Below are 144,179 nucleotides of genomic sequence, written 5' to 3' on the forward strand. Positions count from 1 at the left end.
CTTGATGACTGAAACGGAATACTACCACGTATGAAGACCTCTATGAGCGGGGAGGGGCAGCAACGTTGTCAGCACAGGAAGTGAGGACAAGGCTAAGGAAATACATATGCATGCATTAACTCAATTACCAAAAGCGCCCTGCAAAGCCCGAGCTCTATCAGCTTGAAATGGGATTCCACATCATTTTGTCCCAACTAATACAGACAGTATTAGAAATGAAAATGTCTTTCCCCAGGCAAGGATACACGCCATTCTCATCTGGGTAGTGGAAAGTGTCATAGGAGAACCTTTGTTTAAGGCTGGAAATTCTATTTACTCAGGAGCCTGAGCCACCGTTTTTCTGCTCTTATAAAATAAACAAAAATACCCAGTCTTTCAAGATTCGGAGGACACCTGAGGGAGCAGAGAGGAGTGTGAAATCAGTACGCAGGGCGGTGCCAGGCAACACATCAGGAGCAGAACAGTGATGTATTTTCTCTTCTGCTACTAAAGGAAAGTGACACGAGTCAGTGAGACACAGTGGGCAACAGAAATAAGATATATTTGCATGTGTGTGTGTGTGTGTGTGTATGTATGTATACCTACATCTATTGATATATATTTATCTATATATATGTCTACATATATACATGAATCTCTCTCTCTCTCTCTCTCTCTCTCTCTCTCTCTCTCTCTCTCTCTTTAACATAGGTTTTGTTGTGTTTTATTACCGAAAAGGTTGATATTTTACCTGATGGGAACTACATGGTGCAGACATGGATCGGAAGGAGCTTGTCCTCAAAGGCTACTAAACCCACGGAAATGTCTGGCGGGAGCTGTGGCACGCAGGGCATCTGATGTCAGATGCAGTGTAGTAACCAGCACCTTGTTAAGGAGGTAATGACGACTCTTGCTCTCCGTGGGACCCACTTTGCCCCTTCTGGCTCAGGGCCTTTGCATGTTCCATTCTTCTTCAAAGCCACTTGGTCCCACTCATCCCAAGGTCTCTGGAACACATCCATTAGCATTTCTCTGTTGTTTACACCACCAAGGAAAACCCACTTCATTATGACAGCCTATATATATATGTATGTATGTGTGTGTGTTTATATATATATATATATACCTTGTACAAGTTCAAAGGGACCCCTTTCAAAAAACAAAAAAATAAAAGGATCAAGAATCAGGACCTTAGATACCTACATCATTAGTATGTTGAGAAGTGGGAAACCACAGTATGTGCTTGTTAGCTTTGCAGAGAACTTGCTGTCTCTGGCTATCAGTCTATCAGTGTCTCCCTTAAAGCCCTCATCATTGTTGGCAAGCATGTCCTTAACTTGTGATCACTGGGTTCCTGTTTGTTCTCCACTATACTAAAAGCTTCTTAAGAATGGAAACACTGTCTGCTCACCATTGCATCCCTATTTATCCAGGGTCTCAGTAAACCTGATGTGAATAAAGGAATCTTAAAGTTCAGTAATGATAAAGAAACAACTCCTACACGGTAAGCCTCCATCTATCACCCGTACAGGCTCTAGATGCCAGTACAGAAGCTAGGCTGTAAAAACCAAGTCCAGAATGTCACTGAATATGGAGACATGGAAGGCATGTCCTCAAAGGGGAGCTTGGGAGTCAGGGTGTGGTGTTCTAATTCCTATGCAATGGCACTGTGTGCCCTACAGTGAATATGACTTCATGACTGGTAAGAGTTTCTCATTGGTCTTCTGTGAGATAGTGCAGTTTCTTGTCCTCAACTGAGAAAGGGAAGGGAGAGCAAACCTCTCTCCCCATCTCCATCATCGACTTGGGTCTCAACTGCAGTTAGAACTGGTGTCCTGAACATTTGACAAAAGTTCTGGGCAGTTGTGTCGCTACAGTTGGGGAATGTTGAGTGTTAACATCTTGTGCACAGAGCAAGGAGCCTTACACTGCACAGGCCAGAGAAGAATTACCCAGGCAAAGAGTTGGACAGCCCTGACTGTCCGTTGTTGAGGCTGAGGACCCCTTTCTCAAGCCAGCAGGCCCCTTCTCTAGCTTGCCTTTTGGATGGCACTGTCTGCATGTGGGCTTTTGTTCTCTCCCTTCTCAACCCAGGTAGGAGAGTGAGGCTGTGTGGCTCAGAGAATAAGACAGGCATCATTTGATGCTACAATGAGCGATGCTGAGGCCAGTGAGGCTCATTAGAAAGCCGACTCTGTTGGCCCATTTGCCAGGGCCCGAAAGTCTTCTTGGAGCCAGCTCCTGGGAGAGCAATAGAGTATTTCCATCTACAAAGGAAAAAACAATTCTCCTGACCATTGGTAGCTTCCAGTCTGGCTAGATGGGTATGGGGCCCAAAGAAGGCCCGAGAGGCTGAAACGGACGCACTCAGTCTTACAAACTCAGGGTTGAGCTGGGAGTGGTGGTGTGTGCTCTGAATTCCAGCACTGAGGCAGGATTGCTGAAAAACTGAGGTTAGGCCAGTATAGCTTACCAGGCAAATTTCGAATTCCAGGCTACTCTGTGTTAAGAGTGAAACATAGTAAAAGGAGTTACAGTCCTACTATGCTGTGGCACATTTTAGACAAGGCTATTTGATCCCTATTTCCCCGGTTAGCACGGCTCTCAGGGACCTCTTGGATGGGAGAACCCAGTCAAGGAGGGGACAATCCTGCAGGACCTCATAGGAGGGTCACCTATTTCCTACTTACCTGTTTCACGGCTCACAGGAATCCTGGGAATTTGGGGGGAAGGAGGGATATCAGATCTTCCTGGCCCGTCCTATGTCTGTGTCACTAAATATGTAGCCAAGATGGGCCAGGATGGAGTACGGAGACCCAGACTCTGTGCCAGTCCTTCAGCAGGCCCAAAGATGAATCCAGGAGTGAAGTGGGAAATACACACTTCATTCTCGTCTTTCAGGGTGCACAGAAGCCATGGCCTGCTATGTTAGGTTGGAGGACTGCTTGGGTTCTGCTGAGATGCTCTCCTTCCTAGTTCCAGCTCCATCTCTGTTGCTGTGGTAAAACAGTTTGACTGAGGGAAAACTAGAGGAAAGTGCTCATGTCATCCTGGTCAGAGTCTGTCACCAGGGGAAGTCAGGGCAGAACCTGAAGCAGGAACCATGGAGGCAGGTTGCTTGGCTCGCTGGCTTGTTCAAGCTTAGGTTCAGCTAGGGTTTTAGATAGCCTAGGACCACCAGCCCCAGGTGTTGTCCACCATGGGCTGGGTGCTTCTGAGGTAGTTATCAATCAGGACAACTTCCCCGCCCCCAACACACACACACACACACACACACACACACACACACACACCTCCAGGCCACAATCTGATCTGCATAATCCTTCAATTGAGACTTCCTCCTGGGTGACTCTAGGCTGTGTCAATGTGACAAGGACAGTCCTCTACTTCCAGCACTCAAGACACAAACTCTTAAAATTCAGGCCACTTCGATTGGAATGGGAGCAAATCTCACAGAGTATTTAAAAAGAAGAGCAACAGCTGGAACCCTGGGCATTAATAATATAACAAAAGGAAGGAAAAAAAAGAGAAACTTTTCATTAGTATTTTTTTGATGTCAATTTATTATTTATCCTTTTGCCAATATTCAAACAAGCAGGCAGTCATGAAACATTCAAAAGATCGTCTAAAACAGCCAGGCAGCTGTTTTACTTCAGTTCTTTTTTAGAAATCAGGATATTGGGAAACCCTGGTGTTTCGAGTAGAGCAGTGTAAAAATACATGTTGTATCAAAAATATCGCTTGAGGGGCTGGAGAGACGGCTCAGTGATTCACAGCATTTGCTGCTCTCCCATAAGACTGGAGTTTAGGTCCCAGCACCCACAACAGGTGGCTCACGACTGCCAGTCACTCGGGCTTCAGACCCTCTGACGTCCTTCCCATGTGCATGCCGACACACACATGCATACACATATACACATATAATAAAATAGATCTTAAACACATATCGCTTGATCACAACATAGAAAGAGGGTGGTCAAAAATTTTATGTTACACCACAGGCAGGCAGACGGGTGGGTGGGTGGGCCATGGTTTGCTAGGGAGGATACAGTGGAAATCAATGATGTGCTGTTTCCAGATTTCTGAATCCTCACTTGCTATTATTCTGTTTGAAACAAGGATAATTGAAAAGGCCCTCTGTTCAGTAATTAGCACTCCGTCAAATCCTGCCTATCGTGACCAGCATGCTGCACCCGGCCTGAGTTTAAAAACAAACAAACAAACAAACAAACAAAAAACCGGATGGAGAGCGACTGTGATGGACCACTCAGGGGCCAGCCACGCTCAGAACAGTATCGGCGTGCCTCCGATGACTGCCATTTATGCAGTTAGCAGGTCTCCTCCTTAGTGACCCTGAGAGGTTTTGCCCAATCCTATGACCTGTCATGCCTCTTAAGCTGCTCTGAGACATGGCTGTCCCTGCCACACAGGCACAATCTCTTTCTGGAGTAGGAAGTCACCCATGGTAAAACCATCGTGGAAGCAAACACAGAACCCATAGCAAAATAACCCCGACTCCCCAGGAGGCCCTCTAGTCAGTCTTTCCTTTTCCTTTCCAGGAACTGTCATTGACGTAGAGGCCCTGGTCCTTGATGTAGGTGATGACAGCCTCAGGGAGGAGGTACTTCACGCTCTGCCCTTGGCCCAAGGCTTTCCTGACGTACGTGGCACTGATCTCGTTCAGGACGGGTTCCCTGGCCAGGTGAATGTTGTGCTGGAACCGTTGGAGGATGGGTGAGTCCAAGATGTACCTTTTCGGGTCATGACCACTCCGGCTCACACACACCAAGCCAAACTTCTCCACTATCTCCTGGATGTGCTCATCTTTCCAGAGGTTGGGAGTCTGGAAGGTCTTGAGGACATCAGCTCCACAGAGGAGTTTCAGCTCTGGTGGTGCTGCAAAAACAAGGGCGGTCCCAGTGAAGTTACGGGCATCTGAAGTAACATTGGGGCCTAACCATTTCAGCCTCACAGCTTGGGGTTAATACTGACAAAGTGTCCAAGACAAGCCAAAAAAGATTTAGCTTTTCAGTGCTTAGATAGAAGTCTGTCTGTGGCTGCTTTGGACCAGGGCAGGCAAAGTCTCAGAGGTGACCATGCTGTCCCCAGAACTTGATTATCTGCTCTGCAGAGAGAATTTTAAAGTCCCACTGTGGGCGCTGTATAAGTCACCACCCCAGCAGTCACTTCAACCCTTGTTGTTACATCATTATCCTGAAGACCCATGTTTTTCCTATAAAACCCCGTGAAAATGAACAGGCTCTCTGGACAACTAAAGGGTCTCGAAGATTCCAGCGGGTGGCTTTTTCATTTTTTGTTTGCAATATGACAGAGAGCTCTAAGACAGCTGGTCAGTGTGGCAGTCCTGTGGAGTTTAGTCTACCTGAACAGTGACTATGGTATTTTAAGGTTCTTAGTAGTTCTTAGTATGGTACTATTACTCAATATGATGCGTGCAAAAACATGACTCTCAGGACAAATTAATGAGGTAGGTCTGAGGGGGGGGGGGGAGGAAGAAACCAAGGCACAGAAAGGCTAGATAGAGCTCATGTCCTTAGCAGGGAAGTTACTGGATCAAACTGGCAGCCTCCTCATGGGGCATCTGTAGCTGCTGGCTTCTGCTGCCGCCTGCTGGTGAGAATCTGAGAATGCACCTCAGACAGAAAGCCGCGGTGCACTGGAGAAGGAAGGGATTTGCAGACATGCTGACACCATTTATGTGGAGTTGGCTAGACTGAGTAAGAAAGCCAAACCCACGCTGGAAGCACACCCCGCGTCCCTGGTACTTGTGGAAACTGATTCCAGAAGACGATAAAGGCTGGCCTTTCATCTTTGTTGCCCGAAGACTTGGCAAGGAAGAGATTCTGGGCTGCCACGCATTGGGGGAAACATGGTAATAGGGTTGGGTTAGGCTACTGTACAGTGTGATACTGGGAGAGATTCTCGTTACGGAGAGAGAATGGGTTTACAAAGAAGCAAGGCCTGGCCTGGGAAGGAAGAGGAGAGATGGGTAGTATTATGGGGAGGTCTGACTCCTGCCTCAGTGGTGGTGCAAATACTGCTGAGCTGGGCGGGGCAGAAACGGCCTCCCTGCTCTGGGCATCAGCTTCCTCGCCTACAAGGAACAAGAGGCCAGGAGAGTGTTCACAGCAGCCGCTGCCATCATCACAAAACACACTTTTCCAATGGTGTAGCCTCAGAATACTGGTCCAGTCAATGACATTGGAACAGTCTTTGACTGATGCTTGCAAGTCCCTGGTGGCCACACAGACAGATCCAGATGCCTCCGGCTCGGTTCTGCTTGTACTGTTCAGTGGCTCCTGTGAAATCAACTTTCAAATGGACACACTCATCGTGCTCTCTTTATGGAATTATTTTATCACTGGATGAGCACTAAACACTCATAAGACAGCCGGAGCCATGGTTGGCACAAAGCGTTACGTCTTAACTGCTTCTCATTCACCCACTAATCCATTTACTCATCCACTTAGCTACCCATCTATCCAGAAATATCCATCCAGTAGGTATGAATTATCTCCTGATTTTGAAAGCAATGAAACTGTGCTACGAATTATTCAGTAACTCACGGTTTACTAATTTGGTATGGATTTGTATTTTCCAACAGCTGTGAGGATTTGCTCTAATTCTTATTTATTGAATCACTGCGAGACAGTAAAAGACCAGGCTTTGGCCTTTCAAACAACTGGTTCAATGATACTTATTTGATTTCAACATCTCCTGGGACCCGGGGCACATCCGTTGTTTCTACAGGTCAGAGAACAGAAGTCACATTTCTGTCTTCTACTGTTTTTTTTTTCCCCTCCGTGTGTGTGTGTGTGTGTGTGTGTGTGTGGCCAGAGGGAAATGTTGAATTCCTTCCTCTACTGCTCTCTTTGCTTTGCTCCACTGAGGCAGGGCTCCTCCTTGGACCTGGAGCTTCCTACTTTGGAGTTAGCTGGCTGCCAGAAAAGCCCTGCAATATTCCCGTTTCCCATGGCCCAAGGCGGGGGTTACAGGCCTCTACAGCTGCACCTGCCTTTTTACCTGAGTGCCAGGATCTGACCAGGTGGGGTCCCACATAGGTGTGATCAGCCCTAGCTCATCTCCCCAGATGCTCTTAGTCAGTTTCATGAGGAAATTTCTGACATTTCAGCTTCCATATTAGACATTAATTTTGAGAGAAAAAAAAAAACAGTATTCACTTTGAGCTGTGACTAGAAAGGCTTGAGCTCTGCCCCTCAATCAAAGGCATGTCTGTGAGGTTAGAGGTGCCTGCTCTCCTACAAGACAAGACAATGTCATGATCAACTCTCATGGCCACATACATATACCTCAATCCACAACTGTTCATGTTCAGACCTCATGGGACCTTCTCAAATTCATTCACGTAAGTGCTATAGAAGTTTTAGACCCAGTGACTATCCAAGTCCAGAGTATGTAATTCAAGAATAAAGGCTGAGGGCTGGAGAGATGGCTGGGCAGTTACGAACACCGGCTACTCTTCCAGAGAGCCAGGGTTTTATTCCCAGCACCCACATGCGACTCACAACTGTCTGGAACTCCAGGTCTAGGGGGGGGGGGGGGAAATCCAAAGCCCTCTGCTGGCCTCTGTGGGTACTGCATGTGCACAGTGTACAAACATGCAGCCACTGCCCCCTCCCAACAAACTATAATGAGAAAAGAAAAGGTTACCAGTGTGACTTGCCTGACAGTCACACAGTGATACAAATGTGGTTGTTTGGTTCTCAGACTACTGTGATGTTGAATAGCTATGGGCTTTCAGAAGCAGACGGGCTAAAATTTATACAAGCTGTAAGAAAAATGGCCTGAAACGTACAAGTGTGGATGTTTGGTGGCCCTACGTTGATGGCGTTAAAAATCATCGATCTTGAGGCCAGTCAGTCCTGGGTATGAATTTGAGATTTCTTGGGACCCTGGGAAACTGACTTTGCCTGTGGGCCTATTTCTTCAGCTGTAAGATGGGGACAGTAAAAGCTCCATGGAAGTTATAGGAAGTGACAGGTGGGGAGACAGCCCCTGTCAAAACTATGTATGGATACAGCCATGGATAGTGACATCCTGCATGACATCACACTGTGAGAGATCTACACAGGAGGACACCAGAGATGGATCTAGGAATGACATCCGGCTGTCAGTGCCGAAGCAAACCAGTCCCCCCGTGAAATAGGCACAAGATTGGGCAACTGCTGTTTTTTAGAGAGAGGGTTCTCTGAGCCAGGCTCAGTCAGAACAACAAAGGGCAGGGCCACCCTTACAGACCACAGACGACACTAAGCTTGGCTGTGATTAAAGGCCCTGGGGTGTTGCCCATTCCAGAATGTCACCCAAGCATTCAGGATCACAGAGATCCACGTGAGGACAGATGAGTCCAGGGAGGCCTGCCAATTACAGAAGCGACAGTTAGGTCTAGATCTGGCTGCCACCAGTGCTGAGCTCAGCGTGTCATCTGCCATTCCAGAGTGTGACAAACACACAATCAAATACACAGCTCCCAAAGTGGCCCTTGGAAGTAAATATGTCACTGGCAACATATGTGGCATCCTGTCACAAACCAAGCTGATGCTGAGGAAAACCTGCCTTCCTATATGAACATGTTCATTTTTTTGTTTTTGTTTTTTTACCCTTCTTTTCCCCCTGATGATCAACATGAAACATGTTCACGAAGGGACATATGGAGGCTCTAAGTGTTTAAAACTGAGAACAGCAACAGCAATCCGTAAGGCTGGTTCTGGGTTCTATAGCCATCAACATTTTGGTGTATTTTCTTAGGTTTCCATATTGATTCAGACACACAAACAATATGGAATTACACTCACTTTTGTCTGGAGTTAGACATATGCTACCGTACGGTGGTTCCCCCTCTCCCTGGATGTTTCTGCATCTCTTGAAAGTTCTGACGTGGATTCTTCTGAGGCAGACAGCGGAATGGACTCAGCATTTCTTTACACTTAAACTCCTAGTTGCTTTCAAATGCTGTGATAGCTGGGCTTTCTGGTTTAGGCCTGCAACCTGAACTAGTCAAGAGGCTGAGGCAGGAGGATTGCAAGTTCAAGGCCTGCCTTGGACACAAGAGTTTAAGTTCAGCTTGGGCAACTCAGTGGAACCTTGTCTCAAAATTAAAAGTGATAAAAAAAGAAAAGGTGTGTGTGGGTGGCAGTAGTGGCTAAGCAGTTATTGGGGCCAAGAATCTGTGGTAGACAGGCCGGAGCCACTAGGGAGGACCTTTTGCCATTGCTCTGCTAATGGGACCCAGCGTTACATCTGCTCCCTATGGTGGCTCATTATATTCATTGATCAGTTCATCTCTCGGCCCTCATCAGATGAACCTCTTTTTGCAGAATATGGTGATTAACACAGAGACCCACCGCTGGTCAGAGTGCAGACAGAGACTGTGGAACGCTTGGCCTTAAATGGGGTATCTATTACCACACACCCCTCCTCCTAAGACTCTGAAGATGGGACAGAAAGACTGTAAGAGCCAGAGGCAGAGGACAACTAGCGACAAATAGTGTTTTCCAGACACAGCAAGGTTGCTGCCCACATGAACTCACAGGCATTGTGATGGTATGAACAGGTTCTGTACAAGCTCAAGCCAGGCAAATCTCAGCGTGGAGGGGGTAGATGGACACAAAGATCCACTCCTAACAGAGAAGCTATTGGTTTCCATGAGAGGGAGAGTTAGTTGCCTATAAGGATGTGGCCCCTGGTTAGTCTAACACACTCCAGTGGATGGCGACACACTCAAGAGTACATGTGTTTAAGAACATTTACTTTATATATATATGTGTGTGTGTGTGTGTGTGTGTGTGTGTGTGTGTGTGCCGACGTGTCCATGAGTTCAAGGCCAGCCAGGGCTCTTTAATGAGATCCTGTTTCATAACACAAACAACAAGAAAAACTAGGACGGCAGCACATGCCTTTACTTCTAACATTTTGGAGGCTGAGGCAGGAGGGTCTCAGGAACCCCCAGATAAACATAGAACAGATGTGAGGTGGGGTTTCTGGTAGAAGGTGAACTTAAAAGCTTAGCAGCTAGTGGGAATGTGTGTTCTGGATGCCTCTGAAGGCAGGCAGGATTTCCAAGGAGAAGCAAGAAGGGGAGGAGTGGGTACCAAGCAGAGGTAGAATGGGCACCATGAACACCTGCAGAGAGGCAGTTCAAGAGGTAGGCTCGGCATGGCATGCCTAAGTCACCTCTCCTCGCCTTTCCCTGGAGTCTCTGATGTTTCAGGTCTACCATGTCCCATGTTGACACTTCCTGCTCTTATATCTGCCTTCCTGCCTTGAAGTGCCTCCAACCTCCACAGCCCGTTGGTCCTGTAAACATGGGTACAGTTATCTGTTCCTTTATGTGGCAGCCTTGCACACTAATGCCTTCATTTCCCTCCACCCACAGACTTTGTCCACCATAAGACTTGGGCTGGGCTGCTGTAGTGCCTGCCCTCCTGTGAGCTCCTGGCTTTTGTAGTGTCCACCAGCATTATGCAGGACTTTGTAGGAGGTGCAGAAAGGACACAGCATACTGTCTATGATGAGGTATGGACATTATATCCATGTTCCATGCCTGGGGCTGGGAACAGAGGAGCCCCCTCAGGTATGGAGGACGGGCCAGAGGAATACAGTACACAGAACATAAATGGATTATGTCATCACAACTCCTTTTCAGATTCTCATTCTAGTGTACAGTCTCGAAGTGATGAAACAGACATTTCTGAGTGATCATTAAATACCAGACTCCCTCCCGCTCAGGTCTGGGGGCGTGGTCTGGCAATTCATGTTTCTAACAAGAACCTCATTAATTCTGCTGCGTGTAATCTTTGACCTGCGTCTGAGGACTACATGGCAAGTTTGGGAACTGAGGACATTCTCAAGTCCTTTCTGAGGAGAAGAACAAGTAGAAATCAGGGTTTCTAAGTTAAGAAGACCACCCAGAAGCTGGGTGGTGGTGGCACACACCTTTAATCCCAGCACTTGGGAGGCAGAGGCAGGCAGATTTTTGAGTTCAAGGCCAGCCTGGTCTACAGAGTGAGTTCTAGGACAGCCAGGGCTACACAGAGAAACCCTGTCTCAAAAAACCAAAGAAGAAGAAGAAGAGGAGGAGGACAGGAACGGGGAGGGGGAGGGAGAGGAGGAGGGGGAAGAGGAGAAGAAGATGACCCAGGAGAACCTCAAGATCCCCTGAAGTCAAATTTGCTCCTTTGAGAAAGCCACTCAGTGGCGGCTAGCAGGTGCTAGTCTCTCATGGGACCGTTATCCCTTTAAATTCAAAAGGCTAAGGCTTTTTAAAGAACTGCAGCATCAGTCACCAGCTTGTCCCGGTGTGGCCCTCACTTGTAATCCATGTCACAAGCCCAAGTCAGAGGGTGGCTAAACTCCTTTGAGCAGGAAATCTCAAGTCAGCACAATTAATGGGCTTGGGGTGAGCATGGGAAAGGCAGGTTGTCTAACTTGACCTTTTAACCTTGGACATATTTACACTACCATGGAAGGCTCAAATTTCTTATCTATGCTGAGAAGGCTAGACAAATCCCATTGGCTCCTCATTCTTCATCTGAACCTCCATTGCAGACGGGGCAGGGCGTTGGCACCCACCTGCAGAGGCTGATGGTGTTTTGCTGGGGTCTGGGCCATCCATCTGGGCTGAGGATTTGAGCAGCTCTCTGTGATGGTGCCTGTGGTGTAAACACATAGGTTTGAGCGTGTTGTATTCTAGACACCTCTCCCCTCTTCCCCCCGCCCCCCATCATCACCTCAGTGCCTCAGGATTTAAGATTCTTGTCTCAGACTATTCCATGAATATCAAGGACCTACCATGTGCCAGATAGTATTCTAGGGGCTAGGACAGGAAGTATACACCTCGGAGTTCTATTCAGCTCACTTTACCACGGTCCATGCAAGTTGGGTGTAAGTAGGGAATTAAGCCTGATGCTACCCTGTCCACGGGTCTCAGTAATTCTCTATTAATAATATAGGTGTTAACATTGAGTGGGTGTCAAAGGCATGAGCTCTCAAAAACAGACAGATGTAAGCTTAAACATGCATTTTCCTTTGGAAAGCGTAAGTGTGGTAATGTCTCATTTCAGGATTTGGTGAAGGTACAAGCTATATACAGTAAGCCCTGGCACCGTGTGGCCTCTAGCTAGCTGCAGCACACGCTCTTATCATAAACTTGTGTTTTAAAATGCTATGAGTTGGTGGCTAAGAGCCTAGGCTTGGAGAGAGAAAGCTTGGGTTGAATCCCAGCCCCTGTACTGCTGGTTTTCACCCTGATGAGTGCTTTCAAGTCTCAGCCAGCATGGATGCTCCTCATGTGCAAATGGGGACATTGCCCCCCTCCTCCCCCTTCCCCCCCATCCTAGACAATGGGTAGTTATCAAGATGAAGGGACTTAATTCAAGTGGAGTCACAGAAGCAGGCTAGGTGTGATCAGACTCTTGCAAATTTGACATGCTTACTTTTAAGCAATCTGTCTTCAAATTAAGACTCCTGCACCATTTTTGTCTTTTTCTTCCCTTTCTCACCAAACACAGGTAACCTTAGCACTCTCCTGTGAGTTCATTTACCTCTCACCTTCCCGGTGAGTGGTGAGTGTTCTTACTGCGGGTAGTGGGCCTGGTTGGCTCTTTGCTGCCTCCCGAGTGGTACCCAGTTATGCCCAGCCGCAGGCCTGACCCTGAGAGTTTTCTCATGGTTTTCTGTGGCTTCAGAAGCTTGCCCCTGGAAGCACCAAGGAAAGGGTAACTATGGCAATGGAGAAGTCAGACACTCCTCATTCCCAGTTAGTATCGTTTTAGAGGCTGGCTCTGGGGTGACTTCAGAGCCCAGTGGCCAGAGCTCTGCCTCTTGCTTAATTGATGTGTGACTGTGATCAACTGGACATCTCTGTGAGCCCAAGGCTTTTCATCTGTCAAATGAGGCCAGGAGGTTGAATTTGCAGTGGGTCCGTGAGGTGATGTGGGTGAAGGATAGACCACATGGAGTGGCATTTTGGCTAAGGCCTCTCCCACAACATGAGAAAAAGGTAGATTATTGTTATTGTTGGTGAGTAAGAGTAATCTCTAGGGTCCATATGTTGAAGGCTCAGGCCTTAGCTGTAGATCCAGTCATTGAAAGATCGGCTCTCATCTAACCAGTGATAACCACTGGTAGATTTGATTTTGATAGCATTTTTTCAGGAAATGATTGAAATTTGCCTAGTTGGAGAAAATAGGTCACTGAGGATAAGTCTTTGGGGCCTGGGCCTTATTCTGGGATCCTCTCTGTCTCTCTGCTTCCTGGCCACCATGAAAGGTATAAGTTGGCTCTACCACAACCTTTCACTTTGAATTCTGCCTCATAGCAGGCCAGATCTGGGCTGAAAGCTTTCAAAGTGTAAGCAACAATACAATCTCTTGTCAAGTTGTTTCTTTTGGTTATTTCCCACAATAAGGAAGAAGTAGTAAGCTCAGTTACCAAAGGCTCTCTCATGAAATCTGGCCTAGACATTACGGCATCAGCAGAAAAGTAAACCCCACCACCAGGATGAAGACTCTCCTGTGAGTCCCTCAGGGAACTAGTATCATGAGGACCTTTGTCATGTTTGTTGTAGGACCCACTGTGACCATCATCAAGAGGACATTAAATGCTGGGGGTGATTTCTACCATGATTCTAAAACCACCTGACTTACAATTTTAGCCTGATTTTCAACTTTTGGGGTTGAAAAGTAATCAGCTATCCATTAAAAGAAACCGTTGACTCTGTTGGTAAGTCTCAACCACACCAGTGCAATATAAATCATCAGGGACGTTTAAATAGATGCCTGTGGTTAGAATCCATACCAGCTAATCTGAAGGCCTTGGGCTTGGAGAGAGTCCCAAAGAAAACCTAAGTGATTTTGGCAGCCAAGCCTGTGACCAGTGTCAATTGCTCTTTAAGTGAAGTTAAATCCTGATTCTCCAGTTCAGTGTCGGAAGCTGTGGGGCTTCATATTAGAGTCACCAGGAGCAACAGAAATGACGGCTCTCTCCTCTCCTCACCCAAACCAATGGGATCCCAGCCTCTGGGGAGGGATCTGGGCTGCGAACCTGGGACGTCTGCTGTATGCCCAGTGTCTAGAAGCATTTGACTAAAGGGCACAGGGGAAAGGAGAAAGAGTGTGTTTCATAGTATCTCTGCTCACATCTGCATTTTACAACAGAATTACCATGAAATGCTATACCATCACCTATGTGACCACAAATGGTGTTCTGGTTTTGAGGACAGACTATAGCCAGCATTACAGATGTGGAGAGGGCAGGTGACATTAACACCTACTATCCACTAGCCAATTTGCCTGCACCATCTCATCAAAACCACACCCTGTCCTGCCAGGGAGGTGCTGACTGTCTTACTTTGTTGGGTGAGGAGCTGAGGCTCTGGGAGGCCGACTCACTTCTTAAAACAAGTCATTCTGGCTTCAAAGCACGTTCCAGGCAACTGTGGCCCTCACAGGGGTGGGGAGAAAACCCTAGTTCCTGAGGACTTATTAAAGCTAAATGGTTTGCTAGATAATCTGCTGGTTCGTTTCCGCTCCTCTCAATTAGCCTAGAGCAGTGAGTGGTGAGAGAGGCTTGTTTTAAAAGGATGCTCTAGGTGCATGTCTTCAGAGCGAGAGATCTGGCTCACACCAATGGATGGTTAAAAAGAGAGTGTGTATCGACGTGGTTACTAAAAATTTATCCTATCGGTTTGGCAGTAGGTTCTGAGGTGACATGGAGTGGGTGAATGCTCACTGTGGTCCCTTCCCTAACAGAAGGTGTAGAACCTGTATGATTGCATAGGTCACAGCACTACAGTGCCTTCCCACAGAGCAGCTGTCACCAGAGATGAAGCAGTCCTGCCTCACTCCCTTCTGATAGCCAGGACAGCTGTCGTGATGTGGAGGGCTGGACCCCGGCTTTCAAACAGCTGTGCAGACTATGCTGAATCCTGTTATGAATTCAAAAGACAAAAGATAACCTAGAGTAACGATTTCTGCTCTTAAAATAACCCCTTTCCTTTTACATTAAAGTCTATGTCTAATGAACCAGCCGAAAAGATAGCTTATTATATAGGTTCAGTTTTCAAACTTGTCAGTGTCGGGAAATTTAAGGCCCCAGATACAGAAGTCGATTTGTTACTATACCATCAGGAATGATATTTTAAAAAAAAATACCTTCATTTGATTATATTGTCTTCATTTTGCAAGTGATAAAAAGGTCTTAGGTTAAGCCACCTGTTCAAAGTCACAGAGCTGCTAAATGGGTGACAAAGGGTCTGGTGCTGTAATCCTCAGATACAAGACTCCTTAAAGGCAGAAGGTTCTCCTTTATTTTCGTCCAGGGACCTGTCTGAAAAGGTGACTCTGTGGGCCTCATTCCTTGTCAGCAGAGGCATTTCGCTGGTCTTGGCTGGGGCCACCTCAGCACTTTTCATGATGCAGGTGAATACATGACTCTGTTACCTCAGCACCTTCACTGTCTCCATCCACTGTGCCTGCTCACTCTCCCAGGGGTCCACGCGAATCCAGTCAGATGTCTGCAGGGCCAGCCGGGCCATGGCCACTCGGTGATGGGAAGCCACCAGGTCTTTCTTCCCATAGCTGTCATTGACAGGCGAGATGATGCCCTCGATCACCTGGTACATTCCTAGAGAGAAGAGGGATAGACACTTGTCACCGGGCAGCACAGTGGGGGCAGTTGCTCAGGGTTTATGCCTCCATCCTGGTGTGAGCAGACCCTGGAGGGCCGTCCTGATGGGTCAAGAGCTTGCAAGGAAGGGCCAGGGTGCTACCTCAGTGACCCCCTTTCTCCCCTCCAGGGTCCTCTGCACCACAGAGTGGATGCTTTTTTGAGAAGGATCTGCGAGGGTGGAGCTCAGACAACAGATCACAGGACAACTGGCATCAGGATGTGTTTGATGAACATCATGAGGTACCTTTCTGTAGATTCTGTATTTGTGGTACCTGTTTCCTGGAAAGGGAATTCTGGGACTAGAAAACAACGGGTGGGTGTGCTGACTAGTTTTGTCAATTTGACACTAACTAGAGTGATCTGGGAAGAGGGAACCTCAACTGTGGAATTGACACCATCAGGATGGACTGAGGGCATGTCTGTCTGTGGGGCATTTTCTTGATTGAATGTGTGATATAGGCAGGCCCAGCTCATGGTGGGCGGTGCTACTCCAGGATGGGCGGTGCCCTGTGTATAAGAAAGGGTGAGTGAGGATGAGCCAGGAAGCAGTGTTTCTCCACAGTCTCTGTTCCAGTTCCTGCCTTGGCAACCCTCAGTGATGGACTATATAGAACCCCTAAGAAAAATAAACCCTTTCCTTCAAGTTGCTTTTGGTCACAGTGTTTATCACAACAATGGAAAGCAAACTAGGACAGAGGGAGTTTGGAACGAGGCCAGGTTGGTGGTGATGGCTGTGTCCTGACTGTAGGCAACACCGTGACTCTGGAGTGATCTGCAGCCAATGAAAGGGGAGCCTGACAGAGGCAGGCTGATGGGAAGGGAGGAGGCTGAGATACTTAGCAGGGAATACTGCCTGTGGAGCTTGGGAGTCTACTTGGGATTTATCTAATGAGAGACAAATTCATTCAAGGTTTAACTTTGAACCAAGGGCAACTGATTGAGCCTGTACACCCCAACAATGCCATTTGAAGAGACACTCCCTGTGACTTCTGCCTTAAGAGTTTTCATCACACGTCTTATGGTTTCTATCGCTGTGATCTAATACCATGACCAAAGCAACTTGGGGAGGAAAAAGATTTATTTCAGCTTTTATTTCCAGGTGACAGTCTGGAACAGAAAGTCAGAGCAGAAACTCAGGCAGGGCAAGAACCTGGAGGCAGGAGTTGATGCAGAGGCCATGGAGGGGTGCTGCTTACTGGCTTGCTCCCCAACGCTGGCCCAGCCTGCTGTCCTATCACTCAGGACAACCAGCCCAGGGGTGGAAACATCCACAATGGTGGGCCCTCCCCCACCAATCACCAATTAAGAAAGCACCCTAGAGGTTTGCTTATGGCCTGGTTTTATGGAGACATTTTCTTAAGAAGAGACTCCTAAAGTCTCAGATTCTTTTAGCTTTTGTGTCAAGTTGACATAAAACTAGCCATCACAGTGTGTATACTGTGAACTCTTCCCAAACTATTGTGTAGTTTTTTCTCTTCTGGTCAGTTATCATTGGGGAAGAACAATGATTAATTTTCTAGCTGTAAAGTAACACTGCATTCCTGAAGCAATACCAGGTTAGAGAAGATATCTTATTATTTTAAGATCATTTATCTATTTTTAATTATTTAACCATTCAGCTATCTCTTCAGTCCCAAATAAAGTGCAATTTATTCATGTATTTCAGTATTTGTTTATTTATATAATTCCCTGTAGATAGGGTCTCACTCTGTAGCTTTGATTAGCCTTGAACTTACTACGTATACTGGTCTGACCTGACACTCGCTATGTAGATCAAACTGGCCTGGAACTCACAGAGGCCTGGAACCTGCCTCTGCCTTCTGAGTGCTGGAATTAAGGTGTGTGCCACTGTGCTGGCCTTGTCTTACCTTCCTGTGCATTGATGGGTTCTGGTTGCTAGTTAGTTTTAGAATGGAGACAGGTCTACAGTTCTTCTGATCGGGTTTCTCTTTCAAGGCTATGCCCTCCTCCTCTGTATTCTAAAAGGACTGCATGAAGACTGACCTCACCAGTAAAGCCCTTGCTCCTTCCCTTCATTCTCTCTTCCTCTTCTCCCTCTCTGCTTCCTCCTCTCTCCTGTCTCTCTCTGCGCCGGGGGATCCTGTTAGAGTACTCTGTCCTTAGGCTGTACCTCGAGAGCCAAATCTTACGAGGCAGGAGTGTAATTTGCATGAAAAATTTGTACTACTGATTTAATCTTCTTAGTGGCTAGAAGATGATTCAGATTTTTCATTTCTTCATTATGATTTTTGACAACTTACATTTTCTTTTTCAGAAATTTCCCCATTACATTTAAAGTTATCAATTTACTGGCACACAGTTCCACAGCATGGGCCCCTTTGATTCCTCACGCTGGGCCCCTGTCCTTTCCCTCGCACAGGACTGCAAGGCTTGTTATTTTGTTAGTCCTTCCACAGAGCCAACTCATGGCATATTGATTTTTTCTCTGCTAAATGTTTGTTTTCTGTCTCACCGACTTCTTTACTTCTTTTTATGGACTCTATCCGTCTACTCTCTTGCTGTTCATTTGCTAACTTCTCATGGTGTCTGCCCAGCTAATTAACTTGAAGTTTGTCTTATTTCCTAAGATACACAATTCAGGCTTTAAAATTCCACGTCTTTCCTTGTTCCCCATGCATTTTTGACATCTGTGCTTTCATGATCTCTTGGTTCAAAGCATTTTCTCACCTCCACTGTGATGCTGGTGTGATTAGTCATGCAGGAACATTTTTCTTAATTTTCATGCATATCATGATTTCGGGGGCATGATATTCTTGGTATTAATTTCTAGCTTAGTTCCCCTGTAGTCAGAGGACACAGTGAAAGTGGATCCAGTCTCTCGAAATGAGAGGTCTTCCTTGATGTGCTCTCTGCACTGCTCCTTGAGCAGGGTGGTGGGATGCTGGGTGTATGCTTACGGAGGGGTCTGTTCATTCTATGGATGCTCGGTGCCGCCCATTCAGGAAAGGTAGGTGATGGCTTTGTTTAAATCTGTTATTTATGAATATGTGTCATGGAGGCAGAGGCAGATGGATTTCTGAGTTCGAGGCCAGCCTGGTCTACAGAGTGAGTTACAGGACAGCCAGGGCTACACAGAGAAACCCTGTCTTGAAAAACCAAAGAGTTTGTGTCAGTCTATGGTATTAATCACAAAAAGCTAGAAAATGTCCCACTGATATTATAGATTTGTCTATTTTTCCTTTTCTTTCCTTTTTTTTAAAATACTTTTACTTGATGTGTTTTATTTTATGTTTTCCCATTTATGTATTCATTCACTTAACATCCTGATTGCTGCCCCGCCCTGTCTGCTCCGTCACCAGTCCTTTCCTCCATCCTCCTCCCCTTCTCCTCTGAAAGGATAGAGCCATTCTGGGTATCCCCTCCTCCACACACACACACTTGACGTATTTTAATATACGTGACTGGGTGAATACACTTTATGAGGCTTTTTTATTGCTAGAAAGATTGTGTTGGAATTTGTCTGATAATAACATAAATGTAGAATATGCTTTTGTCTACATTTTTGAGTACAGGGTCTCTCTATGTAGCCCTGGCTATCCTGGAACTCTCCATGTGAGAAGGCTGGCTTCAAACTTACCTCTGCCTCTGCCTCACTAGTGCAGGAATTAAAGAGAGGTATGTATCACCACACTTGGTGATTTTTCCACCTTTTAATTTTCAACAATTCTACACTTTTTTTTTTAAAGGCAAGCCTTTATATATAGCCCATTACGGTATTTTCGGGCAAGCTTGGCCATTTTTCACTTTAAATCGAAGCATTAAATTCACTTACTTATTGATGTATTTGCATTTAAAAGATATCACGTTATTTTGTGTTTTATTTTTCTTGCACAGTCTATGCTTCTTTTATTCCTTTCTTGACTGTTTAGATTTTTATTGTTTCCTTCTCTCTGTCTCTGAGAGTAGACAGTATTCACACAGTTTTACAACTAAAGGAAACAAAGCTCCTTACCACCTTGCTCCTAACGAGGTTCCAGGCTCTGCTGCTCTATCTGGCGCCTTCCTAACTAACAGGTTATTGTTGTGGCTGCTGTAAATATACATTTCTCCTTCCTGTTAGACGTTACTGTCTTGAAAGAAGTCAATGGTCATTTAAACTTATGTCCACAGTTCCCATTGTCTTTGTACTTTCTTCCTGCACACCAATCTATCTGTCATGGAAGACTCTGTCTTAGTTAGGGTTTTACTCCTGTGAATAGATACCATGACCAAGACAACTCTTATATCAGACAACATTTAGCTGAGGTTGGCTTACAAGTTTAGAGGTCCAGTCCATAATTATCAAGGTGGGAGCATAGTAGTGTCCAGGCATGGCACTGCAGGAGCTTAGAGTTCTATATCTGGTTCCGAAGGCAAACAGGAGAAGACTGTCTTCCAGGCAGTTATGAGGGGGGTGTCTCAAAGTCCACCCTCACAGTGACACACTTTCTCCAATAAGGCCACACCTCCTAACAGTACTACTCCCGATGGGCCAAGCATATTCAAACTACCACACCATCCATCAGACAGAATATACCCAGTAGGATTTCTTTAAGTTGGCGACTTTATTCTAAATTATAACGTTGAAAGATATTTTCACTGGGTATAAAATAAATGGGTTGAAATAGTATCTTTTTCAATAAGATCAAATTATATTGTTGCTGTTGTCCTGTATTGTTGCTGTTGAGAAGTACTTACTGTATAGGACTGTCCATTCCAGGGGAAGCAACGTGTATTCTTATTGCTTTATATTTTGCATTTATCTACATGAATTTCATTTTTTTGCATTGCCCTGGAATGTCTTTAATATGTGCATTAATGTCTTTCATCAGATCTGGAAAATTCTTAATTATCATCTCTATGGAAATTATCTGTGCTTCTTTATTACTGGGAGTAGGGAGCCCCCATATCTTATCCTCTCTGGGATTTATTAAAATCTCTCTGTGTTCTTTTGTGGATAATTTTGCTTCATGTATATTTCTATCTGCGCAGTCTATCATTAGCCTGATTTGAAATCATACACTGAACCTTAGTGTTTTCTAGTCTACTAAAATGGTAATTCCATTTGGTTCTCCTATGGTTTCTTCATTGGCTTATTATAATTCCAGACATAAACTAAATAGTTCATTTCTTCAATCAACTTTAAATGGTATGATGTTTTTAGGTTTGTTTCTCACATTTGTTACTTGTATATATACTGTACATAATTTATATTTGTGTGGTGGTCTTTATCTTGCAACTTCTGCTGGCTACTTTTTCAACTCTGTAATCAAGTTAACTGACATAAAACAATGTTGAAGAGGTGTATTTGCCTAATGATTTCTGAGGGTTTCAGACTATCTTGATGGGAAAGAAATGGCAGAATGGCTCAGTTCATGACAGTGAAAGTTTGTGGTAGGTACTATTCACATCATAGTAGACCAAAAACAGACAGTAAGACAGGAAACAAGCAGAGATAGCTCCCTGCCTCCCTCACCCAGTAACCCACTTCCTCCAGTTGGGCTCTGGCCTCCCAAAGTTCACAGACTTCTCAAAATAACTCCATCAAAACCCAGGAGTGAATATTCAAAATATGAGTCTGTATGGAGCATTTTAGAGTCAAACCACCAAGTTATATACTATTGCCTCACGGGTTATGATAATCTTATAATGAAAAATACATTTAGTTTATTAGCAAAAATCTAAGTCCAGAGACTGAGTACTGAGACTCAAGGCAAACTCTTAGCTATGAGCCCCTGTACAAATAAAAAGAAAATCACATTCTTCTAATATACAATAGGACGAAGTAAATACTCCCATCCCAAAATGGAGAAATGGATGTGTAAAGGAACGTTGGGACGACAGCAAGACTGAAACCTATTCATGGGAACGAAAAAAACTATAGATTCATGTCTGGTACTCCGGGTATGTGGTAGCATGATATGTGTTCCAAGCTCACGGATCTTCCATGTGCCTGGAATCTTGGCTTCACTTGCAAAGTTTTAAACATGAACCTGTTAGGAGCTTCCTACATGGACTCTCACCCTCTGCACTGATGAGCTTACTTCACAGGCTTCCCATGGATGCTTGGTGGAAGCCTCTATATGAACCCATAACTTATATTCTGCATGTTGCCATGGAGACCACATCCAGTTCTGCTGCCTGCTTAAGCAGGAGTCAGGCCCCCTGGACTTCATGAACCACGGCCGCAGTAGTCCGACAGCCTGTGTGGCTCAGCCCAGGGTAACTCTTGCTTAGAGGCGCTGTGTGGGCAGGTGCACAAACACTTATATAAAAATAACGCCTTTTCAATGAGAGTTTGTAGTTTTACACCCTGGAGCGGGTGATTCATTAGGTCATGATAAATCCTGAAGTGACTTCAAGCCATCCTTCCTACTGTCCAAGCCTGGAGTATTTGGCTTCTTTTTAATGGTTATGGTCTCTTTAATTATGGTCCCTTTTCCTTGAACTTCAGACAAGTTTCTTTTTTTTTTTTTTTTTCTGACTTTCATACCTCCACAGCATACTGCTCTGCCTTTTGCTCCCAGTTTTCACTATAAACCTAGATAAAATCATTCGGCAGTAAGCTGAATATTATCCTAACTTTAAATTTTCATTACCAACTTAATTAGCCCATTACTTTTGAATTTGGCTTCACTCAAATTTTTGGGACATAAGTAAAATCTAGTGTCTTTGCCAAAATGTAACAAGAACAAACTCTGGTATAATCCACCCCCACCCCCACCCCAAGTTCTTGTCTACATCTGAAATTTCTTTTATAAATTTTTTTTTAAAAATTATTTGTAATTAAGTGATTTATTTACTTTATATCTTGATTACAGCTTCCCTCCTTTCCTCACAGTCCCTCCCTTTCCTGTCTCCTCTCCATTCCCATTTATTCCTCATCTCCTCCTCAGAAAAGGGGAGGCCTTTTGTGGATGTCAACCAGCCTTGGCATATCAAGTTGCAGTAAAATTAGGTGCATCTTCTTCTACTGAGGCTAGACAAGGCATCCCAGTTAAAAAGGGATCCAAAGGCAGGCAATGTAGTCAGAGACAAGCCCTGCTTCTGCTTTAGGACTCTCATATGAAGAAGTTTTCATAGGTGTTGGGATAAATGTCTTGATGGGAGGGAGCCCTTAATATTTCAAAAGCAATGGGTCCCTTCATTGTTAGGGATTAAAGGTATGTACTAAGAGCACGTCTGTATTCCAGCCAGAGTAACCCAGGGTAAATTGGCATTCCGGCTGGATCATATCTTTGGATGTAATACCTTGTCACAGTAGCAGCCATGCTACTAGATTAAAATTTCTCTTAAAACCAGATAGCTAGGGCCTCAAGACAACTCTTCTGCTTACAAAGATGTCTTTTTAAAAATTAAAAAGTATGGTTTATAGCTTCTCACACTTCTAGGAGACACGGGTTCAGAGCAAACTTCTATTCTGGTTTTAAAATCTTTCTGCCCCTTCTTTATAATTATCCCTGAACCTATTATATTATAATCTCAAAGTTGTTTTAAAAAGTATTGTAAAAGCACAGTTTAGACATTTTTATCCTAAATAACTTGTACACAGTATCCATTAAATTCAGCTCATCTTATGACTAAGGATTTCAATGACTATACATGTATATTTTCATTTATTTCATTTTCACTCACAAATTTGTGATAGAAAACAAAAAATGGGATCATTCTTATAATAAAATCATTTCTGAACTTTAGATGGCCTGAATATTATCTAATTAGCACACTGTAATGTTTCTTTAAAAGATCTTTTCTGAGGCTTCATTTATAATGAAGCATCAATCAAAGTTCAAAGTAAACAAAGATGCCTTTGGCTGACAAATCAGTAAGATTTTATTGATTATTTTTTATAATATTCCAGAATTTTGCCTATAAAATACATGTTTTAAGGCACTTACTAATTTACTATCAAAATCACTTAAAGTTTTGACATCTGAAAATTTAAAACCACGGTCATTATTATATACTTTTCTATAGGCATTTGGTGTTTTGACCACCACAAGAATCACTCTCAAAGCTCTGCTTAAAGTATTCATGGGTAATTCCTTCCCTAAACCAAGTCACAAAGGGCCCAAGAATCACATAATCAGGTTTATGAAAACAATCCTACTCCTGGTAAGTTTTCTGCATTACTTGTTTCATGGCTACTCACTGTGACTAAACCTAACACCATCGACTTAAAGGAAAAAGGATTCACTTTGGTTTAAGGTTTCAGGGTTTTGGATGCAATGTAGCTGGGAATTCATGGTAGAATAGCTTAGCTAATGGTGCCAGGCACATGCAGGTAAACTTTCACATCATGTCAGACAAGGAAGCTTCAAGGACCTAGTTTCAGTTTCCTACTTCCTCTACTTCCCAAACTTTTCACAACCTCTCAAAATAGTGCTACCAAGCTGGGCAGCAAACATTCAAATCACAAGCCTGTGGGGAATATTTCAGATCCACACTATAACACAACAAGCCACAAGAATCTAGATCAAGTTTTATGTTTTCCTCACTTACTTGGGTACCTTTTACTCTTTGAGTCTTTTCTTTCCACCCATATGTAAGCATTTAGTGCTATATTTCCCCTTCCTTTCCAGTGTTTTAAATGCATCCAATATTTTGATTGGCTATAATTTCATTTCTACACAGTTCCATATATTTAAAATATTCTAGCATTTTAACTTTTTTTTGTGTTGTTTCCTTCACTCTCAGCTTGACCCACTAGGAACCACATATTACATGATTTCAATAATTTTAAGTCTCCTAGGCTATGCTTCTTAGTTCAGGGGATGATTCACTGAATTTTCCAATTGTGCTTGCTAAAAATGAATTTACCTACATTGGCTGTTGAGTTCTACATAGTTCAGTTAGATACAGAAGAACAGCTCTATCCTTCCTGAATGCCTTTTCAGCTTGTATTCTGTCTGGTATCAGTGAAAGCCTGGAGTTCCTGTTCACTTACAACTGTGAACTTGATAATTTTCTCCTAGCGCTGCTTTCATTTCATGTGCTTTATGATTCTGTTCTTGGTGTGCCCATATTCAGGGCTATTATGTCTTAGTGGGTCACCACTGAACTTTTAATTGTAATAATTGGTTCTTCAACAAATCTATGTTACCTGTCATAGTTTTCCTTTTAAAAAAAAAATTGTTTCAAGCCCAGCAGCGGTGGTGGCACACGCCTTTAATCCCAGCACTTGGGAGGCAGAGGCAGGTGGATTTCTGAGTTCCAGGCCAGACTGGTCTACAGAGTGAGTTCCAGGACAGCCAGGGCTACACAGAAACTTTGTCTTGGAAAAAAATGTGTTTCAGTATCTTCACTTGATAACAATTCCAGCATCTGTACATGCTATTTTTACACCTTTTGTTCTCATCCATATGTCTTTGCTACTTTTGTGCTTAGTTTTTAGATGCTTGCTGGCTAATGTTCCTAACAGTTATTTGTGTGGACTCCAAAGACAGAACTGAGATAGGTATGTTGAGGCATGACTGGACCAAAGAAACCATAAAAGGGACAGCCCATCACCTTAGAGGCAGCATGACTAGACATTGATGGGAAAGTCCCTTTAAAGCATAGAGATGAGCTTCATTAAAAGAAACAGCTTAAAGTAAGAGAGAGAGAGAGAGAGAGAGAGAGAGAGAGAGAGAGACAGACAGACAGACAGACAGACTGTGGTGTTGGGGGTGAAGCCAGCACTGATTTTCCCAGGCTGCCAGATCTCATCTGGTCTCCTAGATTGAGTGTAAGCAGCAGGTCCATGCTCTATCACAGTAAGCTACTTACTTTGGCGGCTACAGATGTTTAATAGCTCATCATTTTAGCTTTAAAATGAAGCTTGAAAGATGTTTTCATTGTGCTAGTGGATGCTCCAAAGAGCGCAGCCTTCTCCCCTGGAAACGGGAAGCTCCCAAATGCGTTTTCTATCCTGAGACAACTTGGGTGCCTGGGTCCCTCCATCCTGGACTCTGATGTGCTGCGGTCTGGAGGATGGACGAAGGAACCATCTGAGAACGAGGGAGCAGCATTCAGCTTCTGGCTCCAGAACTGCTCCTGAAACTCCTTCCAAAGCAAGCATGTGTGAAGGCGAGCACCATGGCTGCAAAGAGCCAATGGCCCGAGTCAGCACCAAGGACTCAGGGCACAGGGTTTTCCTAAAGTCCAGAGAGTAGCAAGAAGAGGAGAACATAGAAAGAGAGAGGACAGGCCCTTCTGAGCTGCAGTACACTGGGACACAGGAGCAGAGAAGAGCTGGGAAGGGCTTCTGGTTCTTAGAGTACTACAAGAGTCGCAATGTAACGATGTGCATCTTTAAGGGATGTTGTGCATTTTTTAAGCATGTTCTCTCAGGCTCTGGTACCTTTCAGCCAGAAACCATGTTGGTGATGGGGCTGGGTGGGGGGGCTGGTTGGTCTGTGTCAAGTTGATGCAGACACAGGTAGACGTGGGATGAGGAAATCTCAACCGAACAACTACCTCCATCAGACTGGCCCATAGGCAATTCTGTAGGGCATTTTCTTGATTAATGACCAGTTTGGGGCCCAGCTTACTGTGGGCAGTACCACTCCAGGGTTAGATGATCCTGGGATGTATAAGAAAGCAACCTGGGTAACTCAGGAGAAGCAAGCTAGTAAGCAGTGTTTCTCTGTGTTCTCTGCTTCAGTTCTTGACTCTGGGTTCCTGCTCTGAGTTCCTGCCTTGGCATCCCTTGATGATGGTTTGTAATCTATAAGCCAAGTGAGCCCTGCTCTTCCCAAGCTGTTTTTGGTTTATAACCCAGAGAAAGAAACCTAACTAGGACAGATGGGTACAGCTAAGGGACGCAGCTAAGTCTGGAAACTGTAGGGCTGATAGACTCCTGTTTTGCTGTTTTTGTGGAATTCTGTGAGAAAGGCATCTCACACTATCCCACGCCAGTGTGAACAGCAGAACAGAACTGTAGGGTAATATGTGCAGGCAGCGTGCTTCAGAAAACTCCCTCCTTCAGCTTCAGTGGGTCTCGGAGAGAGTCACAAATTCTAAATGCTCTTCAAAACACAGTGGCAGAGGAGGTTAAGAACGAACAGTCAGAGGGTAGAGAGTTCAGGGACCATGGTGAGCCCAGGCTCAGCAGCTGGGACATAGCCTGAGCCAAGAGATACTGGGGCAGCTTCAACAGTGCAGGCAGAGCAGACAGAAGCTCACGCCTGTGGTCTTGGGCAGGGAGGACTGGGTGCACCTTTTTAGGGGCAGAATGCAGATGCTTAGGTTGCTCTTGGAACTGACCTGTAACAGCCTTGGCTTAAAATTAGAACTTTTTCTTCAACACTTGTGAAGCATTAAAGAAAGCAAAGTATGTTACATCTCTGCACATCTGTGTCCCATTTTCTTTCTATTTTCCTGTTAAGGAGAAATGGGGCCTAGGAGGACTCTCTGGGGGCAATTCACATACATCTGACCTTCATGCTAACCTCTTGTTTGTAGGCAAGCAGGGTGGGAGGACCAAGATGCACTGGCCACTCGGCTGCTTACCCTGGACAGCTGGGTGTCCTTCTGATGGGTTAGCTCATTTGACAGCAGGTCACATATAGAGAAATCAATGTTCTTTTATAGCAGCCAAGAGAGAACAGTCAATCAAAATAACACTTCGAGCTAAAGCTCCTTCACGCCTTCCAAACCGGCCATGAGTCTGTGCTATTTCCCTTCCGTGCTGTTCTTGGCTGCAACCTCAGAGTTGCCTGCCATGTGAACTGTCCCTTGCTTCTCTATTCCACTCAGGGACCTCTTCTGTGACCTGCCCTGCTGCTTGCCGCCCCCCGCCCCTCCATTATAGCCTGTGTATGATTTCATCACTCTGCCCTTGTATCCCCCATGGGATGCCATTTCTTCCTGGGTAACATCCAGTAAATATTAGGCTTTACCAACCTCATCTGGAGGCTATTGAAGCAATTCTGGGCTGTGAATTTAGCATGGCAGATAGGGTTCCTTGTTTATTCCCTCTGGAAATGAGTGAGATGGAAAAGGGGGAATAAGATAAAGTTGGGATCACAGAGGTGATGGTAGGGGTGTGTGTGAAGGAGTAGTTAAGCAAAGTCAATCTGGAGCATTGAGGGATGGTAAGAGACTGGCCAGAGCCAGTGGGCAGCAGATGCAATAGAAGGGACGTTATAAGGACAGCCAAAGCCCAGAGTGAACTAGGACATGGAGAAGTAGTCGACTCTACGGGTTGGGGTCCAATGAAGGGAGAAAGCAGGACCAGTTGCGAGTTTTTCTAAGGAACCTTAGATATGTCCCAGTCCTGTCCCACCACAGTACCTAGCTTAAATCTTCCACCTTATATGGCAGGCAACATATGGGCATTCTGACTAGGTTGGACCACAGAGAACTATGACTCCTGAAGCGGGAGAAAGAAATACCTAAACAAGAGCATTTAAGTTTGCCTTCCTGACTATAAGGTCTCTGTGGGGAAGGTATCCAGATTCCCAGGGCATTTGCTCATATTTGGGGGCCTTGCGCCTACAAAGACGTCAGTGCAGTTGTGACACCAGCTTCACACGTGTGCCTGAAGTTTAGGCCATAATTTACCACCTGACCTGCATCTATGCCTGGAAGCTGCTACAGTTTAGCTATGTGCTAAGCACATTTTCCCAAAGGTTCATGTGTTGGAAGCGTGGTGTGTGTGTGTGTGTGTCCCACTGGGGAGTGTGGCTCTCACTAAGGGGAGGGGCCTCCTGATGTAAGCAGTTCCTAGTTTGAAGGGATTGATGCTTCATGCAATGAGTGAGTTATCATGAGAGCTGTTATAAGGAGACCGGCTCTTCCACATCTCCAGCTCTCATTTTTGTCATAGCCTGAAGAAGCCTTTATTATAAGACCAACAATTTGTGCTTCCATTGTCCAAAACTGTAACAACTCGGCCTCTGGCAATTTTGATATTACAACTGATAATGGATTAAGTATAGGAAAAGATGAATTTGGGAAGGAGTCTTACCATGAAAGACGGAGACTAAAACAGCCGTCAGGAGAGAAAGGTCTTTGGAAGTTACAGATGGTGTAGAGAGCAACAGAGGATTAATGCAAAAAAGAAATCTTCCAGGAGGAAACAAGATGGTGCAGTAAAGGCACTTGCCACAAAGGCTGACAACCTGAGTCCTGTCCTCAGAACCCCCATCACGGAAGGAAAGAGCTGATTCTGGCAAGTTGTCCTCTTAACCTTACAACACACACACACACACACACACACACACACACACACACACACACACCTTTGGCATTGGGTAGTCTGAGTTTTCTGATGGAGAAGCAACAGCATTCTGGAAACTCAGGGTGCTTTTTATATACACAACTGAACAGGGAGGCGGGGCTTATGATATACTATTCAACAAGGAGGCAGGTTAGCTAATCTTGGTATGAGCAGTATCTAGGTTATAAATATCTGGGGACGTGGGGAGGGGGAACCCACAGTGGACATTTTCTACACACAATATCATCATCTGCACATGAACCTGAGGAAGTCTTTGTCTTCCTTATGAGCCTTGTCCAGGGCCAGCTTTGCTACTCTTGTGGGGCCTAAGGCACTCGGGTCTTGACATAGCAATGCTCATGTCAGTAATACACATGCACTCAGGATCTAGCTAGTTCCCTACAACACACAAATTAAATAGATGTTAAAAATTACAGTAATATTGTGAGAAATACTTCAGGGACTATATCCTATCCATTACCTAGGAACGAGAGCTTCTTTATATAGAAACAACACACAGCTCTTAGAGATTAAAAGTCTCTCATTCAATCAACAATGTCCATCAACTGCCTTGTGAATGCCAGTTGTGGTGCTGATGCTGGGGAAGCAGGTGATGACGCCACAGGCTGATGCCCGCACTCCTGGAACTTATAGTCTGTAGATGGCCTTGGCAGTGACATCATTTAGTAGAAGACTCAGAAGAAAAATATAAGAGAACCATATGTTAGAAAAAAAGATAGCACATGTTCAATCCAGGAGGTGAGCTGATGTTAACAGAAACTCTGAAAACAAAAAAACAAAACAAAAAAAAAAACCTGAGAGAAATCACCAAAGAAAGGGGAAAACACTTTTCCTAGACTGGAAAGACGTGTTTTAGGCTGATAACTAGCGCTTTGAACAGAAAAAGGTCAGCACCCTGCAGCCCCTTATGGGACTCCAGACCATGAATTTGAAAGTTAAAGATCCTAGATGTTTCCAGGAGGAAACTATAGGTCAAACACACCTGGCTGGAAAGCTGGAAAGCATTGTGCTTCTTCACAGCAGTGGAACCAGGAGACAGGGAGAGAAGTCTCCAAAGTGTTAAATGAAAACAACTTGCAAAGTACAGTTCTGTATTGGCAATTACCAACCAATTAAACCTGGGGCCGGCAGACTTTTTCTGTTAAGAATAGATGATAAACAACCAAGATCTTTTAGGCTATGTATAATCTTTCTTTTTGTTTTAATTGGATATATTCTTTATTTACATTTCAAATGTTATTTCCTTTCCCAGTTTCCCCCCTTCCAGATAGCCCCTATCCCAACTTCCCTCCCCCTACTTCTGTGAGTGTGTTCCTCCACCCATCCCACTCTTACCTCCCTGGCCTTGATTCCCCAATCCTCTGCTACATATGCAGATGGGGCTATGTGTACCCCTTGATTGATGGCTTAATCCCTGGGAACTCTGGGGGGTCTGGTTGATTGATATTTTTGATCTTCCTATGAAGTTGCAAACCCCTTCAGCTACTTTAGTTCCTTTTCTAACTCCTCCATTAGGGACCCTGTGCCAGGGCATCAGTCCAGTGGTTGGCTGTGAGCATCCGCCTCTGTATTTTTAAGGCTTTGGCAGGGCCCCTCAGGAGACAGCCATGTCAGGCTCCTTTCAGCAAGCATTTCTTGGCATATACAATAGTGTCAGGGTTTGGTGACTGTATATGGGATGGATCCCCAGGTGGGGCAGTCTCTGGATGGCCTTTCCTTCAGTCTCTGCTCCACACTTTATCTCCATATTTGCTCCTGTAAGTATTTTGTTCCCCTTCTCAGAAGAACAGAAGCACCCACACTTTGGTCTTCCTTCTTCTTGAGCTTCATGTGGTCTGTGAATTGTATGTTGGGTATTCAGAGATTCTGGGCTAATATCCACTTATCAGTGAGTGCAAACTATGTGTGTTCTTTTGTGATTAGGTTACCTCACTCAGGATGATATTTTCTAGTTCCATCCATTTGCCTAAGAATTTCATGAATTCTTTCTTTGAAAAAAAAAAGTTTTAATAGAAAGAAAAAATAAAAACCTTCTTAATTCAGAAAATGAAAGCAAAAACAGTCTGTGGGTCAGATCTGGCTTGTGGGTTGTAGTTTACTGCCCTTAGGAAGACTGAATAAGATCTTGTCCATACACATGCAAGGTCCTGGCAAACTTATCCACTCTGCAGGATTCCTCAGGAAGATGCCTAAGGATGCAACTTTTCTAAAATGAGAACATAAATCAACACAGGAGTCAAGAAGCAGGGTTCAGGACTGGGAAACAGGCAAGGGAATCCTGAGGAAACAGAAGGAAACCCTAGGAAGACGGTGTGTGGTGAGTGGCTTTGGGAGGATGCAGGCAGGCAGGAGAAGCAGCTGGGACTGAACTAGTGACGGCTGCAAGGAACCAGGAACCCGTGCAAACAAGCGAGTGAAGCAGCTGACTCTGGGGGAAAAAAAAAACAAAAAAAACCCAAAAACCCAACGCTTCTATGAGAGAAAATGGAGTTGCAGGGAATTGTGTGATCCAGTGAACACCTTCTACACTAACCCAAACATCCGCAGTTACAATATCAGCAAACACTGTGAGCTGATTTGTTTGGGAGCTTGCGGTGGGGGGTGACATGTGGCTGAACGTGAGGATGGAGAAGTGGGAGAGATAAATCCTCATTTTTCGTAACCAGAGGCCGACAGAGAGAGAGAGACCAGGCCATGTTTCCACTTTGTCCAGTGTCTCAATAAGATATCTGCTCCACTTGGCATCTCTCATCTGTCTGGTTCAGGTTGCCACTAGGGTCGTGTATCTTGAGGATTTTATTCTTGCTATAGTTTATCGTATCTTTTCTGGTAGGTTGCGTTATAACTGTTATATAGGAAGCCTCATATTTTAGTCTACTTTACTGAACCATTAAGGTTATAATGGTTTTGCAAATGCTTCTGGGTTTCCAAGAGGTATAGTGACACCACCCACAAGTCATGAAGCCCATGCCTGCTTGTGTGTTTTTTCTTCCTTCCTTCCTTCCTTCCTTCCTTCCTTCCTTCCTTCCTTCCTTCCTTCCTTCCCCCCAACCCCTTTGGACTCACACCATTGGAGAAGCATGTGGTGGGAAGGCGTTCCTTCTAGTTTCCTCTTTCACTGGTAAAGCTTCTGAAGTGAGGCTCCACTGCACATCAGCTAGAGAAGTATTTTTATAGATCTAATTTACTAAGAGTATAAAAAAAAAAACCCTCACCTGAGTAGGTATTGGATATTATGGAATGACTTGTAAGTATGTATCAAGATGACGATTTAGGTTTCATAAAAATATATTGTCTTAGTAATGTGATCCATGAATAGGGATCTTTATAGGAAACTGTCCTGCAATATTCAGGGTAAATGCTACCAGAATTTGCTGAATTATCCTTTTATTAGCAATTTGATAACCTTCTACTTTATACGGGTATTTTGTATCCATGATTATGCTGTTAAACACTAACTATAATGCCACAATAGCCTTATCCAATTTTCTCAGTGCTAGAAAATGGATATGGTAGATTGAATCATTGGCCCCTACTACTCACGTCCTCGTTATATTCACTACACAAAGACGAATGTTCCTTTGACTTTGGGGTGATGTAAAACCTGCCTGCTCAGTAGCTACCCTACACCTTGGCTGTTTCCATCAGAGGAACAGGAGAGGCAGCCAGCGCCCTTCCTATTTTCCTAAACTCTAGAAGACAGGAGGAATTCATTGTCCCACTGACCCACAGATCTGTGATCAAGAAACAAACTACAAGTCTGGTATCATGGACAGGCCTGTAATTCTAGTATTTGGGAGGCTGAGGCAGGAGGATCACAAGTTTGAGCTCTAGGCTCCAAAACAAGACAGTGTCTCAAAAAATAAAAAATAAATAAGAAAAAAATAAATACTCTGTTTATTCTCTCATGGCACTGAGAACTTGTGATTTGAGTGTAATTAATGCTTTCTCTATCTGGTAACAGAAAGTGTGGTGAGACCACAACCAGCTCAGCATGGGTTTCTCCTTCCTGGCCCAGTGGGCTTGGCAGGAGAGGGAATGGTGGCACCTGCCTGGGACTAAGACACCCACATCACCCCCCAATGGCACATTTTATGAGAACCTGGCCATTCCTCCATGTGACTAATGCTACAACATGAATCAGTGATACTGCTCGAAGGCTGGGCACTTCTGGTTTAGAGGCTGGGGACACTTCATTTGTATGGTATAGATACCATGCTGTAGAATCCTAAACTAGCCTACCCCAGGGAGAGCTGAGGGGTCACATGTCCATGGTATGGTCTCCATACCCAGTATCATCTGTAGGGCAAGAACGAAACCGTGTTTAGTCTTTGAGTTGTCTTGGATGAGAAATGGACCAGGAGGAGTGCATCCCCTGTGCTCTGTCCAAACTCCTGACTCGCTGGACATTACAAAATGGTCCATTTGGGCCACCAAGTCTGGTGTGGTTTTTCATCGAGTACTTGTGCTGGCTAGTTGTATGTCAACTGGACATAAGCTAGAGTCGTTGGGGCAGAGGGAGTCTCAGTTGAGAAAATGCCTCTGTAAGATCTGGCTGTAGGGCATTACCAGAAAATACAGGATACAGATTAGAACCCAAGCCCGTCTCTGCTTTTCTGATGCACTGTGCTGATAAAGGAGGTGGCATCTGGGCAGAGGGTGGCTAAGCTTGCCAGGGCGGAGAAGGACTAGACTCCCGCTCATCTGTCAGAATGTGGTCCTTTCACCACGCTACTTTGGGGGAAATGTGATAGAGCAAAGGCTTCTTTGGAGCTGACCTGAAAAATGCGACCATCTTTGCCAGCAAGGCTGGGCTTCAATAAAATGTTATTGCTACTTACAACGCTGGCGGCTTCCCAAGCTGGGGAGCAGAGACTTAATGGCCTTCCAAAGGAAAAACTGCATTATTTCCATGGAGAATGCCTTGGCACGTTTATCTGCATTTTATTAAGCCCTACCACACCCGTCTTAATCAAACCCACCCATATCCAAACAATTGAGATAAAGGGTGGGCAAGGCTAGGGTGCAGCTGTCCGGGAACACAGCAATCCCCTTTCTCTCACACAGATGTGGTCCTGTGCTCTGCTCAGCTCTGTAGGAACAGAGAAACACAAAGTCCTGGTGAGCCCCTGGCAGCCGGCCCCGCCCCACACCGGCACTCTCTCCTCTTGCTCATTTTTCTCTTTCTTTGGCTGTACTGGCTGAAAGCATCCTGGAAATGCAGCCTTGAAAGGGAAACATCTAAGACATCAACAGTAACTGTTGCAAATGCTTTGGGGAGTTGAGGAAACATGGGAAGAGAGCTGGAGGAGAGCAGGTTTTTTAAAAAGCCAGGATTTCAACCAAAGGGATAAACCTGCTTTTAAAAGGAGATTATTGTGATTAAAGCTGGCTTCCAACGGAAACCTGGAATCCATGCTCTAGCTGAGGCTGCTGGAGCGATGCGGCCATTTGGGTACTTTTTTTTTTCCCCCCCAAATTTCCTTATCAGATCCCAAGCACATTTGACACTTTGTATCTTTTTTTCCTTCTACAGCCAGAGAGTCTTTAGCCCTTTGCAGCCCTGTGCTCCTGCAAATCAGCCTCTCATCCCTTCCAGAGGCCAGGTGTACCTGTTCTGTGGAGGTCTGGGGTATTGGAAGAGCAGCCTGCAGCTCTAAAGCGGAGTCCGCAGTCCAAAGCGTCAAGTGTGCACAGTACCCTCCCTCCTCAGTGCCCTCAGTGCGTGCTGTTCTTCTGTCTGCTCTTGATCTCTCTTTGTCTGGGCAGTGTCTTCCTTTCAACAGCCAACCTCCTCCCGCACACTATAAAGCCCCTCCAGAACCTAACAAGGCCAAGCTTACCAGTGGGCATTTTCTCTTTCATTCACTGCCAAATGAATGCCCTGCTCTCTTTGCATGCACCTTTGTAACAATTTGGGAGAGTAAACAAGAAAGCAGCCATGTTTCCTGGGGTCTAAACTTTCCTTCTGGGCCTCTGTAGAAGGGATTAAGACTTTTTTTTAAAAAAAGTTGGCTTTTATTTGGGGGTGTGTGTGTGCTCACATCAGGGTGTTGGTATTGAGGTCAGAGGATAAAGCTCATGAGTTCACTCTCTCTTTACACCATGAGGGTTCCAGGAATTAAACTCTGGTCATCAAGTTTGGTGGCAGGCACCTTTACCTGCTGAGCCATCTCTTTAGTTACACACACACACACACACACACACACACACACACACACACACATATTGGTCCTCATACCTATCCTCTGCAATCATTTACAGGCACTGTCTGGATGACAGTGTTTGTATGAGTAGTTACAAAGCCCCTGGTGACGGTGGCTGCTTGCATGGGGTCCTATATGTGCACAGGCTATTAGAGCCTATTAATTTGCATGGATGCCTTTGTGTGGGGGAGCTCCCCTCCCATCTCTGTCGTGCACCACTCTGTCTGATGAATCTAGTGCTTGTCTTAAGAATGCCACAGATGCCCAGCAGTTCTGTTACTCTACCTGGACAGAACACTGCTGGCCTTGAGCTCCGGAGGCTCGCATGCTCCCAAGAGGCTCGCAAATCCAGACGCTTTTTTGTCTCTAAGCCTTGAGAACCAGTTTCTTACGGCTCCAAGCTTCTGAAGCTGGAGGCTCATTGTTGTAGGTGCTCCAGGTAGATGTTAGGACCCCCCAGCCGCCAAAATTACAGCCCCAGAGGTTTGACTGGGACCTCTGACATTTGGCAGATCTCTTGAATGTGTCCAGTGACCAGCACTTGAAGTCCTCATAGCATTGCCTCTGGATAACCCTTCCTCTTCTGCAATCTCAGCTGTTCCAGTGTTCTTGCTTTTGCTAACTCTTTATAGTATTAGCATCTTCCAGATTCTGCCCTGGGTTGGGAGCTTTTTGGCTGCCTTGGTGCTATAGCTTGGAGCCTTGAGTATCATGGTTCTAACCTGTAGGAGCTCTCTACAGCGCTAGGCTTCGGATAACAGGGCCTGTAGTTCTCAGCAGTTCTCGGCTGAGGACTTCCTATTAGAAACATGGACATAGGGTAAAGTTCTACCAGTTGTCATTCTGGGGGCCACATGTCTACTTCCCGAGTTCTGTTTATTGACAAAAACATTTAAAGGGTGCTTATAGTAAAGGTTTAGGAAACTTTTACTTTTTTTTTTAAGTTATATTTAACCGTGCTAAACTCCTAGGTGAATATAAGATGTAGGAGTTAGGTCTTTCTGTTGCAAGATTAAGTGGATATCGCTACCATTTTTGTTTCATTTACTTATTTATTTTGAGATGTGTCGCATGTAGCCCAGGCTGGCCTGACTTTACTATTTAGACTGCACTGGGGTTCAAACTCGCTATCCTCCTGCCTCTACCCACTAAGTGCTGGGAACATAGGTGTGTGCCAGTGGGTTTTTAAGAACTTAGAAAAGTGCCAGGGTCTTGTGACTTCTCAGAAACTGACTACTGTATTCTCCTTGGGGGCCTGAGATCTGGAAAGCAGGTGTGAGGCGGGCTCGGTAGTGTGGGTGGTCAGCAGGCTTTCCTGATTGGGTAGATGGCTCTTTAACTCGTGGGTAAGTAGCTCAAATCTGCCTTGTCCTCCTGTTTTGGGGAACCCGTGCCAAGTGGCTCTGCTCCTTATGATCGGATAACCTGGTGGGGGATCTGCCACTTCATCTGCTCCTTAAGGTCAGGCTTCCCAGAAAACTCATGAATTATGTCACTCCTCAGGACCCAAGTCCTTTCACTTATACAATGAGACTAAAGGATACCATGCATTTCAAAAGCCTTGGTGTAGCAATCAAACACATTAGGATAGAGAACAGAGCCCAGGTTATGGGCAGACATGATGGCGGGCTCATAGGAAATACCACTGAATCTAAAGTTTTAACCCCACCTCTTGTTTTTTTTTTTTTTAAACACAAACACTATTTCCTCTCGGACATTCATAAGTAGATATGGAGGCAGTCCTCAAGGGTCTGGATCCTCAGTCTCAGGGAGGCTGCCAGCCACAGGATGCTTACTTAGTGTTGGCCAGAGGCACATGGGCTAGCCTCTGGACTTCAGAAGAGGCTCGGAGAAGGGTGGCCTGGAGGCTAGACAAGGAAGTGGGCCACCCTCAGCATGGGCAGTGACATAGGGAACAGAAGGCCTTGCTAATCGAATCAATTCTATTTTAATTGTATTGAAAGGAGAAATTTTAAAAAATTCCTGAACAACTGAAGCTTGCTGACCCCCTGACTCTGCACGAGTCTCCCTGCCTGTTTCTCGATACATTTTCAATTTACCTTCATGGTAATTTACACTTAAGGAAACTATCCAAGATTTGCCAAGGGATTCAATAAAATAGGTCATGGAGTTAAATGCTGTGTCGGAACATGGGGCTTAATTTTATGGATAAAATTTAAACTGCTTAGCTGTCCTCCCCAACCCCCTGTCCGTGTTAAGACTAATAATTACCCAGTGCGCAGAAGCCAGGGTGCCACTTTGCAAATTCTCTAAGCACATCTGGAAGGGTTCTGGACTCTGCCCTCAAGGTTAACAGACATTGAATCAGGGAAGAGACCCGAGTGGCCCAGCGGCCAACCTCTCATACAAGGCTGCTCCTGAAGCTAGGCAGCAGCAAAAGCATGGAGTGGGAATTTCCCTAAGACGGACTCTGGGGAGAAAGAACAGGGGGAGGCGGCTCTGGCACTAACAGCAGCTGCTCAGAGGCCTGTGAAGTGTGCACCTTCACTGGGCTCCCACCCCACGCTGCTCTCTGACGGTGTGCTGTAGGAGTTTTTCTTTTCCCAGGTCAGAAGGGAAGCAGGAGGTGAAGACACATAGCTTCCTTTCATCCACCCAAAGCTATTTCATTCACCCAGGCAGGGGCTCCAAAGTAAACAAGGACCACTTTGTATAATGCTCAGATTAGCAATTTTATGAGTGTAGAAATAAAGGGACCTGGGTTTTCAGGTTGTAAATGCTTTCTTGAGTTAATGCGATTTCCCTGTTGAGGTTCGTTTCCAATAATACCCTTGAATTTACATGCCCAATATAGACCTTGGCCAATTTCGCTTATGTAAATATAGGATGCTCCTTCCACTTGTAATATATGACATAATTTAAACTAACCTAAAGCAAGCCATTCCCAACAAACACTTAAGACAACAGCTCCCCGTGGAGAGATTTTTTTTTTCTTAAGTTGTATTTTTTCCTCTCATTTCAAGAGCTGCTTATTGTGCTTCTCCGTCTGTTCTGTGTGACGCTTAACAGGGGCCAGTGCCTCCTCCAGGGAGAGTGACCAGTGAGGCACTGTGCTGGGTAAACTCTGAAGCAGACAGGGTGGGACAGGATTTGACTGTAGACAGCAGATCGTCTTGAGAGCCCTGAACACATACCTGGGGGTGCACAGTGACTCCAGGAAGGTGACAGGAACCCCGGGCTTTCATTAGCTCATTTAGCTTTCATGGATGGTTCTGTTGGATGAGCATTTAGAGGCCTAACAAACACCATGCTAACTTCACGGACTGGACCCATCGCACCAGCTTCTGTTTGGATGTATCACTTAAGAGAGGACTAGAATTTCTTACTACCCTCCCACCCCACTGCCTTAAATCCATGTGTGTTGGGGGAACAGTGGGGGTGGCAGAGTAGTATGCACAAGCCACAGCACGTGTGTAGAGGTCAAAGGAAAACCTCAGGTCAAAGGAAAAGGTCATCGTATGCCCGGTTGGAGACAAAGTCTCTTTGTTGTTTGCCCATGCACAGGCCAGGCTGGGTGGACTGCAAGCTGCTGGGGATTTTCCTGTCTCTACTTCCCATCTCAACATAGAAGTGCTGAGATCACAGGCATAAGCTATTGCATTGGCATTCCCTGGGTGTTGGGGACTTGAACTCAGGTCCTCACACTTGCATGACAAGGGTCATCCGATGAGTCATGCCCCTAGCCCAGATCATTATGTTATAACTGTGGATGTATGTAAGAGCCTTTGGAGGCGTTTGCATAGAACACAAAATCCCAACTCTGTTATCCAGATTTAAGTGCTGATCTATAATATAGGACACACCATGCACTTAATCACCAAAACAGCTGCCATCATCAACGCACGATCAGCATCCTTGGCCAACACCATGATTCTCAAACTACCTGAATCATGGCATGGCTACCAAGATCACCTCGACCTATAGCATCTACTGCTACTACTCCACGCCCTCCCCATGCAAGCCAATAACAACATAACCTTCTTTAACCATTAACAATGTCAGTACATGACCTTGGGTACCTAGCTTATAACCCGACATACAGATATGATAATAAATCATAAAGAAAATTACCTTAAGATAAATATTTGGTATAGATTTAATTTTACCATTAAGTGAAGATGAAAATGAGTTTTGCATACTAATGAGCTAGAAGCACTTATTTGTTTTTATATGAATAATTAAATCTTGGCTGAATATTACTTGATACTCCAGGACACAACATCTTTAACATTTTTCACAGTGGATCACAATATTTTGATTTGATAATCATCAATGCTGAAATTGCTGCTTCATATATAAATACATATACTAGCAGTATTTTTAAGGCCATTTCAAGTATTAATAGAAATTATTTGCTAGCTAATCTCAACTAAAATTCATTAAATGATTTCTAATTTTTTAAAGCTTAAATTTTATTTAATGTGTATGGATGTGTTCCTTGCTTGTATGTCTGTGTACCATGTGAGTGCAGTGGCTGTAGAGGCCAGAAGAGGGCGTCAGATTCCCTGGAACTGGAGTTATAGATCACTGTTAGCAACAATCAGGGAATTGAACCCAGGAACTCTGGAAGAGCATCAAGTGTTCTAACTGCTAAACCTCCTCTCCATCTCTTGAATGATTCCTTTTTAAAATGAAACTCAACTCAACAACTTGAACAGCAATTTTTAAAAAACTGTTTTTACATGTATGTATGTGTCTTTGTATGTATGGACATATGTATGTAGATGCATTCATGGAGTCGGAGGACAACTTTCAGGAGTAAATCCTCTCCTTTGATCATATGGGTTCTGAGGACTGAACCCAGGTCTTCTGGTCTGGCAGCAAGTGCTTTGCCACTGAGCCTTTTGAAGGTCCTCACATAGGAATTTTGAAAGCCATCCTCCATAGCAAAACCCAGACACAGAATGATTTCGCACATCTTGTGAAATGGTGGTAGGAAAATATTAAGCCTTTGCTTTCCATTTTTCGCACCTCTCACCCCCAGTGCTGGGATGCCATCTCCTCAGCACTACCTTTACTATCTTCTTAATCCTTACGGGTCCTTGGGAAGATCTGTTACCGCCATGCCTGTTCTCCACGTGGGCAAGTCATTGCACAGAAAGTTTAATTATCCCAGCATCACAGAGATGATCAATTGTTGGACTCATCTGAATCTATTTGATCGGAACAAAAATGCTGTACTATCACACTGCTGCAGTGTATAAGCACCAGCTGTATACACACGCTCCCCTGCATGCTATGAGCTTAGAGATGTTCTGGTAGGTCACCGATCTATGAGATTTCCAAATATGCTGATTTGTAAGCACAGCCCTTTTTATTTCTTTGAAGGGGAAAAGGAATGCAAAGCACCTACAGGACAGGGCTGTAGAGAGATGACTACGTGTGGGGGAATCCGCATTAATTCATGGCGATTCCATGCAATGAGAGGCCACAGCTTGCAAGGCCACGTCAACCCGCCTGCCCCCTTATCGGCATACCATGTGTTGATGTCTAGATGGATCTCAAGAAAGAACACCTCAGGGTCAAGGAGCTATAAGCATTTCAAGCATTGCCTAACAGCAAGAGCCAGAGGAGATGTCTACACTGGAGACAAGTCTACGGGGGTTGCCGGGATGCCAACACGTGCTCAGTGACCCCTTTTCGTCTCACCCTAGTGTATTTCTCCCACAGGTTGGTACGGATGATTATTTTGTAAATAATATTAAAATTACATTTTAACTCTTTGATCAACATGAAGCTCTGTTACAATATGTGCATTTTAAAAATATATACTGATCTGAGGAGATACAATTTCTTTTTAAGGGAGATAGATGTCCTCATACAGTGTTAAGGTGTGGTCCATGCTAAGATTCCACAAGTGGCTCACGCCATTGTTGGGGCTACCCTGACCTTGTATGCTGACACTGGCTATGGGCTAAACTCAAAGAAGCCCAGGGCTCAGAGTTCCCATCCTCACCATTCCTGCCCTCAGCATCCAGTCCTTGCTGTCAGTGCCTAGGGCAGGTCATGGTCTGCTTCAGGGCATACAGCCTTAGAAAAGTCCAGACAGCAAGAATCCAAGCATTCCTCTGCATTTCCTGACTCAGGAGACCAAGGAGGCTGTTTCAAGGGTAGAGATAGCAGCTCTGGGACAGAAAGCAAGTCCACTGTCTGGCCTTGGGGGCTTTGTATGTGTATGTAGTCTATGCTTACTTAACAATACCAAGAACCTCTTAGATTAAGATTCACAGGAGCTTACATCCCTAAAATGAGGTGGGGTGAAGGAGGCAGAGAGGGGAGAGGGGAAGTGAGGAGGGAAGAGGACTGGGGGGGGGTGGCAAGGAGGGGGAGGAAGAGGGGCAGGAGAAGGAGAGGAGAGGAAAGCCAACCCCATTGGATTATTTTGTATATTTAGAGGGTAAAAAAAATATAATAAGTGGTTCCCCTTATTGCTACTGCTATTCTGTTGGTTTCATGTAATAAAATGATTTGTTTTACTCTAACACGCTTCCTGAAATATCTAGATAATGACTCCAATGCAACGAGTGTACCCCTTGCTATCCCACTTAAGCCATGTCTAATTTATGCTTAATAAAGTTGCAAAGGTAGTAAGTGTAATGAGTTCCCATGCAGTCTTCATTCAGGTACTGCTAATCTTAATATTTTCAATAACCAAGCTACAGATTTCCTAAAGCAGAAAATTAACAAGACCTCAGCATTACCCATCCATGATTCATACTTCCCATGATTCCCCCCTTTCCTTTCAAGTTGGGATCCAGCTGCGTGGACTAATCCTGTATCTTTAGATTCCTTCAATCAACTTCCCAGTCTTTCAAAATCTAGACTCTAGAAAAGTTCTGGCCAGTTACCGTTTGGAGCATCTCTGTGCCGATACTGTCTCAAGGTTCTACTTGGCTTACACACTTTAGGCAGGCATTCCTGAGAAGCGAGGCAGAGCCATTCTTAGCCCGCCCGCCCATCCGAGGGCTCGGGATGCTGCTATGTCTCACTTCTGGGCTTATTAACCTCGATACCTAGTTAAGCTGGTCTCTGCCAGATCCCTGCAGTGATGTGACCATTTTCTCCCGTGAATCTGTAATTAGTAAGTTCTCACAGAAAAACACTACGAGACTATGCAAATGCCTTATTTCCTATTGTGCCTTTGCTTACTAATTTAGCATCCACTGATGATTCCGGTCCACGACAATCATTACTGTGATGTTTTGCAAAGAGCAGTTTTCTTTTTCCAATATTCCTTCCATAGTACTAATTATAATTCTACTGTAAGAAAACACTTGTCCTTTCACTTGCATTTTTATCAATATAGACTCAGGGTATTCATTTTATTCTATGAGGGTGGAAGCTGGTATCCTTAAATGTTGCGTTTCTTTAACTATCCTAGAAGAGCCTAAAAGAAATGCCTGTGGGTTGGCTCTGGGTCTTTTTGACCTGTGCTCATCATGTAATCAGCCCTTGTGTTCTGGAACCCTAAGATGTCCAGGCTTAGCTCATCATTTCCGGCTCTGGCCTCCTCCCTATCCTTCTTCTCTTTCTTTCAGCATATGTCGAAAATACCCAGAGCCAACCCACAAGCATTTCTATTAGGCTCATCTAGGCTAGTTCAGGAAACTATATATATATATATATATATATATATATATATATATATATATATATATATATATATATGTATATATATGTATGTATATATGTATATATATGTATGTATATATATGTATATATATGTATGTATATATATGTATGTATATATGTATGTATATATATGTATATATATGTATATATGTGTGTAATATATGTATATATATGTGTGTAATATATATGTATGTATACACACATATATTGTACATATATTTATTACTATACATATATCTATCCACCATAACACAAGTTCCCACATATCTCTATGACTATTCATCATGTGTACATGCATATGTGTGTGTGTGTATGTGTGTGTGTGTGTGTGTGTGTGTGAAGGGTTGTTGAACTATGTTCATATTGAAACCTCAAATTCCAAGTCAGCCCTGGAGTCCATGGTAGACTCCCTTCCCTTACTGGGGTGCCTTTCTTTAATAAGCACTAAACCTGGCTCTTATCCCTAATCATGCACTTCCTTTCGTGACCTTAGGATTTGCATACAGACATTGCAAAGCTGCGCAGCCCCTCCCCGTAGGGAGCAGAATGAACCTGCACACAGGAGTCCTGAGCCTTGCAGGAGCCATCTTGGTGCTGTTTTCAAGGAGCCAAGGCTAGATTCTCCCTTTCTCTTCCTCAGGGCAGTTCAGGGATATTCATTTGTAACACAGTGAGGCTCATTTGCTACTGTTTGCATTTCATCTAGAGTTCTCCCAGGGCATCCTGGGAGACTTTAAATATGTATTTAGCCTTTCTGGCATGTGATTCCGTGTTGTGACAGTCAGCGCTGTGAACACGGCACCCAGAGCAGAGTATCTGCTCGTCAGTCTCAGCTCCATCATCCCCCCTCCCTCCATCCATCCCCCAACCAACCAATCTCATTAGTTTATAAAATCTATTCTTAAATGATTTTGTCCTTTACAATTTATTTCCCTATAATTATCAGTAACTCATAAATTTCCCCAAGGTCTAACTCTGTCCTGACAACCTCATCTTTAGGAATATTTATACAGAAACATCTATTCAGTTCGTTTTAATTAATGCCCTTTGTGCTGTTGGGAATTCTGCCTCCCCGACTGTCTGCTCTGATGTTCCCCTGGTTTTGCTGAATGCTCTTTGCATGTGTTGTGAAAGTCTGCTTAGCAAAGATGTCAAATGCTGGCCCCTGACTCTGAGTGACGGTCACTTCCTATTTGGAAGGCAGAGATGGTTGTCAGCCCTGGCACCTCAAGCCCAGAGCTCTCTCCTTAGGGATCTCAGAGTTTGGCCTGAAGGACTGGAACAGAAGCAGCTCTGGTTCCGCACCCTCTATACCCAGGGTTTGCTAACCACTTACAAGCCTCTGTTCCCTTATCTGTAAACCAAGATCGTTAACATTTAACCTCCGAAAGGCACGGGCAGAGAAGTAAGTGACAGGAAGACATCCAATGTGGTCTTACGGTTTCTTGTGTAGTCCTTGTCCTTGTCAAACCTTCTGAGATGATTATGGAACTTGCATGTTTTAAAGAACAGCATGATCTCATGCACTCTTCCCAGTTACCCTCAATAGAAACAATCTATAGTGTCAGACTACAATATTTCAACCCGGATCTCGAGACATAATCCAGTGACCCTCCTCAGACATCTCCTGTTTTACATACAATCACTCAGGGCATGTGCATGACAGGTGTGAGTGTGGGATAGTTTTGCTGAGATTATCTCATTATGGTTTCCATGTAACTACCAATAAAGGCATGAACACTTCTATTACTGCAAGGGCAAGGCCCTAGTCTCAAGCTGCTTGTTAATTACAATGCCTGCTCCAATGTCTCCAGGCTCGTGCATCTCATCCTTGGCGGCCATTAATCTGTTCTTATACACTGTTGTCATATAAGTGCATATATGTATTATGTAAATGCAATCATATGACATGTGAGCTTTTAGGAATGGCATTTTTGACTCAGTCCTATTTCCTGGAGATCCAACCAAGGTGCTGGGTGAGTATTTGATCTTTTACAGTGGAGATTTCTGTGCTGTGGATATAGAGCCACCGCTTGAAGGGCAGCTGGGTGCTTTCTGGGTTTTGGCTGCATGAGGAGAGTTGTAATGAACATTTGTGTACCAGTTTTTATGCGAACATCTTTCATTCCTCTTGGAAAAATGCCTCAAAGTACAACGGCTGGTTCACACGGCGGCTGCACGTTTATTCCATTAGAAGCTGTCAGACACCCTCTCCTGGGTGTTGGGACATGCTACTCTCCTGCCGTGGATCGGAGGGCTCCAGATTCCCTGAATTCCTCCTGGCATCTGCTGACACCAAGGGTTTTCATTTTAGCTATTTCAGAAGGTGTGTAACGCTGCCGTTTGTGGTGCTAAGGTTGTATTTTCTCACAGGGGAATGCTAGCTATCTCTGCACATACTATTTACTAGCTGTGCATGCTCCAAAGTGAAATGTCTCATTATGTCTTTGTTCCTTTCCTAGAGTGTCTGACCCCTTTGATGGTTGAGTTTGGAGTATTCCTTATCTACTTCAGAAACAAGTATCTTGCTGCATGTGGCTTATAATAACTCTTCTTGGGGGATAAGCAAGTACACTGTTATGCCTTGGTTTTATATTTGTTTGGGAAAAAGGAGATGATGATGAGAGGGCAGGAGAATGGATTTGGGGCATCTTAGTTAATGACTAACAGGGTCCCATTTTTATAGCACTGGACAGCAAAGGTCACATGCAGGGTTCCGTGAAGTGCTGAGGGCAGAGAGCACACATGCCAAAGCGGTGCTGTTCCTAGGCCAGCCTGGAGCGGCAGAGTCTGATGCGGTGCCTGCCACAGAAACAGCCTCCTCATGGACACATTTGGGACTTGATTCCCTTTAGTCACATTTCAAGGAAGAAACAGTAGGACAAGGAAAATGCTGGTGTATTATTAAATCAGAAAAACATCTCCTTTGGAAAGAATATAACACACACAACCTCAAATCCTTGAAGCCTCAGGGAAAAAATTATCTTGGTTCAAAACAATTGCTGGAGTAATTCAACATTCTTAAACCCATCTTCTCTAGAAAATTCTTTTAAATTAGAAATGCGAAGACGAAGTTTTTTTTTTTTTCTCTCTCTTCCTCTTCAGACCAAGCTGGAATGCTGCCCATGAATATATATTAAAATCACTCTGTTTGATTAATACATGTCCGTGTGAGCCCAAGATTAAAGTAACATGCTGAGCTTATTCAGTATTTACTGATGTTCTCATAGTATCTCCAAAAACCCAGAAGACCCAGAACTGGGGCTGTCAGTGGCTTAAAAGGAATTATTATAGCTTAATTTCCCCCTTATCTCAGATTGTACTGCCCTGCCTTATCACCATGCATTTAACTCTCTCCATATGCACCGTGCACCAGAGAATTAAAATGAAAACCACAGGGCACACGAAGGGGCTGTGTATCATATTGGACTCCGATCAGACATTTTTACTTAACGTGGAAAACTTGGAGTGTAAATGATGTTATAATAAATATGCCTCCATTTAAAATGCAAGTCACTGTGAGGAAAAACTAGGAGCCATAAAATACCTTTCACCTCCTCAAGGTTGTACAAAGGGGGAACCAAAAAGGACAAGCCTTTGGGGCTGGGTTGTTATCTTTACGATGCAATTTAATCCGGGATGCCACAGGCGGGCTCGTGGGGCGAGATCGTTAGGAAATAACATCATAAAGTATCAAGAAAGGACTAAGAGAAAACAGGAGATACCATTCTGTGGCTTCTCTCTTCCATGCATAGATATGAGAAGATTATGCTAACCCTTCTGGTCATGGCCAGCCCTGAGCTGGGGCTTATACACGATGCAAAAGAGGTCAAATATGCACTGGATATATGGTGTGTGCCTCTCATTGAAACCTTAAAATAAATAGCCCTGTAAGGTTCAGAGATGCTATTCCCAGGTGATGACTGAGGAAATGAACTCTGGCTGGTGTAAATTGCTCTGGGTCATGTGGCTGCTGAATGGGCTTGACACCAAGGCTGACTGCAGCCAGTGGCCTTTTCTGTGACCCATGGTCACAGGGAGGGTTGCGTATTCTGCCCTGGATACCACCACCAATACCACCACCACCACCACCACCACCACACTTTGTCCTGTGAGTTTGGACATCAAAGAGAAATCAGAAAGTTCTTGGGAGCTAGAGGCAATCAAGCTGAGGTCTGCTAGGCAGCGACCCAGAGCTGAGCTTTCCTGTGTCATAGCAGAGATTCCGTCCAGTGGGTAAAAGGCTCTCCCCAGTCCCCTCACCTAATGCTCATCCTTACTTGGTATTTGGGACTCTAAAACTAGCCTGTGATCACTTGCTTTTCTCTTTAGATGACTTAGACTCTGCCCTGTCCAAGTCTGTCCCTGGCATCCCGCATCTGGAGAACTCAAAAATAACACTGCTCCAGATGTCTCATACCGGGGCATGAAAAGAACACTGGCCTTGGGGACAGAGAGCTGAGGGCAGGCTGCAGTGCCCCACATATTAGCTGTGGTAAGTGTAACTTCTTTATGCCTCAGTTTCCCTACTATAGAGCCACGGGTAGTAATCCTTGCTGAGCATCTCTGTATACATACTCTTACCCATGGGATGCCGTCCTGGGCAATCCATCTTATGATCAGTCTCAGTCTCTTCAGTGGCCCATTTGATTCAAACACTATTGAGATGCAGAAGGAGCCTTCCTCATTGTAAGATGCAGCTGTGCTTAGAGCATTGTCTGGGGAACCTCTACCTCCTTCTCCACAGTCACTCGTAAGGGTCTGCACTGCTCAGCCTGGACTAGTTACCCCTGCCTCGGTCTTCCCACACTCCCTTCCATCCTCGTGGCACATTTCCTTGTCCTTAGGAATCCTGCCATAATCTACAAAACCATGGCTGCATGTTGGCCTTAGACTCTGACTGCTTTTCGTCATCCCTATCTGACCACTATGTAGTCTATTTCCCAGACTGCACAGAAAAGCTACCCTGGGGCCCAACTATCTTGTCTCTAAAAATCCCTCCTCAACATCTGGAGACCTGAGACCCCTTCACATCTGGAGCCCCAAAACTTCAGTCCTTCCTGAGCCATTATTGACCACTTCTGGCAAACCTGTGCTTCTGCCCCTAGATGCTCAACCTGTCCTGGCCTTAGCTCTCACCAGCTGTCAACTCTGTCTTCCGGAAGATCCCAAGATCAGTCCTTCTAAGGATATTCCCAGCAAGACCCGAAGCACAATGTCCTACCACCCCTACCCCCACTCTCCCACGCCTCATCAGTACACTTCTGCCCTAGCTGACCTGTTTGTTCCTCTTTTCTCTGAAGTTGCCCCAGAACAGCACTTGGAAAAGCCACCTACTAGGGTGGCTGAGAAAGTCTTCAACTGGGACTTGCCACACTGACCCAGAATGCATTAGAGCTTCCGGCTCACATGGTCTCACACAGCATATCCAATATTCTCCCTTCTTTGCAGGCCTCGCTGTCAGGACTGAGCCGCCCACCTTGGAAGCTAGGGCAATAGCTTCTCTCTCCTGCTCCAAGCACCACTTTCCAATACCCAGCGTGGCTGGGCTCACCCACTCCAGGTTGTCCAGAGCTGCAGTGTTATCTGGTACCCGCCAGGGCCCTTCCTAGAAAGGCTGAAAGCATGAAACTGATGCTGAGCCCTAGGCTCAGAGGGCACAGTGGCCAGAGCAGCCAGGTTCCCAGTGCAGGGGCTTTCAGCTTCTTCTCATCAAGGGGGATTAGGAAATGAAAGCACAGGCCGGCACTCCAACCTCCTTCTGCTAGGCCTTAGTCCCCAAAGTCCCCAAACGGTACCACCACCTGGGGACCAGGCTCTCAAATACATGAGTCCGTGAGGGGCCCTTTATAGCCAAACCATGACAACTACAAGTTACAAACACTGCTCCGGCTGTCTCCTACCGGCTTCCCGGCATCCTCTGTTCAGTGAGCAGTCTCACATATCCAACAGAGAGAAAAAGATAGACTGACGAGTAGCTGATTCTCCTCTCAGAGCCCTAAGAGCCACATTGACATCTACTGCAGGGTCTTCACACATGTAGCCTCCAGGCCGAAAGTGTCCTTGCACCTCTAGGCCCCAGCCAACCTCGCTTCTAACAAACTAAATCATGCCTTATGGTTATACTCCAGTGTAGTCAGTTATAACCTTATAAGCGACCTCCCTGGAGTCTCTGTGTATGCCCAATCACCACCCGGCTCACAGTAATAGCTATCAGGATGTCCCCTTTAGTGGCATATGCCACGTTGATAATTTTTACTTGTAGATTTAACTTCTGTCTGTCCCTACCGTGAGGATTGCTTCTGCCCGCTCTGTGTCCTTCAATAGAGCACAGCACCTGGTGTAGTCAGTCAGTAAAGGGTCTGATAGGTGATGGAGGAATCACGGTGTGGTGGTTATGGGCAGAGAGGGAAAATGGTTCTACCTCCAGATAGATGTGTGACTTCAGACAAGATACTATATCTCCCCGAGATTTCACCCAAGCTTCCTTAATCTAGAAAATCAGTAGCATCACTTCATAAGGGTGTTTTCAAGAGTGAATGAGTTTGCTCAGGGCACCTAGGAGTACCAGAGTGTATTAAGTAATGATACAAATGTAGTTAAAGACAAAAACCGAACAGGTGCTAACTCACTGCTACAGGAATGTCTTAATTAAGCTGACAAGATTTGACGCTAAAAAGGAAATACAGGCGGACTCTTGTTGAAGCACAGGCCAATGGCTAAACATATTGATCCGAAAACACTAAGCCATCTAAATAGCAGAAAACAACATTTAAATTTATTTCAGCCTCCATTTGTAAGTTTGCGACTGCATGTTGGGAAACAACCACTTACCACTGGGAATACATCCAACATCTTCAGAAAAAATGCAGGCTCGAATTCTTAATAGATTCAGTGAATGCGTTAGGTACGTCTGAAGCTATTGACTAGCCATGTGTTTGGCTGAATAATTTCTTTGGAAATCAGAAAACAAGAATAACAAAACCCAAATCAACTTTTAAGAACCACTGACATCCACTATGCAAATTCATCCGCGAAGCCTCTGAGAGTCTCTGTGGAGTCTCAGAGCACACAATGCAAAGCCAGCACTCGCTGGTGATTAAAGGCCCAGGAAACCCATGGCACTTCTCGGTCTTCTGGCCCATAACTTATTCCCTAATAGCCTTCCAGGTTAAGGAGCTTGAAGGCTGAGTGCAGCACTGACCCACTGGGAGGGAGGGGAATGACTGGTCATGCAAATCCACCACTGTTTCCACTTTTATCCATTGTACACACAGTCCACCATCAGGGGATACATCATCATAGGCCAACGGGCAAACGCTTTTGACATAGGACAGTGCTTCTGTCCATTTTCAAGGTTCAGTTCAGGAAAAAGAAAAAGAAAGAAATAGGGAAAGGAAGATGGGTTTCAACTGGCAGAAGGTTTATTGGCTGTGAACGGGGAATAGGTTCAAAATAAAAATGGCGGGAGAGCTACAGCAGGAGGGAACAGTGTCTGCTTAAAGGGAGTGAACGAAGGGCATCAGGCTGTGTAATTCAATTTCTATGTATGCAGTACAACACAGAACCTTGAGTTGGTTTTGGTGAATACACCAACAGACGGGAGATTTTGTTATTATGAAAAAAGAAAAAGTCAGCTGGGGGTGGGGAGCAGATTTTCACTCAGCCTAAGAGGGCCATCTGGTTTGGATGGAGAGAAAATGCACCATTTAAATGCTTGTTCCTGAAGAGCGGGGTGGGGTTGGGGGTTGGGTCAAGCTTGGAGCGCACATCTGGCTCTGGGCGGTGGTGGGCAGGCATCCGGGACACTGGGTAGCTGGAGATGATGCCTGACTGTTTGGGGAAGGGAAATTCCTAGAGCACCACCCCATGATGGCAACACAGACCCTCTCTATGCCTGCACCTCCCACATCAGTCAGCTGCATTTCCCATGGGCAGGGATGCGATTCTCCCATGTCTGGGTTTTATCCATCCTGAGCCTCACCTCACCCCACCAACTGAGCCCCATACTAAGTCTTCTATCTGGATTCCCTCCTCTGGCCATTTAGGCTGCACATGACTGTCTGGCAGCAGGTACAGCCTTGCCAACTCTGTTTGCAACCTATGCCTGGTCTGGAGAAGATGCAGTGCCTATGGGATGCAGAAAACAAGTCACAGAATCCTTGGACACTGTGCACTTGCAAAAATGGCCAGCTACTTTTCAAAGAAGGAATAAAGGCAACGCAGCGGCCAAGGTAGCATCAGATCTGGGCCCTTTCATCTACCAAGAGACAGAAATCAAACCTATTATGAATATGTAGTATAGCCATAGGAACAACTGTCTATGCACTTGGTGGTTACTGGGATCTTTGGGGATAGCAGAGCTCTCTGAAAGCTCAGTAGGACATGCAGAGCCTCCCACAAGGCAGAAGGAGAGCCTGCAGGTACACAGCAGGTAGGTACTTGCAGTCTCCACGTGTTTAGATGGAGCTGACTGTGAAGTGGCCCATTCCATATAGGAGAACAAGCCCTGCCCTGAGATCCTCACAACACAGCATCCTCAAAGCCAGAGGCTTTTCTCATGAGTCGTGGTTGGCAGGAACGGTACTCAGTGGCTTAGGTCTTATAGCCAGACAGATGTTTATGACACACTTCCAATAGTGGAGCCTGGGTAGAAGCTAGAGTGTCCCACATTCCCCTTTAAGGTATTCAGGGAATATTAGGCTATGGCTGTGTACATTTCTTTCTATGCAATGAAGTTCACCTTTTATTTTATTTTATGTAAGTAATAGCTCTTTTTTGAGAAAAATAATTTTTTGGTAATCTCTACTCTCCGTGTGGGTTTAAATTTCTTCATGAGTACCATCTCATAGTTGATTTTTTTAATCAGGATTTGAACTAGGTCAATATACAATTTTTTTTTTTTTTTTTTGGATTTGGGTTTTTCGAGACAGGGTTTCTCTGTGTAGCCCTGGCTGTCCTGGAACTCACTCTGTAAACCAGGCTGGCCTTGAACTCAGAAATCTGCCTGCCTCTGCCTCCCAGAGTGCTGGGATTACAGGCGTGAGCCACCGCCACCCAGCAATATACAATATTTCATTTATGTTTTTTGAGTCTCTGTTGAATTATAGTTTCCTATTTCACTTTTTTGTTATTTATTTGTTAAAGAAACTGGGCCATTGGTCCTAAAGAACTTATGGAATTTTATATAGAACTGAGCCAACTCTGTGGAGTCAACTTTTAAAAGTTTGGTAACTCCCTCTGTGTGTGTGTGTGTGTGTGTGTGTGTGTGTGTGTGTGTAAAAGAGAGAGAGACAGAGACCGAGACAGAGAGAGACAGAGAGACAGAGAGATATGCAAAGACAGGAGTGTGCAGGTGCGTACACTCATCTATGTGCATATCAAGACCAGAGCAGGATTTTTGGGACTCTCTGTCATTCTCTGCCTCATTGCCTTGAGACAGATGAACTGGCTCACTGTTTTTATTAGGCTGGCTGGCCAGTAATCTCCCAGGATCCATCTTTCTCCACCCCAAAATGCTGGATTGGGTTGTAGGCATGTGTAGCCATGCCCACCTTTTTACATGTATGCTAGGGATTTGAACTGGGGTCGTTATACTTGCACACCAAGTGTTCTTACCAACTGAGCCATCATCTCCCCAACCCTGTTTGGTCATTTTATTTACAAATAACTGACATACAATAAGTTATATATATTTAAGTGGTATAATTTGAGGTGTGTGTGTGTGTGTGTGTGTGTGTGTGTGCATTACCTGACTTTACACAGGTGTTATGGAGCTGAATCCAGGTTACACATAAACATCCTACATCCTAAGCTACATCTAACCCCAATTTGATAACAGGTGCATACCCACACATACATACATATCCCTGAACACAGGAACATGGTTCTACTTATCTTGCCCTAGGCTACTCCCCTGCCCCCAGCTCCTACTGTCACTATAGATTAACCTGCGTTTCTAGAATTTTCTAGAAATGAGATATAAAATCTGCTCCTTTGGAGCTGACTTCAGTCACTCAGCACAATCGTTTTTGAGATTCATCTCTGTTATTGGTTTGATCTGTTTCCTGTTGATTACAATCACAATCTGCTCATGTATTCACAAGCTGGCTCCTTTAATAGCTCAAGCTGCTCTGAGCACTCACGCACAGATTTGGGCACACGGACATAGTGGGTAGACATTTCACTTCTAAGAAACTGCAATGCCACTAAAAGCAGCCATTGCCCCATCTACATTCCTCCGCACGGGAGATGAGGATGCTCCTGTCCAGTCCTTGCAGGTACCGTGGTACCACTGTGCTCTTAACTGCACGTCCTCTGTGGTCTTTTCATGTGATAATTTGCCGTCCACCCATCTTTTGGGTGAAGCCCACTCTGAGTCCAGAGGTCCCTATACATTCTGGATCGCAGTCTTATCAAATCTGAATTCTGCAGATCTCCTCTGGCTTATGATTTGTCCTTCCTCTCTCTTAACTGACTCTCTCAGGAGCATCTGTCAGTTTTGATTAACTCCAACTGACCACTGTTTTTCATTATGAATCATGCTTTGGGTGTTTTATGTAAGAAATCTTTACCCCAAGTCACAGAGATGGTTTCCTATGCTTGCTTCTGGGAATTTTGTGGGTTTGGGCTTTTATATTAAAGCTTATGATCTATTTGGATTAGAGTACACTATGATCTATGAATTAAATACATTCAGTACACGGGTACCCTGTTGTTTTAGTACCATCTATGAAAAAAACTACCATGTTGTCTTTTGTACTTTTACAAAATCAGCTGTCTGTAACACAGGGTCAGCTCTGGCCCCCTCAGTCCCATTGATCTGTTTATCTGCAGCGGCAAGGTATTGTCACAAGGGCAGCAGCCTGATAATTATCTCTAAAGACAGATAATGACAATCCTCCAAAACTGTGTTTCTCTCTGCTATGTTACTCTCCTGGTAATTTTATCCCTGTATAAATATCAGAATCACCTTACTGCTACTGAAAACCTACTGCAATTAGGATGAAACTATAGGAAAATTTGGAGAGGTTTTCCTGAGAAAGGAGATGGTAGAAGGGTATGGGGGACATGTCAGCTGAGCATATTATGTGATTTGTATTAAAATATCCATATAAAAACTTATTAATAAAGCCAACAAAGATACATTTTAACACCAGTCTTCCAACTCATGGACAAAGTTATATATATTTTATATATGTATAGTCTTACTTAAGGTTTCTATTGCTCTGAAGGGACACCATGACCAAGGCAACTCTTATAAACAAAAGCATTTAATTGGGACTGACTTACAGTTTCAGAGGTTTAGTCCATTATTGTCAGGGAGGGAAACATGGTGGTTTGCAGGCAGATGTGGTGCTGGAGAAGAAGCTGAGAAGAGTTCTGTATCTGGATCAGCAGGCAGAGAACGTGACACACTAGGCCGGGCTTGAGCTTCTGAGCCTTCAAAGCCGCCACCAGCGACAAACGTCCTCCAATAATGCCACACCTAACACCACCTCCAACAAGGTCACAGCCCCTAATTGAGCCAGTCCCTGTGAGCCTATGGGGCCCATTTTCATTCAAATTACCACATACATAATATATAGTATATATTATACATGACAAAAATAAAAATTAAAAGTTTTGCCATGACATTATAAAACAAAGAACCTTCAAAGATGCTGTTGAGATCATTTCCTGTTCTCCATTTACTGCTGGGCATGCAGCCTACTCTTAAGAGTAGTTTGTTTCCCTAACGAGACTTCCCTGGAGAAAACCAACTTTTCCATTACAAGTGGTTATCAGTTGGAGATGGCTCTGGGTTAGAGATGGGGGCAGGAGTCTGCTTCGCTCAGCTCCAGGACCCCATCTGGTGCAGATCTGTGGAGGCCCTGTGCCCACTGCCTGTGTACACATTGGGGTTCACATTGATCCTGTAGATTAGAAGGCCTTGTTTCCTCAGTGTCCTCCATCCCCTGTGGCTCCCACACTCTTTCCACCTCCTCTTCTGTGGGGTTCCCTGAGCCATGAGGGGTAGGATTTGATGGAGACATCTGTTTAGAGCTGAGTCTTACAAGGTCTTTCACTCTCTGCATATTATCTGGCCATGGGTCTCAGTATTTTGGAACTGAGGTTAAGTTTGTAATTATGGAAAGACTTTCTTATCCCTGGTAATATTCTTTCCTCTGAAATTTCTGTCCTCTGATATGACAGCAACTCTAGCTTCTGTTTAATTAGTGTTCGTGGGGGACAATTTTCAATTCTTTTCCCCTGAACATATCTGTATTTTTACATGTAAGATGTGGTTTTTCATATAATACTTTCTAATTTGCAATTTTCCGTTCCACCATTTCAGTTACCCATGGTCAACTAGTCTATGAAAATATTAAATGAAAGTCTCCAGAAAGAGCTCACACAGCTTAAATAACTTATTATAGTGTACTGCTTATATAGAGTTATTCCATTTTACTAGCAACTGCTGTTAACATCTTCCTTTGCCTAATGTATAAATTCAACTTTACTATAAGTATGTAGGAAGAAATGCAGCGCATCAAGTCTGATGGGCTCTTTGGCTTTGGGCATACACTGGGGGTCTTGGGACCCATCTCCCTGCAGTCCAGGGGGCAGCTCAACTGTACAGCGCTATACCTTGCTTGTTTTACTGGATGTGATAATCCAAAGCCTATCAGATGCCACCAGCCTATATTTAGGGTGATTACTGATATCATCTGGTTTTGGTGCCTCTCCTTACTTGTTTTCTGTCTGTCCCACCTGTCCTGCCCCCTCTCTATTCTTCTGAATTAACTGAGCATATCCTAGTGCTATATGATTTCCTTTGTATACTTATTAGCCACAGTTGCCTGCTTTGATGTTTTGGGGCTTCGAGCAGGAACAATGGCTTAAGCTACAAAGTGCTTGTCTTCAAGCTCAAGGACCTGAGATTAATCCTCAGACTCCATACAAAACAACTGGGCATGTGTCTTAGTTAGGGGTTTGTTGCAGTGAAAAGACGCCATGGCCACGGCAATTCTTAGAAAGGAAAACATTTAATTGGGGCTGGCTTACAGTTCTAGAGGTTTAGTCCATTATTGCTATGGTGAGAAGCATGGTGGCAGACAGGCAGGCGTGGTGCTCCAGAAGGACCTGAGAGCTCTACCTCTTGAGCCCCAGGCAGCAGGAGACTGTATCACAGTGGGAGTAGCTTGAGAATGTAAGTTCTCAAAGCCCGCCTCCACAGTTACGTACTTCCTCCAACAGGGCCACATCTCCCAATGATGCCACTACTCCCTATGGGCCAAGCATTCAAACACATGAGTCTTTGGGAGCCATACCTACTCAGACCATCACTACATTGTTTTATGTGGAACTTGTAATCGTAGCACCGGGTGGCAAAGACAGGTGAAACCCTAAGGTTCATCAGCCAGTCAGGGTAGCCAGGCTGCTTGCCATGTTCCAAGTCAGTGACTCAGTCTGTCTCAAAAAGGTGGGGGAGAACATCCAAGGAACACCACCCAAGGTTGTCCTTTTACCTCCACAGATGCACACATGTGTATCTGTACACACAAGAACATGTGCGCACACATGTGCACACACACACACACACACTCTCTCTCTCTCTCACACACACACACACATGTGTGCACACACATACATGTACACACACACATTCTGGGGTTTAAAACTTAGCTGGGCGGTGGTGGTACACGCCTTTAATCCCAGCACTTGGGAGGCAGAGACAGGCGGATTTTCTGAGTTCGAGGCCAGCCTGGTCTACAGAGTGAGTTCCAGGACAGCCAGGGCTACACAGAGAAACCCTGTGTCGACAAAACAAAACAAAACAAACAAACAAAAAAAACAACCCAAAAAAACTTATCTTTAATGTATAATAGTCTATCCTGAGTAAACATGAATTGTTTCAGAGGCAGAATACTTGCATTTTGCCCCTCTAAACCAGAGTATTAATGCTGTCCTGAGGTTACTGCTTTTGGCTAGAATCCCACAATATTGAATTTTCATTTAACCTGACAACCTCCTTTTAAAGACATTTAAATGTTAAAAGCTTCCATCTTGCCCCATCTTTGTTGCATGGGCCCCATGTGGTCACTCTCTGCAGTTCCTTAGGGAAACCCCCAATCCTGGCTGTCACTCTCTACCCAGGGGACTTCAGGAGACTGACTTTTGAAGTGCAGGTTTCCTGGAGATCAGTTCTCCCAGGTCCTGTGTCTCTGCAAATATCCTTACTTTGGTTTTATCTTCGAAGGGTATTTCTGCTGGATATGGAGTTAGAACTCTGGCCTCAAGGGCCTTCCTTTCTCTTCTTTAGGGAAATCATTTTACCGAAATCTCCTGGTAAAATTGGTAAAGGGCTGTCATCCTTGGTTTGGTTCTTTTGTGGCTGCTTTTAAGATTTTTATCTCCCTTCTTGTTTGGAGAAATCTGAGGATCACACTCCGTGGCCTGTTGCCCTCCTGCCTATTAAGCGTGGCTTTTCTGGGCTTCTCGGACCTGTGAGCTGTTTCCATCAAATCTGGACACATTTCAGCCTTGACTTCTGAGAACACTTTTCCTTCTCTCTTTGTGATTTTGCCTTTTGAGATTCCAGTGACAGGAATATCACAGTGATGTTTGATGTTACTATACTAACATCATATACACTATATATATGTATATACATACATACACACACACACACACAGCTATAATACTAGCAGGTATGTTTTCACCTCACACATTTCCCTCTAGCCCTAGAAGTTTGATTCGGGCCTTTTAAAATGTTTTCTATGCTTTTATCTAAACACTGAACATATGGCACATAACCATTGATTACCATCATCTCTTTGTTAATTCTAACACCTGCTTTAACTTTTGCTGGTTCTGGTTTGGTTTCAATGGGTGATTTATCTGCTTCTATGATTATGGATGTTGGTTTTATACTTTTTGGGAACAGAATACCAAACTCCTCTTTTGTGGTTGATGGGATCACTACCAGAACACAAGGGTCTTTTTCCTCCCTAACCTGCTAGCACTGGGTTCTGCCAGTCTTCAACTCTTGCCAGCCTCATAGGCGGAGAAGATTGACCCCTGCAAGTGATGTTTATCAGGAGGCAGTTAACAGCCCAGTGACAGGTGGTGGCAATCCTGTGGCTCTGCTGCAGCCACAGCTGCTGTCCTCATGATACAGGTAACCTGGGCATGTTCTTGTGTTTTTATTGCATTGTCTCCTAGTGCTCTGGAGTATCTACTCTCAAGTTTATTGGGCACTTACAGTTTTTTTGGTATATTGCCTACTAATGTCCAATGAGCAATTTTAAGTGCATTGCTTATATTTCAAAATTTCTTCATAAAAACCATTTATTTCCCAGGCACAGACAGTCATGATCATTTGTTCAGTAATAAAAGTATGTTTTGTAAACAAAGTCATGTTCTATAAAAATAAGCCAACATTTGTGTATGATTTCTGTCAATGATTGACATGTTACCCAAATGCTTTTTTTTTAATATTGAAAATAAATAGGAAATTGATTCTGGTATAAAAATGCCGCTAAAGGCAAAAATTTTGGCCAACACAGTAATACAAAACACATTTATGAAAACATGACACAGACATAAAGTAAATTTATGAATACATAAAACAGTTTGTTACAGGGAAGAAACCTATTCTTCAGATGGAGAACTGTCAATTCCCATTACTGAACCTTTGTTTACCTGCTGCAGACAGCAGGGCATTTCAGAGGTGTGTGTCTCCGAGAGGCCTTGGCTAGGACGGCTTCCCTAAACTCTCCCTTCCCCATGCCTTCAGTGTTCATGGACAGCGTCAGGCCAAGCAAGGAAGAGGGACTCTGAGACATACCAACGCTGTGGCAAGGGATGGACTCGCATACACCATACAGCTAAGGGACGTGAGCCCTCTACCCAGGGTGGGTAGAATGACTTGACCAAGCAGTCTTACTCACGGTGGTAACAATGGCACCATCAAACAAAGCCCCAGTCCATCAGGTCTGTAGCGCTTGAGCCTCTGACTGACCTGTTTGGTGTAGGTGGTCTCTGGCCACCTCAAACAAGCGCAGGTGCATATTCGTGATGGGGTTGAAGGAACCACAGGCCAGAAGCACCACAGGAATTCGGTTCTTCATGTTGTCACACACATCCACACCCGCAGTGGCCACCCTGCTTTTATAGGGACAAAAACTCATGTCAGGAAGCTAGCGTGGAGACAACCGTCTAAATGAGAGTCTACACCACTCACAGCCATGACTCACCATGACAAGATATACTAAGAAGGCAATGACAGCAATGGAGAGCTCATGGAGAGCTCGCCGTAGTTCAGGGTCTGTGTCTAGTGCTACAAACCACACTGTGGCATGACTTTTCTCCAAACCTTTCTGTCAGGATCGAATGTATACTGTATGGCTTAGAGACCTCAGGAGCTGCTGGGCCAGGGCTGGAGTCTTGGCAGCCCAAACTCAGATTCTGTATTTGTTCTTCCTGACTTCCTCCCTGGGCTCTCTTTCATGGCCTCAGGGTCTAAAGGAGTCTGCATGACTCCTGCTATGCCATCTGTGAGAGATTCCAGGGTGGCACTTTTGAAAACCTTTGTATTTTGAAATAGACTATAAAAGTTGTAAAATCCTTCTGTATAGATAATTATCATACTTTTACCTATTTTTCCAGACTAGTAAAATTTTTTGACACACACTTGAACATTCATTCTCCTCTGCATACACAAATCTCCACAAGTGAGTTTTCCCCCTAAAGTGTTTGTGAGGACCTTGTAGACATGCAAACACCTCAGCATGATTTCACCCACTACACTTTACCTGGGACCTAAGGACTCTGAAAGGCCCAGCCTCTAGCCTTCCTACTCTGTGACTAGCAGCACTGAGGTGTGGTTAAAGCAGAGAAGAATCACCCTGGCTGTGGGCTAGCTGTTGGTGGCTCTCTTTACTCTGGCTATACTGCCCTGGTGGGTGATAGGGAAGCAACACTCAAGGAAGGAAGGCCTGGTGTTGACTCCTGGTTGTGCCTCTCAGGGTCTGTGAGACCAAACATAAACTAAAGCTCCTTTCTAAGCCTCAGTTTCTCCCATTCTCAACCATAAGGAAGGAGAGAAAGAGACCAGCCAGGGACCTGTGGCAGGCAGCTTTTAGAGGGCTCCTGTTCCTGTTAGCTTTTTGTAATCCTTCCCCCTTGAGTGTGGGCTGGAGCTAGTAGCTTGCTTCTAACAGAATACAGCTAGCAGACAGGATGCCAACTCTTGAGATAAGGTTATGAAAGGACGCCAGTCTCCCTCTAGTTCACCTCTCTTTGCTTTCTTGTTTGCTCTCAGATGAAGCCAGCTGCATGCTGGGAGCTGCCCAGAGGAGCTGGTGGGGCCAGGGACTGACGGAGAGCTATGGTCACCAAGGAGCACAAGAAACAGTGTCAGTAACAACTATGCATGTGAGTGGGCAGGTGGTCCTGGGTTCGATAGGTAAGTGTTAAGAGATAGTTCCCTGAGTCCAGCCATCTCAGGAACAAGTTCCAATTTATTGGCAGGGTCAAAACTGAGTTCATGTTCCCAGGTCCTGGGAACCAACTCCTGTCCTGTTGCTTCAGATGTTTCCTGTTTGTCTGTTAACCTGGAAAGGTTGTACAGAGGGAAGATGCTGTTATCCATTATGTAAACTAAGGCTCACAAGTCACAAATGCTGCCTGTCTTGACTTGATTGACTGCGGGCAGCTTGCCCAGTCCTTTACTCCCTTATCGTTCTAACAGTCCAGGTCAGAGTCAAGAGGGAGGCTGGCTGCAAAAGCTGACTCAAGGACCCTGGAACCAGGTGACCCGGAGAAGGCCCAGTCACCAAAGCTAACTTCCCTGCTTAACCCCTGGTGGCAAAATATGGCTGGTCCATCCAACAGCCTGCTCCATCCCCCCTGGCTTTGTGTTTCCATCCTTTAAAAATATTATACAGTCTCCCTTCAGGGATACAGTTCAGATACTGAGCTGACCACTTCCCTAAGCGCGCAGAACATAAAGCCTTTCATTTCTAACCGTGTGTCTCTGAAGTGAGTGTTCTCAGCTTCTACCCCAAACTCAACAAGAGCAGGCCGAGCAAGCCATGAGGAACAAGCCAGTGAGCAGCGCTCCTCCATGGCCTCTGCAGCAGCTCCTGCCTCCGGGTTCCTGCCCTGTGTGAGTTCCTGTCCTGACTTCCTTTGACAGTGAACAGCGATATGGAAGTGCAAGCCAAATAAACCCTTTGCTCTCTAACTTGCTTTGGTCGTGGTGTTTCATCACAACAATAGTAACCCTAAATAAGATACTTTGAGTCAAAAGATGTGGTCGAGATGTATCTGGATACCTGGCCCATAGACATTGTAAGACTGCAAAGCCTTGATGATAAATAAGTTACATGCCACACTGCAGAAGAGGAGGAGGAGCAGGAGCTCAGTGTGCTTCCTGCTTCCCAGAGAGTATGCCCTGTGTGAACAGGAGCAGCCTTCCATCCATGGATCTCAGTCTGCCAGCGATAGGGCTTGGTGGACTTGAAGAGGGTTCCGGCAGCTAGCCAGGTAACCTGCCTCTGGCCACGAGAAGGCCTCCTTGTGCTCTGAAACACAGCAAAGATTTTCCTGCTGTATTCTGAGCTATGTGTGAAGATGCAGCCTCAGAGCACAGATGTAACACAGCTGGCTCTCCAAGCTTCCTTTAAGCACCAGCAATACCCCATACTGTGAGCAAGGAACTGCCGGCTACAGGCCTTGGCGGCTTCTTCCCAGGGGAGCCGGGTGGCTTAATGAGGTTTTTCTGCAAAGTGGACCAGCTCTCCATAAGAGCAGCCTTATGTTTAGTGTGTCTGGAAAGGATGGCTGTTTTTCACAGCCATCTTGAAGCCTTTCTTTCAGTATCTTCCTTCATTTTGACAAACCATGAATATTTACAGCCACCAGAATGTAACCACACATCGCAGGTAACCTGGGGCTTTTCAGAGGTAAATTATTACATTTGCTTGGAAGGCAGTATCAACGGTGGAAGAGTGTCACGCTGAGAAGAACAAACGGCTTCTACAAAGGGCCTCTTCTTCCTTTTCTTTCCTTGTTGTGTGTGCTGAGCAGCCTAGCTCCAACGGTGACTCTGCTCTGCCAGGTCTTGGCTGGAGGAAAGCGCCAGCCTGTGGCCAGCTGCACTTGACCCTGGCTGTCCTTCAGGCTCATGAACAAGGAAGGCGCACTCCGCATCCTTTGTGCACGCCTCCCGCCTCCCTGCTTCAGGTAAGCTCTTTACCAAGTAAACTGGCAAACAACAGACATCGGGTGAAAATGACTCACTTCACAGATCAAGCCAGAGAACACACTCGGCTCTGGTGTGAGAGCAGGCCTCATAGGAGGGAGGCCCATCCGTCCTCACTTCTAATGGTGTTTGGTGGGGTGAGGAAGCGAGGGAGATTTCTCTGACTGGGAAAAGACTGCTCATCAATAATCTCTCAGAGGAGGCCTGCAGAGTGAGCAATAATTGCTGCTGGAGGATTGGACACCTTGAGGGTTCCTTCCCCGAATTCATCATTAACTGGGGACAGGGTGGATTCCACCTCTGGCCCCCTTCCCCTCGCCACCTCCCAGGTAAAGAGTAATTCATCTGCTTGTCAATTACAACCTGCTGCTTCTATAATGAGCTTACGGCCCCCTGAAATGCTCTCCTCACCCCATACCTCCGTGGGTCCCCCTGAAAGGTGTTCTTGGCCCCTCCTCCACTGAAGGAAGTACACCTGCAGGCATTTCCATTTTATCAGCCGCTGTATCATGGAGGCCTCAGTGCCTTTTCTCCCAGGCTCTTCCCCATGGAAGGTGGGTGGGTCCTAGAGAGTGGTTTCTGTTCCTCTCTACCCTTTTATCTTCCAGTACTGTACCCAGGGACATCACAGGGATGTGGGAAATGCCTGTGACATCAGTGAGGGCCACTGTCCCTGACCTAGTCATGTTGTTACATAGCTAATTCTTGTTTAATTTTATTATCCCGTAAACTGTTATCGGACTAGGCCTTCCATGGGCCGAAACAGAACTTTCCGATCTCCTAGAGGTAACTGAACAACACCCACTCCTGACCCACATCCATCCCATCCAGTCAGTTCAGACTGAAATCAAACAAATCCACCCTGCTATGCATTTTCAACATAATGATCCTATCAACGGGGATAGTGGCCCCTGCCAAGCCCTCGCATGACCGTGAACCTGCAACTCTGGAATCACTCCTTCTTTGAAGAAGTGGAAACTGATGGTGGACACTCTGTCCCCACAGTTGCAGACTTCCGTTATGTTCCAGATCATTCCCTCCCACTGCTGCTCTGACACTCTGAAGGGATGTCACTGCAAGTTCTAGGGACTATCCTGTTTTCATACTATGGTCAAGCCTCTGGCTCTGGCCATCCTCCACGCTGCAACCGGACAACTGTATTCAGCATCTGCTGCTGTCGGGATGGGGGCATCAGATGCAACAGAAGGCAAAGCAGACATAGCCCCTGTCCTCACAGAGCTCTGGGTCGTGGATGGAGGTGACAATTCCAGATCACTAGGGAGAGGGCTTATAATTTAACAGCTCACTACAAGAGACAGAACAGCAGTCCCCTGATGCCTGCATCCTAATCCTTGGAACCTGGACAAATGTTGGGTTATATGGTGTGGGACTTTGCAAAAATGATTAAAAACAAGTCTTAGGATTTCTATTGCTGTGAAGAGACACCATGACCATGGCAACTCTTACAAAAGAAACCATTTATTGGGGGCTGGCTTAGCGTTCAGAGGTTTAGTTCACTATCATCATGGCAAAAAAGCATGGCAGCCTGGAGGCAGGCAGGGTGCTGGGGAGGGAGCTGAGGGTTCTGCATCTGCATCAGAGTCAGTAGGAAGAGCGAGGGAGCCACTGGGCCTGGCTTGAGCTTTGGAAACCTCAAAACCCATCCCCAGTGACACACTTCCTCTAATCAGGCCACACCCACTCCAACAAGGACACCCATCCTAATTCTTCAAATAATACCACTCTAGGAGCCTAGGGAGGGCCGTTTTCATTCAAACCACCAAGGCCATGAAACAAGGTGGCTATCTTAGCTATTCCCTTTTATCAGGATAAACTTTTGCTACACCTTGTAGTAGGAGAGAGATGATATGTGGATGAAACAGTGGCCAAGAAGGAAGGGAGTCTTTAGAAAGGGTCCCGTGGCAAACACTATAGGTGGCCTCCACATTGCAAGGACAGTTGGTCCTTGGAACCTTTGGAGGGGACACAGGGGTCTCCGGTCTGCTTCCACTCTCCCAGCACATTGTGGACTCCCAGAGTGCTGTTTGTAGTGACATGTCCTAGCAGCCGTAGGAAATCCACCCTCTCGCTGTCTAGGGGTAGCTTGCTCATGAGCTCCTAGCTGGAGCACAGCAGAGCAGGAACCTGGGAGAAGAATACAGTCTGGGTGAGGCAGAGGCACACTATTACAGAAACCACAAGGCAATGGAAGGCAGGAAGGAACAAGGTGTCAGCATCGTTCCCATGGAGGGGTGGGCTGATGGAGGGGTCAACAGCAGGGTGCAGAGGCAGGAGGATTCTGTAGGCTCAGGAACATGCCGATTTATCCTACTGGCAAGGAAAAACCCCTACAAGATATTAAACCAAGAATGACCTGCTCGGATTTCAGGTTCATGCGTTCCAGAAAGGGCCTCACCTTGCTCTGGTCCTATGGCCTTTTGTTTTCCTGGATAAGGTGGTCCCCTTATCCAGGAAGACAGCCTTGTTGCTTCACACATCTGAGCTCACTTGTCAGGTAATTCAAACTTGGCCAGTGTCCCACATGTACTCAGTTCTAGCCCAGCACACACTCTGTGGTCATCTGTCTCAGACCCTCACAGAGACATGGGAAGGAAAGCGAGCCAGGCAGGTTAAGAGCCATCACTGTGGACATAATGTGTTAATGCTCATGGCTTGGGAGGCTGTCAGTTTTCCCTTCCCTGCAGTAAGTGCCTCTGACAGCGGACCCTGGAATGGGGCTGCAAACATCCTGTTTATTACAGACATAGAACAGATGGCTTTGGGCAGAACGGAAATGGATTCACCAAGCATCTTCCATGCCTTTCATTACACAGACCTCTTGACCAGGCTCCTCATCTTGAAGAAGGCAAGAGATATAGTTTGTATTTGGGGGTGTGAGTGGGGCATGGTGGGGAGACTAGCAACCACATTTTTTAGGACCCTGGGTGATTTTTATCTGTGCCAATCTGTCAACTTCTCGGGGCAATCAACCTTCATGAGAACTCAGCTGCTTTTTTTTTTTTTTTTCTTTTTAACTTGGTTGGCTCTGTCCATTGTTGCTATGGGCACCCAGTGTTGCTAAGAACAAAAGTAACACAGGCCTTGTATGTAGCTGTGAAGACCTCGTGCCAGCCTCCCCTTGGAGGAAACAAACATGCCAATTAAGCACTCATCCTGATTATGAGACTCCTAGGGAAGCAGGTAGCTTCCGTTTTGAGAACTTTCCAGAGGTTCGAAGGAGCACGAGGAACAGAAGGAGGCCCCTTTCCATGCCATGCCACACGTGTGTGAGTCTGGGACCGATTTCAGCTGTAAGCAGAGCTGAGGAATAGCTACTGGGTTTATTGAGCAATAGGCTCCACACTGCGCTAAAGATGCTGCACATATTGAGGCTAATTTTTCAACACACCTGGAAGGGAAAGGCTCGTGCTTACATTCAGGTAAATAGCCTAATTCGATTCTCCAAGCTTCAGCGAGCTTCATGGAGAGTAGAGATGATCACAGCCTCTCCCAAACTCTCATGAGGACTAAGGCCAACCCCTGCACAGTACCTGGCTCATGGAGGGGATGCCATCTAGGGATCTTAGTTACAGCCCTACTGCTATAAAAAGACACCAGGACCATGGCAACTTTAAAAGAAAGCATTAGATTGGGGGTATGCTTACAGTTTCAGAGAGTTAGTCTGTTATCACTACTGTGGGAAGCAGGCTGCCAGGGCCTTGGAGCAGTAGCTGGGAGGTTGACATCTTCATCCACAGGCAGCAGGAGGCAGAGATACTGCCCCTGGTGTGGGCTTTTGAAACCTCAAGGCCCACCCCCAGCGAAGCACATACTCCATCAAGGCCACACCTCCTAATCCTTCCCAACGGGTCAACTGGGAACCAAGCATTCAAGTGTGTGAGCCTATTGGGGGGGGGGGTCACTCTCATCTGAACCAGCACAGGGTCCATCTTCCTGGAGTACAATAGAAGAGGGTGAGAAGTCCAGAGACACAACTCAGTCAAGATTTATTAAAGTGAAAGTAGTCCTGCACAGGACAGCACACGGAGTCCTGGGAAGGGAAGAGCAGCACCCATTTACCCCCTGGAGAGCCCAGGCTTTTATATCCTCGAATTTAATCCTCCTTAAGTTTCTGGAAGGCCCCCTCATGATTCTGCGGACCATTCTATTCGGTTAAGACCTTTAGCCCCAGCCTTCTTGAGAACTTCATAAAAGAGGCTTAGCCAGCTCTGTTTATCCAGGAAGTCAAATCCTATAACATCTCAACTCCCCAAAAAGCTCTCAGTTGGGAGTCTAGGGGAGGGGAAGGGTCAAGATGGTGTGGATTCATTCTGGTCCCAGGGCAACACTTTCTTGTGAAAAAACTAGACCTAAGTTTGAGATCTTTGTCTGACATACTTAAGCCTTTTCCTATGAAACCTTGCGGCTTCTATCGGCTAGAAAGTTAAGGATAAATTCTGTCCCTCAAGAGATGGTCTCTTCTTGGCCCCCACAGCAGGAGATCAAGGATATATAGGATAGTTTTGGGATATGTCCATTTCATTAAATACTGGGTAAGGGCTGAATCAAATAACTGAGGATGGTCCATACAGCCTAGAGTCCTATAGCTTTCTAAGGAGAGCGTCAAATGCAAAGGAAATTTGGCTTAATTAGGGTGAAGTGGAATGCAAAAATAGGTACCCTTAAGATCAAGCACTGAGCCAGGAGCACTCAGGAGGCAGAGGCAGGTGGATCTCTGTGAGTTTGAAGCCAGCTTGGTCTACAAAGCAAGTTCCAGGACAGCCAGGGCTGTTTCATAGAGAAACCCTGTCTGGTGGTAGGGGTAGAGATCAAGCACTGAATAATGGGCTATACTGGGGGTGTCTAGGTCATGAGGATCTAGGGGTTAGTAACCATCAGCAGGGAGGGATCACTGTGTCATTACCTAACCAGAGGTCTGGGATCAACCTCCATTTGTCAAGGCCCTTTGGATGTCTAAGGTTGGAGTGTTACAGGGGTTACAACACGTTGAGGGGAGATATCTGGAACCCAGCTTGTTCCCAGAGCACCGAATCTTCCAGTGATCCCCTTTGCAGCATCCAGGGGCCTGCATCTTTGCAGACATCCCTTCAAAGTGTGCCCTTCTTATCTACAGAGCAAGCACAGCTCCAGGCCTGATGGGCTCCTGGCCAGCACCCTTTGTCAGGCTGAGTCTCATAGCAGCTATCAACTCTCCATGCTGCTTTTCTCCTCTCCTGGCCTTCTCCAGGCCCAGATTGTAACACTCTGTATTGGCCTGGACTAAGTCCGTTTGGGACTTACTTAGCCTTGCCCCACAACCTTGGTTAAGGAGAAACAAAGACACATGGCTTCCTGTCCCACCTGATTTGGAGGGGACTCAGTCCTGAGCATGGAGGGTTGCTGGTAGCATTCAAGGGCACTTCCCACCATTTCTCCTCCTGGCATTGGGATGGATGACTCTTCCTCTGGACGAAAGCATAGTACTGCTGGGGCCCGGAAGTGTACTCTATTTTCTTTGCTAATTCAAGCAAAGAAAGTTCCAGAGGAAGAAGAAAAGCAGACAGGGCAGGTGCAGACTGCTCCCTTTCCTTCCTACAGAACAGGCTACCTGGAGAACAGGGTGATAATTCTTGATCCTTCTTGCAGCCATTTTCTTTATTCTTTTCTGGTTTTATTTTAATTCTGGGGCTGCAGGGCCTTTCAGGGTCATCAGTGGGCACTTTCTTGGCATGAGGTGGGTCAGACTAGATCCTGGATTAGATCTTATGGGTCACCACCAGGCTCCTTGGGATGGGAAGGGGGCTTTCTACCAAGAAGAATGAGAAATACTGGCCTAGAACTTCAGCCTTGCTAATGGAAGCAGTCTTCTTCCCCACCAATCTCCATGCTTTTAGGGTAAGAGATGTACTAGACAATCATGTTCTCAGCCCTGTTTGCAGTTTGGTCTGGTTGTGACTGACCTTAATTAGAAGATGGGCTTCCCACAAGTCTTGAGTGAGGCCTCCGGCTATACTGCCTAGGGGGTCTTTCTTAAGGTTCACTTCTTTTTGAAGTAAAGGGTTATAAGCTGAGAAGTCTAAAGATATAGCACTCAGTCAAGACATATTAATGTGAAAGTCACAGTATCCACAGCCCAGCAAGCAGAGGAGTCTCTGCCCTGGTGAAGAACCTGGGCTTTTCTATCCTTCTGGGTAGGCTGTGGGGTGGGGTTAGGTTTTCCTCTTCCTTTTGAGTGGACTGGCAGGATGCAGTCACTGACTGGGTGATTTGCATTAAAGTAGGAATCTGACTGGGTACTGCAGGGATGGAAAGTTTAAAATTCCCACCTTCCAGGGCCCTCCTGGTAGACAAGGTTGCAAAGGGGATTCATTGAGGGCAAGAACACGGAAGTAAGCCATCTTGTGAGAGCAGAAGTGACTCCATTCCTCACTCTCTGCCTGAGTCTGGTTACCTCCTGTTCCCCTTTACTGGGTTCTCAAGAGCCTTAGCCTGCTCCCTTCATGGTACTTGACCCATAATTCCCCATTTCTGCAGCTGCCTCTACGTGCTTGCTTATTCTGCTTGGTTAGTCCATTTTCCAGCTGCCTATGTGTAAAACTTGGCAGCCCTTGGGCACACAACCTGCATCCTCCTGCTATCATTTAGGCTCTCAGACTTGCTGCCTGGTGACAACAGGCAGACGGGGAATTGGGTATGAAGTTTTCAAGCAGTTTCCACTGCTACCTTTTTGTCCTTAAACATCCTTGAAGCTTCAGACAGGTTCCTCCTGCTATATCTAAAACTAAGGCACCAGGGCACTTATCCAATTACCACACACACGTGTACTAATGAAGGGTCTGCATCCTCAGAGGACCCCGACCTCATTATAGTATCATTTTGACTGTGGTTTGCCCCCCTTGCCATGGGCTGTCCTAGAGGATCATGGGAACAGATACCCAAAGGGAGCTCTGATCTACAGTGATCTGGATGGAAAGGGGGCACCTTATTTCATGAATATGCCACTCAGCTGATAAGTCATCTACACCTGTAGAAACCACACTCCAGAATCCACTGAGCTGTTCCCCACTTTTAGGGCAACCTACTCCAATTTCACTTTAGAACATCTGCTTTTGCTTTGCTAAGTAAACCACTGCTTAAACTGTCTGGCAGGCATGGCGGCACGTTCCTTTAATCCCAGTGCTCAGGAGGCAGAGGCAGGTAGATCTCTGTGTTCTGGACCAGCCTGGTCTAATTGCAAGTTCTAGGACAGCCAGAGAGAGCTACATAGTGAGGCCATGTCTTGAAACAAACAACAAAACACAAACAAAACAAAACAAACAAAACACCACAAACTGTCTATGGCTCTTGGGATTGAACCTGGACCCCATGTTTACTAGGCAAGTGTCCTAACTCTGAGTTACATACACATCTTTACCCTAGTCTATGTCTCTTAGCTTTTTTTTCTTCCAGAAGACATGAAACAAGAGGCCCCCATAATTTAAGCAAGATGGTACCATGTAAAGTCTGTTCTTGCCCTCCAGGTATGGTCCAGTGGAGGTAGAGTGGAGTCTTCTGGTCACTGCCTGAGACTCATTCTCTTTCCTGTCAGTCACTGGATCCTTCCCACTGACTGGACAACCACTATCTCTCCCAGTTGCCTTGGCAGCAGGGGGAGGCTGGAGTACTGACTAGGACACCTCCAGGAATATTCTCTTGGGGGTTTGGGGGGAGAGAGAACAATCTTGAATATGATTTGCTGAGCACAGTGATCCATGCCTGTAATCCTGGCACTCAGAAGGCTGAGACAGTGGGGTGATGGGTTTGAGGCTACTTGGACCACATTGTAAGATCCAGGCTGACTTCAATTATACAGGGAGACCTTGTCACTAGACAAAGTAAAGCAAAACCAAACCAAAAGTAGTACTCTTCTAAGCAAGCTGTTTTCTTCCTTTTTCCTGTTACATGCTATGGAACACGATTCTAACTGAGTTAGTCAGAGCTAAAGAATGTTGATCTAAGTAGCATAAAATTTCACAAGTTTCCGTGGCGTCGTTTAAATTCATGTTATATGCAGTAACTCAAGTGCATATCATTTGAAAAAAAAGAATACACCTACGGGCGGGGGGGAGAGGGAGCCTACTGTAACTTAATTTTTCATATGAATTTTTCATAGATGGAAAAGTCCTTACGCAGGACTATGGAAACCTGAAATATGCAGAGGCAAGTCTGTTCCTATGCACATCGCAAAAACCAGACGCTGCCCTACTGACTCCCCCAAAACAGACTCATTACACAGTGCCGTTGCTCTCTGTTTCGAGTGGGCATTTGCCATATGGCTTGGTGGTTTAATCATTTCCTGGTACTTGACAAAAATGAAGCACAATCATTTTGCAAGGAGCTTGTGCTCCTAGATGGGTCTTTTCCAAATAACAGCTGTGCCTCAAAATTGAGTTACTCAATTTGCAATTTGTGGACACGATACTCAAACATTTACAAGTGAGCAAAACCTCGAGTCACTTGGGCTATTTCCAGACATCAGAGACTATGGAGGTTTTAGCAATGTTCTGAGTGATCAGCTGTCCACAAGTTTCAGCCAAAATCTTAGAATCACCGAAGCCTGTGGGCACTAGTCATGTTTGATAGGAGGCTATGTCGAGAACACCATCAACTGAGTGAAGAGAAAGAATACAGAAAAATCTTGCTTCAAAGCCCACAGAATAAACCCATGTCTTTCTATCTACTCTGAGCCACACATATGCAGATGTTATAGCAGGATCCACATCTCTGGTTTTAATCCTGTTTATAGGTTCCTATAGGTCCATACCAACTGGATAACTAGCTAGACTGGCATGGACTCAAAATGAACTACTTTCTAGTTGAGTTCCTTTGAATGACTGTCCATTAAGAGAAGACAGGTATATTACATTAGCAAATACCCCTAAATTTTAAGATAAAATTTGATTCTTATTTATACACTCATTCCATGTAGCTTGGAACTCCACTCTGTACATATTTATTCCTTGAACCAGGACTCAAGATAGAAGAACTACTACCTATCTTGAATAGAGCCAGCCCCTAGCAGACAAAGAGGCTTCTGGGAAGTCCCTTACCAGGAAGTGTACTGTGGTCCACTTCTATGAGGGCATCTTAAATGGATGGTGAGAAACATCTAATTAGCTTGTTCTTACTATAATGGGCTCATCAATTATCCTGAGTCTCAGTGACACACAGAACAAATAGAGATAATCAGAGACCTCTGACAATTGTCTCAAGGGTCATCAGTGGTGATGATGATAAACACTCAGAAGAAAGCTAGCTCATAGAAGGTTCTCTAGAAAGTTCTTTCCCCTTCCTCTGTGTTTAAAACTTCCAAACTTGTTCTGGTTATTTGTACCCTTTGCCTGAAAACGATTCAACCATTTTGTTAGTTGTCCATGATCAAAACCTACCAGTTTGCTATTGATATCTCCCCATTTTGTTTGAGTGCACATATGTAGATGTGTGATATGTATGTGTGTTCATGTGTATGCTTGTACGTGTGCATGTGCATGAATATATGTGTGTTGTGCACATTTATAAAAGAAAATATTAAGTTGGAGCTTGCTTATAGTTTCAGTGTGTGAGTCCATGATTATCATGGCCAGAATCATAGCAGTAGGCGGGCAGGAAATCACACTGGAACCCTGGCTTAGAGATTACATTTTATCCACAACTTGAAGGCAGAGAAAAAGAGTGACCAGGAATGTTGTGGTCACCCCCTCAGTGACACATGTCCCACAAGGCCACATTTCCCAATCCTTCCTAAACAGTTCCACCAACTAAGGACCAAACATTCAAATGTGAGGGCCATTTTCATCAAACCACCACATTCAGGTACAATATACCTGTGGTTTTTTATGAGCTATTTTCTCTAACTGGCCTGAGGCTTTGCAAAGCTGGCTAGCCAGTCAGCCCAAGAGATCTGCTGGTCACTGCTTCCGAGAGCTGGCACGCCACTTGTGTGCTTCTTATGTAGGTTTTGGAAATCAAACTTTCATTGCGTGGGAAATACTTTTCTGACTGAGCCATTCCCCAGCCCCACACCTTTCCTTCTGTCATCTCAGCGCTTACTCCGACACAACCAGCCTTCAGGGATGGCCAGCATCCTAACTTGTTGCTCTTTCAGAGAGCTGCTTTACTTCAGAAATGCATTACTTCACTCTATCAAAGGGTCTTTGATAGCCAACAAGAGAAAGAACAAACTCTGGTTACCTGAGTCTCCCACCCCAGCAAAGATGAAGCAGACAAGGAACATGGTCAGCCCCCAGAAGGCCACCTCAAGGAATAAAGAGTTGACCATGTACTCTCAGGGAAGGCAAGGGGGCATGGTAATGACCTGGTCTGAGCATGCATGACATCTCATGAGGCAGACAGGAAAAGAGGGGACCCATTACATACAAAGCTGTTCCCAGAGAGGAGCAGACAGCCCCCCCCTCTTTCTAGCAAAGTCTTCCACACTGTTAAGGTGACAGAAACACTGTATTAGCCATTTACTATGGATTTGGCCCTAGTTCAGTCCGCTAAGCAGATGACCCAGTCCTGAAGCTTAGGTTCAATTGCTCACCCAGACATCAAGAGCTTGAGTGTTGGCCATGAAAGTGGTGTATGGAACCTTGACCGGGGGCACAGTCTCATGAACACTCATTCTGTTGGCCACGCCCTCCTCCTGGCTTCCAGCTTTCGGAAACGTAGGTTTCGTTCTTTGTCTCCCACTCTGAGCAGCCCCTGGTTGCCCACATGGCCTCCACTTCCTTACCAAGCTGTGATCACCTGACACTGGTTTTGCACATCCCCGCTTCTTGAGCTCCTATTCCTGACCCTCATCTGCTGAAGTACCCCTTCCCTGGCATCTCTCCTGGTGAGTGTCTCTTGGTAGCCTACCTAGAAGTCAGTCTCCTCTTTTGACCTAATGAAGATGTCACATGGTCTGTGCTATACTGGGAGGTGCCACCCTTCCCTTGCTTACTACACTGAATCCCCAGGGGCAGGAGTCTCATGGGTTCTAGTACATAATAAAAAGAATCTTTGTTTTCTGAAGAAAAAGGTTAAAAGCAGATTAAAAGTGAGCCTGGGAGCAACTGCCCATCATGGAATGGTCCAGACTGGAGTAGGTGGGAGCCACCAAGGAAGAAATACCCCTCAATGCAAACAGCAGAGCCACAGTCTTAGCTATCCACATATCTCTATTCTAGCTTTCAGTATAGGGCACACCCTGCCTTGCCCAGGACTCTGGAGTATTCCTTCCTCTTTAGCTGGGGACCAGCTCCCTTCTGAACCTACATTTCATTCTCACTTTATAAACATGTCATTGCTTGGGTGGCCCCAACCAAGAACTTTGATTCCCAGTCCCAACCAAAGGCCGTAGCAGAGTCTGTCTCTCAGCTGCCTGTGGCCATGTCTAACTTGGGGTTTGTGCACAGGGCCTCGACTCTGGTCTGGCAGTGGGCACAAAGCTACATTCACTATTAGGAAAGTGGTCCCACACTGCTATTGCTCTTGGGTTTTTGTTACAGCAGACAAATGTAGGAGTTATTTCGTGCCAATAGGGGATGGCACCAGGGGCCAGCTAGTGCCCAACTGGAACAGGCAGTCACCTGCACTCTTCCCTCACACTTGCCTTGACACCCTACCTGCTTACCACACACCTTAAGCACTGGGCTCACTCTCAAATGTTCAAACCAGATTAATGACCACACCATTGAGGGCCTATCTCTACTAGGTGATTGCTAAGGCCTGTTCCTTCCAGGCTGAGGTAGGAGTCCTCCTCTGGTTTTCATCACCTTGAATCCTTCACCTCATAGCCAATCCCATAATACTTTGCTCTCTATCCATTATATAGAAAGTATATTCCCTGAGGACAGAGAATGCGTTGTATTCTTATACCAGCTCCAAACACAGAGCATGCTCAGGTGTAAACCATGTTGTCCTAATTAGCTTCAGCTGTCTACTTGGCACAGCCTAGAGTCAGCTGAGGAAGTCTCAGCTGAGGAATTGCTCACCTCAGCCTGGCCTGTGGCCATGTCTGTGTGGGATTATCTTGATTGATGACCCAGTCTACTGTGGGCAGCGCTACCCCTGGGCAGGTGCCTCTGGTCCAGATAAGAAACGCAACTAAGCAAGAGCCAGAGAGTGAGCCAGCCAGCACCATTCCTTATGGGTTCTGCCCCGCTTCCTGCTTTAGTTCCTGCCCAACTCCTCTCAACGACAGGCTATGATCTGGACGTCTGAGCCAAACGAACTCATTTCTCCCCAAGTTGCTTTTGGTCAGAGTGTTTTATCACAGCAACGGAGAGGCGAAGGAGAACAGCATATGGACTACTAGACTGTATATCCGAGTTCAGACACGAACAGCACTGAGGGCCAGTTCCCCAGGGATCACATGCGTTTCTGCTTATCTTATAAGCAGAGCATCAATACTCAGTGTTCTGGACTAACCTCTTAAGGATACTATCCAGTGACACAGTATCCTTCTGCCTTGGAAGGTAGAGATAGTGTCATCTTCTGGGACAGAAGCAGGTGTGGTTGCTGAATGGTATAATAAAGGTGATGCCTGTCTTTGGAACAAAGGACAGTCAGATTTGTCACTCATAAAATATTTGGGCTCTCTAAGCACAGGGCTTGTCTTGGTTAGAGTTACTGTCACTATGATGAAACACCAGGACCAAAGCAACTTGCAGAAGACAGGGTTTATTTCAGTTTATTTCCAGGTAACAGTCCATCACTGAGGGAATCAAGGTAGGAACTCTAACAGATCAGGAACCCAGAGGCAGGAGATGATGCAGAGGCCATGGAGGACTGCTGATATCTGGTTTGCTCCTCATGGCTTACTCACCTGCTTTCTTCTAGAACCCAGGACCACCAGCCCAGGGATGACATTACCCACAATGGGCTGGGCCCTCCCCATTAATCACCAATTAAGAAAATTCCTTGTAGGTCTGCCTACAACCTGGTCTTCTGAAGGCTTTTTCTTAATTGAAGTTCTATTCTCGGATGACTGTAGCTTGTGTTAAGGTGACATAAAACCAGCTGGCACAGGGTTCCTCTCTTGTAACCACACCCACTGCTTATGACGTTCTCTTGACCCTGGGGAACTGCAGCACAGGGTGGTGGCACAAGAAAATCCTGATGTTGCTACAGCTACAATATCCTTTGCCTCTGGCCAAGATTCTTCTGTCTTCTTCCAGTATTCATGAGGCTGTTGCATGCCAATTTAGTAATTTGTAAAGAGGGTGACCTCTCAGCTCCTTTAACATTCTTGAGAAATGGGAAAATAAATTCTGGACTTCCCCAATGACCCATGAAAGACTACAGGGGAAGAACTGAGGGGGATGTCAGGAAGATGTCCACAGCCCTGACCACATTTGCTCCATACTCCATATAAATACATTACTTTGGACAAAAAGAAACTCAAAGGAGAGTATATGCAGGTGTGGCCCAGCTGTCCTTGTATGGAAGGTGACTAGGGAATCCTGAGCCCAGGGTGAAGAGCCTGCAGTGCGACTGGGGATGAAGGGCAAGGCCTGGCACCCAGAGCTATGCTTGACTGTAGGACTTCAAGAGCTTCCAGGAGTTTTAGGAATAGTTATTGGGTTGCAGGCAACCACGTGGAGTCAAGCAGAAAGACTTGGTGACCCTATCTGTCCCATGAATTCATAGGTCAGTTAGGCTTCTTTTTGTTTAGAGGAAGGAAGATTCTGGCAACGAAAAGACAAAACTTGCCAAAGAATATGGTGTGACAGCTGTCGTTCCTATATTATCTCAAATCCTCTTAGACTGGTTATTTTTACACAAGCTTTAAAATGAAATACAAGAATTCTAACATAGAGGGGCTGTGGAGATTGTTCAGTGAGCAAAGTGCTTAGTGCACTAGTATGGGACCTGAGTTCAAATCTGCAGAACCTACCTAAAAGCCAGACCCCAAAGTGTGGGTCTGTAATCCCAGTACTTGCTCAGGGAGATGAGGAAGACAGAACAGAATTCCTAAAAAGCTTGCAGACCAGCTAGTCTAGTATATACAGCTGTAAGCAAGGCAAAATGTCTCAAACAGAGTGAATGGTGAGATCCAAGAATCTGCATCCAAGACTGTCCTCTAACCTCCATACATGTGCTATGGCATGAGAGCACCCACACTTACATACATCATATACACATACACTATACATCACAGACAGTATATACACTCAAACACTGTACATCACACACAGCATATACACTTATACAGTGTACATCACACATAACATATACACTTACACACTGTATATCACACACAGCATATATACCTATACATTATATATCACATACAGAATATATACTTACATGCCGTATATCACACATAGCATACACACTTATATCCTGTACATCACACATAGCATATACACTTATATACTGAACATTGCACATAGCATATACACTTATACACTGAACATTGCACACAGCATATACACTTATACACTATAAACCACACACAGCATATATACACACTATACATTACACACAGTATATATATATATATATATACACACACACACCATACATCACACACATCATATACACTTACACGCCATATACCACACACAGCATATGCACATGCGGGAGATCAAACTGTGGGAAACCAGACTTTCAACAGCCCCCACCTTGAGAATCCCATTTTGCTGACCACTTGTTAGAAGCCTCTTTTACAAGGATGATTGTGGGAACCAACTGGTCCTTATCTTAGATAAACACCTGAGGTTGTTAGAGAAGAATCAGCATGCCAGAAAAGTCATAAGATGCCTCAAGCCACCACCAGCCTGTCACCAGCATCTGCACCAGATGTCCTCCCTTTCTTCTGTGCCTTTAATCATTCTCCTCCAGCCCCTCCTTATCTCTCCTTACTGTGTGCTTAAAACTGGGCCCTCTCCCCATCAATAAATAGACCTTGACACGAACTCCTGTTGCTTGGTCTCGCCCTTTCTTTCCCACCCATCTCTCTTACAGGCCTGGTCCTCCTTGGCTCCCCGAATAACTAGGTCCTGCTGGACAGGATATGCACACATGGATTCTAAAAAGAGCATCTGTTTCCGTTTGTTCATTCTTTCACTTGCCCCAATATAAAACAAGTTGTTGCTGCTGCCAAAGTTCTCAAGGCCACAATAGGACACTAGGAGGATCTCAAAATACCAGGGAGGTAGAAACTCAGCCAGGCTTTCCACAAAGGCAGAACAGAGCATCACACACAGTGGGGGAGACATGGGAAAGGCTGACACTCAACCACAGGTTAAGAGCTTTGCTAGGGATGACATAACCAAGCACAGAGCCATTGTCCCCAGCCTCGTGCCATATACACCTAGAAGCCCAGCAGCCTACCTTCCCTTTATTGAGCTACGAGCAGACCGTCATGCTGCTGAACAGACGGCTGCAAATGCAAGCAACTGTTTATGAAATCAAAGAGCCGAGCCAGGTTTGAGGTTGTGATTAATTAACAATTTGAACTGAGTTCCCCCAACACCTATTTAATGGGATGTGGAATCACTGCTGTGTCGTGCAGAAATGACACCTGGATGCTAGGAAGTCCACAGTCATGACCGAAGGAAGCCTCTCTGAGTATGAAGCAGACCAGTTGGGTTTCTTCCTCATTATTCTTTGGGACTCACTAGCAATACTCTCAGAGCATGCCTTTGACCTCCCTGAGATTCCAAACCTACAAACCTCATGAGTGGAGACTCATGTTTCGTGTGAGCACAATGGTGCTGTCCCTTTGACAGGCAGATGTGTTCATTCTCGAGTCCCCAGCCTCTACATGCTTGTTACAGCTGATACAGCAGTATCTCTGCAGGTCAGCCTTACACTCGAGGTTCTTTAGGGGTCCCCATGTACAACAGCCTCTGAAATGACATCGCCAGCATCTCTCTCCATCCCTCAGATCACTATTTGGCTGGGGAGCGCTTCAGGGAACTGTGCTCGGCACCTGCCTTACATGCTCCTGAACTGCTGTCCTAATGTCTCTATAATATATTAACAAGCCATGGCCAAAGGGAGTTCTGCTGAAACAGGCAGTAGTCTGAGCCATTTGGACAGAATCCTAGAATCCACGAGGTATGCTGAGCTTCACAGTTTAGGAGCATGTACGGCTGCTGTGAAATCGAGAAATGGGAGCATAAGACATTAGCGTTCACGTGACCAGGGCAGGGCTGAGTCCCAAACTGTTAACAAGCCTTTCGTGGGGGAAGGGGGAGTGGGGGTATGCGGCAGAGTCCGAAAGCCTGTCAGATCAATGTGTGCTCACAAGCTCATCCTGTGTTTCAATGGTGCTTCCTGCCTGGCAGGCATGCGCTTCTCCTGGCCTGCTGCCCTTGCTATTGTCCAAGGCCCTCCATTGTTCTTTAACAACAGGAGGACAGCCATGTGTCCATCTGGATAGTCTGAAAACTATCTCACTGTTTGAGTGTAGTTTGTTCTAAAGGAGAAAAAAAAAAGAAAGTCAGGCAGCTTCCCGACTTCCTCTCAGTTTGTACACAGGGCATAGAGCTAAGCAGATCTAATTAAAGAGCAAACAGGCCGTGTGCTGCCGTGGAGCAGGAGTGCATGCTGTTCAGGCCAGCCAACACTGGTTCAAGGAGTGTGTCAGCCAGAGATTCTGTCTGACCCTGACTCTGCCACCTCACCTCTGAGGCCAATTTTTCTGCACAAAACGCCTGGCTTCTCTGTGAACAGACACTCTTCCACAGAGCTCAAAGGTAACATCAAGCTTGTCTCCAGTCACAACTTAAAATATGATGAAAACTATGACACAGAACCCCACGAAGAATAATGTCCCCCAAAGATATCATATTGTAGACCCCAGACAAAATGTTACTTTATTTAAAAGAAAGAAGTCTTTGCAGATGTCATTGATACTGTTAAGACAGAGGTGTTATGTGTCCCTTAAGAAGGAGAGAAAACAGGATTTGACACAAAGACAAAGCTGTGTGAAGGAAACAAAGGAAGATCTGGGGGAGGCTGGTACTGAGGTCAGCAGTGACAGGGTCACAAACTAAGGCATGTGTGACAGTTAATCTTGATTGACAACTTGACGGAACGTGGCATCAGCTAAGACATACCTCTGTATGATTCCAGAAAGGATTTGCTGCTGATAGGGCAAGCTCTTCTTCCCTCTGAATAGGTGGTGCCTCCTAACTGGTAGGCTGGAGATAAAAAGTCTGAGGTAAAAAGCAGTGTATGCCTGTTTGCCTTGGCTTCTTGATGGTCAGTGCATCTACTGCTATTGCTGCTACAGCCATTGTCCTCTGACATCCTGACATCAGGTTCCACCTCTTTATCCTTCCAATGTGTACTGAAGACCAGAGATCTTCCAGGTCTCCAGGTCAGCCTGGGATTGCAGGGGTGACCAGATGCACAGACTGAGCAGTTCTGGGCTCTCAGCTTTTCCAGTGTGCAGCAGCCACTGCTGGATAATCCATCCTGTCCTGTAGAAGCCAATCTAAGAAATCCCCTCTTACCATAGATACTCACTCTATGTGCACTGTTCTTCTAGACAACCCCTATCAAGACAGAAGCCACCAAGGTTTGAAACAGACTCCTGGGTGCTTCCCATGACAATGCATCCCTGACACTGTGATTTGCGGCTGTGGATCCTGATTTTAGACTTCTGGTCTTGAGAGCTGTGAGGAAATACTGACCTTTCTGTTGTTTTAAACTACCAAGTTCGTGCTCTTTTTCTGTAGCAGCTATCAGAATCTGGTACCGCATAGGTGTTGGTAGGAAGAATGTCACTTTGTACAATAGCTATCCTAAACACTGTGATTCCTCAGTGTGTGCGTGTGCGTGTGTGTGCGCGCGCGCGCACACGCACCTGCAAGCATGTATAGGTGCATGCACGTGTGCACACATGTGTTGCTGTATGACTGAGTGTTCTCTGAAGCTATGAGCAAATATCTATTCACACCAGATAGATCACTATGGACAAAACAAAGTAACCATGTCACCCAAGTCCAGCTTGGTGAACCAATGAGTTTTACTGGGGTTACTTAAACAAGTGTGGGTGAGGGTCACTTATAGGAGCAGAAATGCCACAGAGGGAGCTGTGTCACTGAAGACCCGACTCCGGCACTGGTGGCTTCCCAGGAATGCTGCCTCCATGGAGTTTCTCTGTAAAACTAGATGTGCTGAGAGTCTCCTCTCTGGTAATGGTTACACTTGTGTAGCCTCGGTGGGGGAGGGGAGCTTTGTGACCCTTGTTTGAGGAGCTTCTTAAAATGTGCAAACTGTTTACTTCCTGAGTCTCATGACTGAGTCACTCTGCCTGCCCATCAGGACACAACATATGTCTGTGGGTACATGTGGAGATCAGAGATCACATTGGAGTTCTCCTTTGGTGGCTTTCTATTTATCTTCTGAGACAGAGTCTTTCACTAAACCTAGCATTCAATGATTAGCTGGACTGGACTGCCAGCAAGCTTTAGGGATCTGCCTGTCTGGTCTGCCTATCTCCACCCTGAGCCTCAGGGGGTCTCGCATTTCTGTCCTTCTTGTGCAAGCATTATAAATAGATGGTCGCACCTGGCTTTTTAAGTATGGATTCTTTAGATCTGAAATCAGATTCTCATGCACTAACTGAACCACCTCCTCAGGCCCTCCTTGGTGATTTTTAACACAACTCAACCTCAGCCTTCAGCAAGTGGGCTACAAGAGGCCTTAACATTAGGCAACTACCTCCCAGCTCTCTCTGGGTGACACTCTCCTGAAGCAGGAACAGACAGTCTGGAGAACAGATGTTAAAACTAACATCTGAACAGTTAAGTGTGAAGTGGACAGAGAATGCCAAAGAATTAAGAAACTTCCCACAAATTAACCTCACAGAGTGCAGCTATGTCTGTGTATGTGTGTGGGTGTGTGTCAGAAGCACAACCTCAAACAAATGACATGTAATTATTAACAAACATGACCAGCTATCCTCACAAACCTATCAGCTGGCTGTTCTGTTTTTTGTCTGTCTACAAAAATAAGAAGTCAGATATGTATGTCTGACAATAGAGAACTTGTTAAATTCTGCATAATTTTATATAGCTGTTAAAAAGACTGGCATGCACATATGTATATATATATATATATTAATATGACAGATTATGAATGAGTAAATATTAGATGAGGAGATGGAAATTTCAAGCAGAATTGTAGCATTGTCTCATATTAGGCTAGGCAACTGATGTTAGCATAGCACACAGGACTAATGCTCAGAGCATTTATATCTACACAAATTTATACATTCATTGTAGTACATATCTAATGCCCAGTAAGCCGCTATCTCCACAGAAAGATCAGGGGTGCTGGGTGGAGGCAAGAGGAGTGGGCTCACTTGGGCTGTAGATGTGTAATTTCACACTGAAATGAGTTTCCCTTTCCTTCTTTTAAAGGCTTCTACTTGAAGCTGCTCTGAAGAGTGTGGTGGAACCACTCTGCATCACTCCATTCCATTCTACCTGTGAGGTGCAGCACAAGACATGGAGCTACTTGATGGCTACAAGTCCCTACACACATGCTGCTTAAGGTAGCATTTCATGGAATTACTGGCTTTTTGCCCCTCTTTCTCCTACACACGATAATAAACTGCTTATTCTTCAAGGTATATTTTGCCAAGATTTGCCACAAATCTTAAAAGCAGTGATACTTTAAGATACTTTAATAGAAATTTCAGGACTTTCATCTCCTGTATTTAAAACAAACTGTCATACAAATACCCAGGATCAGGAGCTGGGCTTTTCTACGGTACAGCAACTTCATCTTGAAGGATGAGTCATGGTGAATTAAAGTTTAGTCCCGTTTATTGTGTCCTTCCATTTGCAGCATGAACATCTGAGTGAAACCCCACCTGTCCTGTTGCTAAGGAGACTGTGAGGATGCTGTGTAGTCTGGGATGTCTGAGAAGCTAGTTAGGGTGAGATCAGAGCTTCAGGCTCAGACTTCCAGCTCAGCACTGGGATTTCCACCACATGGTGACACTGCCTTACATAAAGCAAGCTCTTCAGTTACAGACTGTGGGGGCTCTATTTGTGAGGACCATGCTACTGCAGATAGCCCAATAAGACAGGCACCTGGGGACAGACATAGAAGAGCCTTCCTCCCTGAAGGCAGGACAAGGACATTGAGAGAGGTACAAGGCTAAAAAGGACCCAGGGCAATGACTTTTCATTTTCCTTATTCCTTGAGACAGAAACCATGAACATCACTCTAAGTGGAATAGATCCATCTTCCTTCTTAAACTCTTCAGAAATTACACAACCACTCCCAGATGGGAAGGTCTAACTTCCCCTCCACTGTAGGATTCAAGATATAACCAGAGAAGGCTTTTTTTTTTAAATTCCCCTCACTTTGCTAACTAAGAAGTGATTATTTAAAATAACTTTCTGCTTTAATCCAATGCGAGCTTTTCAGCCATAAGAGAAAGACATTTTGGGACCTAAGAAAATTTAGTATAGTCATCACAAGTGTTCTGAACATGTAAGAGGGTTTTCTGTAGAAAGTGGTTAAGGTCATAGGACACTCATCCTTATGGGGTCACTGTATGAGAACTTGGATGGAAGGCATGGTATGCAAACACCCGCTGAGCACAAAACACCCCAGATAGGAAGACTTGCATGTCAGAAGCCAAATAATGACACCCGCTACATGGCCTCCATTTGACTCTCCTAGGAAGGCCCTACTTTTCCAATGGTAGTATCTGCAGAAGATAAAACCAAATAGATTAAAAACTCCACCGATAATTCCACATGCATTCATACCAATAATTCAAAAGCTAGAGGTTGCTCTGAGAGGTCAGACTGATGTGTGATGCTAAGGAGACAGATACTAGGAACTGGCAGATAATGCACCTGGCCTGGCTCCTGAGGATCCTAGGTACATTGCCAAGGCCACTTTCAGAATGAGTGTGGCCCACATTTGCTGCTATGGCCTAGCCGTCTCCGTCTAAGGGTAGAGTAGGTAGAGTAATTCCAAGTCTGGAGAAAAGCTGTAGAGTTAGTGTGTAATATGCATAAAGCCTTTACCAGCCACATAAAGGGCACTCTATCTATCTCTGCTTTATACAAATCATGTCAACTAGACGCTGCTGTTCTACCTTGGCAGAAAGGACTCTGGGACCCAGAGTTGTGAACTAATTTGCTTAAGGCTGCACGATAAGATGAGCTAGGATCCGACCCTAGCTGGACAACTTCTCTAGGGGTCTGCTGGCTGTGTGTGGACAAATTAAACTAGAGGTGGCACCCTCTCCTCCTGGCAGCTAACCACCTGCTCAGAAGGCTTGCCCGCTCCCGCTCCCAGGTCCCGATTGTACTGTGTTTAGGTCAAATCAAGAAACTCTCCGGAACAAATTAAATCCACCCTAATTTCAAAAGCAAGAACAAAGGGATAGTCCACAGCCTCTTTCCCTAAGAGAGGGGATGGAGATCCAATAGGCCCCACCCACTGGAGGCCACCAGGGAGGCTGGGGACACTGTGGCAGAGCTAAGGGGGGCTTTGCTTTCCTGAGAGCAGAAACTTCTCTGCCCTTTCTTCTCTGACATTTGAACAATGGTAAAATAGGAGGAGAGTTCTTTCCACACCGTCCATTCTGATGGCTTGAATCCTTTTGTGTCCTATCTATCCTAAGGACCTGATGCCCCTCTGTGAAGCACATCTTGCCCTGGTTCAGGAAGGACAGAGACCAGGAATGTCACAAGTTCAAGGGCCTACTGTTTCTCAAACATCACAAATGATGGGTATTACTCTGTCACTTTCTGTGTCCACTGGATCCTATAAAAACACATGATGGGATGACCTGGTCCCTAAGAAGTCATCTTGCAGATAAGATGGGGATGCTTTTTTATCTTAAAATTCAAGTGCAAGACAATCTCACACCTTTCAGGGGGTCACAGAACAGAAAGGCGTGTGTGTGGGGGGTATTTAAAACATCATAATTTTAAAAACTGTTCAGTTAAAACATAAATGAAAGCAGAAGCCATAAAATGATTGATTGTGGGAACCACACCATTATTTTCTAAGTACCTAACAGATCACTTACCAGCAGGTGGGTGGCCACCATCTTCCTGAATCAGCGTTAAGCATGAAAACATCTACACTAAGACACCAACAACTCTTACTGTGTTTAGTCCTTGTGGGTCCTCCTTCAGGCCTAACTCCCCTGCCAGCCCCTTTCTCCCCCCAGCCCCTGATGCTGGCTGTCCCTCCCTCATGACTTGCCAAAGCTCAATGTTCCAGGATGCACTTTACTGTGATGCCCTTGTCCCTCTTGTCCTCCTTCATCGACTCTACTCACGGCACATGACACCCTGTCTCAGCACTGTCCCCGTGCAGCTCTGAGACCAACCCACTGTTTTTATGTCCATGGTCTTCAAGGTTGTACACAGAAGGTGTTCAATAAATGCTTGTTGAAGAAATGATACTATTGTCTTGGGACCCTTTTGCATGATGTATCTTGCCCAGAACTGCTTGCTTGCTTCCCTTCCCGGGGGGCTCTTCCCTTACCTGGAAGGCCCCGTGTCCCGCAGTGTAGTTACACTGACTCCAATTCCCCATGAATGAGTGGCAGCACCCCTACCCACTCAGTCACCTCAGAGCCTACTTGTCTTAGTTAGGATTACTGTTGCTGAGATGAAACGCCATAACCAAAAAGCAAGTTGAGGAGGAATGGGTTTGTTTGGTTTACGCTTCCATACTGTAAACCATTGATAGAAGCCAGAACAGGAGCTCACACAGGGCAGCAACCTGGAGGCAGGAGCTGGTGCAGAAGCCATAGAGTACTGCTTACTGGCTTGCTCCTTGTGGCTTGCTCAGCCTGCTTTCTTATAGAATCCAGGACCACCAGCCTCAGGATGGCACCACCACAAAGAGCTGAGCCCTCCCCCATTAGTCATGAATTAAGAAAATAGCCTACAGCTGGATCCATGGAGGCATTTTTCTCAATTAAGGTTCCCTCCTTTCAGATAACTCTAGACTGTGTCAAGTTGACATAAAACTATTCAGCACAAATGACCTTTTGTCAAATTGACACACAAACACATCACGGTTAAGCTACTACCTTTCCTTTTCTTGTCCATTCCCAAGACTACACATTAATCAAGACTTTACAATATAAAACACGTTACAAACTTAAAAGGTCCCACAGCCTTTAAAATTCAAATACTTTTATAAGTTGTCTCTTTAAAAAAAAATCCTCTTTTAAAGTCCAAATTCTCTGTAAAACCCCCAAAATCTCTTTAAAAAAAGTTTAAAGTCTCTCAATTGGGAGCTTCTATAACATCAAAAATAAATTAAATAGTTTCTTACTTCAAGAGGGAAGAACCAGGGCCAGTGTCACAATCTGAACAAAGCAAAACAAAACTCCAACAGTATAAAAAAACTCAGTGTCAATTATTATCTGGGTTTCACTCACGATTTGTGCTCTTCCAAGGTGCTTGGGCCACTTCTCCAGCTCTGCCCTCTGAAGCACACGTGGCTTGTCTTCTAGGTGCTGGCTGGTTCCCCTCCACGACTGCTGCTGTTCTTGGTGGTTTTCCCTCGGCACTGACAACTGGAAACCTGCTGAGGTCCCTTGTTGCAGCTGGGCTGTGCTTTCACCAATAGCCTCTTCAGGGACTCCAGCCCTGTCACACAGTGCTGAGCCTCTGCTCTCCCTTCATGCTTTCAAAACCAGTACCATCGGGGTGACTTTTATACTACCAAGCTTGGATGCTAGCATGAGGCACAACTTGGCTGCCTCTGGAATACAGGCACTGACCCTTAGGAAACACTTTGCCAGGAGATCGCATCTCAATGATGCTGGTTTCTTCTAGTCGTTGCTAATTTCTTAGCTCCAGCTAAGCAGTATCAATAGTCCCAGTAGCACAAAGGTTTCACTTCAGTGGTGTTGATTGGTCTTTGGCTAATTGTGGCCAACTCTTCAGCCCCATTTGACCAAACTGACAGAATCTTAATTCAAAATAGCAAATGGTCCTGATAAAATCTTTAAACTTCCCTGTGAAACTTCACAAGCCAGGCCTCCATCTTCGGCACTGCTCTCAACACTCCTGTCTTCCAAGCTCCCACAGAGCAGCCCACCGAGCTCTCAGCACTCAGTAGCCTTTCAAACTCAAAGTTCCAAAGACCTTCCACAATCCTCCTAAAAACATGGTCAGGTCTGCCACAGCAATACCCCACCCCTGGAACCAACTTGTCTTAAGATTACTATTGCTACAATGAAACACTATCATAAAACTATCCAGAACATTGTTCTTGCTTATTCTCAGTGCATCCATACCAAGTCATAGAACCCCATTCCAGGACACGGCTCTGTCACCTTCATATCTCCTTGCCCCTCCCCCATGCCAGGCCAGGCCCCCTTCCCTCAGAGGCTGTGGCAGTCCACTCCTTTGTGCCGTCCCTCAACGCTGTTCATCACCTCTTGTTCCTAGTCCAGAGGCTAGGTAGGGCTTGAGCGAGCTTTAGATTAAAACCAAAATGGGCAAGAGAAGGTCACTGGATCCTGGACCAGGGTGTTGGGTTATACCAGGATGGGACGTCCCACAAACTATATTCATCAGCAACAACTCCCCACTTCAGGCTGAGATGGAGAAGTGATCTACAGAAACATAAGCAATAGTTGGACAGAATTGTCTATCTCCAACTAACGTTCTGAGCCCCTGAAGGGGAGGGGGTGAATGAGAGGGCAGGTCTCCCCACCTTGACTCTTTCCATAGTATTCAGTTCAGTGCTCAAAATTTCTTTCCTTCCATGCTCCCAGTTCATTAGCTTCTATAAAACTGAATAAGGTTGTGTGATTACATTAATTAAGTACAACTGGCTCCAATACATTTTGGAACTACAGATTTGCCTGGTAAGTATGAGCCCACGTGGTAGGTAGGAGCAGCAGGGTGTGGGCAGAGGGCTCAGCTTGCTGCCTTCCCATTTCTGTGCCCTGCACAGAACTGGCACAGAGCCTTGGCTTGGAAATGCTAGCTGAGTGGAACGTGCCACACAGTCCAGCTTGTCCCTCCCCGGAACTCCTACTGCAGCTCCAAGCTGGCACCAGCCTTTCACATCTTGCTTCCATTCACCCTGCATCATGAGAGCAACATGTTCTAACTCAGACACAGAGTACTACAATATTCCTGGGCAAGGGGGTCAGGACCAGACCACAGCAGTGGCTGGCCCTTGCTAGTCTGTATGTCAGCACATTGGAGATAAGGTAAGGTATGGGGACAAGGGCATATGGGATCTGGTTCCCAGTTCTTCTCCCTCCTTGTGGTTCAAATTAATTCTTTGATAACTAACACAGCACAGATCTGGATTGGCACAGTGAACAAGATAAGTGTGCTGGCCAGATCTATGTTACCTTGGCATAAGCTAGGGTCATTTTAGAAGAAGGAACTTCAGCTGAGAAAATTCCCCTACCAGATTGGCCTGTGGACATTTTTTTGATTGATAAATGATGTGGGAGGGTCCAGTTGGCAGTGGGTGATTCCACCCCTGGGCTGGTGGTTCTGGTGCTATAAGAAAGCAGGCTGAGCAAGCCATGGGGAGCAATCTAGCAAGCAGCACTCCTCCATGGCCTCTGCTTTAGTTCCTGCTTCCAGGTTTCTGCCCTGACCTCCCTACAAGATGAGCTGTAATCGGGACAAGTGTGATGAAGTACACCCTTTCCTCCCCAAGGTGCCAACAGAAATCTTCACTAAGATATTCTAACTAAGAAATCCAACAGGATGACTCTGGAATGCCGCCACTGGCTGCCTTATGGGTAAGATGCTCAAAGCAAGAGTCATGGTGGAACATTCTTGTCCTTTCCACAGCTCAGGAAAAAGTAACAGAAGGCCAGATGAAGAGCAACCTATGTGGCAATAAACTGATGATAAAAATAAAGTCAAATACAAACCAGGGACAGACTGAAAGGGAAACACGGGCCTGAAACTGGAATAGGGTAGAGATGAGAAGCCAGACCACAGACAGAAGTGCCCCTTACAGACAGGAGCTGAGTCTAGGGACCCATCAGGGAGACTGAGCTAGGTGCTGGGCTTCAGAGCAAGAGCTCAAATAGGATAAACTATTTTTTTCAGGCTTGCAACCAATTCAGAATAGGACTGACCTCCTTCAGATGCTGAAAGTGTTTGTGAGCCCTTCAGACTTCTAATAATATCACCAGAAGAGGCAGGCAACAAGCACATTAGCTGTCCTGATTACGGCAGAGCGGTGGGAGGCGTTTACCACCCAATTGTCCATTCGGCTCGAAGACTGAACAGGCGTACCTCATGACCCATCTCTTGTCCAGCTCAAAGGGGAAGAGGGACACAGAGGTTCTGCACTGCTCAGTTGGCTATGGAAGGCACTGTGGGACTGAACACTAAGTTCTATCAGCTCCTTTTCAAAGAAGGACTTAAAAATTATTTTAAAGTTCTTAGCTGCTATTAATTAGCTTTTTATATCACAAACTTCACAGGGTACCTACCATATGCCAGGAGCCAGAGGGTAAGGTGCACCGCTGCCTAGCAGCTTGTCTGGGTTAGTAATATGTAGAAAGACGACTCCTAGAAGATCACACACAACACAGGCTGGGAAGAGCTGGCAGAAGGACAACAGAGGGGGTCTGGATTTGTAGAAGAGGGCTGTGGCCCAGCCAGTTTGAGGGTGAGTGGCCAGAAGGAAATAAAAGGTGCTCTGAGTTCTGAAGGATGAGTAGGACTTGAGACATGGTGTTGGTAAAATCTGGGAAAGTAAGAGGCTCTAGGGCGTGCTGGGATGATCAGAGGGCAGACATAGTAGTGAAGGTGGAGAAAGGTCTAGCTTACCAAGGTTAAAGCTGATCTTGGAGTAGGGGCTGTAGAGCTGTTTCCTAAGGGTGTGGTCAATCCTTTGGTAATTGCCTGAGGCTCCCCTGAACAGCCGAGTCTCTCCTGGGATGCCTTCTTTATTCACTGCTCTTGAGGCAAAGGCAGCTTAAGAGCCTCATTAGCAGGCAGGTCTCCAGCTAACACCTACACCTGCCTTCCCTCCCACAATGCCCTCGTTCACAGGCCACAGCTCTGTTCAATTGCATTCTAATTTCAAGAAGTGATAAACATATGCTCATGTTTCCAATTACAAGTTTTTGATTATCAGCCTGGCATCGCAGCCGCAAATTACCCGTTTTCTATGATAATTATTTTTACTTCTTTAGCTGAAGAAGGAGGAAAGCATTTTTAAATGACTAAAGTGCTTGAGCCACAGAGGGAGGGAAGATGCAAGCACAGCCGCATCCTTTTGCCCAGGGCAATAAAATAGTAAAAGTTCAAAAAAAATGCCAGGCAAGCTGTGGGCTGCATCGAAGCGGCCTTCCGGAGGACCGCCTCTGCTCACAGCTATCTCTGCCTTAACCCGGGTCCAGACTGCAGCGAGCCAAGGGCTTGGCTGGTGGCAGGAATTGTGACTCCAAGAACAGCTCCTAAGAAGCTGGGCTGCCCTAGGTGACAAGCCACCTCCCCCGCCCCCCACACACACCAACTGCTGGACACTCTGCCTTAAGTGTTTCTGCCCCTTGGGGAACAGTTTAAAGATGACAACATCTATAATTCAGATGCACGCCCGCAGCTCCAGTGCGTGGTCATACTGTGATTGGAACCACCCTGTTAACTGGTATGGGGCCTCTTCCCAGCAGGTCTGAGGCAGGGCCATGTGTGAGGGGTGGTGGTGGCTGGGACTGGGGTTGAGGACAAGCCTTGGTAATGGGTAGGAAACAATGAGTTCAGGTCACTGGCTGAAAGTGAAAAGATCATACCACAGGTCACTGCAGACCTATTGGCATCTTAATGGCCCATTTAATTAGCATGTGACTTTAACTGGGGAGTAGATGGGAATGAGAATGTGCTCTGAAGATGGCTGGTTTTGAAAGTGCAGCTCTGAGAAGGTAGATGACGCTGTTCCTGGGATGGCTGGCTCAGGAGGCTGCCACTATACACACCATCCCAGTTCCTAAGGTCTGTGTACACCTACTTGGTCCTGAAAGGCAGTTACTCCTGTGGTAACAAAGACAAATCACAGCCATAGAAACAATAGTAATGACAGTTAACCAGCATGTTATCTAAGAGGTGCCTTTTTTTTCTTTTATTATTTTTAATTTTTTATTAGATATTTGTATTTACATTTCAAATGGTATCCCCTTTCCTCGTTTCCCCTCCGAAAATCCCCTATCCCATCTCCCTCCCCCTACTTCCCAATCCTCCCTCCCCAACACTTTTCCTGACCTGGCATTCCCCTACACCAGGCGGGGCATTGAGCCTTCACAGGACCGATGACCTCTCCTCTCACTAATGCCTGAAAAGGCCACCCTCTGCTACATATGCGGCTGGAGCCATGGGTCCCTCCGTGTGCACATTTTGGTTGGTGGTTTACTCCCTGGGAGCTCTGGGGGTACTGGCTGGTTCATAATGTTGTTCCTCTTATGGGTAAAAGGTACCTTTTATGGTTTTGAACTCATATTCTGTCCCTGGACCTATGTTGCCCTGCATACCATCTCCACTCTGTGCTAACACCACACAGAGATAACTGTCAGGTCCTCTTGTTTCTGATGGGAACTCAGAGGCTGAGGCTGGTTCAAAGATTCACTCCGACAGAGCATGTGCAGCTCCTGTGGACCTGAGGGACCACTTACTCTGGCTCTCTGGAGGTGATAGGAGCTCTGAAGAGCCCAGACTGCCCATCCCAGCCCCTGCCACTTTGGTATTCATGATAGGCACATTCATTTTTGTCAGAAATAATAGATGTAATCAGCACGTTAACAGTCCTTTAGACATCAATCAGAAATTCTTCCCCTAGGAGCACCTCATGCTTTGCAAAAGTAAGGATGGTAAAAGCAGGCCAACACTTACTGAAGCTGGATCCCAGGATGGGCCTCCCCAAGGGTGCTGACAGGGGCCTCTGAGGCTTCCCTTGGGGTTGTGTCATGGGAAGGGAACTGTGGCCTGTTGGAAGCAAGAGTCACACAGGGGGTATCACATAGGAGTCTGCAGTGTAGAAGGATGTTGTGAGAGTCAGACACGGAGGGCTGACAAAGGATGGGTCCTGTGGGGAGTGCGAAGATGGTACGAAGTGAGGGCAGGTGATAGAGACAGACGCTTTTACAGACATGATGTTGTGCACAGTAAATAGGATACGTTATGAGAGAGCTGTGGGGGTGTAGCAGAGTCTAACACAAGTGAGGTTGACTATATATGGCAGACATGTGGTAGGAGTACTGGGGGTGAGTGATGATTATGCTATGGTACACTGTGCGGTTGTACTGTGGTGTGCTGTGGAGGTGTGCCGTGGATACACTGGATTTGCTGAAGGTGAGATACCTGCTAGGGCTCATGTACAGTGCCACGGTTCCAACTGTACCTGGGTCATTCCTTCCCAGCCTTCCTAATCCCCAGGTGAGTACACACATGCCCTGACATTGCTAGCCTTGACATAGCCTGGGTTCAAGAGAGGCAGGGGGACAGTTCCACTTGTGTGGCCCACAGCTGGCCTGGCTTCTGCTCTGTTCCTTCTCCAGTATCGGGTCTCTAGGCGACCCTCCCTGGGCACCCTCAAGGACTCAGCACAGGTGACAGAAGGAAATACCTTGGTATTTTGTTCTACGAGAAACCCAGCAGCAGGAAGCTCAGACTTGGGGTTGCCCTGCCCCCACCATACAGCAACTCTTTGTGAATGACCCTGCCCTATATTCCAGGCGAAGCTTAGGTCTCTGGCCTACCTAATACCTGCACAGCCATCATTAGCATGACTTATTGGGAGGCATGTGGGTGAAGGACTTGTTTTGAGTGTATGTGTCAATTTCCACCAACCTGATGACAAAAGATTTTCAAACGCACAGCCAAGTTCAAAGACTTGTCAAGGGAACACCTGCCTGCCTGCCCATGTCCTGAAGTACACAATTCTTAGTTTATTACAAATCTGCCTCCTGCTCATCCTTTGATCCAGATCACTTCTTTGACACCTAACAACATTAGATGCTGACATCAGTGCTCCCAGCCTACCACATGCATACTCTCACCAGCTACACTCTCTCTCCTGCCTTCCTCACATACTGTGGAATGGAGCAATCTGGGAGACACCTTGATTCTCTGAATGTGGACAAATACAGGCATGTCAACCCAGCCCTTCCCACTCTCATACTAAGCATCCCTTTACCCCAGAGACCTCCTATCTGTCCCGTTCAGTCTCACTGTCCCCACCTAGAAGCCATCGCTACTGCTTTCCCATCATGAATTTGTCCTTTAGAACCTTAAGCAAAAGTGGAATCGCACACACACAGTCCCATTTGTCTGATTTCACTTGGCATGAGCCACATGATGGTTCGAATCCATAGCTTGCTTTTTTACTGCTGAATAAAAAATTATGAACCCATTATTTGGCTCTACAATATTATGCTCTTATTGAGCAGTTCCCCTTTTAAATAAACAGTGACGGTTTTGACCCATCGGAGGCCATCCTGAAACAGTCATTCTGGCTTGTCTGGTCTGAGGCAGACCAGGTGTCTGTCAGTACTGCCCTTCCAAGAGGAAGAACACAAATGGTTTTGTCACACCTTTATGAGAGAAAAGCACAGCTCTAGAGACGAGACTCCCAGGAGTGACGAGATGACCTTACATGCCAACAGACTGTTTATTTGTACTGACAGTTATCTTCCATGTATGACCCGTGACAAGGAAAAACATCACAAGGTATGGTGTGAGTGTCTAAGGTGCAGATTTGTGGACCTGAGGTGTGGATGTCTGAAGTGTAGGCAGCGCCCTGTAAGGCAATGGCTGTCAATGTCTGCTGCACACAACAGAAACTCAGGGGAGTCCTAACACTGGCCCTGCCTGGGTCCTGCATCAGGAGCCTTTCATATTTCTGACCAACTGCATCAAGCTAACAATAGCTATCAAAGGCTCCCAAGGGATACTAATGTACATGTTAGGAAGCAGCAGCTTCCAAGTCCAGCAGCATCAGCATCTGCCGGGCACTTGTTCGGAATGTGAGTCCAAGATCCCACTCAAGTCTACTCAGTCAGGAATAAGCCCTCTGGTAATTTGATGGTTGGCACTGTAAGTCACTGCTCAAGTGGTTGGTGGGGCAAACTCTAACTGCCATATCTTTCTCACACCCAAAACTGTTATATCCATCTCTGTGGTAGCAGTCCAACCAAGATGTGCCGGCTCCACCTGACCCTACCCTAAGGGAACCTTTTCCCTGGGACAGGGAAGGTGAGCATGTGTCAGCTGAGCAGCTGCTGGCCAGTTACCACGGGATGGCATCCTAAGGCCCACTGTATCTTAACCACAGTTAACATGCCAACCAGTTAATCAGGCCTCAGGAAACGGAGTGTTGACCACAATCTTATATTCACCATGATTTTTGATTAGCAGAGACCTCCTTCCACCCCATTACCCTTGTTAATTGAGAATTGACTATGCAGTTAAAGTGAATGTCTCTTCCACTAACAGAGCTGTACCAGGTTCATTTTACAGTCCCTTAACAGCTCAAAAAGTGTGATGCATCTGTGGATGTGTGGGTCTGAACAATTCATCTCCCCAAGAACTTAGGGAGTCACCACCAAGGTTGCCAGGTATGTGTTCCTATGCCAATGACTTAGAAGTAAAGCAAAGAATCCCATTGAAGGTTAATGGGGAAATCAGAGAGCTACACCAATGCTTGGGAGCCTGGCCTTTTGGTTAGCAAAGATCTCTCCATTCAAAGATGCCCCACGCAGGTCTTTGATTTATTTGGTAGAGTCCTTGGCAGTGTCGTTAGCTTGCAGTTAGAGAAGATAACAGAAGTGGAACACTCGCAGGGCAGTGCCTCTTCCAGGATGGCTATTTTGATAAGGGAAAACACAAATAAGGAGAAGCTACTGAGAGATGGGAGGGTCTGACTATCGGTTCCAGGGCTGTGTATGAAAAATGAACGTTCATGTAAAACCGATGAGATCACAGGATCTCTCCCCTTCCAAAAAAGAAAGTACAAGGAAATTGGAGATGACAAACGCCATGCCTGTTAGAAACAGTGCACACCCTGAGAAGATGTCGGACAAACCACGACGGTAATTCTCTTCTATTATCACATAGCAGCACAGGAATAAACGTTGCTGTAGAAGAGCGAGGAACCGCCCTCCTCCTGGAAGAACAATGATCAGCCATCCAAGCACCAACTGATGATTCAGGACTGACTAGAAACTGCTCACCACTCCCCTGGGCACCTGGGAGGCCTGGAATTGAGTCCCTCTGCTGTCTCACCTCCCTCTAGCTTACCCTCCCAGGCCAAGTCCTGCCTCTGACCCCAGCCACCATCTGGCCACCGTCCCTCAACGTACATCTTCCACTACTGCAAAGTGACTTATTTGTGTGCTTTCCCTAGATTATGGTGCTGTGTTTACTTCAGACTGGATACATAGTAAGGGATGGAGAATGGCCCTTATGTTTTATTATGAAAAATTACAAACATGCAGAAAATAAACTATATAATGAATGGCACACGCAGGTAACCATGGACATACTTCATGTTAAATTCAGTTTGCTCCTGAAGCATATTAAAGCCATTAAAAAAATATTGTGATATTTTTTGTGTTTAAATACTTCAAAACCACAGATACTTCCTAAAATAAGGCAAATTTCTTTTATCTTTATGTCATGCACACACCTAACAAAATAAGTAATTCACACATTTTTCAGTATTATCTAACAAGAGTTAAATATTACTGTATGCTTTATGTAAAATAAAATATAGATACAGTTGTCACTGATTGCCAGTGAACATTGGATAGGACTTATCTCCATAAAATCCCTAAAAAGAAAGTATGTCACATCCTGTTTTATCTAGGCTCCATCATTCCCAGATCAGGAAAATGGGAGGGGCCTCTACTGACGGAAGGGAGACAGGTACTCACTGGTACAGGCTATGTCCAAACACATGCTCGCAGGTCCTGCAGTTGGCAGAGGAAGATAGGATACTTGTCTCCCCTACTAACACTACCAGTGACCAGTTTTATCTAAAAGCAGACTCTCAAACCAGGCATATGTAGCTGGTGACCCCAGTGTGACCTTAAGCATGTTGTCTGAAAAACTGGAGTCTCTGGCCAGGCCTTTCAAAGTGGAAAAAAAAGGGGGCCTGCTTCGGAACACTGCCATGATGGTTAAGAGAGACAGCAAGCATCACTGGCATTAGCAGAGCACTGAGCATCTGGGCCTCCCTCCCGTTCACATCTGCATCAAAGCCCAGGACACAAGTATGCGCCCACCTGGCAGGCCCTTCTATCTGACCTGGCTCAGATGGGGGCAACCAGGCACACCCCTCTTTCTCCAGCTAGAACTTTCAAGGCTTTTGTCCCAGAAATTGGAAGATTTGAGGGCCCCTCTCTGTCTCTTCTACCCCTCCAAGCACACTGCGTGTACAGAGACACAGAGGAAGTAACACACTCTGTGTTTTCCTCACCATCCTCAGCCCGGTGGGACAGAAGGAGTAAGGCTTCTTTGCACAATCAAAAGGAAAACAGAAAACCAGGACAGAGAACAATCGGGGCCAAGAAGATTTGTTTGTTGAGAGTTCTCAGATCAAGGTAGACAGGACTTCTTTCCTTGTGCAGGGCTTTAAGAAAGACTTTCTGATTTCACAAATTTTCTAACAGACACAAGCTGAAAAATTAACACAGTAATCCTTTCCTGGTCTGCATCTTCCCACCCTGGTCTGCAATTCAGGTACTTTCCAGCCTGCATGCAAGGACATGCGCCTCCCTGTATGTGGAGTGCTACCCACCTCTGTTCCAAACTGCTGGGCCACCAGTCCCTTTATCATTCTGGAATTTCCAACAATCAAAATGGCTGAATACGTCCACACCTAAAACAACCAAAACCAAAACCAAAGCAAAAGAAAAACCCAAACCACTCAAACCCTTGGTCCAGGACTAGATTCATGAGCCTGGCAGGACAAATCAGAGTTCCTTTTTGATCTGGACCCTAGACAAAAGCTTATTAAGAAGCCAGAAGCTGCTGTATTCTGGAACTCTAGAGATTGAAGCCCCTGAAGGAACTGAAAGGCAGGGAGGGCAAGGATCCTGGGTCCTCAGAGCACCTAGAGCCAGCCTTGCCTGAGGTTCAGGGAGGAGTAATCGTCAAGCCCCTGCTTCCACTTCATTATCTAGCTTAAGTGAAGGTTTTACTTCTGACAGCAGAGACTCCGGCCTGTCCATCACTTTCCCAGAGAGCTTTGGAAGGCGATGGGCACAGCTGTCAATCTTCCCTATGGTTATTAGAGTCTGCTCCCCTCGATTAACAAAAACAATGCATGGTTCTTTATGAATACATTTCCTAACAGAAACAACACAGGCATATGACTTAAAAATGCTCCCTCAAGTTGCAGAAAACCTCATTTTGCTGGGGTTTTAGAGGATAGCAATGCATCAATATTTTAGGTCTTCCGTTTCCACTGTTGGCTACCACAAAGCTGGGCACAGTGCTATTTTGCACTAGACAAGCTGCCAGGGAGGCATCTGGGTTGACAAAGGAGGCTGTCTGTACCAACACTGATCTTAGAAAGGGCTTGAGCCTCCTCTATCCTGTGCACAAGAACCAACCAGTTTCAGGAACAAATGGAGGAAGGCACCACCCAGGCCCAAAGTGTTACCTGTTGCTATGAGACACTGAAAAACACATCTAGAGGACAGGCCGGAGTCACTGTCTTTGTTAGGGTTTCTGTTGCTGGGATAGAACAACGCTGTAACCAAAGCCAACTTGGTGATGCAGGGTCAACTTCAATTACATTTTCCCATCACAGTCCATTCTAGAAGAAAGCAGGACAGGAATCCAGAGGGAGGAGTAATAAGCCACTTATTGGTTTGCTCAGCCTACTTTTTACAGCACTCAGGATATCCAGACAGACAAGGACTGACACCACCCACAGTGAGCTGGACCCTCCCACACCAATCATCAATTAAGAAAATGAAGCACAGGCTTACCCACAGGCTGACCTGTTGGTGGCATTTTGGTTTTTTGTTTTGTTTTGTTTTGTTTCAATTGAGGTTCCCTCTTCTACAATAACTCTAGCTGTTGTCAAGTTGACATAAAACTAGGCAGCATGACCACCTAGTCAGCCGTATCCACTTACCCCTCACTCCTCCTCGCTGGGGCCTCCTCTGTTCAGGTTAACACCCAGGCCCTGTGGGCAGCATGAACAGGGACTAAGGTGGACGTATTCCATGACCTGTGGGAGCCCATGGCCAGCGAGTGGAGGCACCACGTAATGGTTAGCTTTCACTGTCACCCTGAGAGGATTTAGAGTCATTATGGAAGCACACCTCTGGGCATGTTAACATGGGGTTTCCAGAAGGCTTAACTGAGGAGGGAGGATCTACCTGTGGCCTGTGGGCGGGAGTTCACATGAATGAAAGGGGCAAACTGGTCACAGCAGTCATCTCTGCTTCCGTGCTGTGGATGCAAAGTGACCGGCTACCTCTTGCTCCTGCCTCCACCCCACTCAGCCACAGTGGACTATACTCCTGGGGGCCAAAGTAAACTGTCTCTTCCTTTGGGTACCTGATGACAGTGCAAGAGGAAAAGTCACTAATACTCACAAGATGCAACTTGGGAATTCAACTGGCACAGCTGTGAAGCGAGGTGTGAAGATGATGCCCATGTCTAAGAAGCTTCCCTCGGGAAGGGGGCATGTAAGTTTTTCACTGCAGCATTGTCGGCAGTCATAAAGGGTTAGGAGCAGTGCAGAATCCACCCACAGGAAATTGATTAAATAAGCTAAGGTAGAATGCTATTCATTATAGAATAGAGTGCATCTGTAATTGAAAGGAGGAGTTGGGGAGAGAGACCCTCAGCATACTGATATGATTATCCATCTCAGATATACTGTTAGATGGGGGCTGGGGGCGGGGGCGGGGGAGCACAGCGCTTAGTTACAACATATGAGCACAGACTCCAAAAGAATCGAGAGATGACAGTGATTGTCTATGGGGAGGTAGGGTAGGACATTTTTATTGTATACATTTCTCTGTTTCTCTTTTCTTGAAGATATGTTTTTATTTCTAAGTCTGTGTGTTTGTGTGTGTGTGTGCACACAGACTTAGAAATAAAAACATATCTCCCATCAATGCTAATCTGTATGAGTCAAGAGCACCTGATACTGGGGCTGCCTGCCTAATCTTTTGGACAAGAAAAGAAGCAAAGGAGGAAAACAGAAATGTTCATGATAGAAGAAAAGATGAGGGGATATGAATAATGGCAGACTGAATAATTACCTCTGAGACACGAAGAAAAATGTGGAAGCAGAAACTGATCAAGCCAGCTATCTCTTGAATTCATTACATACAGACCAACATACAAACACACACAGAGACCCACATAAAACCACACACAGAAACCAACATACAAACACACACACACAGACCCACGGCTCCCACAGCCACACCTATACTTTATATAGATAAATACATAATCACATATACACTACACATGTCTGTGCAGTAACTATTTTTTAAATTATTTTTTGAGACTATATTTATATCACTTTCCCTTCTCTTTTCTCCTCCAAACCCTCCTTGTTCTTTTTCAAAGTCATAGCCTCTTTTTCCATTAATTGTTGATACACACACACACACCCACACCCACACACACACACACACACACACACACACACACACATTCCTATACACATAAATACAAGCTGCTCAGTCTCTATAATGCTAATTGTATATATGTTTTCAGGTCAGTCCTGCAGTAACTATCTTAACCAGTAGTCAGTATAGGGTCAGAGTAGATCAGGGACCGTCCACGGGCTGCAGCCTGTGAGCCAGTTATGATTTACTAAGTGGCTGCTGGAGGCTCCTGCAGAGCAGGGTTTGGGCCCTAGCATCAGTCAGTGCTGTCTGTGTGTGCACAGGGCATAGCAACAGGGCACGGAATAGAGTATTTGTCATTTTGATCTCTGTGGAATGCACCCCAGAACACGATTTAAAGGGAAATGGCTCTCATTTTTCTAAAACAGTGGAATCTTGAAATCTTACTATATAAAGGCGAAAATACCCATAACCCAGAGCGTGACTTCAGCCACTAGCCTCGCCCAGCGAGGCCTTGGCTGTGCTCATAAATATCCCAGTAGACTCAATGATGATATGCATATGTAAGCGTCCCTAGGATCTTTATTATGCCCCAAATTGCCACTGGTATTCCTCCTCTGTTTAGGAAAATAAAACAGATGGGATGGTTAGGGACACACAACTACCTGGGGTATTAAGTCAAAATGTCAGGCCAACAGTAGCCCACACAGCCGTTGTGCGATCAAGAGCCGACTAACTCGTTAATTGGAGATGGAGTGTTTCAGTAGGAAGGCGGTGACTACAAATCATTTATCAGGGCACCAGAAGCCGTAACTACAGAAATTCCCTGACACTCTGCCATCAGCACCAGTGTAGTAAATCCAGTAAGTAGTAAAACATGGCTTGGGAGATTTAACCGTGAGTTGATACAAATGAGGTTAAATGTTTTCTCCCAGTGAATTTTTCTTTCCAATGCAGCTGAATGTACTGGAGAAAGAGCAGTAGTAATCAACAGACGGGGGAACACTGCCACGAACCAGATAAATCTGATTACACCATCAAGCCACCTTTGGAAGTGGTGGGTCTCCAACTGTACAGCTGCATAATACTGGCATCCTGCCTCTTAAATCAATACTGGGACTCCAGCCCTATCCACTGGGAAAAGGTCATATTCTTCTTAAGATTATCTTCTCACACGTCTTGTGTCGGCTACTGCTCAGTGCACTCTTCAGTCTGATGGGACTGGCTGTGACTTAGTGAGCAATGATGAACGGAATCATCTTCAGCCTCGTACCTGGGTGGTGCTTGTGGTTTAAGCATTACAGCGGACACGGCTTGTGATGTGTCCTTGGCTTCAGGCTTTGCCGTCTTGGGACAAGCCAGCTTGACTTCCAACCACCAGGATCTGTAGCTCCTTGTACAGGTGCTTTGCCTGGTACCTAGAACCTAACCACTAACTCATCCCTAAGAAATGGCGCTTAACCCATGACTGACAGGCAAGACTTCTGTGTGTGCTCAGTCCCCAAGCCTCCTGAGAGGCCAGCTCTGGGACAGATAATCTGTAGTCTCTGGTTAAATTCTTGTTGTCCAGGTTGAGCTCCTGGTTGACAGAGCCCATCTTTGGCTCACTCCCCTTTTTCCTGTTAGTACTTTCTAGACTCTCTCCTCAATAAAGCACTAAGACTAAAATCCTATCTCAAATAAAGACACATGGTAACTCCCTAATGTCTTGCTGATTGAATACACTTCACTCAGGGCATTCAGTGGGCTGTGAGCTGGACTTCGGCCAGCAACAGGCAGCAGAAGTATGTGGATACATGGAAGATTGTAGAGCATGGTATTCAGTTCCTGAGGCATCAAAACCTGCACGATAAGACAGAATTGTACAGGTGTGGCCTAATGATGCTAAATGCTTGTGCTCGTGTGTGTGTGTGTGTGTATGTCTAGGTGTGCCAGATGTCTGTGTGCACTTGCATACATCTTGGGGAAAGAGGGTCCTGAAACATCACCAATGATGTTCTAAAAGTTACAAACTTAAATCAACCCAACCCTAATCAACCCCTCCCCACACTGGATACCAGGATAGGCATTAGCCTTTTTTTCTTTCTCAAAACCCCCAAACTCTAAGTCTACGGGGCTGGGGAAAGCAATATCCATAGGCTATTTATTCAGGGGGCCCAGAAAATAACCTTGAACTACAGACACTGAGGTGGAAAGCCAAGCCTGCTTCAGAAGTAGTTGATTGAGCTGGATGTGGAGGCACACACTTCTAATCCCAGCATTCAAGCACCCGAGGCTGGAGGTTCATCACAAGTTCAAGACTAGCCTATTACACACAGCAAGTCACAGGCCAGCTACGGCTACAGTGGGACCTCAGTTCAGACAAATGATAATAGCCGACTGGAAGATTTGATTCAGGATAAAGCCACAACTGAGTGCAAACAGAAGGAAAGAATATCATTTAACTTGGCAGAGGAAATTTCAAGGTAGGATGACATTTAGGCTTTGGCATGACTATTGCTGAAAATTGGGATCAATTTGAAAGCCCTGCAGTTTGGCGAGGAAGGGTGAGTTTACAGTTATGGACAATGAGGCTCTAAGTGTTTAAAAGGCTGGCACACCTAAAGAGAGGCCACACACGCTGGCTGTCCTCTGTCCTGGGACCACAGGAAATGTGCCTCGAGAACATCTTGAGAATGGATGGCATCTCCCTCACCTACCATAGACTCCAGTAATTTCAAAGACGTTCCTTTGGTCAGAGGCACCCTCCACAGTACCCTGCTCACTCAGCGATGCCTAGGGACGTGATTTTCCTGATTCAATAGTTGCAGGACACAGAGACCACCTGCATGGCTTAGGGGGACCAGCTGATGTCAGAATCTGGCATTATCCACATGGTCTTAGTTTTGTAAGCAAGCAGAATGTAAGGCTTGTATTCTCAAGCTGGATTCTCAAGGAAAACAGCTAGGTTATAAACAGAAGGGTCAATCATTTATGGGAACCTCATGATAATGGGATGCATAACTCTTTGAAGACAAAGCCTAAACTTCTATGGAAACCCAAGGGATCTTAGAGGTACAAGGGATATAGGGCATCTGTTGAAGAAAGTTACAGGAACAAGTGGAGTCAGGGCAAGCGAGTGACCATGTGGGCTTCAAACAGCAAGGTCACCCAGATAAGATTGTGTAAGCTTGCTGGAGCTCAGAGGATGCCACCACAAGTCCAGGATGCTGGATGTGGATACATAATATTTCAAGAATACCCTGCTGCATTTCAGCCCTGCCCAGGGTCAGCCACTCCTCCTTTCCAGCCAGCAGCAACGCTTTAGGAGGCTGTGGAACCCTGAAAATGTAGAAGCCAATTGGCAAAGGCAGGTTATAAGGGACAAGCTTTGAAGTTTAGACAGACTCTGGTTTCTTCCCCTGTCTCTCACCTTGTTGGCCCACCATGAAAGAACTCTGGTGGTCTCTTTCCCGACTGGTTGTCATACGAATGGCTCCCACTGCCGTGAGCTGTTGGGCTCCACCTTTCCCACAATGATGGACTGAGACCCACAAAACAGTGAGCCACACAGTCAAACCTCCCCTCCCTTGTGTTGTTCTTGTCAGATCCTGTGGTCACAGTGCCGCAAAAATAACTAACAGAAATGATGCAGCAATACAGAAAATGTGAAGTCATGAAAATGAAGCACCCACTGTCCCTCTGCTCACATGCTACCCTGAGACATCCCTGAAGACTGTCTTTCTGACGTCATCAGTCTAATGAGTTTCTGCTCTCTCTGTGGGTGGGGGCTGGGCCTCATGCTTCAGTACTTCATACAGCTCCACCAATGGAATTTCACCAGCTCCCTACAGTTCACTCAGGCCATGCCCAAGTTTTCACCATCACAAGTGAGGAGGGTCCGAGGGTCATCACGCTGCGACTCTTTCCACTTTTCAGATCATTGTCTTTAAGGCAGAGTCCCAGGAGCTGAGTCGTAGTCACATGTCAGTAATGGCCTGACTGCGCCATTGGCCAGGGAGATTGCTCCTGAGGATGCAGGGGGAGATGGTGAGAACATCTCCTTCTATCATCTAAGCTCTTCCAATTCTCAATAAAGCATGTATGGAGTGGGGAGCAGACCGTAGCATCTTTTTCTCCCCCACACAAAAAAGCAGTAAGACAAAAAAAAAAAAAAAAAAAAAGGCCAATAATAGTTTCATAAAAGAGGCCAGATGGGGAATTAGAAGCTAAGCAGGCTTGGCTACTAAGTTTAGGCTTCTTGTGACAAACACCTACCTCTGATCTTTAAAATCAACACTGAGAAGTCAATACAATTTCTATCTAGACTCCTTACAAGTTCATGTGCCAGGTACTTGACAGTAATGGGCACTGCTCATCAAACTCGCAGCCTTCTGCGGCCTCCTCTCAGTCAGTGGCCTGCCTCTTACAGCAGTGATATTCATTCTCTCCCATCTGCCCCTCACATGGCTCAGAGTGAGGCTATCTGCATAGCTTGTTCTCACCCTCTCCTCCTGCATCCTCAGGAGCAACCTCCCCGGCCAATGGCTGAGTGCTGACGGCTGCGGGACAACACAATTAGGCTGAACACCAGTTTGTCAGCTTTGTCTCACATCCTGCTAGCTCTAGGGCACTGAGATCAGGAAGGATCACCGCAAGCAGTCAATTTCTGCTGCAAGAAGTCCCCACTCTCCTAGCACTTGGCCTGCTGTTGTTCTTTACAAGAACAGTTTTGTGTGTGTGTGTGTGTGTGTTGGGGTGGGGAGCTGATGGAGGTGGAAGGCAGGGGGAAGACTGGCTCTAATTTAAAAGCATCTTAGTAGCTCTAAAGAGTTCCAGGCTGACTGACGGACACTTTTGCTCCTCGGCACCCCTTTCATAAATATCTACCACTTAACATGCGGTTTCAGGAGGCATAAATACCTCCTGCGTGTCAGCCTTTATGGACGAGAGATTGCCAGAACTATTTCTTTGCTCCATGGCTACGAGCCACACAATTACAATCCTATTAAAGCTGTGCCCTGGGAATGCAGCCCTTCCTCGCTGCCCTGTGTGACAGTTAAACACGCCCCAACAGGAGGAGGAGGGCCTCCTGTGCCTCTTTGCTCTGGCTAAATGGGCAGCTCAGCTCTTTAAATAAGGCCTCCACTTGTCAACATCCCTGGCCAAGCAAATTATGTTAGCCTAATAATATCCAGGCATAGAAGATAATATTTTCCATAGGTTGGAAAACATTACTTACTAGTTGAAGGCAGGCATGGTGTCCCTCACAAGTGCCCTTCTAGGAAGGCCAGGCTTACCCTGACAACACCAGTTTAGTCAGCTCACACAGGTACAAACGAGGCCCACCCTGGGGGTTAGCAGCAGGTCCTGTTGCCCTTTCTTCCTGAGATGACAGGCCACTGGCTACCATATGGTAACAACTATGTGGACCTTTAGCCTGGCAGGCCTAGGCACAGGAGAAAACAAGCTCTCTGGGTACTCTGTCCCTCAGAAGGAAGAGGACTCCAGCACCACCTCACCAGACACCCCCATAGATGAGTTAGTGTCTACTTGCTGCTTTGACTCAGCCTGAGATGGGCAGTAGTGACACCTGGGGTTCATGAGGAGACAAATTACATAAGCACTAGCAGGAATTACATAAACACTAGCCATGAACACGAGGCCTACTCTTCTACTGGAGGCCCACCCTTTTAAAAGTGCACGTTCTTGGTAAATTCACAAATCACTGCTCACCAGAATTTGTACAAAAATGCCCTTTGGTAGTCTTCAAAGATGAGACTATATGAGTATAAGCCTCCAGTCAACCGTGCTTGCAGGCCCACTTTCACATGCAGTCTGGGACCGATGGCCTCTCCTGCCCGTCAGAAAACTGCTGTGGTGATTTGCTACTGTGTATCTGCTGAGGAACTCACATCTGTCTTTACTAACCCTGCCTCATGAAGTGTACGGGCTTCATGAGGGTCAAGGCTGCCATTTCTGAGTCCCCAGTCAAATCCCTAGGGCACTGGCTGAGGTATCTGCCTAAGGAAAGGGGGGGGGGGCAGGGCAATGGGCTGGGTGCAGGGCTGGGACCCAGAACATTTGGCCCCACAGCTGTGGAAGAGCCCCAGCCAGCAGAGGCAGCACTGGGGACTGCAGGCAGGTGTCCTACCACTATGAAGAAGGGCTGTGCCGCCTCTATAGCTACCTATAAATCAAGATTTCATGGGTAGCTGTGGCCAAAAGTAGGGAGCAGGGAAAGTGGGCTTCCCTGGGCAAGAGGCCAAGTAGAAAGATGGTACCCCTGGATGGCAAGACCAGACAACTATGACTTCCAGAAGATGTGGGTATGTTCAAGCCAGGCATGGTTTCCCCTCAAAGCCATCACCTCAGGTTTCCTCACACTGTGTTCTCACATCCACACTGGCCATGCAATGCCTGCTAGTCTGAGGCTGGGGATGCAGCTCAGCGGAAGAGCCCATGAGGTCATGGATTTAATCTCCAGCACCAAAAGAGGAAACAGAAAGACACCCGTCTATGAGGGAAGGTGCAGTCGTGGTAGCTAATTTAACACCATCCCACACAGGGCTTGCATGACTAACACGTGGGGTGGGAGCTGCTGGCCTGAGGCCTGCCCCGTGAAGTGGGATCTGTCCATCTTTACTAGGGAGCGATGATAAATGGGCACAGACAGACACTGGTCAGGACGAGCCACTTTATTTAAGAGCTCTGACAGCCTGAAGTGGTTTAACATAGATGCATGGAAGATTTATCTAGATGATAAAACACCTGCACTCAAAAGGCACATAAATTATGATTTTTCAGGTTTTATTTTTCCTTTACGAGTAACATTATACAGACTGAGCAGGTTATATTTAGGAATATATATGTATACACATATATGCATGTAACAGCAATTATTGAAAAAAAGAAGCCTGAATTTGAAAAAGAGCAAGCAAGGTGTGTGTGTGGGGGTGGGGCTTAGAGGAACGGGAAGGGAGAGATGATATAATTATAATCTCAAAATTCAAAGAAAATTATCCCATAGTCAAGGGTTTTAAGTAATAAGAGAAATACACATAAGGTTGACAGCCCTTCACAGGAGCAGCCTTGTAGTCTGAAGTACAAGTGTTATAAGAGAGGGCTGATTCGGAACTGAGGTCATGCATCTGTGACCTTCATTTTCCTTGTGGTGGTGGTGGTCTGTGGGAGGATTCACAAACACAATACAGTTCCAGTAGCTACTACTGAGTGAGGATTGCCCCACACCCCAGCTGGGTACTTATCCTGCTTACTATGAGCTGGGTATGATTCCCATTTTGCAAATGCTAAGACTACACTCCTAGGCTGTGTTATATGACTGGAAGGCCATGGGGTTTATCTATCCATCAGGCTGCCTTCTGTATGAAAAGGTTTAGTCCTCTGCTAATGCTTAAGCACGTTAGCTATTTCCCCTGCTTTCTTACTCCTACTTAACATATACACAGACAGAGACAGACACAGACACACACATTCAGGCAGACAGACTCTCTCTCTCTCTCTCTCTCACACACACACACACACACACACACACACACACACAAGCACACTTCAAAATGGTTTGGGGTTTATTTTCACCTGTTCATGCATTCATCAGTTTGTATGCTTTGAGCACGGCTGCCCAGTGCAGGGGTTACCATGCTCCATAGCTCTGGGGATACTTGGTGAATGAGCCCAGTCTCAAACAATCATCATAAGCACACCACTGTATTCATAAAGATAACCGAGGTCAGTTAGGGTAACAGTAGCGAGGTAACTGCCACTTGGAGCCATAACCACCATGTAGGGGGTTCCTGTGCTCTTGGTATTGCCCGTTCCCTATCTCAGCAGACACTGCTGGAGTGGAGAGGGTGGAGAGGGCGGTGAGGAACTGGGCAGGGTGAGGACTGGACTACATCTAGTCACGAGTTAAAGACAAGCCCAGAAAGCAATTTTAGACCTTTTGACTAGTTTCTCCACTTTTTTTTTCTTCTTCTTCTTCTGTGTTCTTTCTGGCCCCTGTCTTCTCAGACTCTCGGGCCTTTGGATGGTGCGACTGTGCACGGGTCCACTATCATGCAGAACATGCCTCTCCTATGGAGGCTGATGCTTTCGGGAGGAAACCCTTGCCATAGATAACTCAAGTTATCTTCCTCACCACCCTCTCCACCCTCTGCCCTCCAGCAGTGTCTGCTGAGATAGGGAACGGGCAATACCAAGAGCACAGGAACCCCCTACATGGTGGTTACGGCTCCAAGTGGCAGGGTACTGAGAGCCCAGTGGCCTCTAGAGCAGGCACTGTTAGTCTTGTTTTAGTATATTTGGAAAAGGAAAGGGTCTGAAATTAGTATTTCTCCGGAGCAGAACTATATGCCAAGAACCCACTAAGCCCACACAACCCTCAGGACTCTGAGGATAAGTGACCTCTTCGGAGCAGTCACAAAGCTGGGAAGACGCAGGTCTGTGGCCACCACATTGAAGCCTCACCTCCAGTCTTGGCCAGCACACAGCCATGACCTGTGACGGGGAACGAAGGCTGAACCGTGGCTACTCTTTCTCCTTTCCTTCCAGCATCCTTTTAACATTCCTCCTTTGACCTCAATTCCCTAAGTGTGTTTCACTATCTGGCTCCCTATCCTGTTCTCTTAGAGCAGATCCCAAATCTACACCAGAAGTGTGAGCAAGACCACAGAAGACATCAGGATCATTCAAGGCGTAAGAAGATACACCATGTATCTTTCACTAGCTATTGTTAACATATATATATATATATATCTCACATATATATATGTGCATGTATGATACATATATACAATACAACATATGTATATATATAATATATATTATTAATTAAAAATAAAGACATGAATTTGAGAGAGCAAGGAGAGATTTTGGAGGGAGGAAAGGAGGAGATGATGTAATTATATTATAACCTTAAAAATATAAAAGAAATATTATAAATACACACATATGTAAATACCAAGCAGCTGACAGGTGTTTCCTGAAGCACTCTCTCAAATCTGTGCTGGTCTCAAGTTCTCAGGGGAACCTCAGCAAGGGACCGGCAGAGATCCTGCCTCTGCGGGAGCTTCTGGCTGATTTTATTGAGTGACACCAGAGCCTGAGAGCTCTTGAAGAAGCCGAAGCTCTTGGGGCTGGCAGGATCAGGTGGAGCTTGCTGGGAAATGTGAACCTAGACCAGCAAGCAGTTCCCAACCTGTGAGTCACAACCCCTGGGGGGGGGGGTCATATAGCTATGGTGCATATCAAATATTTAAACTACAATTCATAACAGTAGCAAAATTACAGTCCAGAAGTAGCAATGAAATCATTTTATGACTGGAGGTCAGGACATGGGTGAGGAAGTGTATTAAAGGGTCACAGCATCAGGAAGGCTGAGAGCCACTGACCCAAATGGAAGCAAGGCAGCTTTCCTCACTAGGCTCAGGGTCCGCCATGGTAAGTGACAAACGTTCACTGGCTCCAGGAGAGTAGGTCTTGTATCTGGCTTCTACTAACCCTTAGTGTTCAGGAAAAGGAATGCACAAAGTGTTTAAAAAAATGGCCGAACCAGTCCTCAATTTACAGAATAGGCTGGATTGTGAGTCTACTCACCCTTCAGAGGGGAACACACTAAGGAAGGGCTCGAGACAGACACCTCAAGTTCAGTCTTGAGGAGTCTAGACTCCTTGTAAGATATCTTCACCCCTGCTGTGCCTGATGCTGTCTGAACAGCTCTGGGACTCACTTACCACAAACCCATTTCCCGTTGGTACAGGTAATCCCATCTTAGGACAGTGACTTAAGACACTGCTGAGGCAAATGCCCTGACCAAAACCAACTCGGAAGGGAAGCCTTTATTTGTTTGCCTTGCGCTTCCAATGTCACTGTCCATTAATAATAGAAATCCAGGTAGGCGCTAAAGCAGAGGCCATGGAGGACTTCCTGGCTTGTTCTCCATGGCTTGCTCAGCCTATTACAACTAAGGACCACCACTGGGGTGGGGGGTGTGGGGAAGGGTGTGGTGGAACCGCCCACAGTGGGCTGAGCGAGCCTACATACATCAACAATTAAGGAAACGCCCTCTTGGCCAGGTTAGCCTGGGGCCACAGTCTGGTGGAGGCATTTGAAAACTCCAAGTTCCCTCTTTCCACATGACTCACTTGTTGACGGAAACTAACCAGGACAGGAACTCGCAGGCTCCAGCTCTCTGCAGAACGAGTCTACTGAACCTCCTTCCCAAGTCTTAGTTTTCATCTGGAATTCGGTCATTCACTGGGTGGCTTTAGCTCCAGCAGGTTTTGCTGACGGGGAAACTTGATAAAACTTCTCCAGCACTCTGCGCTTTTATTTACTTATTTTTAAAAATTATCTCTACAGCTCCTACTAACTTGAACTGTCATTTTAAGGTGTGTGGTTTATCTTTGCTGGAGGTCTCCTCTCTTGTCTGAGCTCCGCTGGGCGGCAGGGTCCACATTATGACAATCGCTGGAACCCCAGTTAGGTCAATGGAAAGAGAACACTGGATGACAAGCTGTAATTGTTACACACTTACTTTTAACTGACTGTATACGTGCTGCAGGAGGGATCCGAACCCGAGCCTATCCGTCAGAAACGTGACCGTGGGGCTAGCAAGGTTTTGCGTTCCGCCGCCATCTGACGCCGCGTGCGCGCGCGCGCCCGAGTCGCCGCCGCCGAAAGTCACGTGGGCTTGGTAGGTTCGCCGGGACTCAAGGCTTCGTGGGCACCCACGCGGGCAGAAGCAGGCAGCCACGGCCGCTGGCTGTGCTTACCTGCGCGTCGCGGGGCTCCGCGGCGGTACCGGGAGACGCTCTCAGGGGTCAACAGGGACCGCGGATTTGCTGCTCGACCAGGGTGGGGATCGGGTCACCGGACAGATCGCCCCAAGACTAACTAACCTTGACCCAGGCTGGGGGCGGAGCCCAGAGTGAACTTGACCTTGAGCTCCAAGCTTCCTGCTGTGGGCGGAGCTCCAGGGAGAAAGGGCTGCTTTGCCCCGCCCCTCTCAGGGACCTAACCACGCCTAGTGCCCCGCCCCTGCTCTTTAGGTCCCCAGTAGGTTGTAATCTGTGGTCTTTCTACTCTGTGTTTTTGTTTGCTTTTTTGTTTTGTTTTTTTTTTTAAGTTTTGTATTCTGTTTGTTTCTTTTATCTAATTTTCATCTGTTTTTTTTAAAAGGCTGAATTAGAAATATATCAAGCAATGTATGAACAGTTCTTAGAGTATAAAATAGCTACTTACAAGAAAAGCAACAAGCCCCTCCTGCCCTGCTCCATCCACAGCCCTTTTTCATCAGTCCCTTCCTTGGATGGTCACTTTTTGTCGCAAAAAAAAAAAAAAAAAAAAAAAAAAAAAGGAAAGAAAGGAAGAAAGAAAAAGAGCTTACATAGCGATTTCTTGATTTATCTATTGACTTTCTGCCGTGTTAGATGAGGATTTACTCTCTTCCTGCGCCCCTGCTTCCTTCTTCTGACACATTTACACCTCTATTCTCCAGCTCTGCCTTGGTGAGGATAAAGGTTGTGTGTGTGGGGGGGGATGGGCTTGTGAAGCTCACACAGTTTGGGGGAGGGGAGGTTCATACTAAGAAATTGCAACCAAACCCTTGGAGATTCAGGTCCTACTCCCAGAGGTCTTTGTGTAATTTAAATCCTTAATTTGCTTTGCTAAGGCAGCATAGTTTCTCAGCCTCACATAACCCCCTATAACTGCCCGGCACTCACAGGAGTTTACAGGGAGAAGTCTCTAAGATCAAGTTCACCATGGCCTGTCAATCTTAATAGAGTGAGTTAGAGTGTGTGTGTGGGGGGGAGGGGGAATCAAGGGTGATGTGAAGGTTGTGAATGCTAAACATTTAAGCTCCCCCCTCCTCCTCGCCACAGTGATAAATCAACTCCTGGGTGGGGGAGTGCTTTGTGAAGCTAGCTCTGGACCCTGTTTCTGACCCCAGCAGCCCATGATGTTCCCAGGCTCTGAGGAATGGCCACACCTTTGGCATTAATTAGTGCCACAGGTAGCCACACTAAGTACACAGGGAAGAGATAGTACTTCTGGGGACTTAGAGTACAGTGCACCTCTATAAAGCTTCCCTGAGCAAGCAGCTTTATCTACTCAGGTTTCCCTGTAATCAGTAGAAACAGCCCACTACCACACTCTCTTTGGAGAAGGTTTCAGTTTCCTTCCCTGTAATCATCAGAAACAACCCTCTACTATGATGGCTGTGGAGGAGTTTCAAGAGACACAATAGCAGCTAAGTGTACACTGTCCTTGGATAGTTCCTTACTGATGCCAGCAGCATAGGTGGTGTGTCACAAAGTTTGGAGGTTTCTGAGTGCTTTCATAAATTAACCAAAGGCCAAGTCTTTCTGAGTCAGGACCCGGGGCTGTTGAGGCAGAGACTAGACACAGCCAGACAGAGGAGAGCCTGAACAGTGACTTTGCCTGGAGAGGAAGCATTCTACCCTGCATCATGGAAGACTGAGGCCTGACTGAAGAGAAGTCTGGGCAAGAAGCATTGTGTGCTTTTGGAAGGTTGCACAAACCTCACATAACAGCCAGGCTTTAGCTAACATAGTGGGGAGAAACAGGCCTGAGAAACCCAGTCTGGACCAGAAGCCTAGCTGCTTTTATTCTAAAGGGGAATAACTGGATCCCGGTCACAACTGGCTGCTCCTTCGTAAGTATAATGGGAGCCTATGGGTAAATTTAATTTCTCTCTGACCCTATTCACTTAAAGGAAGACAACTTTTGACAAGGATTTGATGGAGAGTGTGTGCTGGAGTCTCTCCTAAGTAGTGCAGTTGAGTGAAAGTTTATGCACAACGTCTAAGATTGCAGGTAAGGGGAATGGCTCAGAGGGCAGGGAACATGCGCAGTGAGGAGGCATTGTCAAGCCAGCACTCCTGTGTCACAGGTGATGAGAATCAGCAGAATCTTGAAGGAATAGTCTAGAAAGCAGTATGTCAAACATGAACGTGGCTTGGGATTATCCCACTCAAGGAAAATCTGCAGGAGGCAGGTCCCCAAGGAATAAGAATGAAATGACAAATTAGCTTGTTGGGTTTTTTTTTTTTTTGAACAGTTCAGAAATGATTTCTAGGCATAAAATTACGATTACCAACATGAGATCAGCAATTGTGTAACCATGCTCTCTGCTTATGTCTTCTGTCAGTTAACATGTTCTGAGGATGGCTCCCTCTCTGGGAGCACGTTGGACAGCTATCCATGTATAGTTGAGGGTGATCGTCTTAGGCTGTGTTCTGAGGACCTTCTGAAGAAATGGTCCTCAGAAGAACTGTATTTGGGACCATTGACTGGCCAACCTCCGCATTCAGTGAGGCGGTCTTTCTTACCCTGACTTCCAAGTTCTCATTCGGAAGGAACAAGCTTTGGTTGAATTAAAAAAATATAGGATATGTGAAAAGAGACTGGTGGACTTTTAAAATCACCAAAGATGGCAGGCCTTTCAACCACTGTAAGTGCCTCAGAAGGTGGGTGCTCTCTTACAACCAAAGGCCAGACAGCGTTAACAGCAAGTCGTTTTCTTTGATGACTACTGAAGCCTGCCTCCACTAGAAAGCCTCTATGCTGAGCTAGAACAATAAGCCTTTGAAACTCGGCATCAGTCCACACCACACAGAAGCCCTACTGGCTTACATCACAATTAGGCTAAAATCCTAAGTCTCTCCCATAGCATGTATAGGCATAAAAATGCCCCTAATACTGTCATAAATTACACTGTGCACACTGGCCCTTCCTAATAATCTTCACTCTCTTTGTCTTTGCTGTTCTTTCTTGGGACACTGTTGTAGTTTTAATGCAAAATGTCTCCCTTGTGCTGGTGTTCTGGGCACTTGATCCCTCTTTTGTGCATTTCTCGTAGGCTGTGGAAACTTTGGAACACAGTGCTTATGCTGGCTGACACAGGCCACACCACAAGGAACAGGCATTGACTATTACAGCACCGGGTTTCTAATCCTCCCTGTTTTCTTGATCTGGCAAGCAATAACAAGTCACACCACAATCCCCCTTCCCTCCCACACACACCCTCATCTGCTTCTGCCAGCATGTCTTCCCGTGTGTACACACATTAGCCTCCTCCCTATGAACCACAAGCCAAAGTAGATCCTTTCTCCCTTAAACTGTTTGGGTCAGGTGTGTAGTCACAGCAAGGAAAAGAGAAAGTAATACAGGTACACTGGCTGTCTACACAGAGCCTCAACAGCACTTGTCACTCACCCAGGGATAATGCTCCCCCTACTCTCAAGGCTACCTGCCCAACTTAGTAGCTTTCCAGTCAGCTCGGCTGCCCTCAAGGAAACACTCCCATACTCCACCCGCTTTCATAGTATTTTTAACCTGACTTTGAGGTACATTTCTCCTTTTTTAACCTGTCTCTCTCACTTTAGTATACAGTCGGAGAGGCTGACTCTTCCTGATATATTCCCACACCTGGGAAAGCGCCTGGGACCCAGCAAATATTCAAAAACCATGTGTCAAATAAATGAACAAATAGAGGATGGAACTGGGTGAATGACCAGAATATTGTGGATAAACACAAACCCAGAGGTCATTCTAAAAATTCAGACTTCCAACTAGCGGAGAGCAGGTTCTTCCCACACTAGACGCCATTGTTGGTGTACAGGAAGGGAAGACGAAGCGGCTGAGCTGCATCCCCTAATCTGAGTCGTAATTACAGCTTGAGTTTTTGTGGGAGAATTTTTCCTATTTTATATTTGACTTCAGTGTCTGTGTTAAATATTTAAGTAAAGGTTAGCTTGAAAGGCTGCACACTCATTTAAAAGTAGTAAAAAGAAAAAAATGGGTTCCCCTGGTCATCTGAATAATTCAGCATGGTGTTCCACGACTTCGGTTGGTGCTGGCGAGCCTAAGCTGGTAACTGGTTACCTGAAACTAGAGGCCTTGATCAAATATTGAAGATCTTGCTTCTTTTCATTTTTTTTTTTTGCATGGTTCCGTATTTCTGCCCCTCACTTTGTTTTAACTCCTACAATCATACAATTCACACCAAAGCTAATGGAAGTGTTTCATGGATTATTAAACGCAGCTAAGCAATGAGCTGTTTCTGGAACAGAAGGCCAGACTGAGGCCACTTTGCTGTTCTAACAAGTAATTTTTCCTTGAAGGTGCAGACTCTGAGTTTACAAACACATCTCTCCCCTGCACTCTGAGCTTTTTGTAAGGCAGATGCAAGTCAATGGAGGAGGAGGCCCTCCCTTGGACGGTGCATGCTTCCTGAGACGTGTCTCCTGGGTCTAATTCAGATGCTTACAATCAAACAGCCGAAAGGAGAGGGTTGCGAGTTAAGGCAGGAAGATCCCAGCAAATGCCTGTTTGCTCATGGAACCCTTGGACTGTGACACAACCCATCATCAAGAACGTCTGCCTAGGCTTGGCTGCCCTAAAGAATCGTTGGAGTCACAGAACCCCATTTCTGAAATTTCCTAATGCAGCCTCAGTTGAAACCTGCAATTAGGTTTGGATGTTCATCTGTGAATGATCAAAACTGCAGTCATCATTGAGAAAAGAAGATACTTTGGGACCAACCCACCATTTGGAAATGAACATTAGTGTTCTATAGAGGAAGGTGATTTTTCTCAAGGGCACACACAGCTGGCCAGTAATGGCATTCATATGTCACTCAAAATTTTGTTTGTGTGCTATAAACAGCAGAAATAGTCAAGGGGCCTTATTGGTATGAATGGTCCTTCAGAGCTTACAGGTGGACTGCCAATCTGGGCTAAGAAAGAGATGGGAAAGAGAAGGGAAGAAGGCAGCTCCAAAAGCTAGCTTGTGAACCTTTAGAGAAGAGCCCTAAGTGGAAATGGCCTAATTGGAATGCACTGCAAAGATGGATTATTAAACTCCAGATGCTTCTTCTGGCCTTGTCGCGCTCACACACTGGGGCAAACCCTGAGAGAGGCCCTCTGATTGGCTGGTATTAAGACGCACTCCCCTCCACAGTCTGGGGAAGGCATTTGGCTTTGGGTGCTGAGAGGAAGATGTCTAATTTATTCGCCTTCTGAGACTCGTTGTGGTGGGGGCCATATCCCCAGTGGAAGCCCAGGATGCTGTTAGAGGAAGGCAGGGAGTAGAGATGCCAGATGCGATGACAAGCTCGTTTAGTTTATAGGATGTCAGTTCCTTGTGCAGCTGAAAGTGGCCAGGAGATGCAAACCGGACTCGGCTCGGGTCAATTAGGAAGGCTTTGCTTTCCAAACACAGGGTGCATAACTCAATTGCTTCTTCATTAGATCATGGAATGTGGGTATGATCCTGGAAGTCAGGCATCCATCTTAAATCCAGGCGCTGACAAACAGAACATCTAGAGCTCGCTGCTGAGAATGGAGGAGTGGGCAAATGAAGTTGACTTAAACACGCCATAGCTGCCGCACCAACGCTGAGCTTCCTGCTTTGTCCCTTCCTGCAGGAAGGCTGAACTTTGCCTTGACCAAGTCACTGAACTTAGTAACACACACAGTCTTAGAGCAAGCCCAGAGTATAAATGGATTCTAGAATGCAGGTCTTTTGGCTCCCTATGCATTATCATTCTTTCTACTTACAAAGACACAATTCTTGACTTTAAGGTCAATTTGAGGTTGTATTATACAATGTTCTCTAGTGGATCAGACCCAATATGATTTATGGAGCTATAGAAAAAGAGGATCTATTATGGGAATTGGCTTCCGTGACTATGGAAGCTGTAAAGTCCTACAATCTGTCATCTTCTGCTAGTTGGAGAGACAGGAAAACTGGTGGAATTTAGTCTGAGTTGGAAGGCCTGAGAGTCAAAGAGGATGGAAGGGCAGGTGAGAGGTAGGGAGCGTGTTGGGGTGGGGCAGGAAGAATACTGTGATATGAGCTTCAGAGTCTGCAGGCAGGAGAAGGAAATATTGGATGTCCAAGCTCAACTCAAGAAAGAAAAGAGACAAGGAAGGAAGGAGCAGGAAGGAAAGAAGATCCCTGACTGAAACGCCAGTCTCCTCTGAGAGCACCCTCATCCTTATTCCACACAGAAACAATGTCTTCTCAACTCTCTGGCTACCATTTGGAAAGTTGACCTACAACATTAACTATCACTGAGGTTAAAGTCAAAGAAACTAGAAAGCAAGAAATTTATTCAGGGTCTATTAATTTTTTTAAATATATGCATCTGAACAGAAGAGGGTGGTTGTCCTTTGGAACTCAAAAGGAGGTGTTGGATTCCCCTTGAGCTGGAGTTAGAGGTTGTCGTGAGTCACCTAACATGGGTGCTAGGAATCACACAGGAAGAGCAGCAGGTATGCTAATCTGAGTCATCTCCATCCTTAGCAACTAGGAGTATGCTAGGATGGCGAAGACCAGGTTCAGAGGACAGCACCGACCTAGATTGTCTTGCCCTTCCTCTTGTCCATGTCCTCTGTCTACTGTGACCATTCTCTGATGTCTCTTCATCTTTCCTGTTCTCTCCTCTTAGCTCATAAAGAGGCTCCCCTATCTCCTATCTTAGGGGGGAAAAACCCTCCCTTTACCAGAGCCTCTTTAAACACATCCTCACCTCCTCTTCTGTGCTTTTCAAAAGGAGGGCTCTGCCCACATCTTCTCTCTTCCATCTAATCCTCAGCCCCCAGCATCCAGCTTCTGTCCTTGCCTGCACCCAGAACTGCTTGCTGACTGTCAGTTCCTCCCAACGCTTCTTTGTCCTCCCTTCCCTGGACCTGTGTGCCACACCATATGATGGTGGTCCCCAGCTTCATAAGTGGCAACTCCCCCTTGGCTGTGGCCTTGCATTCTCTCACCCTTCTTCTTGAGTCATGAGATGTTTTTGTCTTGCCAGGTATAACGTACATGATTTTGATAAATTATCACATGTTGTTTGAGTTCCCTGAGGGGTTGGCTCTGAAGCAGGGTTACTTCACCCTAGCTCAGACCCGAGCATGTTTGCCTCAAAGTACCCCCCTGAACCCCTTGTCTGAGCATGAGCTGGGACCCCTCACTCTATGCCAGGGAAGGAACAGAACAACAAAACCATCCAAGGATAAAAACATCAAAGCCTTGAAACACAGCTAAGAAGGCAAACCACAGAGGTTACAATTATTTATCCCACAATGTAAAAGAGCCTCCAGTGGGAAAGAGAGCATGGGATGTTCATCTATGGAGAGAAAGCTTAACGGAGAACTCCGGTTGACTTCAACTCTCCCAGTCAGTTCCTGTTGGATAGTGCGAGTACCCAATTTAACTACACTGTCTTTCTGGGTTGCTATTGTCACTACATATGAAAACCTCATCAGAGGGGACATTCGGTTCTTCTCCCTTGATTGGGACCTCTAGCTGGCTGCTTTAATTGGACTTTCCTAGTCGGTTTCTACTGAATGCTTGCAAGCTTCCATTTGATGATAATTTTCTATTTATCACTCACTTTATATTTTTAGTTTTGCTTGCTATGTTGTTAATAAACTCATTCAAAATCGGAAGTATGGCAATTGAAGACCATTCTCTGGACTCTATAGAGCATCAGGACTACACACTAAGGACTAAAATTTAGTGCAATAGCTAACTTTATTTAGAGCATCAGACAAAAACTTTCTTGGCAAAATATTGTACCTCTCTTTGGAAATTGAACCATGAACAGCCGGGCAACTAAGACACTAAAAATTGTGCTATTTACTCATTTCTTCACCTATGATGTGGCAGGATTGTGGAAGGACTTCCCACTATGTGGGGACCCATAGCTGCTGGCTTTCTTCTTTCTGCTTCTGTTTCAGTTTCTCAAAGGCCGCTCAGAAAAATCCCCTTTCCTATTTAGTCAGAATGGGCTTCTTTTGTTGGTATTTAGAGAAGCCTTGGTGATAGTTTGGCCTGTGTTCTAAACGTGCGTACAGAGCATGCTGTAGGTCCTGCTTTGTATTACGTCCTGAAGAAGCTCCTATGGAAAAGCACAGATCACATATCACCACTTCTGTCTACTGATTGAGAGGGAGTGGAACCTGGAAAAATGGATCCTAAGAATGAGGACTAAAATTTAGTGCAATAGCTAACTTTATTTAGAGCATCAGACAATTTATACTCTGGGGATTAAGTATTCACACGAGTAAAGTATACAATCACAAGGGTGAGCCATGTGTGGCAAAAATATGTTTTTCCATAGAGGCAAATAAACAAATAAAAATAGTCAGCTGTAATGAATAATCTGAAATAAATACACTCCTATCCACTATACCTGGGAGGAACACAAAACCATAATCCTAACAATTTCATGAGTTTGTGAACTGACATCACAAGTCTCATGCCATGTTTTCTTGGAGTTTTCGCAAGTGTTCAAAACTCCCCTCATAGGACTCCATTCTTGGACCATGTTCCAACATACCTCCCCCCCCCCTTTTCCCTCCATGCAGCCTTTCCAGATCCACATACCTGTGGACAAGTCACATTGCTTTCTACTTTCTCAGCAAGGCCCCAATGACCAGTGATCCTTTAGGACCTGGACCACTCAGGAACCATTTGCATATTGACACTCATTCTCACAGTCAGCAGAATGGCCCTGCCCAGTCTATCTAGATCTTGAAGGGCCACAGACCTATCCTGATCTTTCCTACTAGCCTAGAGTACTTAGTAATGCCCTGCTTCAGGTAAGACTTGTTAAAAAAGATGGCAGAACTCTTCTTTCAGTGAAATCATATCTCTGACCAGCAAAACCACTTTAAGACAAGCAACAGCACCCACTCTCCAACTACATAGCTCTCAGCAGAAGAGAGGAGCCTACTCATTCTTCTTTCTTTCTATCACCCCCCTCTGGGGCTGACTTGGTTCTCCAGGAGGCAGAAGCTAAGGTGGACACAGAGGTTCAAAAGGTCTATGAGGAATGAAACATTCAGAAGGGAAAAAAGAAAGCAGGGTTGGGAAGGGGGGGATTCTCAGCCCTGGGGTGCTGTCCTCCGGGACAAGTTCTGCCTTGGGTAGCAGCGGCCAGGCCATGACCTCACCTGTGCTTGGTCACTAGCTGCCCAGTAACATAATGCTGTTGATGTGAGAGCAAGACAGGCAAGAAGACAGCTGGGGACCACTCACCTCTCAAAGCCAGTCCTTTCTGAAGGTAGGTCTGAGCACTGCCTGTCCCTGTGGGTTATGCCTTCTACCCAAAAGAATGTGTTCACAGGAGCACTACCTATACAGGACTACTAAGGCAAAGTTTCTAGCAAAATGAGGTGGGTTGGAGTTACATTTGTAGTGGAAGAAGAAAGTTCTTCCACATTCCCAAATCCCAGACCCTAGAATAGAAGACTTTCTGAGATCCTGTACCTAGCAGGAGGCTCAGCTGGGTACCCTAGCTCCATCACCCTCTTCCTGAGCTCCTCTCTTCATCTTCCTGGGATGCACAGGTTGGAGTGCTCAGACCTCCTGCTGAATGAATAAACCAGGGGATAAATATATTGCAAAAAGGCAAGGAGTGGCGGTCCAGATGAAAGGCAGCAAGAAGAGAAAAGAGCAAAGCAAATAAAGACCACCAGCACCACCCAGTCACTGCAGATGAGGTGAGACGGACCCCCTGCTGTGGATGCTTTGCAGGATCAGTCGCTGCTGCCTCCTTTGGCATCAGAGCAGTCTGCTTTCTCTCCTGCCTATTTATGAGTGCAGAGGGCTCTTGGGTTTAGTCTGCATATGCAGCTCCTGGCTTAAGTCCCCATTCCTCCCTAGAAGGCAGTGTGGCTAATGGCAGAGAGCACAGATTGCTTGGGAGGGCCATGGGACTTCCCTGGTCTCAGGCAGAAAGGTGGTAACTGACTGAGCTACCTGGAGTTTCCCTTCTGTTGGACTTTATTGCTTCACACTGTGCCTGGATGGCATCTGGGGCTGCGGTTTCCAGTTTGGGCCACAGCTGGTGGAAGCTCCTGTCCCTAGAGAGCAGGAGAGAGGCCAAGCACTCCTTCCTCATAGTCTAGGGATGACTCAGAGCCTGGCACTAAGTGTCCCCCATTTCCTTGGGCATTTCCAAAGCCTGCAGTGGGGAAACTCCAGCAGGCAGGAAGCCTCTGTACCAATACATTGTGGATAAGATAGTTGTCCTGAGATCATTTTCAAATCTCTGCATAAGTGGAATTTGACTCTAATGGTTTGGTGAGGATGTCCCCCGCTTTTTCCTTCTAAGAGGAGGATGTGTGAGAAATACTAGTTGCTGGTACCTTGTTTACACACAGTGTCTTTCTTGGGAACATTGCTTTGTAGAAGCAGAAGAAGAGATGCATGGAGAAGCAAACGCTGCCCCACCCAACTGCACACACTTGGGCATAGAAGTGTCATGTCATATTCCTCTGTGTTTTGTTAATCAAGTCCAGTGCTATTTAGAGGTGCCACAGGCCAACATACCCAGCCCCCACCATGGTCCTGTGTTCTTCCCCCTTGGGAGGAAAACTTAGCTGGGAACAGGTGAGTGCAGTGCCAGGGCAGTGAACACATCTGGGGACACTTTGGAGAACTGGTTCCCTTTATGGGGGTGTGGTATTTATGTCCCCGGGGAGGTAGCCGGGAGGTAGTGTGGCTGTGTATGGTTAGCAATGGCAGGGATGTTACAAGATGCGTCATCTACATACTCGGGGCTGTAGAGTCCTGGGCATGTAGAGGGAGGGTCAGTATAAGGTCAAACAGGTAGTGAAGCCTGGTACCTGTGCAGGTAATAGATTCTTACTAAGGTTGAAGGTGGGGAAGCTGGCTTTATGGCACCAGGTTGGGTGAGGGAGGTAGCCAGCTCCTGAGACATCCAGAACTGAAGCTCTCTTGACCTTTTCTCTAAAACCTTGGGCCATTCCAGCCATCCAACCCACCCAGCCCCCTAAGTCACAGGGTTGAGACTGCTTGGGATGAGCTAGGAACACAGAATTCATTTAATTCTCCCTAGAGGGTGCACCTTGTGAGTCAATACTATATAGACTTGCTCACTCGGGCGATCTCGTGAGGCCTGTGGGCTTCCTGCAAGTGAAGGAGACAATAGGCCTCTGTACATATACAATGATTTAGTGGCTGAAAGGCCAAAGATCTAGTCTGACCCTACTTCTGCTCATATGACCTTGAACAAGTTGCCTAACCTTTCTGATCGTCTAAATGAGAATATAAATATCTTGTTACTGGGGCAGTTGTGAAGATTAAATCAGATATTGGCTAGGTGCATAGTACATTGGAGATTTTATTATGATAAAGCAGTTCATGCTAGCTCAAGACAATTTAGAAAATTCAGAAAAATAGGAAGAAATAAATAATGTTAAACCATTCCTTGTCACCTAAAGATAGCTGGTGTTAAAAACTTGGCATATTTCCTTCAAAAGATGAAAGCATGCTATTTTTAAAACTGCAGCTGTTTCTGTTTTGGGGTGGAAGGACAAGGAAAGCATTTGTTTGGGAAGACACCTTAATGGGCTCATTAGCTCCCTTCTCTTGTTCTCCTTGACTAGTCTGTATGGGAAGCATTGGCTAAAAGAGTTTTCTAAATTCTTTGCATATTAATCAACAAAGTTTTTCAGTCCTTTATTGAAGGTAGAGATATTTTTAAAACTGGGGCTCTGGAAATTGGAAGGGGTGGGTTTGAGGATGTTGGGATGCCTAAAAGATCACCCAAGACAGAGAGAGGTATGCTGGGAGAAAGTGAGGGATGCAGAGAGAGTGGGCAGAGCCTGGCAGAGATAAGGACACATTGTGAATGGACAGGGACCATGCTGGATACTTTTATATCAACTTGATGCTATGTTGATCGTATACTAGCGTCATTTTAGAAGACAGAACCTCAGTTGAGAAAATGCCCAGGCCATATTGGTTTGTACTACATTTGACTGACTAATGTGGGAGGGCCCAGCTCACTGTGGGTGGTGCTATCCATGTGCTTGTGGTCTGAGGCACAGTAAGAAAGCAGGCTGAGCAAGCCAGGAGGAGCAAGCCAGTAAACAGCATTCTTCCATGGCCTCCGCATAAGTTTCTGCTTTGAATTCCTGCCCTAATTTCTCTGGATGATAGATGACAATCTACAAAGTGAAATAAATCCTTTTCATCACAAATTGCTTTTAGCCAGAGCATTTTATCAGAGCACAGAAAAGTGTTTTACTTCTACCCACAGTATAGCGGTAGCCATCGCTAGTTTAAAAACTTTTTCGAAAAACCTATTCCACCCAGCAACCTGATGTGAACTGTGTTGGTACCAGGACCTCTGAAACCTGTGACATCACATAGATGACAGCACAACACCTGTCACCAAGACAATGGCCACCATATTCTTAGAATCCACTGGGCTCACCTTTACCTGTGACCATGTCACTGTGTGTGTGTGTGTGTGTGTGTGTGTGTAAAAGGGGTACCCCCCTTTCTTTCTCCTCTTCTCTTTCCACCACCATCTTTGCCCTTTTTCCTCTCAATAAACCTCATTGGCCTGGTGTGGTCATAACAGAGAGTGCCCTGAGGAACGTGGGAGAGGTACTTACCCTGAAGGGAATGAAGTGTTTAGAAAGAGGAGCAGGACCCTGGGTGGGCATTGAATTCTCTTAACGGGGGGGGGGGAGGGGGGATTAGTATCCCAGACAACTGGAGGATTTGGACGATGAAGTCAGAGGTAGCTACTAGAAAAATGGAATTCTCTTTTCTGATGGTTTCTTTGAAATCTCATGGAAGAGGCTTTGGATGTCTTCTTTCTTGATTGAGTGGGACTTGAGTTAGCATAGGATAGTGAAGAATTCTGTAGTAAGCACAAGGTATTATAATAATACCTGATGACATGAGTCTATGTATTTAACAGTTGAAATTATACTGTCCACATACTGTGTAATCTGCTTTTTCTCCTAACGCATTGCATTTCAGAGATTCTCCTACATCATTAGAAGCTCCCCACGAACATTATTTTATCATTTAGAGCTTAAAAGACATCACCTTGCCCTCCCTGTGCCTCCTCTAGCTCCTGCCGCCCACCTGTTTTGGTTTATGAATTTCTCTTGGCTGAGCTGGAGGAGGGGCCATTGACAAGGTCTTTTGGGAGCCCAATTACGGAAAACATGGATTGAGTCACAGGTGAGGGGTTGCCACGTTCTCTGCCTGTTAACGGTGCTGACTGGAAGATGCTTCCAGAGTGCAGGTACAGTTTTGTTATTTGCTGGTATGGTTAATGAAAAGATGAAATTGGAGCCTATGAGCACAACATGTAGGCAGTACCATAATTAGCCCTTTGGAAGGTGAAGGATCCACTTTAAAATAAAAGAAAATAGCTTTGCTCCCACGATGAAATGGCGGCAATTTCCCAGCTAATGCAGAACCTGCAGAGTCTCTGTAATTATGTCCCCCAGGTCTTTTGTTCACTGTAATTCCTTCTTTTCCTTTCCTCCTTTATCCTCCCTTTCTTTCTTTCTTTCTTTTTCTTTCTTTTCCTTTTTTTAAAATTTATTTATTTATTTATTTATTTACATCTAAGTAAATTCCCTTTGGTACAAGAGGGCTGAATAATACTATTTGCAAACAGAAGGAAAAAGCCCTCTCTCTCACACACAGGCACACACGGAATGCATTTATCTTGAAATGTAAAAAGAAAAAGGCAAGTATTTAAGTTCTTAACTTACTGGAGCCCTGCTGTTTAGAATTTAGCTGAACTTGGCCAGGGAAGATTTTTTTTTTTCTTGTTAGTGAAGGGCAGACACCTTGAGCAAGGAACAGGAGAGTTTGTGTGGCAGGGGTGGGGGATGGGGCATGGGTGGGTGGGTGGGTGGTGGCGGGGGCGGGTGTGTGTGTGTGCAGGGTGGTGGGGTGGGGTGGGGGTGAGGGGTGGGCGGGCTGGGGAGATGACTGACATTTGATGTGGCAAATTGCAGCCAAAGTGGGCAGTCCAGGGGGCGGACTCTGGCCAGATAAGACTGAAGACTAGCACCTCGCCTCTCTCTGCTTTACATTCCTTTTTTTAAATTATTATTTATTGATATATTTATTTACATTTCAAATGATTTCCCCTTTTCTGGACCCCCACTCCCCGAAAGTCCCACCCAACCCTTCCCACTTCCCTGTTCTGATTTTGTTCAATACTGTTTCACTGAGTCTTTCCAGAACAAGGGGCCACTCCTCCATTCTTCTTGTACCTCATAAGTGGATATTAACCTAGAAAACTGGAATACCCAAAACATAATCTGCTTTACATTCCTAATCTGGCAGAAATATTCCTGCCGCCTTGTATGTCACTCTCAGGTTCATGGAAGTACCCCAGCACAGTGACGGAAGCACGGCCAGGCCTCAACAGCATCGCTTATTTCTTTTGTCTTATGACTGCTGGACGAGCAAGTTTAAGGAGAGAATGTGAGCTGACGGGCTCACTGGCCCGAGGGAGGGGACTTTTGGATTGCAGAAGCCTAGCAGACCATCAAAGGGAGAATCTTCTGATTTTTTTCAGAACAGGTCTCTTCAAAGGTTTTGCAATAAATAATGTTGCACGAACCATTGTCCCTGTCTTATAGACGCATAGCAACTTGCCCAAGGCCACAAGTCCTTGCCAGTGGCTGAGCACAAATTTAAGTTTCATACATCTGATCCTAGCCCCCATAGGCATCCCTCTGCATAGTTGACTGACAGGGACTAACTTTTCATCTGTGAAATGGACGTATAGTTTGTCAAAGGGGACAAGCATAGGGCTCTTATAGTCAGACTGTCAGACAGACCTGCCTTTAAGCCCGAGACTTCTTTTCTAGGCACATGACTTCAGACAAAAAAGATAGCATCTTCAGAATACCAGCTATAAAACAAAATATACCTGTCTTACAAATGCCACGACCGTAAAAGAGATAACATTGTAAAGGCAGTGTGTGCAGTGTTTGGCAGTGTGTGTGTGTGTGTGTGTGTGTGTGTGTGTGTAAGAGAAAAGATTGGAGGCCTTGGTTTTCTCCTGCCATGAGAGTTTTGGGTGTCGGGCTCAGATTGCCAGCCGAGGTGGTAAGTGCTTTACCCACTCAGCCATCTTGCTATTCCATCTGGCATCTTTGAAACATCCAGAAAGGGTTTTGTGAGATTATCCCTCGTGTTGCTGCTGTGAGGGTTCATGAGGTCACAGACCCCAAAAGACTTTATAATCTAGGAAACCCTAGATCCAGAGTGGCCTCCGTCACAGTGCCATCTATTTCCGTGCCCCTCTGGTGACAATGGTCACAGGCCTTTCTAGTCCAGAGTGAGGAAACCCTCCCTACACTCTCCACACTGCGCTATCCCAGGACCTAGAAGAGTTTTCACAAGGAAATATTTACACAAGGAGTCAGCAGCCAGAGTCGGAGGCTTAAGTAACAATCTCCGCATTAACTAGTTTCTCTGCAGGTCCTAATCAAACAGAATCCTGGTCCCTCAGCACACAGAAGCACTGAGACTGTCAGGGCATCAGGAGCAGGAGCAGTTGGTCTGTGATTACAAATTCACTGCAGATCACCAGCTAACAAACCATGCCCTTTGGGAAGACTAAATATTGACTGTGGTGTCAATTTACTGCCCTAGCCTGGGAATCTGTACCCTGATGTGGGGTGGGGGATGTCGTCATGGGGCAGGTGACAGTTGTAGTAGAAGGTCAGATGGCATGGGAAGGTTATAGGATGGGAAGGCAGGCCTGTGCCAGGACCTGGAGACAGATTTTCATCTTCCCTTCCCCTCCTTCCCTTATTTCCTACAAAGAATTCGAGAGTTTCAGTTTAACCAGGTCCTCATCTAGGTTCTGAACTCAAGGATGAATCTGACCTGGCTCTGGTCTCAATAGAGGTAAAGAATCATGGCATTGACTATCTATGATGAAAGGCCTTGCTTGTGGGTAACAGAGTGGGACAAATCTTTTCAGACGAAATGTCATCCTGACGAAGCTCTTGGGAATACTGGCTAGACAAAGGAGGGCTGTAGAAGAAGCAGAACAATGGACAGATGAGTGGGAGGCAGAGGCCATTCGGCAGGAATGAGGGATGGAATGAATGACAACACAGAGAAGGTGGGGTCAGAGGCCAAAACCATAAGCAGGGCCAAGAGAAGTGTGAGCCAGTCTGCTCTGGGGGCTACAGGCCTCAAGGCCCAGGGCTGTAGCTTAGTAGCTGGATTACTGTTTGCCATGTGGAGACACCAAGTTTTCTGACCTATACAGATGGCAAGTCTAACCTCTGCTTCATAAGGCACCTGCGATCTGGAAGCTTCATTGTCAGTATGAATGGGTTTGGAATCCCTGTAGACACGACTCCGGGCATCCCTTTCAGGATGTTTCACCGAAGAAGAAAGAAAGACCTACCCTGGATATGAGTGTCACTATCCTAGGATCAGGGACCTCATCTGAATGAAAAATGGGGCAAAGGGAGCTGGGGAGATGGTTCAGTGGTAAAATGATTGCTATGTGAGCATGGGGATTGGAGTTCAGATTCCCAGAACCCATGGAGATGCCAGGCCGGTGTGCCCGTCCGTTCACCTGTAACCTCACCTTAGGGAGGTGGACATAGGAGCTCCAGAGCAAACTGGCTGATGGTGGCTAGTCAAATTGGCAAGTTCTCACCTCAAGTGAGAGACACTATTTCAGTGTATAAGGTAGATGCCATCCAGGAAAATACTCAATGTCAGGCTCAGGTCTCCACATGCAGACCGCTCACATGCACATGCATGCCCATATGCAAGCATGTATACATACATACATTTGTACACCACACACCACACATATGCATCTTCCAAAAAATAAGGGAAAAAGAGAAAATGAGCAGTACATGAGCATTTCTCTCTCTCTCTCTGCTTTCTGCAGGTACAATGGGATCTTACACTCCTGTTGCCTTGACTTTCCCAATACACTCTCCATGCACAAGCCAAAACAAACACTTTAAGTTGCTTTTGTTAGGTATATAGTCCCCTTCTAAGCCAGTGTGTAGCTCACAATGGCCATTCTAAATGGTACCCCATTCTCTTCCCCAGGCATGGTTAGCAGACCAGTAGTAACCTTCTCTCTAGAACTGTATATTGTCAGGCCCTTTGAAAGTCACACTCCACTGGAGCCAGAGAACTCACAAAGAACTGGTGGTCTCTTACCTCTAACTGCTCTGTTGGGAGTAAGGTTGAGAGGGTCCCTCTGCATTCATTTACTTTAGAGAAGGCTCAACTACCAGGAAGAATGCCGTGTGATGACCTTAGGGAAGGAGGGCATGCTCACAGGCTCACAGCGTCAGTGTAAGTACTGGCTATATTTATATACTCTCATTAGAACAGAAGTTCTTTTAAGGGACACCAGGTTGCACCCCAGCAACTCAGTTACTGACTCAGAGCGCAGAAGGAGGACTGAATCATGGGCCATCTGCTCCTCCTACCTCCCTCATCTCATTTTCTGTTTCTTTCCAGTAATCCTTCTCTACCGCATTGTAGTAAGCCTTAAATCATAGGCTTGGGGCATAGTAATCCTAAAACTATTTCTGCCTATTGCCTTTTCAATAACTTTCTTTCCATTGCATCCAGAGAAAATGGTGAAAGGTTTGGTTAGGTGTGTCAGGCCCATCTATCTGTCTAGAAGGATTCCATCCTATGATTTGAGAAGAAAGGTGCCATTTTGTTAGGCCCCCGAGGCCTGGAATAGATGGGGCTGGGTTTTTAGAGCTCACATCACAGGACGGTAAAGTCTCCAAATATACTGAGAGCCACTTACTTGCTGTTTCCACTCAATTTATCCTCTTCTGAGGAGCCTGTCCTGAACTCTCCCCGTGTCCTTCCATGAAAGTGTGGGCTTTCAGACACTTACATTGATATCTGCTGTGACCTCAGACATTTACACTAATATCTGGTGTGATCTCCAGATACTTACATTGATATCTGCTGTGACCTCAGACACATATGCTGATAGCCAGTGTGATCTTAGATACTTACACTGATGTCCGGTGTGATCTCATACACACTGATACTGTGTGTGATCTCTCAGTCAGCTCGGTAGTAGACAGCAACAGGCCCTCTGAATCTCTCTGCTTTTGCTGAAAGGCTACGTTTACTTTGCTTCTAATCTTGCTGTTATCCTTGCAAACCATTCCCCTGGTTCAACTCTACAAAGCCCTGACAAGTCACATGCCTTTTTATCCTCATAGGAAGATGAAGGGGGAGATTGTACCACATCTACTACAAATGTTTCTATGTATCCATTTAAAGCATTCACCCCACCTCCCTTTTCCTGGATTTCTTCAGCGTCTCCTGGTGTGCCTTTATTATATGAGAATCCTCATGTTGTATACCTCTAGGAATTCTGTTCAAATCATAATGCCTGGTTTCCTATAAAAAGCTCTGCAACACCTTCTAAAGAAACCCAACACCAGAATACCAAAGATCGTGAGGTGCTAATTGTCCCAGACCTGGATCTTCTGTCATACCAGCTGAAGTATACACTACAGGGACCACCTACTGCAAACCTTTGACAGAGCAGCCCTGATGCCAGACCGGATGCCTTGGTGCCATGTTCAACATCTTCCTTTCATAGATGGAAGCTCTGCAAGGTAAGTTACACTTCCTAGTTCTCCCAGCTGCCAATAGACAGAGCTGGCAACACCCCTTTCAGGAGGCCAGGGTGTGCACCCTTGGTTTAGAGCTCAGAAAGGAAGATCATGCCCTCTGTTTATCTATCCTTGTTCTGTAAGACTTTTCACAGTGTCTTGCACATATAAGAGACTGAATAAGGGAGTTTATGGACCAAGGATGAAAGCCTTTCTGATCACCAGTGATGCTCCATGATTCTCTCTCCCTGAGAGGCGGCAGCGTGCCAGTACACAGATTGTGACTGCAGATTGCATGGGTTCCAAGCTGATCGTGCCTCAGTTTCCATGTCTGTCATTTTAAGGATGTTACTGTATACAGTTGTTATGATTAAATAATGCACACAGAGTGCCCATTTTAAAAAGTGCTATACAGTTCCCAGTTTCTGACTGCACCCAACCCTGTGCGACAGTGCTCCATACACAAATACCACTGGAAGAGAGTTGGTCTCCCAGGAATGCAGACATTCCTGTGAGCACAGGTAAGGCCACCACTTCTGCTCAAATTCCTGGCCCAAGAAAGACCTTCATAGAGCCATCAGGGCACAGAAATTAAGGAACAGGCAGGGTCAGAATCCTTCCAGTTTTCATCTGCACCCTGGAGTTGAACCCGTGCTATAGTCTCCATACCCAAATTCCTACCAGAGAGAACTGATCTCCTAGGAGCACTGACATACAGGCTTGCAGGAGGGACAAACCTCAGTCAGAGACAGCAAGACTAGTTAACACCAGAGATAACCAGATGGTGAGAGGCAAGGACAAGAACATAAGCAATAGAAACCAAGGCTACTTGGCATCATCAGAACCCAGTTCTCCCACCACAGCAAGCCATGATTACCCCAACACACCAGAAAAGCAAGGCTGTGATTTAAAATACCATCTCAGGATGATGATAGAGGACTTTAAGAAGGACATAGATAACTCCCTTAAATAAATACAGGAAAACACAGGTAAACAGGTAGAAGACCTTAAAGAGGAAAACCAAAAATTCCTTAAAGAATTACAAGAAAACACAACCAAATAGGTGAAGGAATTGAACAAAATCATTTAGGAACTAAAAATGGAAATAGAAGCAATAAAGAATAATCACAAAGAGAGACAACCCTGGATATAGAAAACCTAGGAAAGAGATCAGGAGTCATAGATGCAAGCATTACCAACAGAATACAAGAGATAGAAGAGGGAATCTCAGATGCAGAAGATACCATAGAAAACATTGACATAATAGTCAAAGAAAATGCAAAATGCAAAAAGCTCCTAACCCAAAACATCCAGAAAATGCAGGACACAATGAAAAGACCAAACCTAAGGATAATAGGTAAAGAAGAGATTGAAGATTACCAACTTAAAGGTTCAGTAAATATCTTTTACAAAATTGTAGAAGAAAACTTCCATAACCTAAAGAAAGAGATTCCTATGAATATACAAGAAGCCTATAGAACTCCAAAAAGACTAGACCAGAAAATAAATTCCTCCCATCACATAAGAGTCAAAACACCAAATGCACTAAACAAAGAAAGAATATTAAAGGCAGTAAGGGAAAAAGGTCAAGTAACATATAAAGGCAGACACATCAGAATTACACCAGACTTTTCACCACAGACTATATAAGTTAGAAGATCCTGGGCAGATATCATGCAGACCCTAAGAGAACATAAATATCAGTCCAGGCTACTATACCCAGCAAAACTCTCAATTACTGTAGATGGAGAAACCAAAATATTCCTTGACAAAAGAAAATTTACATAATATCTTCCCACAAATCCAACTCTACAAAGGATAGTAGATGGAAAATGCCAACACAAGGAAAGGGGTTTCTTTCAACAAACTCCACAAAAGATAGCCACACAAACATAAAATTAACATAAGAAATAACAGAAAGCAACAATCACTGTACTACCTGGTTTTGCGTGTAAAATTGATACAGACTGGAGTTATCACAGAAAAAGGAATTTCAGTTGGTGAATTATCTCCATGAGATCCAGTTGCTGGTCATTTTTTCAGTTGGTGGTCAAGGTGGTGCAATTGTGGGTGGTGCCATGCCTGGGCTAGTAGTCTTCAGTTCTATAAGAGAGCAAACTGAGCAAGGCAGAGGTAGCAATCCAGTAAGTAACATCTCCCCATGGCCTCTGTATCAGCTCCTACTTCCTGATCTGCTTGAGTTCCAGTCCTGACTTCCTTTAGTGATGAACAACAGTGTGGAAGTGTAAGCTGAATAAACCCTTTCCTCTCCAACTTGTTTCTTGGTCATGATGTTTGTGCAGAAAAAGAAATACTAACAAAGACAATCACTATTCCTTAATATCTCTTAACATCAATGGATCAATTCCCCAATAAAAAGACATAGACTAACAGACTGGATACATAAACAGGACCAAACATTTTGCTGCATACAGGAAACTCACCTCAGTGTCAATGACAAATAATACCTCACAGTAAAGGGCTGGAAAACAACTTTCCAAACAAATGGTCCCAAGAAACAAGCTGGAGTAGCCATTCTAATATTGAATAAAATCAACTTTCCATCAAACATTATCAAAAGAATAAGGAAGAACACTTCATACTCATCAAAGGACAAATCTACCAAGAAGAACTCTTAATTCTGAACATCTATGCTCCTAATGCAAGGGCACCCAAATTTATAAAAGAAACTTTACTAAAGCCCAAATCACACATTGCACCTCACACAACAATAGTGGGAGACTTCAACACCCCACTCTCATTAATGGACAAATTGTGGAAACACAAACTAAACATACACACATTGAAACTAACAGAAGCTATGGACCAAATGGATTTAACAAATATCTGTAGAACATTCCCCCCTAAAACAAAAGAATATACCTTCTTCTCGGCACCTCATGGTACCTTCTCCAAAATTGACCATATAATCAGTCACAAAACAGGCCTCAACAGATGCAAGAAGATAGAACTAATTCCATGCATCCTATCAGATCACCATGGACTAAGTCTGGTCTTCAATTGCAACAAAAACAACAGAAAGCCCACATACACATGGAAGCTGAACAATACCTTACTCAATGATAACTTGGTCAAGGAATAAATATAGAAAGAAATTAAAGACTTTTTAGAATTGAATGAAATTGAAGGTACAACATACCCAAACTTATGGGACACATTGAAAGCAATGCTAAGAGGAAAACTCATAGTTCTGAGTGCCTCCAAAAAAAATCATACTAGCAGTTTAACAGCACACCTAAAAGCTCTAGAACAACAAGAAGCAAATATACCCTGGAGGAGTAGATGGCAAGAAATAATCAAACTCAGGGCTGAAATCAACCAGGTAGAAATAAAAAGAACTATACAAAGAATCAACAAAAACAGAACTGGTTCTTTGAGAAAATCAACAAGATAGATAAACCCTTAGCCACACTAAGCAGAGGGCACAGAGATAGTATCCAAATTAACAAAATCAAAAATGAAAAAGGAGATATAACAACAGAAAATGAAGAAATTCAAAAAAATCATCAAAAAGCTTATATTCAACGAAACTAGAAAACCTGGATGAAATGGCCAATTTTCAAGACAGACAGCAAATAACAAAGTTAAGTCAGGATCAGATAAACCATTTAAACCATCCCATAACTCCTAAAGAAATAGAAGCAGTCGTTTAAAGTCTCCCAACAAAAACCAAACCAAAACAAAACAACCCCCCCCCAAAACAAAAACAAAAACAAAACCCAGGATCAGATGGGTTAGTGCAGAATTTTATCAGACCTCAAAGTAGACCTAATACCAATACTCTTGAAACTATTACACAAAAAAAGAAACATAAGGAGCACTACTCAATTCGTTTTATGAAGCCACAATTATACTGATACTAAAAAAACACAAAGATCCAAAAAAGAAAGAGAACTTCAGACCAATTTCCCTTATGAATATCAATGTAAAAATACTCAATAAAATTCTCACAAACTAAATCCAAGAATACAGCAAAATGATTACTCACTGCTATCAAGTAGGCTTCATCCCAGGGATGTAGGGATGGTTCAATATATGGAAATCCATGAATGTAATCCACTACATAAACAAACTCAAAGAAAAAAACCCCACATGATCATTTAATTAGATGCTGAGAAAACATTTGACAAAATTCAGCATCCCTTCATGTTAAAAGTTTTCGAAAGATCAGGAATTCAAGGCCCATACCTAAACATAGTAAAAGCAATATACAGTAAACCAATAGCCAATATCAAAATACATGGAGAGAAACTTGAAGCAATCCCATTAAAATCAGGGACCAGACAAGGCTGCCCACTCTCTCCCTATCTATTCAATATAGTACTTGAAGTTCTAGTTAGAGCAATTAGGAGGTTAGCAACAAAAGGAGGTCAAAGGAATACAAATTGGAAAGGGAGAGGTCAAAATATCGCTATGGTTTAAACTGCCTGAGACAGACGATATGATAGTATACTTAAGTGACTCCAAAAATTCCATAAGAGAACTCCTAATAAACAACTTCAGCAAAGTGGCCAGATAGAGAATTAACTCAAACAAATCAGTAGCCTTCCTATATTTAAAGGATAAACTGGTTGAGAAAGAAATTAGGAAAATGACATCCTTCACAAGACTCACAAACATTATAAAATAACTTGGTGTGACTCTACCAAACAAGTGAAAGATCTGTACAACAAGAACTTCAAGTCTCTGAAGAAAGAAATTGAGGATCTCAGAAGATGGAAAGATCTCCCATGTTCCTGGATTAGCAGGATTAATATAGTAAAAATGGCCATCTTGCTGAAAGCAATATACAGATTTAATGCAATCCCCATCAAAATTCCAGCTCAATTCTTCATAGGGTTAGAAAGAGCAATTCTCAAAACCTAGGATAGCCAAACTATTCTCAACAATAAAATAACTTCTTGGGGAATCACCATCCCTGATCTTAAGCCATACAAAGCAATAGTGATAAAAACTATTGTATTGGTACAGTGGCAGGCAGGTAGATGAATGGAATAGAATTAAAGATCCACAAATGAACCCACACACCTATGGTCACTTTATCTTTGACAAAGGAGCTAAAACCATCCAGTTGAAAAAAGACAGCATTTCCAACAAATGGTGCTGGTTCAACTGCTGGTCAACATGTAGAAAAATGCAAACTGATCCATTCTTATCTCCTTGTACAAAGCTCAAGTCAAAGTGGAGCAAGACCTCCTCATAAACCCAGATACACAGAATCTAATAGTAGAGAAAATGGGAAAAAGCCTCGAGTACATGGGCACATGGGAAAAGTTCCTGAACAGAACACCAATGACTTATGCTCTAAGATCAAGAATCAACAAATGGGACCTCATAAAATTGTAAAGCTTCTGTAAGGCAAAGGACACTGTCAATAGGAAAAGATGGCAACCAACAGATTGGGAAAAGATTGTTACTAATCCCACATCTAATAGAGGGCTAATATCCCATATATACAAAGAACTCAAAAAGTTAGACTTCAGAGAACCCAATAAGCCTATTAAAAATGGGGAACAGAGTTAAACAGAGAATTCTCAACTGAGGAAACTTGAATGGCTGGGAAAGACTTAAAGAAATGTTCAACATCCCTAGTTATCAGGGAAATGCAAATCAAAACAGCCTTGAGATTCCACTTCTTATCAGTCAGAATGACTAAGATCAAAAACTCAGGTGACAGCAGATGCTGGAGAGGATGTGGAGAAAGAGGAACACTCTTCCATTGCTGGTGGAATGGCAAGCTGGTACAACTACTCTGGAAATCAGTTTGGTGGCTCCTCAGAAAATGGGACATAGTACTACCTGAGGACCCAGCCATATCTCTCCTGGGTATATACCCAGAAGATGCTCCAACATGTAATAAGCACACATGCTCTACTATGTTCATAGCAGCCATATTTATAATAGCCAGAAGCTGGAAAGAACCCAGATGTCCCTCACCAGAGGAATGGATATAGAAAATGTGGTACATTTACACAATGGAGTACTACTTAGCTATTTAAAACAATGACTTCATGAAATTCTCAGACAAATGGATGGAACTTGAAAATATCATCCTGAGTGAGGTAACTCAGTCACAAAAGAACACACAGACAGTATGCAATCACTGATAAGTGGATATTAGCCATCCCGTATACAGTCACCAAACCCAGATACTACTTTGGACGCCAGGAAGTGCTTGCTAACAGGAACCTGATATGGTTGTCTCCTGAGTGGCTCTGCCAGAACCTAACAAATACAGAGTCGAATGCTTGCAGCCAACCATTGGACTGAGCATGAGGTCCCCAATGGAGGAGTTGGAGAAGGGACTGAAGAAGCTAAGGGGGTTTGCAGCCCCATGGAGGGAGCAACAATGAGACAAAATAAAAGTAGGTGCTTCCTGTTCTTCAGGAGGTCTTCAGGGGGTTGCATTTGAGGATGCTTTAAGAAAATTTTAGAAAAGGAACCATCAGGCTGAATTAGTTGTTCCAGCCCTGGCTCAGTTACAGTTTCAGCTGTAATTATGCTTGAGTCTCAAGGTCTTGGTCACCCGAACTACAGCCTTCTCAGCCCTGGCCTGGGGTGGTATGCTGACTGGTGCCCCTGCACTGAAGTCAACTGAACACAGCAGACCAGAGCTGCAAGAGAAATGTTCTGCCTCCCCTCCCAGGCACTCAGCAGACGCATAGAATCCTTTGGTGGAACAAAGAGATTCAGCCATTTATTATTATAGTGCACTCAGTAAGTAAGAAGACAGCCTCACATCCCAAGCAATTGAAATGCCATTGGAAACCTAATCCTCAAGGAGAAAGTATAGACAGCTAAGACTATACTGGAATTTTGAAACAAATATTAATCTTATGAAATAATACACAAGTTATCGAGTTATATTCCCAGGTTCCACAAATGACGCCATCGAAAAGAGAGTTGCTCTGTAATCCCTTTGTCTTTCAGATCTGAAAGACATCCTCAAGGTGCCATCCTCTTCTCTGGTACATTCTCTCCCTCCATCAGGGACTGGATTTCCCAGGAGGCCCTGCCTACTTTTCTTACTTTTCTGCCTCTGCTGCAGACACAGCCAAGGTGATTTCCATGGAGTAGGTTTCTTCTTTCTTCTTCTTCTTCTTCTTCTTCTTCTTCTTCTTCTTCTTCTTCTTCTTCTTCTTCTTCTTCTTCTTCTTCTTCTTCTTCTTCTTCTTCTCCTTCTCCTTCTCCTTCTCCTTCTCCTTCTCCTTCTCCTTCTCCTTCTCCTTCTCCTTCTCCTTCTCCTTCTCCTTCTCCTTCTCCTTCTCCTTCTCCTTCTCCTTCTCCTTCTCCTTCTCCTTCTCCTTCTCCTTCTCCTTCTCCTTCTCCTTCTCCTTCTCCTTCTCCTTCTCCTTCTCCTTCTCCCTCCTTCTCCTCCTCCTCCTCCTTCTTTTTTACTGTGCAATAACCATATATTTTTCTGTATATTGGTTTTTTTATTCGATATATTTATTTACATTTCAAAATGATTTCCCCTTTTCTGCTCCCTCACTCCCCGAAAGTCACATAAGCCCCCTTCCCTCCCCCTGTTTTCCCATCCACCCCTTCCCACTTCCCTGTTCTGGTTTTGCCCTATACTGCTACACTGAGTCTTTCCAGAACCAGGGGCCACTCCTCCGTTCTTCTTGTACCTCATTTGATGTGTGGATTATGTTTTGGGTATTCCAATTTTCTAGGCTAATATCCACTTATTAGTGAGTGCATACCATGATTGATCTTTTGAGACTGGGTTACCTCACTTAGTATGATGTTCTCCAGCTCCATCCATTTGTCTAAGAATTTCATGAATTCATTGTTTCTAATGGCTGAATAGTACTCCATTGTGTATATATACCACATTTTTTGCATCCATTCTTCCATTGAGGGATACCTGGTTCTTTTCAGCTTCTGGCTATTATAAATAGGGCTTCTGCAAATCAAAACAACCCTGAGATTTCACCTTACACCAGTCAGAATGGCTAAGATTAAAAATTCAGGAGACAGCAGGTGTTGGCGAGGATGTGGAGAAAGAGGAACACTCCTCCACTGCTGGTGGGGTTGCAAATTGGTACAACCACTCTGGAAATCAGACTGGCAGTTCCTCAGAAAACTGGACACGTCACTTCTGGAGGATTCTGATATACCACTCCTGGGCATATACCCAGAGGATTCCCCAGCAGGTGATAAGGAATAGGTTCTTCTTGCTTTTACAAACCTGAGCTCTCCATGTCAACCCAGCCTTGCTCAGCCTCCAAGGCCAGGTACAGCACCCTGCAGGAGGAAGCACCTGGTCCTTGGCAAAGCTCCCCACTCTTGGGTTGTTTGCTATGCTGTTCAAACCCATAAATCCCACAAAGAAAGGCAAGGAAACTCTTCAGGAGGCGAGGGACTTCCCTTTCACTAAAGAGAAGTCAACAAGCACATTGGCCAATTGCTCTTCCCCATCGCAGTCCAACTTCCAACTGGGCAGCTCCAGGGCCGTAATGGGTTATAAGGATGCTCATTTTTATTAATTTTGTAGCTGACAATTTCTTTGCTGGTTTAAACTGCCTGCAGACTGAGATTTGTTAGCTCTCATTAGAAGGGAAAAGGTGTAGTCCCGCACTCCGCGGCTTCCATAAATCACATCTTCAGGTGGTTTTAGCATGCTAGAACATTGCTGAGCATGGGGCCTGATGTGAATAATCTCTAAGCTGTGGACCTGCGTCGGGCAGCCCGAGCTGGAACTCTCCTATGATCCCATCTGTGATTCACCGAACATCCATGCGGAGGCCCAGACAAAGGTGAATTAGTTCCAGACAAAAATGCATCAATGCTCTATTGAATAGTCAATTATTAAACACATAATGGAATCCGTGGTTAGCAAGCCATGCCAGAGATGTGCTGTGCTGTGCTTGCACAATTTCTAAAGGAAAAGGAAGCCGGCTGGTAATTTTTGAAAAAAATGAAACAATTCAGTGATATTTATGATAAACGTGAAAACACATTTTCCCCCTAAGACTGGGGTACGGAATTGCTATTCTTCATTCACATTTTCTTTTAGTTAGGCCTTGGGACAGTCTAATGTTAAAATTCAGTACTCAGTGGGTGGACTGTCCAAAGTAGCAGAGGCCACTGTGGCAGTTTTGGGTTTGCTTTGGCTTTTAGCCAGCACAGGAACCATTCTGCATGAATAAGGACGTGAATGTCCCGAAACTCATGGGCTCTGCACAGAAGCAGCATGGGTGAGCTCATCCGCCCATGCCAGGTCCTTGGCCTCCGGTCTAAGATGAATTCTACTTCTCTGCAGTCTAGGCTTGCCTTATCCTGGGCAAACCACCCTGGGATAGGAGATGCTGCTGGGTGGTCTGGATTCCAAGTGCTACCCTTGCATCTCCAGCTCAACGACTGAGTTTAAAGTCAAGCACAGGTGTCTCTGTTTGTCCCATCAGGAGTCAATGGGTGAGAGCAATTCTGAGTCCTCAGTGACCTGTGTCTTTGGGTAACTCACAAGCTAGCTCCTTTTACTCATCTGTAAAAGGAGTGGGTTGTGTTTTAAAAATAAAGTGTGTTATTAAAATGGCTTGTTTATAATGGCATTGGGATCAGATGGCCAGTTTTGGAGGTATGTGTGGTTTGGTGAACAGCCTTCATTCATCTGGAGAGAGCTAAAGAGAGCCACGGCTTCTTTCTCTGCCTATATTCTTACCTATATTCTATTTCTTTCATGTCACTTCCAGTTATCAGAGGCTGAATCCAGGTTCAAGTTTCTGGAGGCATTTGCGTGTTCTCCCTCTGGAAGTCTTTAACCTGACCCCAAAGGAGAGAAGGAGGAGTGTGTTCTTTGTAGGCTCCTAGGAGTCGAAGATGTGGCCACCTTTCAGATAAGCTTAATTTGGTCAGGATGATGTCCTACTATGTAGGGATAATCTCTTATGTACTGTGGAAGCATCATCTGTCAATAAAAAGCTGATGGCCTATTAGCAAAAAGCAGGAAGTAGAAGGTGGGAGTTCCTGTAGAGAGATAGGAACTCTGCGAAGAGTCAGGCCTTGGGAGATTTGCTCTGGGCTCAGAGGAAGTTGATTGTATGAAAATGAGGAGAGCTAACTAGCCATGAGTACTGGTTGGTTTTGTGTGTCAACTTGACAAAGCTGGAGTTATCACAGAGAAAGGAGCCTCCCTTGAGGAAATGCCTCAAGGAGATCCAGCTATAATGCATTTTTTTTTTTAAATTAGTGATCAAGGTGGGAGGGCCTAGACCATTGTGGGTGGTGCCATCCCTGGACTAGTAGTCTTGGGTTCTGTAAGAAAGCAGGCTGAACAAGCCAGGGAAAGCAAGCCAGTAAGCAGCATTCCTCCAGGCCTCTGCATCAATTCCTGCCTCCAAGTTCCTACCCTGTGTGAGTTCCTGTCCTGACTTCCTTTGGTGATCAACAGCAATGTGGAGGTGTAAGCTGAATAAATCCTTTCCTCCTCAGCTTGCTAGATGTTTTGTGCAGGAATAGAAACCCTGACTAAGACATCATGGGTCAGACTACATTAGTATAAATGGGTTAATAAGTTATGAGCTAGTGGAGAACAAACCTAGTCATTAATTCATAAATAATAAGCCTTGGAAAGGATGTGGAGAAAGAGGAACACTCCTCCACTGCTGGTGGGGTTGCAAATTGGTACAACCACTCTGGAAATCAGTCTGGCGGTTCCTCCGAAAACTGGGCACCTTACTTCCAGAAGATCCTGCTATACCACTCCTGGGCATATACCCAGAGGATTCCCCACCATGTAATAAGGATACATGCTCCACTATGTTCATAGCAGCCCTATTTATAATTGCCAGATGCTGGAAAGAACCCAGGAATCCCTCAACAGAAGAGTGGATGCAAAAAATGTGGTATATCTACACAATGGAGTACTATTCAGCCATTAGAAACAATGAATTCATGAAATTCTTAGGCAAATGGATGGAGCTAGAGAACATCATATTAAGTGAGGTAACCCAGACTCAAAAGGTGAATCATGGTATGCACTCACTAATAAGTGGATATTAACCTAGAAAACTGGAATACCCAAAACATAATCCACACATCAAATGAGGTACAAGAAGAAAGGAGGAGTGGCCCCTTGTTCTGGAAAGACTCAGTGAAGCAGTATTCGGCAAAACCAGAACAGGGAAGTGGGAAGGGGTGGGTGGAAGGACAGGGGGAGAGAAGGGGGCTTATGGGACTTTCGGGGAGTGGGGGGCTAGAAAAGGGGAAATCATTTGAAATGTAAATAAAAAATATATCGAATAAAAAAAAAGAAAAAAAAGAAGCAGAACAAAAAAAAATAAGCCTTGGAGTTGTTATTCTAGAACTGGGGCACAGGTGGAAAAGCCTGAGATTGCACCCCAACTTAAATAGGTAAGCCCGAAAAGGACCTCTTGGAGACAGGGTTAAGGGAAGCCACTGGAGGGCCTCTCACACAGGAGAGGCCATGAGATGGGGCAGTAACTCTGCCTGGGCCTCTGCCCTGAAGTTGAGGCACCAATGGTCTGTGTGATGAACCGTCTCTAGACCCCTTTCTTGTCTATCTATCTACCCAGGAGTGTTTATGAATGCCAAAACCCTGGATGCCCTTCCTGTTCAACACCAATTTTCCCAGGGAGAAGGGACTAGCTTTGTATCCACAGTCCTCATGTCTTCCTCTCACTATACTCCTCTCCTGGACACCAGGGCCTGGCAGCAGCCTTCCAAACCAGTCTCTTCAGCTGGGGAAGAATAAGCTATGCTGTGACAAATTACCCAAATCCCTGTGGCTTAGCCCCACATGAGTTCGTGTGTCACTCAGTGTAATGCGGGCCAGCAAGGGAGAGCCACCACCTGGTCACTCAGGGACTTAGAGTCCCTCATTTTAAGATGTCATCCTCACACCTGTATTCAGAAAGCTTTGCACAGGCAGATGCAGGTTGGGGCAGATCTCTTCGTGAGTCTCAGACAGCACGGGCTTGAATTTCATTAATGAATACCACATTCGTAATGCCACTTCATAGACTTCTTCCAGGGGCTTGTCCCGTCTACCTCCACAACTGATTATTGTAGCATACTTGCTTAATGATGCTGCGACAAGTTAGGGCTGGATTTGTCTGGATCTTACTGGCTCTGATAATGACCTTGTGAATTTATACAGCGCCTTTATTTTCCAAGACCTTTTAGGTTTATCACCCCCACTTCAGTCTCCCAGCATCTGAGAACAGTTGGACCACTTCTTTTCTTGAGAAGTCAGACACAGCTACACTCAGCACCCTCAACTCTTCTCTGACAGATATGGCTGGCCCATCTACTGATGGGCGGGCATGTTAGAGTGACAGCAGATAGACTGAAATGTTACATCTCTGTTACACCCTTCTCCTTCTCTCTCATCATTCGTCCAGACTCCTGTCAGGTGCCCTGTGACAGCTTCAAACTCACCCATCTTTCCATATTCACTGTACCACCTGAGATCTTGCAGAGTCCAAGATTCTAGTTTAATGACGGAATGACAATTCTATTGGCTCCTATCACACATTCGATGGCTGGAGCCTGTGTGGAACACATCGGGTTCCAAAGGAGGCGGGGAGAACCGAATGTATCTGTGAAATTCCCAGAAAAGACGTTTTTAAAAGCTCTTTAAAATGTGTTAGAACTGTCAAAAGTAAAAGATGTGGCATTTTAAATTGTTAAATACAAATCACAGCTCTGTTTGGTATGAAACAACATAAAATTGCAATTTTTTTTAAAAAACAAAAGAAGTACACAGAGATGCGTTGAGCAGGGTGATTTGCACACATGCTTATTTCTTACTTTCTTCTGAGATTTAAAAAAAAGGCAGAAAAAGGAAATCAAGTAGCAAAAATCCGTGGAGAACAGAGAATAGAAGCAAAGATGATAGCGGAGGAGAAAGGTCACATGATTGGGAGTGCGGGGATGTGGGTGGTGGAGAAAGTGGGAACATTCTGTCTACTGCAAAGGAAGTAGCAAGAACCTGCCATCTCTTCACCCAGAGATAAAGGGTTCAGGACGAGGAGGCCTAATGCCTACAAGGCCAAGTCTGAAGCAGACAGACAGACTCCACATATGTACAGAAAGCAGCTGAATTCTGGACCCCTCCTTCCTTAGCTGATCAGGGGAGATGGGTGTGTAGAAACCCTACTATCCTGATAAGAACATTCAAAATCTGGCAGAAGGATCAAGTCAAAGCCTACAGCAGAGTGGAGAGACCAGACCCTCTCCTTGTCCAGGTCCCACAAGAAGGTGGACAGCTTAGGTGTCAGATCTCTTATGTTTTCTGATTCTAAATATCTTCACTTCCGGTGTAGATATTTTCCAGGACAGAGAATAAGAGCAGAAATAAGACTTCCACTAAACCAACAATAACAGTAACAATGAAACAGAGAGGAAAGGAAAGAGAAGAGAGCTATGGGCTCAATATGTTATGTATAAACTTTGAGATCTAAACTCAACAAATTGAGGAAGGAGAGAAGGGGGTCAAAGAGAATGAAACAGAGTGAGGGAGCAAAGGATTGCTCAAAGGAAATTGTTGAAGAGCCATTATATAGATGCATGAATGTAGAGCCATTAATATAGAAACATTTACCATTAATATAGATACATTTTACATAATTTACATAGCGTCAGGATGTGCATTATAGATAGAAAGGCCTGGGCAGGTGCTCAGTATCATTGATGAATTTCCTGTATAACAGCTAAAGTATTAGAGACAATATGAGGATAAGTAGGAGAAAGACATGAGAGAGTGTCATATAGAAATAAGTGGGAGCCAAAATGACATCAGATTTAACAGTATAACCCAGAATGCTGCCAGCGAAGGTACAATACTTCAAACTCATTAAAGAAACTTCTTGCCCATCTAGCATTCTTGCATTAGTCAGGGTTCTCTAGAGTCACAGATCGTATGGGTAGTCTCTATATAGTTTGTTGATGACTTACAGTTTGTAGTCCAACTCTACAACAATGGTCAGTAGCAGCTGTGGATAGAGGTCCAAGGATCTAGTAGTTGCTCAGTCCATGAAGCAGCTGTGGATGAAAGTCCTAGGATCTAATAGTAGCTCAGTCCCACAAGGCAAGCAGGCAAGAGTGAGAGAGTCTTCCTCCTTCCAATGCCCTTAAGTAGGTCTCCAGCAGAGGGTGTGGCCCAGATTAAAGGTGTGTGCCACCATGCCTTTAATCCCAGATGACCTTGAACTCAAGAGTCAAGAGATGCAAGTCTTAATCTTCTGGAATTCATAGCCACTGCGCTTCAAGTTTTCTATGCCAAGATCCAGCTCAGAAACTTGCATCTCTGAGCTTCCAGATTAGTATCATAGGTGAGCCTTCCAATTCTTGATTGTAGTTCATTCCAGTTATAGTCAAGTTGACAACCAGGAATAGCCACTACAATTCTCCACATGATCAAACTGACAAGAATGAAACAATTGCTTCTTGGCATCCTTCTGAGTTTTTAAGGAGAGTGTCAAAGGTACAATAACAAACCAACAGGAGATAGGAGAGCCAGAGACAGGGGAGATCTGCAAGCTGGTGACCAAGGTGCATTGGGATGGCAGCTGTGCAGGAGAGCAAGGAAATAGCTTTGTGGTTCAGGGCGGCAGCTAGAGAGATCCAGGAGAAACAGCCAGGAAAATAAAGAAACTTCGAGATTTGTCTCATACAATTGACTTTGATGAGAAGTGTTTATATCTGGGGCTATGCTTAGCTTGAGTTAGTGATTAACACCCAGAAAACCAAAACCAACCAACCAACCAAAAACCAAACCAAACTAAACTAAACCAAACCAAACCAAACCAAAAAACAAACAAAAAAAAACAAACAAACAAAAAAAAAAACCAAGCTAATAAAAGGTAAAGCAATTTCAACTTCAGCAAAAATGCAAGACACAAGAAAATAAATGTAATTACAATATGCTATTTGTCTCAGTTGTGAGCAACATGCCCATGGTCCAAGCCATGAAAACAGTCATGATACCCAAACATTTATAATGTGATTGTACTGGGAGGATGGGAGAAAAGGTCGTGTGTGTGTGTGTGTGTGTGTGTGTGTGTGTGTGTGTTAGGGCTAGGAATGGAAGTAGACCCAAACCAACACATTTGTTAGTAGAAGTTGATCTGAGTGGACAGAAGCAGCTGACTGTTAGGGAAGGCTGAAAGAAGCTGAGGAGAAGGGCAATCCTGTAGGACGACTAGCAGTCTCAATTAATCTGGAATCCCAGGATCTCTCAAACACTGGACCACCAAACAGGCAGCATACACCAGCTGATATGAGGACCCCCCAACACACATACAGTAGAGGACTGCCGGGTCTGTGTTCATTCAGAGATGATGCATCTAATCCTCAAGAGACTGGAGGCCCCAGTGGAGTGGGGAGTGGGGACATCCACGTGGAGGTAGGGGTGTGGGGAGGAGGTATGGGATGTGCAACAGTCAGAGGGTGGAGGGGGTGGAATAAAATATGGGTGTAAAAATAAATAAATTAATTAAAAAAGAAGTTGATATGATATGCCTTAAAATAGATGCAGCTTGTAGGCAACTTACTTAGCAAGATGCAAATACTAACATGGAACATGTTCAAGAGTTGCATTCATTGCATTCTGAGATGCTGGAGCAGAGTGTGGTAGGACTAGGCACTGAAACAGATGAAGCTGGATTTTTAAGCAGTATTTCTTTTTCTTTTTCTTTTTCTTTTTTGAGTTTATTCTTATGTAATTTCCTCTTCCCCTTTCCTCCCTCCAAATGCTTCCATGAACTTGCTCTCTTTCAAATTCAGGGCCTTCTTTTCCAATAATTGTTGTTATAAAACGTATGCATACAAGTAACATTAAACAGATTGATTGGCTGTATTTAGATATTTAGAGTGTGGTGGTTTGAATAGGTATGTTCCTCATAACTCATGTGCTCAAATGCTTGATTCATAGGGAGTGGTACTGTTAGAAGGTATGGCCTTGTTGGAGGAAGTGTGTCACTGTGGACCTGGGCTTTGAAGTCTCATATATGCTCAGATCTGACCAGTGTGGCACACAGTCCCCTTCTGCTGGCTGCAGATGAGGATGTAGGACTCTCAGCTCCTTTTCCAGAACCATGCTTTGCCTATATTCCCACCATTA

The 144,179-nt window shown here is 45.3% G+C and overlaps 1 protein-coding gene across 12 annotated transcripts; it reads right to left on the minus strand.

Annotated features, from left to right (window-relative positions):
- Nucleotides 1-3,522: 3,522 nt before the first annotated feature.
- On the minus strand, nt 3,523-109,559 carry Nmnat3 (nicotinamide nucleotide adenylyltransferase 3). Of its 12 annotated transcripts, XM_052187571.1 has the most exons (6): nt 109,135-109,558; nt 96,662-96,817; nt 58,781-58,926; nt 15,462-15,645; nt 11,593-11,672; nt 3,523-4,875 (listed from the first exon to the last, which is right to left on the minus strand). In XM_052187571.1, the coding sequence occupies exons 2-6, from the start codon at nt 96,688-96,690 to the stop codon at nt 4,511-4,513; spliced, it is 804 nt and encodes a 267-aa protein (XP_052043531.1). In that variant the 5' UTR covers nt 96,691-96,817; nt 109,135-109,558; the 3' UTR covers nt 3,523-4,510. The 12 variants fall into 12 exon arrangements, with proteins under 12 accessions (XP_052043531.1, XP_052043535.1, XP_052043534.1 ...); XM_052187575.1 differs by lacking the exon at nt 96,662-96,817 and having other exon boundaries at nt 109,373-109,558; XM_052187574.1 differs by lacking the exon at nt 96,662-96,817 and having other exon boundaries at nt 58,781-58,923.
- Between the last annotated feature and the right edge of the window lie 34,620 nt (nt 109,560-144,179).

Source organism: Apodemus sylvaticus, chromosome 7 (genome assembly GCF_947179515.1).
Source record: "Apodemus sylvaticus chromosome 7, mApoSyl1.1, whole genome shotgun sequence".
NCBI classification, from domain to species: Eukaryota; Metazoa; Chordata; class Mammalia; order Rodentia; family Muridae; genus Apodemus; species Apodemus sylvaticus.

Coding starts and splice junctions, on each gene's coding strand:
- Nmnat3 (XM_052187571.1), bottom strand. CDS start 96,690: ATGTGTTTTTCAGTGTCTCATAGCAACAG. Junction 58,927..96,661: donor TCAGTGTCTCATAGCAACAG/GTAACACTTTGG, acceptor TCCCTATAAAAG/CAGGGTGGCCACTGCGGGTG. Junction 15,646..58,780: donor AGACCACCTACACCAAACAG/GTCAGTCAGAGG, acceptor TCTTCTCTCTAG/GAATGTACCAGGTGATCGAG.